Source organism: Leucoraja erinacea, chromosome 38 (genome assembly GCF_028641065.1).
Source record: "Leucoraja erinacea ecotype New England chromosome 38, Leri_hhj_1, whole genome shotgun sequence".
In the NCBI taxonomy this organism is placed as follows: Eukaryota; Metazoa; Chordata; class Chondrichthyes; order Rajiformes; family Rajidae; genus Leucoraja; species Leucoraja erinaceus.
In genome coordinates, this window is record NC_073414.1 from 706,114 (window position 1) to 850,292 (window position 144,179).

Sequence of the window (144,179 nt, forward strand, 5' to 3'; positions counted from 1 at the left end):
ACAATGATCGTTTAAAGCGAGATTAATTTATTAAATAATGACATTTAATACTTTGGAAATCTTTCAACATCTATCATTTAATTTTATCTAACCAGAAGAAACGAGTAGGTAGCATGTTTTCTTCTGCAGCGAGCCATCTTTAGATTAACATAAAATATCTCCAATAATAAAATGTATGAGTAATTTCATAGCAGCATTATATATACATCTGCCTGTTTACCAGCTGACATTAAACATCAATGCACGATGGTCCATTTGAAAATGCAGACTTCCATAAGGGCATTTCTGACATTAACATTAAGATATTTCAGATGAACTAGGGGACGTTTACACTGAAATGAATATACGGTCATTGACAAAGGGATATGAGAGGAATGAGATAAGTTTATATTTGATTTCTTTTATATTTGGTAATTATTCACGTTTAACAGATAAATTTCAACCAAGAATCAGAAGATAAAGCAGCATATTTACCAATCCTGAGCTGCAAGTGTCAGGTCACAGAGCTGTAAATTACAGGAAGGATGTGAAGGCTTGGGAGGGTGCACAAGTAGTTTAACAGAATACTGCCTGGATTAGAGTGGATTAGTTAAAAGGAGAGGATGGAAAATGGAATGCCAGAGGTTGAGAGGAGACCTGACAGAAGTACATAAAATTATAAAGAAGACCTTCCCCCCTCTCCCCCCAGAGTGGAAATGTCCAAGGCTCAAAGGCATAGCTTTATGGAGAGAGTTTCAACGTTTAAAGGAGATGAAGGGGGATAGTGTTTTGCGCAGATTGCTGGGTGTCTGGAACGCACTGTCAGGGGTGTGGTGGAGGCAGATATGATAGCGGCGTTTAGGAGACATTTAAGTAGGCACATGGGTATGCAGGGAATGGAGGGATTTGGATCACATGTCAGCAGATGAGATTAGTTTATCTTGGAATTATGTTATCAATTCATAGTCAGACAGCACAGAAACAGGCCCTTCAGTCCAATTTACCCATGCTCCATCTACATTAATCCCACCTGCCCACATTTGACCCATATCCCTCAAACATTTCCTATCCATGTACCTGTCCAAATGCCTTTTAAATGTTGTTATAGCATTTGCCTCAACTACCAGCTTGTTCCATATTCCCTCCACCCTCTGTGTGAAAATGCCCCTCGGCATCCTATGAAATCTTTCTCTTCTCACTCTACACCTATGTCCCCTGGTTCTTGATTCCTTTATTCGGGGTAAAAGACACCCTATCTGTTTCCTCTCATGATTATACACTTCTATGATAGAGGCTGGTCTGATTGAGTCTATCAGATCAGCCCCTTTCCTCCAAGGAATAAACTCCTAGCCTGCACAACCTCTCCCTGTAGCTCAGACCCTCGAGTCCTGGCAACATCCTCATACATCTTCTCTGTGCCAGCTTAACAACATCCTTCTTATCGCAGGGTGATCATAACTGAAACACTTCAAATGTGGCCTCACCAACGTCTTGTACAAGTGTAACATAACATCTTCAATGCCCTGCCTGGTGTCCAATGTACCCAGAGTCTTCTTGACCACCCCGTCTACCTGCGATGCCACGTTCAATAAACTATGTACCCGCTGTCCTCGGTGGGCCGAAGGGCCGCAGGTCCATGACAGCCCCCACCCGCCCCCCACCCATGGTCGAGGCCCGGAACCTCGACGTTGTTGCGGCCCGGAGACAACACTCGCCCTGGGCCTGCAGCCTCGACGCTGTTGCGGCCCGGAGACAACACTCGCCCTGGCCCTGCAGCCTCGACGCTGCGTCCCTGGATCCTGGCCTAGCCCCACCCCGCCTCGCCTCGCCCCGGGCACCGCCACCCCCACCCAGGGGTCCCGCCACCCCCACCACGGGACCCCGCCGCCCTCGCCCCACCCTGGGGCACCGCAACCGGAACCACGACGTTGTTGCGGCCCGGAGACAACACTCGCCCTGGGCCTGCAGCCTCGACGCTGCGTCCCTGGATCCTGGCCTAGCCCCCCCCCCCCACCCACACCCCGGCCCCCGCCGCCCTCGCCTCGCCCCCCACCCCCGGGCCCCACCGGGCCCTCGCCCCCCCGGGCCCCACCGGCCCCACCTGGGCGGGCCCCACCTTGACCACAGGCCGCGGCGCTGCTGACGGGAGCGCGGTTTCATTCAAACACATCCCTCCGTTGCCGCGTGCCGCCCGGGGGGTGGGGGGGGGAGCGGGAAATTGGGATGGGGAGGAGGGGGGGGGGGGAGGTTCCACTCGGAACCAGCGTCGCACCTAATGCCACAGGAATTCACGCTTTAGTGACGACTTGGGCGTGATCGTGTTAACTCAGGGTCAAGTGTCCAGCCGGACGTTGGCCGGAGTGGCCAGCGACATCGTGAGGCATAAATAAATCCCCACCACCCCCAGGTCCCGAGTGGGCTAATCCAGACCGGGCGAGAACTCGCGCCGGCCGCGCGCACGTGCCGGGGGAGCTTGCGGGCCACGTGGCCAGGGCCATGTGACGGGGGGGGTCACGTGGCCGGAGGTCAAGGCCATGTGACGGGGGGGGGCACGTGGCGGAGGTCAGGGCCATGTGACGGGGGGGGGGGGGCACGTGGCGGGGGTCAAGGCCATGTGACGGGGGAGGTTGGGGCCACGTGGCGGGGGTCAGGGCCATGTGACGGGGGGGGGGTGGTTGGGGCACGTGGCGGGGGTCAGGGCCATGTGACGGGGGGGGGGGGGGGGGGGGGGGTCAGGGCCATGTGACGGGGGAGGGGTGGGGCACGTGGCGGGGGATACCCGACGCCGCGCCTGACTTCGACCACGTGGCGGGGGGGGGGGGCGGTATCCCGCACCCAGAGATCGGAGTGTGGAGCACGTGGTGGCCGAGCCGGCACGTGATGGGGAGCTGATCACTTGACCTTGGTGGGACCACGTGATTCACCTGGTTGCCTGGGGTGACAGGAGTTGGGAGTGAGGGGCCTGGAGTGCGGGTGGGCCCGGGCCTTTTACTGGGCTTGTTATTGGGCCTTATACTGGGCTGGGTGATCCAATGTCATTGTGTCCGCCCTGAGGACCATTCTGAAGGAACTCAGACCGGTTAGGCAACGGACAGACTATATTTTAGGTCAGAGATTGACGGAGAGAGCTGAGGGGAAGGGTGGGGCAAGAGCTGGCAAGTGATAGGTGTAGAGGCAGGGAACTGCAGATGTTGGTTTCCAAAAAAGAAACACAGAGTGCTGGAGTAAATCAGCAAGTCAGGCAGCATCTACGGAGAACATGGATAGGTGACGTTTTGGGTCGGGACCCTTCTTCAGGTGATGAGGGGTTACTTGGCAGACGATGTAGGTGGCGGAGAGAAGGGTTGAGAGTAACCGAGGCGTGAGGGGATCAGTTGAGAGACAAATAGCTAGATTTCTGCTAAGCAAGGAAGATGAGGATTGAAATGTAGAAGCAGAGGGAAGGATGGTGGGAAGAAAGGAAGAGATGGGGTGGGGACATAGGATGGGAGGGGTTCAAGATGAGCAGGTGGCGGAGGGGAAAGGCACTGGGTGATGGTGGCAGGGGAAATGGAAAGAAAGGATTGGATGGGAAAGGAAAGGAAGCTGGGGACATGATAATGAGAGAGGGATGACCTAAAATGGAAGAATTCAATTGGACTCCAGGCTGCCCAAGCGGAATATGAAATGCTCTTCTAGTTGGTGGGCGGCCTCACTCTGGAGTGGAGAAGCACAATGAAGGACAGGTATGTTTGGGAGAGGGAATTTAAATTGTTAGCAGCCGGGAGCTCCAGCTGGCCCTGGCAGAGAATGCCAATGTCAGGCAAAACGATGTTCGGGGCTACCTTGGTCTCGTTGATGCAAAGCAGGCCACATTGAGAACTCCAAATGCAGTACATTGAACCTCTGTCTCACCTGGAAGGACTGTTGGGATCCATGAATGGAGGTGAGGGAGGAAATGTAGGGGAAAGAACCTGGGGAGAGCGATGGTGGAGAGGGTTGAGTGAACAAAAAAGTCAAGGAGAGGTTCTCTACCCAATTACTCATGCGAGAAACAATGATGGAGATGAATTCATGGTTTCAGATTAAAAATAATGTTCCGAATTTAAACATTGGAATGAAAGATGTGAAGCCATAGATTTTTATATCATTAATGATTTAAGGTAATTGTGTCAGGTTTAGGGAAATCTCCTACAACCTTGAAGTATTATCCTGGATCAATAAATCACACCTAATTAAACCGATGCTTTAATGCAATGTCAAGCTTAACAGCAAATACTCCTGTTGACACCAATACATCAGATCGGGTATTGAAGCCACTACCGCTGAAGATGTTTCAGACGTAAACTGCAATTCATCTGAGATCTTAGGAAAATGACAGTAAATGTCAAAAGAGTTCAAAATGACCAAACAAGCTCACTCAGTAAATTTACTGTCTCCCAGGGGAAAAAGAATATTGTGTTATATGCTGTCTGTGGCTGACTCAAAGTGCTTTGTTTGCAAAGTAGTCCTTTTGAAATGTAGCCACAGTTGGAATTGAGACGTGTTTGTACACAGCAAACTCCCACAAACAACATTATGATAGAGACCCTATAATCTGTTTTTATTGTTGACTGTGGACTCTTCTTCAAAATAGTGGCTTTGGGATCCTTTAAGAACATGCACCCTACAGAGGCGTTCGGTAGACAACTTACTGACTGGTTGCATCAGAAGATCAGCAACTCGAAAGCCCAGGAATGACGACGATTACAGACAGTGGTGGACACTGCCCGGTCCATCATGCGCCATCACACTGACCGTTCCACCATTGAAGGGATCTACAGGAGGCACTGTCTCAAAAAGGCAGCCAGCATCATCAAAGACCCACACCACCCTGGCCACGCTCTCATCTCGTTGCTACCATCGGGAAGAAGGTACTGTGAAGGCCTGTGAACTGTGACCTCCAAGTTCAAAAACAGCTTCTTCCCAGTAACCATCAGGCTTTTTCACACTGTATAACATTGATCTCAGCAACTATGATCTTCTATGCTCTGTGTCTTTGGTTGTACTAGGGACTTTGGTTTTTACACTATTATGGTTTACCCAGTACTACAGTTATTCATTTATTGTATATATGATTATATTATCTGTGTGTCATTACATTGACAGGCCAGTTTAGCTGCAGCAGGTAAGAATGTCATTGTTCTGTTATCGCTACAAATGACAATGAAACACTCTTGAGGTTGTTACATTTTTCATTCAGAAGATGGCACATCTGACACTGCAGCACTTCCTCAGCCCTGCAAGAAGTAAATTAACAATTAACAGTGCTGGAAAACAAATCTTGGCATCTATGTATGGGGTGCCTCCTCTCTTTGGACAGCATGCGAAACAAAGCTTTGCACTGTAACCAGGTACATGTGACAATAATAAATCTAAACCTAAATAGAAATCATTGTGTTTTATAGGAAAATTGATCACGTTGTGGTCTTGTTTCTAAAGGCTCCTCAACCACTAGACTATTATTAACCCTTTCTCTACACACCATTCGAACTGAAATAGCCGGTTCTCTCCCTGGTTTATCAGTGCAGTGATTTAAGCACTCCAGAAATGCTTCATCTACACCATAACTATTCACTTGGTTTAGCACGTCCACGGTGAGACTCTGATACTCCCTCACCAGCCACCTCCTGACTTTCTGAGCAGTTCCTTCCTCTGCCTTGCTTTTACCCCAATCGCTATTTGGTCTGCCCCCCACTCCTTTTCAATTGTGTCTATTTCCTCTAAACGCATCCCTGGAAATAATTAATTCTCATTCTTTATCACTTTGACAACACATTTATCTGAAGACTTTTACATGGTAGAGATTTGTGACGTTAATTCACTTGTTATAAATACTGCAGGCACTCGGGTAAAGAGCCTCAATGTCTTTTCAGCATTCCTTCCTGTCCTGACCTGACCCTAACTAGAAGTGCACACGTGTGTTGGTGTGAACTATTCCTGACAGACTGGTCATCATTACCTGAACTACCAGTTTATCCTTTTTCTTTAACTTGAGAAATTTCTCCTCACTGCCCCCTCCCCCATCAGCACGACTTGGTCTAAAGCCGTAAATCCTTGTCCACAGCCCGACCGACAGCACAGGAACGAGCTTTCACACTTGGTCTTTGTTTCCCTGCAGTGCAGGAGACTGCAAGTTGACCTTATGGGGAGATATAAAACCGTGAGGGCAGCAGATAAGATGGTTAGGAGCACGTTTTCAAGCTTCTGTACCTAGTGCCGGACAGGAGCAGTGAGAAGAAAGAATGACTGAGGTGGGACGCATCTTTGATTATTTTAGCTAGTTTTCTGCGACAGCTTTTCATCTCACCCCATCAGTATATCTTTTGACTCTATTCTTTGTGATTGTCATTTTCACTTGTATTCATAAATTATTTTACTTTTCATCACCCTTACACTTGGTGCCCATCACTATTTATCGTAGGAAGGTGGTGTTCTGATTCTTGAACCGCTGCGGATCCCCTGGTGCAGGTGTCTGGTGGTGTTGCTGCAGAGGGAGGATATACATCCAGCAAGGAGGACCAAGCATCAAGAGTGTTTATTGTCAGATGTACCAGCAATGGAACAATTACATTCTTATTTCTTGCAGCTTAACTGGCCTGTATACGCAATAGCACACAGAAAAATATATAATGATTAATAATACATCAATAACTCTAATACTAGGTCATTATAATAGTGCAAAACTAAACTGCGTAGTGCAACCAATGACACAGTCCACAGATCACAGTTACTGAGGTTAGTGTTATGCAGTGTCCAAGAGCCAGATGGTTGCTGGGAAGAAGCTGTTCTTCAACATCGAGGTCTCAGTTTTCAGGCTCCTGTACCTTCCTCCCGAAGGGAGCAGCAAGATGAGAGAGTGGCCAAGATGATATTGGCTGCATTTTTGAGACTGCGCCTCCTATAGATCTCTTCAATGGTGGGAGGTCAGTATCTGTGATGAACCTTCAATGGTGGGAGGTCAGTACCTGTGATGGACTTCCACCTCAACACCGTTTCCTATCCTGATATCACTCGATCCTTGTAACATTCAGAAACCCATTGAAATGTGTTCTGACTGCAGTCAGGGACTGGACATCGGGGGTGTAGATTTCCAATGAAAGTCTCGTGTTTCATTAACTTTGGCTATGCAGCTTCATTGCTGAATTCTCATTTGGGTTTATCAGTGGCAGTCTTTATTAATTTGTAGCTAATTTAATTTTCCAGGTTCTGAAATTCATTGTTAAGTATATTTGGTTATGTTGGCTGTTGCACTAACAATGTCCCAGTGAAGGGATTTGTAAATATGCACAGCCTTCTTGACCACCCTATCTACCTGTGACGCCACTTTCAAGGAACTATGTTCCTGCACTCCCAGATCCCTTTGTTCTACAACACTCCTTAGAGCCCTGCCGTTCATTGTGTAGGTCCTGCCCTGGTTAGACTTCCCAAATGTAACACCTTCTTTATTTTAAACTTTAGAGATACAACGCGGAACTGGGCCTCGTCGGACCACCAAGTCCACGCCAACTAGCGATCACCCCATACACTAACACTATCCTACACACTAGGGACAATTTACAATTTTACCAAAGCCAATTAACCTACAAACCTGTATGTCTTTGGAGTGTGGGAGGAAACTGAAGCACCCAGAGAAAACCCACGCAGGTCACAGGAAGAACGTTAAAACTCCATACATACAGTATCCATAATCAGGATGGAACCTGCTTCTCTGGTGCTGTAAGGCAGCAACTCTACCACTGCGCAACCGTGTCACCCCCTATTAATTGCATTCAACAGTCTCTGTATTGAACTCCATTCAATAGTGTACCTGCGATGGAATCCATATGAAGTGGGATGAGATAACTGCATGAGGGAGAAAAGCAGAAGGGCTGTGTTTATTTTGTGATGCTGCCGTGTACAGGCACCTGTAAATAGTTTAAAACTAAGTTTTGCAATTTTCTGGGGCAGTAATGCGATTTTATACCTTGTAGTTATTAGTGTATTAAATTAGTTAATTTGTCACAAAATCAAAGCAGGGGAGGTATATTGATGAAAAAGATTGTTGATAAATTAAGCTTAATTTTAATTGACACATCGGCACCCATTTGTCAACAATTCTGCATCTCGCTTGACGTATAATTTGTCTTGTGTCAAATAATGTTTGTGAATGCTCCTGTAAACTTCCTTAGAATGAAGACGCAAGGTAATGTAGATACTGGAAAACATTCGTCAAAAACAAAGTGCTGAAGTAATTAAGTGGGTCAGGCAGCTTCTTTGGATGGGTGATGTTTCAAGTCGGGATCTTTCTTCAGACCTTGGGATGTTTTACTGTTGGGGGCAGTGTTCTTATGTTTAGACCCGAGATACAGCACGGAAACAGGCCCTTTGGCCCACCGACCCCACACCGACCATTGATCACCTTTTCACATGTTATCCCATTTTCTCATCCACTCCTTACACACTAGGAACAATTTACAGAGGGCCAATTAACCTCCACACCTGCCATCTTAGGAATGTGGGAGAAAAGCACTGAGGCACACTCTCCCCTCACTGAGTTCCACTCTCCCCCCTCTCCTCACTCTGCAGCCTCTACACTCTCCCCTCGCTCGCCTTGCACCCTCTGCCCTGCACCCTCCTCTCCGCCCGGCATGCCAACCATGAGACACACGCCTTCAAATGCAGCCAGTCAGAGTGGGAGGCAGCTCCTCCCCTGTCGCCCCGCCCACTGATGAATATGCAACAGGCTGGGTGGAGTTCCAGCACCCCCGCCCCAGCTCCACGAACCAAATCACCGGCAAGTATCTGCCACTCGCTCAGCAGCCAATGGGAAGCGTGTGTGGACTTGTCCGCTGTGGGCCAGTGGGGGTAGAGGCCAGTGGCCATTGGGTCATGGTGCTGTACAGTGGACCAGTAGCCAGTGGCCATTGGCGCTGTACAATGGGGCTAGAGGCCTGTGGCCATTGGGTCATGGCGCTGTACAGTGGACCAGTGGGAAGTGGCCATTGGCTGGTGGAGCTGTACAGTGGGCCGGTGGGAGGCTGGCTGCTGTGGGCCAGTGGGACAGTGGGGGTAGAGATCAGTGAGTCATGGCGCTGTACAGTGGGCCACTGGGGGTAGAGACCAGGGAGTCCTGGGGCTGTACAGTGGGCCAGTAGCCAGGGGGGAGTGGCCCTTGGGTCTGGTGGAGCTGTACAGTGGGGCCAGTGGCCCTTGGGTGGAGCTGGTGGAGCTGTACAGTACAGTGGGCCAGTGGCTAGTGGGAGGCTGGCTGGCTGTGGGTCAGTGGGTCCATTGGGTGGCATGGCACTGTACAGTGGGCCAGTAGCCAGTGGGGAGGCTGGCTGCTGTGGGCCAGTGGCCCTTGGCTGGTGGAGCTGTACAGTGGGCCAGTGGGAGGCTGGCTGCTGTGGGTCAGTGGCCATTGGGTCATGGCACTGTACAGTGGGCCAGTGGCTATTGGGTATCATGGCACTGTACAGTGGGCCAGTGGTGGTGCTGTACAGTGGGGCAGCGGGAGGAGGGGCCAGTGAGTCATGGCGCGGTACAGTGGGGTAGTGGCCAGTAGGGAGTGGCCAATGGGTCATGGCGCTGTACAGTGGGCCAGTGGCTATTGGGTCATGGCACTGTACAGTGGGCCAGTAGGTGGGGAGTGGCCCTTGGCTGGTGGAGCTGTACGGTGGGCCAGTGGGAGTAGGGGGCCAGTGAGTCATGGCGCTGTACAGTGGGCTAGTGGGAGTAGGGGCCAGTGAGTCATGGTGCTGTACAGTGGGCCAACGAGTCATGGCGCTGTACAGTGGGCCAGTGGCTATTGGGTCATGGCGCGTACAGTGGGCCAGTGGCCAGTGGGAAGCGGCTATTGGCTGGCGCAGCTGCAGAGTTGGCCAATGGGGAGCGGCTATTGGAAGGGCAGGGCGCTGATTGGCGGGCGCGCTGCGGGTCTCCACCAATGAGCGGCGCGCACCGCCCGCTATTGCTCAGGCAGCCACAAGGACCCCGGGCATGAGGCGGCCGCGCCACCCGCCTGGCCTCTGACTAAATGAGCAACAGTGAAACAACACTCCCCAGTCCGAGATACATTGATGCAGGGAAATCAATGCACGGATAATCACACTCCGATTTTTTTTGGGGGGGAAGAATTTACATGTGGAGTGCAGTGAAAAATGAATCGAAAACATAACTATTTGGAATAAAGAAAAATCACCTAGTGAATAAATATTTGGGAGAATGGGAGTGGGTGATTTTGTTGTGCCCTGTGAGGTGTTTGAGGAGAGGGGTGGTGTTTAGCTGAAGGTTTGAGAATGTGATTCCTGACAGGAGAGTGCGGGAACAGCTGCTGGAGCTGACCTATCTTAGCCCCTGATGTGATGGCGAGGAAACCCCGTTAGGCAGGCGCTCTTCATGACGGTGAGTTCCTTTCGAGTATTACAAATTTCTCTTAAATGTCTTTCCCTTATTTTCTCTCTCTCTCTCTCGCTCTTTACTCCCCCTCCCCACCCCTCCCTTCCAGAGAGAGAGAGAGAGAGAGGTAAAACAACAATCCCTGAAAAAATGTCCATTATCCCTCTTTACAAAAAAAAACACCCCCTCCCTCCGCTCAAAACACCTTAGTCTTTTTTCCCCCTTTTTTAATTAAAAGGAACCCTAGCGCAGGAAGGTAGACAATAAGACGTGACCGCCTCTACTCGCCCATGTGTTCCTGTCGCAGGTCATGTTGCAAGCTGCTACAATGTATCTCTTTTCCCTTTGAAGTGGCTGCGAATGGAACGTTGATACATGCCCCAATGTTGCTAAATCCCAATATTGCACCTTCCCCCTCGCCCCGCTTGCCTCCCCCTTCTTCCCCTCCCCTTTTAATGGGTGAAAGTTTTTCTTACCTTCTCTCCCCTCCTCCCTCCATTTATACATACCTTCCTTTCCCCCATTATATGACCAGGGTTCATTTTTAGGCCCACTTTTTCTGAGGGTATAGCCACATCGTTCCACCCCCCACCCCCACCCCCCCCCCCCCCCCCCCCTCCGCTCTCCTCTCCTCTCCTCCCCATCAGTTGCAAACGTCTCTTACACTTTTTAAAAAGGGAATAAACAACTTACAGTATCCAATGCGTATGCATGTACGAAGTGTGTTGCAATTTGATTTGTTGTTCAGCAGTTATTACTGCTTCGATTTTTGACATATAATTGAATCTGTTTTTCCTCCCTGTCTTCTCTGACGATTGACAATTACTCTGCCGAGCATTGACTTTCTCAAAAGTTATATTTCACTTTTAAACCAGAAGTTATGCTGCTGAAAATTGTGATGTTTCAAATGACTTTATTTTTTATAAACATTGGTGGTGAAAACTCCCTTCTCCATCCTAGAGTGCTGTACATTTTAACTTGCACATTTTAAAGTCTCACCTTACTGTTTTTAGCTTAACTTTTCTGGGGTAGTATGACACAGCAGTATTGATATTCACAATTGCCATTGGTTTGTTGGTAGTTTGTACTGAATTGTGACTGTATGATCCGTGGTTATCTCGGGAGTCTCTAGCTCCTTCCTGGCTTACAACTGCTTCCTCACTGGTTTGTGAGAACAGTGGAAGTAGTGAGAAAGTTCTGCACCTCCGTGCCTGCTGATGGCTGTGCCTGAGATTTGCCCCATTGCCCCCACGATCTGCACCTAGCTCCTCCTTTCCTGGAAAAGTGCTGGGGGTTATGTTTTGTCTCTTGCCACCATTTATTTCAAGCCTTGAATTGTTCCACATTTGATTGTTTCTTATCTTGGGCCGAAGGTTAATATGGAATATGCGCTCTTGTCTCTTCACATGTGTTGTGGGTTTTTTCCCGCAGTTAATTTTGAACAAATTATGTCTCTGAACTGTAAATATTATGTCGGAAACGCAGTTGAAAGAATATGATAAACAATGTGCAGAATGAATAACTGAAAGAGAAAAGGGGTGAACTTTACACCTCATTGAAGTGATCAGAAAGATAAGTAGTTTGTTGCAAATGTACCTGGGTTGAAGGGTTGTTGATTGGAGCCCCTGTCATTGATGCTTGACCTGTTTTTGGGTTCCACTCTGACAAACTTGTTATGTAACCCACCAAATGCTTCCACCATCACCCCCCCCCCCCCTCCAACTCCAACCATGCCTTTCGGGCACAGACCCCTGAGGTTACACATTACCCTTGTAGGAGCTGTCGCTGCTGGTGAATTAGCTTTTGCAGACTCCGTTGACAGTTTTTTGATATTTTGTGATTTTTTTAAATAGTGAAGGAATTTACATTCATCAAATAAACAGATAAAATCTTTGTCAAATCAGTCTTGAGATATCTGTGTGGAATTTGCATACTGCAAATAAAGGGAATTGGCTAGACACCAAATGCTGCACTAACTCAGCGGGACAAGCACCATCTCTGGACAGAAGAAATGGGGGATGATTTGGGTTGAGACCCTTCCTCAGACTAACTGGGTCTTGGAAATCAGTGGAGAAAGCTGGAAAGGTTGGCACGTGGGGGTGAGGAGATGTCCCACGTGGGGGTGAGGAATTGTCCATGTGGGGGTGAGGAATTGTCCACGTGGGGGTGAGGAGATGTCCCATGTGGGGGTGAGGAATTGTCCCACGTGGGGGTGAGGAATTGTCCACGTGGGGGTGAGGAGATGACCACGTGGGGGTGAGGAGATGTCCCACGTGGGGGTGAGGAGATGTCCCACGTGGGGGTGAGGAGATGTCCACGTGGGGTGTGGAATTGTCCATGTGGGGGTGAGGAATTGTCCACGTGGGGGTGAGGAGATGTCCCACGTGGGGGTGAGGAGATGTCCACGTGGGGGTGAGGTCCACGTGGGGGTGAGGAGATGTCCACGTGGGGGTGAGAGATGTCCACGTGGGGGTGAGGAGATGACCACGTGGGGGGGTGAGGAGATGTCCCACGTGGGGGTGAGGAGATGTCCCACGTGGGGGTGAGGAGATGTCCCACGTGGGGGTGAGGAGATGTCCCACGTGGGGGTGAGGAGATGTCCCACGTGGGGGTGAGGAGATGTCCACGTGGGGGTGAGGAGATGTCCACGTGGGGGTGAGGAGATGTCCCACGTGGGTGAGGAGGTCCACGTGGGTGAGGAGGTCCACGTGGGTGAGGAGATGTCCCACGTGGGGGTGAGGAGATGTCCACGTGGGGGTGAGGAATTGTCCACGTGGGGGTGAGGAGATGTCCCACGTGGGGGTGAGGAATTGTCCACGTGGGGGTGAGGAGATGTCCCACGTGGGCGTGAGGAGATGTGAGGAGATGTCCCACGTGGGGGTGAGGAGATGTCCCACGTGGGGGTGAGGAATTGTCCACGTGGGTGAGGAGATGTCCACGTGGGTGAGGAGATGTCCCACGTGGGGGTGAGGAGATGTCCCACGTGGGGGTGAGGAGATGTCCCACGTGGGGGTGAGGAATTGTCCACGTGGGTGAGGGTCAGCTGCACAGAAACTCTGGGAAATCAATCCCGCGACTTCTGCCCATTAAAAATGCCCTCAGAGTTGCCATGTGGGTAAGGTGGGTGTAATAAGTGACCACTTGGGTGCAGTGGGTGTGTAGAGTCAGTGACCACATGGGTAAGGTGGGGTAGAGTCAGTGGGGTAGAGTCACACAGCATGGAAACAGGCCCTTCCACCCCAACTTTTCTATGCCAATCAAGATTCCTCATCTGTACTAGTCCCACCTGCCCACATTTTGCCCATATCTCGCAAAACCTTTCCTATCCATGTGCCTGTCCAAATGTCTTTTAAATGTTGTGACAGTACCTGTCTCAACTACCCCTTCTGGCAGCTCGTTCTATACACCCACCACCTTCTGTGTGAAAATGTTGCCCCTCAGGTTCCTGTTCTTTCCCCTCTCACCTTAAACCTATGTTCTCTGGTTCTTGATTTTCCATATTCTGGGTAAAAGACTGTGCATTGACCCATCTAGTCCTGTCTTATTTTATAAACCTCTATAAGATCACCCCTCAGCCTCCTGTGCTCCAAGAAATAACCTGCCCAACTTCTCCCGGTAGCTCAGGCCCTCAAGTTCTGGCAACATCCTTGTAAATCTTCTCTGCACTCTTTCCAGCTCGATGATATTAAGAGTGTTCCTGGAATGTCCAGCCACAGTGATCAAATGATCCACCATCGGCCACCGAATCCTTGCCCACCAGCGATCACCCGTTCACACCAGTTCTATGTTATCCCACTTTCTCATCCACTAACTACACACTAGATTAGTTTAGTATTGTCACGTGTAACCAAGGTACAGTGAAAAGTTTTTTGTTTGCGTGCTTTCCAGTCAAAGAAAAACTATACATGATTACAATTAAACTGTCCACCGTGTACATATAAACTATACTACGTTTAATGCAAGATAAAGTCAGATTAAAGATAATTCAAAGGTCTTCAATGAGCTAGATGGGTGGTCAGGACCGCACTCCAGCTGGTGAGGGGACTTTTCAGTTGCCTGGGTAACAGCTGGGAAGAAACTGTTCCTGAATCTGAGTTTGTGCGTTTTCACACTTTTTAGTTTAGAGATACAGCATGGAACAGGCCCTTCAGCTCACCGAGTCCGCGCCGACCAGCGATCCCTGCATATTAACACTATCCTCTGCATACTAGGGACAATTTACATTTATACCAAGCCAATTAACCTACAAACCCGTACATCTTTGGAGTGTGGGAGGAAACTGAGTTCCCAGAGAAAACCCATGCGGAGAACGTACAAACTCTGTACAGACAGCACCTGTAGTCAGGATCGAACCGGGGTCTCTGGTGCTGAAAGCGCTGTAAAGCAGCAACTCTGCCACTGTGCCACCGTGCCGCCCCGATCGGTATTTGGTGACTGAGGCAGGATGGGCGGATGTTGTCATGGAGAGGAAGTTGGGGGGCTGCCAGTGAGATGGGAATGAATGGGACCAGCTGTTGTTCACCCCCTTCAGGTATTAGGGGACCTGCTGCCACTTTTGCAGCTAGCATTTATGCTGCCCTTCAGCGGTGGGCTGCATTCACAACCGCTTCGCCGAACACATGCGCTCAATCAATCGATCAAGTCCTGCTGGATCGCCCGGCTGTTAACTTTCTATTCCCATACTGAACATCCTATCCTGGGCCTCCTCCTGATGGGAGAGGGTATAAGAGGGAGTGACCGGGGTGAGACGGTTCCTTGTTTATGCTGGCGGCCTTGCCGAGGCAGCGTGAGGTGTAGATGGAGTCGATGGAAGGGAGGTTGCTTTGTGTGATTGGCTGGGCTGTGTCCACAATTTCAATGCAATTTGTTACAATCGTGGATGGAGCTGTTCCCAAACTGTGCTGTGAAGCATCCTGATAAAATGCTTTCTACGGCACATCTGTAGAAGTTGGTGGGGGTTGTTGGGGACATTGGCCAAAGCTTCAATGTGGCTGGTCCAGGACAAATTACTGGTGATATTTATTCCTAAGAGCTTGAGACTTTCAACCATGTCTGCTTCAATAGGCAATGCTAGTCTGACTTTCACTGAACAACATAGAATGGCTCAGAACAGGCCCTTCGGCCCACAATGTCCGTGCTGAGCATGATGCCTGCACATAACCCATACCCCTCCATTCCCTGTATATCCATGTGGCCGTCCATAATTCTCACAAATGCCACGAGTGGTTGACACTTGAAGCTAGTGAGGGCATCTTTATAGCAAGTGTCCACAACGATGTCAAGTGCCCTCGCTCTGCAGGGTGATTGTCACTTGGTTGCTCTATGTGGTGACCCTAGGTTGTGGAGAATACTTGGTTTGAGGTTGTTTTGTTTATTGTCACGTGTACCGAGGTACAGTGGAAAACTTGGGACGGTGACCTGAGACTCACTGCTTTACCGGGGGTTCCCACGGCAGCCAGCTCGAGCCGTGCCATACTCTGGGAACCGTTATTGTTCCAGTTCTGTGCATTGTTTGGTGGGTCCGGTGTTCATGTTCCTCTGCCCATCCTTTGGTGCCGAGCAAAGACCGCCGGCAGCATCCCAGTGTCGGGGCCCAGGGGGTGCTGCACCCTAGGACGTGCTGAACACTGCATTCTCCAGTTTAGTTTAGAGAGACAGTGTGGAAACAGGCCCTTAGGCCCACAGGGTTCCCACAGACCAGTGATCTCCACACACTATACCACTACCCTACATACACTAGGGACAATGTACAATTGTTAGCAAAGTCAATTAGCCTTCAAACCTGTACGTCTTTGGAATGTGGGAGGAAACCAGATATCCCGGAGAAACCCACGCAGATCACGTGGAGAACGTGCAAACTCCGTACAGACAGCACCCGTAGTCGGGATCGAACCCGGGTCTCTGGCTCTGTAAGGCAACAACTCTACTGCTGCACCACCGTGCCAACCAATGGTAGATAACCCTGAATTGCCCCCTCCCTCATCTCCCCCATTCCCCGTGCCCCACATGGACGCACCTATTTCTCCCCTCCACCTACATTCCTCTGATTCTACAATTTGCAACTCTTTAATCCTTTAAACATTTGTCTTGCACCTTCTGTTTTTTTTATTTCTAGCCTTTGTCCAGCTATCTGCCTATCAAACCTCCCACCCTCACCTGTCTGTGTCCACCTTTTATCCAACCGCACTTTGTTCTGCCCCATCTCTATTGCAGCTTTCTCCCTCCCCCCCCACACAATCAGTCTGAAGAAAGGTCCCGTCTTCGTGTTCTGCAGAGATGTTGCTTGACCCGCTGAGTTACTCCAGCACTTTCTTTTATAAACCAGCATCTGCAGTTCTTGTGTCTGTTGAATTTGGTTTCAAACCGAGACTTTGCTCGGGCGTGATGGATTCCACGGCGTTCCTTCACTGACTTCTCGGCTGTTTGTCCAACGTCGCTCCATCAGATGTTCTGCCGTTGATGTTGGAGAATCTCGGTCTGTGCAGGGTCTGACAGTGTGTTTGATGGTCTGGGTCTGTACGGGTTCCGATGGTGTGTTTGAGTCTCCACCTCTGTGCAGGTTCTCGCATCGTGTTGGATGGTCTCAGACCGTATAGGTTCTGATGCAGTTGGAGAGTCTTGTTCTGTACAAGTTCTGCACCACCTGCATCACAACGCTCACTGCAAGAAGTTGTTCCTTCCGCCACCTTTGTCAACTTTGGGAGGCGACAGGAGGGATGGGGGTCACCCTGGAGGGGGGGGGGGGGGGGGGGGGGGGGGGGCACATAAGTAACACTGCTAATATTTTAATTCAGTTTATTAATGTACAGTGAAACACTTGTTGTTAATTGCTATCCAGTCAGAGGAAAACACTCTGTGGACATAGGTGAAGGATAAAGTGTATAATGTTCAGTGATAGATTAAGTCCGATTAAAAATAGTTCAAACTGCAGATACTAGTTTACAAAAAATCTCAAAACGTCACCTATACATGTTCTCCACAGATGATGCCTGACCCACTGAGTTACTCCAGCACTCTGTGAAACGTCACCTATCCAGGTTCTCCACAGATGCTGCCTGACCCGCTGAGTTACTCCAGCACTCTGTGAAACGTCACCCATCCATGTTCTCACCAGATGCTGCCTGACCCGCTGAGTTCTCCAGCACTCTGTGAAACGTCCTGATGTTCTCCCGCTGAGTTGACCCACTGAGTTACTCCAGCACTGAAACGTCACCTATCCATGTTCTCCACAGATGATGCCTGACCTGCTGAGTTACTCCAGCACTCTGTGAAACGTCACCTATCCATGTTCTCCACAGATGCTGCCTGACCCGCTGAGTTACTCCAGCACTCTGTTCTCTACAAGCTTCCCGTATCTGCAGGTCCTTGTGTCTCATTATGCTAAACCAATTTTCCAATCTGCTCTGCCACTTCTGAAGAGCGATGCACATGAATCCTCAGACCTTCGTATTCGTGAACCTTTCACAATTGTTTCCTTCCTTCTTTTCAGTCTCCTACCAAATGTCATCCAGCTTTCTGCTCCCCATTGCAAGAACGGTCCCAACCCGAAATATCACCTATCCATGTCCGGCAGAGATGCTGCCTGACCCGCTGAGTTACTCCACCACTCTTGTGTTTTATTCAGTTTGGTTTTCCAGTTGGAAGCATGACCACTGGGCTTTCAGCTGTATGGAAGGTTGTGGTCAATGCCTCCTCGGCCATCTCCCTCACTGTTTGTGGAATTGTCAGCCTCGCACCACAATCTCCACAACCCCTCTGTTTGCTGACATCAAGGTGCTGTTGAATCCCATACCTCTCGGGGATAGTTTCTTCCCAGCTGTTATCAGGTAACTGAACCATCCTACCACAACCAGAAAGCAGTGCTGAACAACTATCGGACTATCTTTGATCGGACTTTACTGGCTTTACCTTGTAATAAACATTTACCCTTATCATGTATCTGTACATTGTGGACGGCTCGATTGTAATCATGTACTGTCTTTCCACTGACTGGTTAGCACACAACAAAAGCTTTTCATGGTACCTCAGTACACATGACAATAAACGGAACTGTTGTCCTTGGTGGGGTGTGACCGCTCTGACCTCAGGCTCGGTCCCCGGTGGAGTACACCTCTCCTCTGGTCTTGGATCCACCCCAGTATAGTCCTTTTGCTCGTCACTTATCTACAAGTTGCTTTCAGCTTCCCTTTTCTATTTTCTATTTGTGCCAATCTTTCCTCCGGCTCTCTGCCTCTCGTTTCCTTTTTTGCTCTCCTTCGGAGTTCACCATCATCAGCCTGGCTTCTTTCCGCCGTATCCTTTATTTGTCTATTTTACTCCACCTTGGGTCATCCTTCTGCAGTTGACAATAAGCTTAGAGTGAAGATAGCAGGAGAGTTCAGGAAGATGGAGACAGGGTGGAGGGATGGGCAGATGGGTGGGAGGTGAAGTGCAATGCTGACTGATCCGTTACATTTGGTAGGAAGACCAAAAATAAGGAAGTAAATTATTGTGAAAGGTTCAAGAATATGAAGATCTGGGGGATTCATATGGCAAATGTTACACATTGCTCTGCATTGACCCTCATCTGCCATTTACCTGCCCATCCTGCCACCCTGTTTGTCCCTCTGTCCGTCCCCCTCTGTCCGTCCCCCTCTGTCCGTCCCCCTCTGTCCGTCCCCCTCCCCCCCCCTGTCCGCCCGTCCGGTGGACTGCAGAAATGGAGCTATGAACATTGAATTCTACAATTTCAAGTAATGCCCCATCTCACTGTCTCTCTTTCCTGTGTCCCCCTAACCTGGGGCAACCCCATTTCCCCACCATCTCAGTCCTTTTTCCCCACTCCAGCGATTTGTGTGTTGCTCAAGGTCCCAACATCTGCAGTCTCTTGTCTCCAGCTGCCATGTTGGGCTTCGACCAGTGTGGACATTGGTCAGTGATTACACCACCTCCAATGACGTGGAACTTTCTGCAATGGAGCAAATGCAGAGTCGGGGCAGGTGGGTGGACCTAATCCATTCATGGAAGTGGCTAATGGGGGCCAAGAGAAACTCTCTAATTAGGACTTTATTCCTTGGAGCGCAGGAGGATGAGGGGTGATCTTTGTCATGTGTACCGAGGTACAGTGAAAAGCTTTGTTTTGCATGCTATCCAATCCAGATCAGATATACTGTACATGAATACAATCAAGTCAAACTCAACTACAGCAGATGGGGCAAAGGGGAAGATACAGAGTGCAGGATATAGCTCTCAGCATTGTAGCGCATCAGTTCCAGAAACTAAGTGTAATGCCCGCAATGGGGTAGAGGTGAATCGGACAGTACCCTAGCTTATGGAAGGACTATTCAGAAACCGGATGACAGGGAAGAAGCTGTTCCTGAGTCTGCGTCCATTGTTAAGTTTAGTTCCCACCTGTAGAACTGTGTTAAAAGGGGGATCTGAGAATGTGAGGGTCAGCTTCTGGAATGTTTGTGGACACATTGAACGGAGAGATGAGCTAAATAGTCCACCCAGCTTCCACCCACCCTGCCGCTCCACCCACTAATCCCCCCCACCCCCAGCTCCCAACCCTCTTTGTTCCCCCCCCACCCCCACACCCCCCCCCCCCCCCCCCCACCCATGTGACCCGCGGAGTTTCTCCAACAGTTTGTCTTTGGTTCAAGATCAACTCCCATTTAATCCCTCTGTTGAATCTGCTGCTGTAACCCGTTCCTCATTTCAGCAAACCCATTGGTAGAGAGGCAACTGAACCGTCCTCTCGTGCTGGAGTATGTTCATGAACCCTCCTCTCGTGCTGGAGTACAGTCATGAACCCTCCTCTCGTGCTGGAGTATGTTCATGAACCCTCCTCTCGTGCTGGAGTACAGTCATGAACCCTCCCCTCGTGCTGGAGTACAGTCATGAACCCTCCTCTCGTGCTGGAGTACGTTCATGAATCCTCCTCTCGTGCTGGAGTACGGTCATGAACCATCTGGACTTTTTTTCCAGTCAGCATTTTGATTCAGATTTTCTTTTTTTCTATTCATACAATTTGCTCTGCAGGATATGGTTCAAGACCTAAGGGGCTGTTAGACACAAATGGATATGGATCACAGCTTGGTTTGGGAACAGCTCTGCCCAAGACCACAAGAGATTACAGAGAGTTGTAGATGTAGCCCAGTCCATCACACAGTCCACACTCCCCACCACTGACTCCATCTACATTTCACACTGCCACAAGAAAGCAGCCAACATAATTGAAGACTTATTTTCTCTCCCCCCCCCCCGGTCATTCCTTCTTCTCCCCGCTCCCGTCCGGCAGAAGGTACAGAAGCTTGAAAGCTCGCACCACCAGACTCAGGAACAGCTTCTTCCCCTCTGTTATCAGGCTTCTGAACGGTCCTTCCATAAGCTAGGGTGCTGTCCGATTCACCTCTACCCCATTGCGGACATTGGACTTTGTCTGTGGAACTGATGCGCTACAATGCTGAGAACTAGATTCTGCACTCTGTATCTTCCCATTTGATCTACCTATTGGACTTGGCATTTATGTATCGTAGATCTGATCTGATGGATAACATGCAGAACAAAGCTTTTCACTGTACCTCAGTACACATGACAATAATAAACCCAACAAAAATAAAGCTAAATGTGCATGCAGAGGAGATTAATGGCATCTTGTTTGGCATGGACATTATGAGCAAAGGGCTTGTTCCTGTGCAGTTCTATGTTCCTTTGCAAGTCTCAGCTGGCCATGTTTGTCTCAGTGTGGAAGCAAGGATTACAAACAAAAGACAGAGTGCTGGAGTAACTCAGCAGGTCAGGCAGCATCTGTGGAGAACATGGATTGGTGACGTTTTGGGTCGGGACCCTTCAGTCTGTCAGCCTCCCTCGAATGTGAGCCTGGTCTGTCAGCTACATTCTCCTGTCAGACGCTTCTACTTTGCACGTACCATGTTGTATCTTGCTGCAATCTTTGCACCTTCTGGATTTCCTGGAGAAACAAGGTGAAACGTGACTCACTCACCGTTCACACAGCGTGCCTGCTCCTACGTTGGGGAAACTGCCGACCGAATCACAAACCCTTCCAGCGGCTAACTACTCTCTTGATTGACTCCAGGCCCCCTGTCTCCCTGCAGGAGTCAGCTGCCATTTTAGAACATGCCTTTAGCCGTCTGATTGGCAGCTGAGTTACAAATTTAAAGGGACCCCCAGCATGTGTTGGTCTGCACCACTCCTGTCCGACATTGCAGTTGGAGTTACTGGGAATACATTCAGCAGGGAATGACTATTCCTGCCCCCGCCCCCACCGGCCTCCCCAGAGTGACCAAGCCCTGTAACGCGATCTGCCCTCTGAGGAAACTTCCAAGTCGGAGCCCACAGCACACCCCCTCCCCACAGTAATTAACCACAGAATGTGGAAAATGTGCAGAGTGCTGCAGATGCTGGAATCTTGTGTAGAAACTCAGTGCTGCAGGAACTCAGTGGGTCAGGCAGCATCTGTGCAGGAATTGGACAGACAAAGCTTTGGGTCGGAACACTTCTTCAGATCATTGGCTTAATAGAGGGGGAGGGGGGAGAAAGCTGGAAACTGTGGTGGTAGGACAAGGTCTGGCAAGCAATGGGTGGTAGATGGGGGAGATTGGCAGGTGGGTGGAATGTGACAGGCTGGAGACAAAAGGTGTCAAATAGGAGAGAAGAGGAGTGAACTATAAAGCTGGAGGGAGGGGTATGGGGTGGAATGGACGGACAAGGTGTAGGGTGACAGGTGTGGGAGACTGGGGGAAAGGTGTAGGGGGACTGGGGGGGAAGGTGTGTGCACGCAGTGGGGGGCAGGGTGAAGTGCACAGAAAGCTCCCACTAGATTGAGTTGAGTTTGTCAAATGTACTGAGGTACAGTGATGAGCGTTTGTTGCGTGCTAACCCCCGTGGGACAGTTCCTGTTCTCCACGACCAGCACTGGGAGCGTTGAGATGGGGTTTGAATTGAACGCTTGGTGCTGTGGACAGCATCAGCCTGGGCTGTCCAAAGTGACGGGTCCTTGACTCCGTTTGGCCCTTCTACCAAAGTCCACATGACCACTATGGCATGGACTGGAGGCTGGGTTGGGCTGGTCACTGAGTCTACGTGATGTCCTATCCAGCTCTTGCTCAATCTTCCATCAGTTAGGGTATTTGGAAATAGTTGGGACGTTATGTTACAGTTGTCCCAAGAACTCGATGAGGACACACTGGGTGTATTGTGTTCAGTTTTGGTTCAGGAAAGATTCCATTAAGCTGGATGGAGTGCAGAGAAGATTTACAAGGATGTTGTCAAGACTCGAGGCATTGAGCTACAGGGTGAGGTTGAGCAGGCTGGGAGTTTATTCCTTGGAGTACAGCAGCCCAAGGGATGATCTTGTAGATGTGTTTAAATCAAGAGGGGGACAGATAGAGTGTGGCAGAATTTCCCCTGGGTTGGGGAATCCAGAAGCAGCAGATGTAGGTTTAAGGTGAGAGGGGAATGTGAGGGGCAACCTTCTGACAGTGGGTGGTGGGTGGGTGGGTGTATGCCAGAGGAGGTAGTTGAGGCAGGTACTGTAACAACATATAAAAGACACTTGGACAGGTACATGGATAGGAATATGGGCTAAATATGGGCCAATGGAACTGGCTGAGTTGGGACATTTTGTCGGGCTGAAGGTTCTGTTTCTGTGCTGTATGAATTTGACTGTGAATGGAGCCAATTCTGAAATTCACTCCCTGAACCTGTGACTCTTCAGGGCTCCTGTGAAGCGGACCCACCCGCCTCATTGGCTGCCCATGGTGATCCAGAGTCAACCTTGGTTCCCTGGGGCACTCGCGGCTTATTTCTGTGTAATCAACATGTCTGTGTGTTTTTAATCTGATTTTTGAGGCTGAGTTATCAGTCTATCTCAGTTGATCTCTTGAGTCAGAAGTTTGTTTTTGAAGAGTTTGCATCTTTCTTTAGGATTCATAGAAGCACAGGACCGTGCAGTGCAGAAGCAGGCCCTATGACCCCCTTGTCTATATCAACCGGATGTCAAATTAAACTAACTCTTCTACACATGTAGGAAGGAACTACAGATGCTGGCTTAAACCGAAGATAGACACAAGATGTTGGAGTAACTCAGCGGGACAGGCAGTATCTCTGGAGAGAAGCAATGGGTGGTGTTTCAGGTTGATACCTTTCTTCAGTTCTGAAGAAGGGTCTTGACCCAAAATGTCACCCATTCCTTCTCTCCAGAGATGCTGCCTGTCCCTTCTGCATATGATCTCCATTCCTGCCTCTTCATGTGACTAAATGGCTCCTAAATGTTGCTATTGTCTATATGCTTCTTTCAGGAAGCCCTCTCATCCTCTGCTCCAGTGAAAACAATCTGTTTCTTCCATCTTCCCCTTGTTGCTGACACCCTCTAATCCAGGGTAGCATACGGGTAAACCTCTACAAAGCCTCCACATCCTTCCTGTAATGGGGCGACTAGAACTGCATGTACTGCTCCAAATACAGCCTAACCAAATTCCTATAGAGCTGTATCATGATTTCCTGAGTCTGGAGCAAAACACCAAGTGCTGGAGTAACTCAGTGGGTCAGGCAGCATCTGTGGAGAACATGGATAGCCTCCAGGTCGAGGCCATTCTTCAGATCAGGCAATGTCACCTGTGAGGGTGGTTTGCTACTGAAACATTGGCTGTGGAGTCTTGGTTACAGTGCCCAGGGCAGTGACTGGTGGTTACCGGCTGGTGGTTACTGACTAGTTACCACTGGTGGTTGCTGGCTAGTTACTGATGGGTGGTTATTGACTAGTTACTGCTGGCAGTTATTGACTAGTTACTGCTGCCGGTTACTGACTAGTTACCACTGGCATTGGGTCGTTTTTTAATAAGGCGTTGCCTAGATATCAATCATGAAGACTGATCGAGGATGATGTTTTTTGTTTTGAAGGAACAGAAGTGCGCAGTGTTGCCAGAGCTGTACAGATGTGGTTTGATATGTGGTCAGGTTATGACTTTGAACCCTGGGTTTGGCATGGGAGCACGCACTGTGCCTGAAGCATCTGTTTCTGGGTGGCACAGAGTACAGCTGCTGCCTTCAATCCCACTAACCTGGGTTCAATCCTGACCTCGGCTGCTGTCTGTGTGGAGTTTGCGGGTTCTCCCTGTGACCTCATGGGTTTCCTCCGCTCCTGTTTCCTCCCACATCCCAAAGACGTGCAGGTTTATAGGTTAATTGCTTCTGTAAACTGCCCCAGTGTTCAGGAAGTGAATGAGAAAGTGGGATGACATGGAACTGGTGTGAACGGGTGATCGATGGTCAGCGTGGACTCGATGGGCTGAAGGGCCTGTTTCCATGCTGCATTTGTAAACTAAACTAAATCAATGTTAATGTGCAAGGGTCTGTGGGCAGAGGGTGGGAGATAGCTCGTGGGGAAGGGGCTTCAGCAGTGGTCCTGCAGGATCTTGCCCCGTACGCAGTTTCATCACATTCCCTTTTAATTACTTGCGCAAAGTCTTTCTATTTTCTGCATAACCTCCCCCAACACATCATTTGCTCTCCCGAGCGCTGGCTGCACCTGGATATCGTCTTTCAGTGACTGGCGTGGGGTTGAAGGACCAGGCTCCAAAGCAGCATCTTCTCATCTCATGTAAACGCAGAACAGTACAGCATAGGAACAGGCCCTTTGGCCCAAAATGTCTGTGCCAAACATGATGCCAAGTTCATCTCCCCTGCCTGCACAGGATCCATATCCCTCCATTCCCTGCATATCCATGTGCCTATCTAAATGCCTCTTAAATGCCTTTATACAGTGGCCTCCATAATGTTTGGGACAAAGACCCATCATTTATATATTTGCCTCTGTACTCCACAATTTGAGATTTGTAATAGAAAACAATCACATGTGGTTAAAGTGCACATTGTCAGATTTTATTAAAGGGCCTTTTTATACATTTTGGTTTCACCATGTAGAAATTACAGCAGTGTTTATACATAGTCGCCGTCCCCCATTTCAGGGCACCATAATGTTTGGGACACATGGCTTCACGGGTGTTTGTAATTGCTCAGGTGTGTTTAATTGCCTCCTTAATGCAGGTATAAGAGAGCTCTCAGCACCTAATCTTTCCTCCAGCCTTTCCATCACCTTTAGAAACTTTTATTGCTGTTTATCAACATGAGGACCAAAGTTGTGCCAATGAAAGTCAAAGAAGCCATTATAAGACTGAGATACAAGAATAAAACTGTTAGAGACATCAGCCAAGCATTAGGGTTGCCAAAATCAACTGTTTGGAACATCATTAAGAAGAAAGGGAGCACTGGTGAGCTTACTAATAGTAAAGGGACTGGCAGGCCAAGGAAAAACTCTACAGCTGATGAAAGAAGAATTCTCTCTATAATAAAGAAAAATCCCCAAACACCTGTCTGACAGATCAGAAACACTCTTCAGGAGTCAGGTGTGGATTTGCCAATGACCACTGTCTGCAGAAGACTTCATGAACAGAAATACAGAGGCTACAATGTAAGATGCAAACCACTGGTTAGCCACAAAAATAGGATGGCCCAGTTACAGTTTGCCAAGAAGTGCTTAAAAGAGCAAGGTCTTGTGGACAGATAAGGCGAAGATTAGCTTACATCAGAGTGATGGCAAGAGCAATGGATAGAGGAGAGAATGAACTGCCCAAGATCCAAAGCATACCACTTCATCTGTGAAACAGGGTGGTGGGTGTGTTATGGCCTGGGTATGTATGGCTGCTGAAAGTACTGGTTCACTTATCTTCATTGATGACACAACTGCTGATGGTAGTAGCATAATTAATTCTGAAGTGTGTAGACACATCCTATCTGTCAAGTTCAAACAAATGCCTCAACTCATTGGCCGGCAGTTCATTCTACAGCAAGACAGTGATCCCAAACATACTGCTATAGCAACAAAGGAGTTTTTCTAAGCTAAAACATGGACAATTCTCGAGTGGCCAAGTCAATCACCCAAACTGAACCCAATTGAGCAGGCCTTTTATATGCTGAAGAGAAAACTGAAGGGTACGAGTCCCCAAAACAAGCATAAGCTAAAGATGGCTGCAATACAGGCCTGGCAGAGCATCACCAGAGAAGACACCCAGCAACTGGTGATGTCCATGAATCGCAGACTTCAAGCAGTCATTGCATGCAAAGGTTATGCAACAAAATACTGAACATGACTACTTTCATTTACATGACATTGCTGTCTCCCAAACATTATGGTGCCCTGAAATGGGGGGGACTGTATAAACATTGCTGTAATTTCTACATGGTTAAACCAAAATGCATAAAAATGGCCTTTATTAAAATCTGCAATGTGCACTTTAACCACATGTGATTTTTTTTCTATTACAAATCTCAAATTGTGGAGTTCAGAGGCAAATAAATAAATGATGGGTCTTTATCCCAAACATCATGGAGGCACTGTAGCACTCTACATTTATGTTTAGAGCCATGGAATCATACAGCATCAAAACAGGTTCTGCTTCTCACCCCTGCCGAATCTCCCCCCACTCTCCCCCCCCCCCCCCCCCCCCCCCCCCCCGTTCCCCTCTCTTCCCCTCCGTCTCTTCCCCCCCCCCCCCCCCCCCCGTCTATTGCCCTCCCCCCTCTGTCTATCCCCCCCCCCCCCCCTCGGTCTACCCCCCCCCTCGGTCTACCCCCCCCCCCCCGGGTCTACCCCCCCCTCCCCCCCTCGGTCTACCCCCCCCTCGGTCTCTACCCCCCCCCCCCTCGGTCTACCCCCCCCCTCGGTCTACCCCCCCCCGGTCGGTCTCTCTCCCCCCTCCGTCCTCTCCGTCCCTCCCCCCCCCCCCCCCCCCCCCCCCGTGTCACTGTGACGTTATGTGAGATCCTGCCTGTGAATGTTGGTGTGAAGAGCCGCTCGCATACATCGGCACTGCCCCTGTGTGTGATCAGTTAAACAGGGGTCAGGGACAAAGGGAAGGCGAGTTAGTTCTGTTTGTGTGGGAGCGTCACTTTAATGGGGCTGCTGATGTGCATCACACACCGACTGAGCCAGCGGCTAGTTTATTGTTTGCTTGTTTTCCCACAGATCTGCTCCCCCCCCTCTCTGTTGGCAGTGCCAATGGTTTTGTGTAGCTCGGCCTCCCTGCTCCTTCCCCTGTCTCCATCACAAATACATCTGGGGGAGGTGGGCACGGACAGGGGGCTGCCCCCAGCTTGGGCTGCAGGAAGGCTGGCTCATTTGTTTGTGTCCCCTCACCTGATAGAGAGGGGGGGAGTGAGTCTGGAGTGTGCGTGTATAGAGAGAGGGTGGCTGTCGGGAGCAAGTCTATAGAGAGAGCGTGTCTAGAGAGAGGGGGAGAGTGTGTGCCTGGAGAGGCAGAGAGAGACTGTGTGTGTGTCTGGGGAGGGGGGCAGAGAACGGGAGGGGGAGAGTGTCTGTCTGGAGAGGGGCAGAGTGTGTGTCTGGGGAGGGGGGCAGAGAACGGGAGGGGGAGAGTGGGGTTGTGTAAACTCTGCTGTGTGAGGATGGGATATATGAGCTGCTGAGACCCTGTGTTAGCTCTGTGTTCCTGCTGTGCTTGTGCAGGATGGGGTGGGTTGGCAGAGCTGCGGACTCCGAGCTGGGCTCTGTGAGTCCCTGCCCAGTGTTTGTGTGGGAGCTGGCCTGCCTCCCTGTCTAGACATGGCCTGTGGTCCATTTCTGCAGCAGCATCAGAGAGCCCTTACTGTGCAGCCCCACCTTCCACTCTGGGAGACTCAAACACTGGCAGAGTGTGGGCCAGCAGGCGCAGACGAACGGTGATCCCTCTGTAACCTCATTCCAGGGGATGAGCTCAGGGGTGTTCGCTCTGTGTTCTGTGTGGTCACTCCTCCATCGGGTTCTCTTTCCTGCATCAGGCCTGCACATGCCTCACTGCTGCACAGTTTTTTCCTGCAGACAGCACTGGAACACAAACACAGAATGCACAGTTTCCCCAGTGAGACAGGATGGTCCCTCAATGATTCTCTCCTCATTATTCCATGACGGGAGGTTTGTCTGTCACTGCCTCAGCCGTTACTGAAATCCCCTTCCCATCCTCGCACTCTACTGACGAGCTGACTAACGGAGACCGGCAACACAATATCCCGATCACGATGGTGACCAGTCTGAAGAAAGGTCCTGACCAGAAATGTCACCTATCCATGTTCTCCACAGATGCTGCCTGACCCGCTGAGTTACTCCAGCTCTCTGTGAAACGTCACCTATCCATGTTCTCCACAGATGCTGCCCGACCCGCTGAGTTACTCCAGCACTCTGTGAAACGTCACCTATCCATGTTCTCCACAGATGCTGCCTGACCCGCTGAGTTACTCCAGCACTCTGTGAAACGTCACCTATCCATGTTCTCCACAGATGCTGCGGAGTTACTCCAGCACTTCATTGTTTTATTTCTGTGGACCAACGTCTTGCAACTAATTTTGCCTTTTTGTATCGGTGAGCACTTTGGTTTTGCACTCTGTTGTCTTTTATAATTTAGTGAACTTTTTCTTGTTTATTAAAGTATCTTCTAAGTAGCCTGTTGGGCTGCCCATGGCCTCCTGTACCTGTAGTCCCAGTCACACAGCATGGAAACAGGCCCTTCAGCCCAACCTGCCCATGCTGATCAAGGCCCCCCCCCCCCCCCCCACCCCATGCACCTGTCCAAAAGTCAGGGAGACTCTGATAATGGGAGAGGTCGGGTCCCATATTTCCCTCCCGCCTGTCGACCTTTCCAACTAGCCGGAAGCTTCCTTCACACAAACCTGAGTAGTCACCTTTTCACTCAGGGTGGTGGGTCTATGGAACAAGCTGCCGGAGGAGGTGTTTGAGGCAGATACTGAGTGGAGTAACTCAGCGGGTCAGGAAGCATCTCTGGAGAACATGGACAGGTGACGTTTCAGATCTTCAGACTGATCGTAGTAGTAGGGGGAGAGGGGTGGGCATGAGTAGGCCTGGTGAGTAATGGGTGGATAGAGGTGAAGGAGGGTGATTGGCAGTGACTTGGATTGAGGCCAGAGAAGAAAGGAAGTGAAGAATCTCTTGTTACAGGTACAGGGAAAGTGCAGATTAAACACTAGCAAAGGTAATGGCGAGGTGGATTGATGCAGAGATTGAACGTCTGATAACAGCAGGGAAGATGCTGTTCCTGAATGTGCTTTTGTATCTTCTATCTGATGGGAGAATGACGGTGTATCCTTGATTATGTTGGCTGCTTTCCCGAGGCAGCGTGAAGTGTAGATGGAGTCGATGGTGGGGAGTGTGGTGTGTGTGATGGACTGGGCTACATCTACAATGGTGGGGAGTGTGGTGTGTGTGATGGACTGGGCTACATCTACAATGGTGGGGAGTGTGGTGTGTGTGATGGACTGGGCTACATCTACAATGGTGGGGAGTGTGGTGTGTGTGATGGTCTGGGCTACATCTACAATGGTGGGGAATGTGGTGTGTGTGATGGACTTGGCTACATCTACAATGGTGGGGAGTGTGGTGTGTGTGGGACTGGGCTACTTCTACAATGGTGGGGAGTGTGGTGTGTGTGATGGACTGGACTACATCTACAATGGTGGGGAGTGTGGACTGTGTGATGGTCTGGGCTACATCTACAATGGTGGGGAATGTGGTCTGTGTGATGGACTGGGCTACATCTACAACACTCTGCAATTTCTTGTGTTCTTGGGCAGAGCTGTTGCCAAGCTGTAATGCATCCAGATCGGATGTTTTCTCCAGTATATCTGTACAAATTGGTAAGGGTTATTGGAGATGTGCCACATTTCTTTGGCTTTCTGCAGCAGTAGAGGATTTGTTGTGCTTCCTTGGTCTAGCCAGCATCTTGCAGCTCTCGGCCCATGGTCAAGACCGCTGATGCTCCACCCTGCTCCCCTCCCTGAAGTCCAACAGCAGGCCCTTCATGAGGGAGAGATTATTAACATGACACCATTCTACTCTACTCCCATTCTCCTTCCTCAACTGCTCCTCCACGTTTGAGATGCGGCCCACCACAACAGTGTCATTTGGAGACTTGTAGATGGAGTGTGAACAGGTGTGAGTGTAAGGGAGTTTAGTAAAGGGGCTGAGAACATAACCTTGTGGGGTGCCAGTGTTGACAGTTACCGTGGAGGATGTTTTGTCTTATTGAGGTGCTCAGTTGTGACACTCCATGGGCCACAAACTACTCATTGGGTTGGAGGGAAATAATTACGAAGAAAATGTGCTCCCTGATGTATAAATAATTAAAATCTGAGGAAGGACATTATTGCCATAGAGGGAGTGCAGAGACGGTTCACCAGACTGATTCCTGGGATGTCAGGACTGTCTTATGAAGAAAGACTGGATAGACTTGGTTTATACTCTCTAGAATTTAGAAGATTGAGAGGGGATCTTATAGAAACTTACAAAATTCTTAAGGGGTTGGACAGGCTAGATGCAGGAAGATTGTTCCTGATGTTGGGGAAGTTCAGGACAAGGGGTCACAGCTTAAGGATAAAGGGGAAATCCTTTAAAACCGAGATGAGAAGAACTTTTTTCACGCAGAGAGTGGTGAATCTCTGGAACTCTCTGCCACAGAGGGTAGTTGAGGCCAGTTCATTGGCTATATTTAAGAGGGAGTTAGATGTGGCCCTTATGGCTAAGGGGATCAGGGGGTATGGAGAGAAGGCAGGTACGGGATACTGAGTTGGATGATCAGCCATGATCATATTGAATGGCGGTGCAGGCTCGAAGGGCCGAATGGCCTACTCCTGCACCTAATTTCTATGTTTCTAAAACCTATGGACTAGATTTTGGAGATACGGTGGAGAAACACCAAACCCACCAAGTCTGCACTGACCAGCAATCACCCTGCACACTAGCACTATCCTACACACTAGGGACAGTTTGCAATTTTACCGAAACCGAATTAAACTACATACCTGCATGTCTTTACTGTTGGGAGGAAACCGGAGCACCCGGAGAAAACCCACGTGGTCACGGGGAGAACGTACAAACAGTACTCGTGGTTAGGATGGAATCCGGTCTCTGGCTCCACTGCTGCGCCACCGTGCCGGAGTGCAAATGGCACTTTGACGGGTACATGGCTTGGAAAGGTTTAGAGGGATCTGGGCCACACACGGGTAAATGGGACTGGCTTAGCGGAGTCCGTGGTGACTGAGTTGCCAATGTTGGTTTCTGAAGGGAATAACCATTTTTAATAATCAGAATCACACTTTATTCGCCAAGTATGTTTTGCAACATACGAGGAATTTCATTGGCCAGATCAGTCATACAATTAAAAGTAACAGATCACTCAACACATTTTAACATGACCATCCACCACAGTGGCTTCTACACATTCCTCACTGTGATGGAAGGCGAAATAAAGTTCAAGTCCTTCCCTTAGTTCTTCCTCAGTCGTGGGCCTCAAGCCCCCGTTGACGGGATGATCTTGACTCCCGTAGCCAGCGGCATTCGTGCCCTCCGTGTTGAGGCGATAAAGCTCCCGCATCAGGTGGATGTCAGCTCCCCCACGCCGACCGATCAAACCTCGCGTCGGGGCTGGTCAAACCTTCCGCGACGTTGGAGCTCCTGACTCGGCCTCACCCGAGACTGCGAGCCCTTGGTGTTGGTTCCGCGGTGGGAGTGATCCCAGGCAAGGGATCAGCTCCGATGTTAAGTCCACGCCCCGCGGTGGGGCTCACAACAGTCCGAGGTGGCTTCCAGCTCCATCGATGGTAGGCCGCAGAGCACGGAGAATGTGATCCGAAAATCAATCACATCTCCGGGAATGTAAGAACCCGAAAAAAGGTTTCCCCCGATTTCTCCCCCCCCTTCCTTCCCCTCACGTAAAACAAACCGAAGAACATTAAAACTAAAACTTTTAACAAACTAAAAAATAACAAAAAGAGTGAAAAGACGAACAGACTGCTGGCAGGGCAGCCATTGCCCCGGTGCCCCTGGTGGTCTTGTGAAGAGGATTCATCACAAAACGCTTCCAGGTGCTTCATAGAAACATAGAAAAATAGGTGCAGGAGGAGGCCATTTGGCCATTCAATATATCGTGGCTGATGCATTTCCCCATGTCCTTTGATTCCTTTAGCCCTAAGAGCTAAATCTAAATCTCTCTTGACATCCAGTGAATTGGCCTCCACTGCCTTCTGTGGCAGAGAATTCCACAGATTCACAACTCTCTGGGTGCAGAAGTTTTTCCCCATCTCAGTCCTAAATGGCCAACCCCTTATTCTTAATGTGACCCCTGGTTCTGGACTTCCCCCAATGTCGGGAACATTTTACCTGCATCTAGCCTGTCCAATCCTTTAAGAATTGTATATGTTTCTATAAGATGCCCTCTCATCCTCCTAAATTCCAGTGAATACAAGCCCAGTCGACCCATTCTTCCACCCGGAAATTAACCTGGTGAACCTACGCTGCACTCCCTCCATAGCTATAATGTCTTTCCTCAAATTAGGAGACCCAAATTGCACACAACACTCCAGGTGCCGTCTCATCAGGGCCCTGTAGAACTGCAGTAGGACATCCTTGTTCCTAAACTCAAATCCCCTCGCAATGAAGGCCAACGTGCTTTCTTCATTGCCTGCTGAACCTGCATGCTACTTTCAGTGCCTGATATACAAGCACACCCAGGTCACGTTATACTTCCTCTTCTCCTAATCTGACACCATTCTGATAATAATCTGCCTTCCTGTTCTTGCCACTAGAGTGGATAACCTCGCGTTCATCTACATACTGCATCTGCCATGCATCTGCATACTCACCCAACCTATCCAAGTCACCTTGCAGCCTCATAGAATCCTCATCACAGCTCACACTGCCATCCAGCTTTGTGTCATCCGCAAACTTGGAGATGTCACTTTTAATTCCCTCATCTAAATTGTTAATATATATTGTAAATAACTGGGGTCCCAGCACCGATCCTTGTGGCACCCCACTAGTCACTGCCTACCATTCTGAAAAGGACCAGTTAGTTCCTACTCTTTGCTTCCTGTCTGCCAACCAGTTCTCTATCCATGTAAATACCCTACCCCCAATACACTGTGCTCTAATTTTGCACACAAATCTCTTGTGTAGGACCTTGTCAAAGGCTTTTTGAAAGTTGATACACAACATCCACTGGCTCTCCCTTATCCGTTCTACTTGTTATATCCTCAAAAACTTCCAGAAGATTAGTCAAGCATGATTTCCCCTTCATAAGGAGCTTCATCAAAGAATAATTAGCTTGGAACCAAAAGAGATTGGGGTGGGTGATTAATATCTTGCTCAGCGTTCTTGACCAGAAAGCAAAAACAATGGGTGTGCTGAAAATCTGAAATAAAAACAAAATCCTGGCCCAACATAGAGTCTCCCTAGCTACCTACTGCTTAGTTGCCCACAGCCCACACATCTGCATAAGAATGTGGGGCCTCACAGTGTTGCAGCGGGTAGTGCTGCTGCCTTGCAACAGCAGATACCCGGGTTCGATCCTGACCTCGGGTGCTGTCTGTGTGGAGGTTGCACGTTCTATCTGTAACCACGTGTGTTTCCTCCGGGTGCTCGTTTCCTTTTGTTTTCATTTTCAAGTTTGTAGGTGAAGATTGAAGCTGGTCTCTCGCACTGTGAGGCAACAACTCTACTGCTGCACCACTGTACCACACTCCCATTTATTTATTGTCCCTCCCCTTGCCTTTGACTGCTTTCCAAGGACATCATCTCGTATTTCTCCAGATAAAATCCCAACTGATCAGACGTCCATAAAGAGACAAGTTGGGCTGAAGGGCCTGTTTCCGTGCTGGGCGTCGTAAAGAGTGAAACCGCCCAGCACAGAAACAGGCCCTTCAGCCCAACTAGCCCACGCCGACCAACATGCCCCATCTACGCTCATTCCATACACCCACCTGGCCACCGCCACACTCACCCCTCCCCTGTCACACTCATGTCACACACTCACCCCATCACACTCTGCCACACCTACCCCTTCACATTGCCGCACTTCCCCCGTCTCTCTGCCATTCCCACATCCCCGTCCCTGCGTATCTCTGCCGTTCCCACACCCCCCTCTCTTCCCCCCCTCCTCTCTGCCGTTCCCACACCTCCCTCTCTTCCCCCCCTGTCTCTCCCGATCCCACACCCCCCTCTCCCCCCCCCGTCTCTCCCCGATCCCACACCCCCCCCCCTGTCTCTTCCCCCCCCTCTCCTCTCTGCCGTTCCCACACCCCCCTCTCCCCCCCCCGTCTCTCCCGATCCCACACACCCCCCCCCTGTCTCTCCCGATCCCACACCCCCCTCCCCCCCCCCCCCCCCCCCCGTCTCTCCCCGTTCTCACACCCCCCTCTCCCCCCCTGTCCCGTCTCTCCCTCTCTCACCCCCCCCTCTCCCCCCCCCCCCCCTCCCCCCCCCCCCCCTGCTCCCCCCCTCCCCCCCCCCCCCCCCCCCCCCCCCCCCCCCCCTCCCCCCCCCCCACCCCCCCCCCCCCCCCCCCCCCACACCCCCCTGCCCTGCCTTTCCTGTTCCCACACCTCCCTCACCCATGCTCTCCTTCCTGTTTAGGCCCGGCCCAGTTTCGTTCTGACCCAGTGGTTTAGATGTGTGCGTGTGTGTGTGTGTGCATGCACACTTCCGGCTCTGCTTCCTGTTGTCATTATCTTGCTCTGGATTCCATGAAGATACAACAAGCTTGCGTTTGTGTAGCAATGTGCATGACCTTGGCATGGCTGGGCTTGTTAGTAACAAGCAGCTCACTGCTGTAATCTCTCCATAGATGCTGTCTGACCCACTGAGTTAGTCTAGCATCATGTAGAAGGTAGACACAAAAAGCTGGAGTAACTCAGCGGGACAGGCAGCATCTCTGGAGTGAAGGAATGGGTGATGTTTCGGGTGAGACCCTTCTTCAGATCACATCATGTAGAAAGAGTCGATGGTGGAGAGTGTGGACTGTGTGATGGACTGGGCTACATCTACAATGGTGGGGAATGTGGTCTGTGTGATGGACTGGGCTACATCTACAATGGTGGGGTGTGTGGTGTGTGTGATGGACTGGGCTACATCTACAGCTCTCTACAATTTCTTGTGGTCTTACGCGGAGCTGATCCCAAAGGCTGTGCTGCATCCCAATAGGATGCTTTCTGTGGGGCACGTGTAGAAGTGACGTGTACAGGATGATCGATGGTCGGCATGGACTTGGTGGGCTGAAGGGCCTGTTTCCTTAATGTATATCTAAACTAGAGCGTCTCCAGCATTGTATCTGAGGTGCCTCTTGACCATGTGTTGTGTAAGTTGCTGTTCATTATAATCTTTCAGTTGATGGTTTGACTTCTTGAAACAAGGACAATTTCTCGGGGTTGCTGGATGTGAGGGTGTTACAACACAATACAATACAATACCGTTTATTTGTCATTTGAACCTCACATGAAATTCAAACGAAATTTGGTTTCTGCAGTCATACAACAAGAAATGAACCAAGACACACACCAACACAATTTACACAAACATCCATCACAGTGAATCTCCCCCTCACTGTGATGGAAGGCAAAGTCTTGTCTCTCCCCTGCTCTCCATTCTTCTCCCGATGCCAAAGTCAAAGTCAAAGCCCCCGGCGGGCGCTAGCAAGTCCCGCGGCCATTTAAAGCCGCGCCAGGCGACGTAAGGAACCTGCTCCGAATCTTGATGTTGGAGCCCCTGGCGAACGCTAGGAAGTCCCGCGGCTGTTTAAGCCGCGCCGGGCGATGTAAGGCCCCGCTCCAGGTCACTTTCAACCCCGCAATTCGGGCGGGAGAAGTTGCTGTTGTTGGTGCTCCGCAAAGCGGTGACTGCGGTCTCCCACCAGGGGACCCGTGAGCTCCCGGTGTCACCATCCACTGGAGTCGGGTCGCAGCCGCGCGCCACCACAGCTCTCCACGCTCCGAACCGGCCAGCTCCACAATGGCAGGTCTGCAGCTCCGCCGGCTCCGTGACTTGAGCCCCCAGGTTGTTCCGGTTGGAGGCCGCTCCACGGTGCTAGGCCCCAACGACAACGGAGACCCGACAGGGAAAAGGTCGGGTCCCTGTACAGGGAAGAGATTTAAAAGTTTCCCCCACCCATGCCGTAGCTTTTGACTTTTTAAAAATACTTTCTCCTCTTCTCCCCCCCTTATGGACCGGTACTTTATATCTGGCTTTTACAGGACAGCCTGAGGGGAATCTCCTCGTGAGCTTTCAACTCTGTTGTACGGGAGTAATTTGGGCAGAACTTGTTAAGCTCGTAAACCGGAAAGTGCAGTTTGTGTGGTGTTCACCGCAGTTTCTCGTGATTCCCAGTCACCTGACAGGGGTAATAATGTGGAGAGGGAGCAGGCCAGCATTGCAGGCACAAACCCTCAGCACACCGACACTTGAAGAGTTAAATGGACAGACAATGTTTTGTGTCTGGACCATTCTAATGTCCTCCATGCACTCACTGTTAAACTTCATTATCTCATATAGTGTAGAGATGCCGCGTGGAATCAGGCCCTTCAGCCCACAGAGTCCATGCTGACCATCGATCACCCATCCACACTAGTTCTATCTTCTCCCACTTTCTCATCCACTCCTTACACACTAGGGGCAATTTACAGAGGGCAGATTAACCTACAAACCTGCACGTCTCTGGGATGTAGGAGGAAACCAGAAAATGGGAAAGCATCAATCAAATGTTAATATTAGCTAGACCAGGTGCGGCCCCATTGGGGCAGTCCACCAAGGCAATATTTCACCACTGACCCATAGCCCCCAACTGCGCAGTCGCGGCTGAGGGGTTCCCGTTGCCGAGTTGGTGCCGACCACAATCACCCCGTACACCAGCACTATCCTACACACTCGGGACCATTTACAATTTTATCAAAAGCAGTTAAGCTACAAAGCTGTATGTGTGCTAGCAGCAACTGTACCACTGCGCCACTGTGCCGCTCAAAAGAAAGTACGTTCTGTGTAGGATTTCTCTGGGTATTAGGCACAATGGAGGAAGGGATCTGTACAATTCTCCAGAGAAATAACTCCAAACCAGTTTCATTCCACACTCCTGATGTTTCAGTTTTTATGATGATAAAGATGCAGCGTGAGGGATGAAATGGAAGTTTCCAAGTTTATGGCACAGAACGGACAAATTGATTTGTGTGCGTGGCCAATCCCGTGGGTCCCAGCTGTGGCCAATCCCATGGGTCCCAGCTGTGGCCAATCCCGTGGGTCCCAGCTGTGGCCAATCCCGTGGGTCCCAGCTGTGGCCAATCCCGTGGGTCCCAGCTGTGGCCAATCCCGTGGGTCCCAGCTGTGGCCAATCCCGTGGGTCCCAGCTGTGGCCAATCCCGTGGGTCCCAGCTGTGGCCAATCCCGTGGCTCCCAGCTGTGGCCAATCCCGTTGCTCCCAGCTGTGGCCAATCCCGTGGGTCCCAGCTGTGGCCAATCCCGTGGCTCCCAGCTGTGGCCAATCCCGTGGCTGCCAGCTGTGGCCAATCCCGTGGCTCCCAGCTGTGGCCAATCCCGTGGCTCCCAGCTGTGGCCAATCCCGTGGCTCCCAGCTGTGGCCAATCCCGTGGGTCCCAGCTGTGGCCAATCCCGTTGCTCCCAGCTGTGGCCAATCCCGTGGCTCCCAGCTGTGGCCAATCCCGTTGCTCCCAGCTGTGGCCAATCCCGTGGGTCGGTGTTGTGGCCAATCCCGTGGCTGCCAGCTGTGGCCAATCCCGTGGCTGCCAGCTGTGGCCAATCCCGTGGGTCCCAGCTGTGGCCAATCCCGTGGGTCCCAGCTGTGGCCAATCCCGTGGGTCCCAGCTGTGGCCAATCCCGTGGGTCCCAGCTGTGGCCAATCCCGTGGGTCCCAGCTGTGGCCAATCCCATGGGTCCCAGCTGTGGCCAATCCCGTGGCTGCCAGCTGTGGCCAATCCCGTTGCTCCCAGCTGTGGCCAATCCCGTTGCTCCCAGCTGTGGCCAATCCCGTGGCTCCCAGCTGTGGCCAATCCCGTGGCTCCCAGCTGTGGCCAATCCCGTGGCTGCCAGCTGTGGCCAATCCCGTGGCTCCCAGCTCTGGCCAATCCCGTTGCTCCCAGCTGTGGCCACCCTGAAGGGTGCATGTTTGAAGAGGCAGGAGGTTGGGAGAGAGGCCACAGGATTTTCACACCCTGGAGAGGCTGAGTTACGGAATAAACTCTTGGCTTTGGTTATTAATGCACACCGCATTACATCTGCTTCCCTGTCTGTGTTCTTCCAACGTGCCTGGTTTAAATGGAACCGCTGCCACATGATCCACAGAGCAGGCATCTCCCCATCTCCTGTCCCCACACTTTCCCAGCAGCTCTGCTGGGAATGGAAATGACAACCTGTGAGCCAGGTGGGCTCTGTGAGGTGACTCTGTGTGAGTGGCCCCCAGTTTTCTTTACCGTTCTGTCTACTTGTGTTGCCACTTCCAGGGAACCCAATACATTGATGGTGTTATATTTTCCCCTTTACATTTGACCTCGCAAAGTGCAACACCGGATCCTTGCTTGGATTAAACTCCATGCAAGTGGTGTAGGGGTTACTTGGGGTGGTTGGGGTTTAGGTAAGGCGCTGGGGGTTCAGAGGAAGGGTGAGGGGTCGGGACCTGGCACAGGGCTGCTGTAATACATGCAAGAGTATGTGAGGCTGTAATTGTGTCTTTCTGTGCAGGTAAAGAGTTGTACCCAGCTGAGACGTGACGTGATGTGGGTATGGAGCAGCCTCTGGCAGAATCGACGCTGCAATAGGGGAGTTAGAGACGCTTAAAGCAAGAGGCGCACCCCAGGCGTTCGATGATGTCGGCTCATGCAGGTAACTCCTCCGCCATACGTCGAACTCTGCCCCAGCCACACAGATCCCATTCCCAATGGAAAGTCCCTCCAGCCGCACGGATCCCATTCCCAACGCAAACTCCCTCCAGCCGCACGGGGGCGGGTGGGTGGATTGGCCAGGGGGCCAGGGTGTCTGGAGCTGTGTCCTGTGGGTGAGGGTGGGGTGGGACAAGGTGTATGGCACTCTGCAGGGTGGACTGGGGAGGGGAGTGGATGGATGAGCTAGGTGTCTGTAGCTGTCACCCTTGGGTGAGTGGGTGGGGGGTGTGTGGGTGAGTGGGTTGGTTGGGGGGTGGGTGATTGTGTGGGTGGGTATGTGGGTGAGTGGGGGGTTGCATTTCTGCAGCGGGCATCTCTGGGTGGGCTGGTGCTACCACCCGCTGCCCAGAGGTGATGAATATCCCACGGCTGCAGCTGGAGTTCCCCCAGTTTGCCAGAGTTGCGAGCAGTTCCTGATGAACGCCAGCAGTAGCCAGCACCGTCTGGCAGCTTTGCTGTCCACACCTAGGCTCTGACTCCTGTCACACGGCAGTAACAGCATCAGGTGCCAGAGAAATGCAAGTTCCTTTGATGTTTACTTTGGTTTATTGTCACGTGTACCGAGGTACAGTGAAAAGCTTTTTTGTTGCGTGCTAACCAGTCAGCAGAAAGACTACATGATTACAATCGAGCCGTTCACAGTGAATAGAAACGGGATAAACGGAATAACGTTTAGTGCAAGGTGAAGCCCAGTAAAGTCCGATTACAGGTGGTCTGAAGGTCTCCAATGAGGTAGATGGGAGGTCAGGACCGCTCTCTAGTTGGTGATAGGATAGTTCAGTTGGGAGGAAACTGTCCCAGAAAGTGGCGGTGTGCGTTTACGCACGTATGTCTTCTGCGGTGCCGTGTGTAATGGTTTCTCTCTGTCCCTGCAGTTGACATGGATGATGAAGATGGGCGTTGTCTCCTAGATGTAATCTGGTACGTACCGAGCCTCCCCGTTCTCTGTCATGGTCATTCTGTCTGTGCCACTGGGCTGCCAGTGATGAGTTTGTTCCTCTGGATCCTCCAGCTTCCTGGTTGAAGGTAGACACAAAAAGCTGGAGTAACAGGCAGCATCTCTGGAGTGATGATGTTTCAGGTCGAGACCCTTCTTCAGACTCTCTGAGTCCTTCTGATTCTCCGGCAGTTCTGGGCCATTAAAGCAACATCCTCTCCAAGAGAAATTCCATTGTTCGTCATTGCCCTCCTGTCTCTGCAGCTTAATCTGTGAAACACCTCTTCATCTTACCCTCCTCTGAGGTTGCAGGGGAAAGTACCTGGGGAGGGGGTGGTTTGGGTGGGAAGGGACGAGTTGACCAGGACGTTTCGGAGGGAACGGTCTCTGCGGAAAGTAGAAAGGGGTGGAGATGGGAAGATGTGACCAGTAGTGGGATCCCGTTGGAGGTGGCGAAAATGTTGGAGGATTATATGCTGTATGCTGTATGTCACTACAGCATACAGCATACAATGTGCAAACTCCACAAAGACAGCATCCTAGGTCAGGATTGAAGCCAGGTCTTTGGTGTTGTGAGGCAGCGGCTATACCTGCTGCAATGCTGTGCTGCCATCAAACTGTTCTGTACAGTTCCATCTTTAGGTTTCAGCTTATTTTTTCACGTGTACTGAGTTACAGTGAAAATCTTTGTTTAACCTGCTATTTAAATAGATCAGATATACCATACATAACCACAATTCAGTCAAACTCGTACAACAGGTGGAGCAAAAGGGAAGATACCCAATCTAGTTCTCAGCATTGTAGCGCATCAGTTCCAGAGACAAAGTCAAATGTCCACAATGGGGTAGAGGTGAATCGGACAGTACCTTAGCTTATGGAAGGACCGTTCAGAAGCCTGATAACAGAGGGGAAGATGCTGGGGAAGAAGAACAGAGGGGAAGGGGTGGTCTGAGTGATGGACTGGGCTACACCTTGCGGTCTTGGGCAGAGCTGATCCCACACCAAGCTGTGATGCAACCTGACGGTGTACATCTGAATAAACAGCTGGAGAACTCGTGTTACATGGTGCACAGTGCAGCTACCATTGAAGATGTGATAAACAGCGTTTCCTAATTTAACTTTACTCCTCAAACGTCTGCATTAACACGAGGAGTCTACAGCACCCTGGGCCTTGTTGTTTAGTGGACATCCGAATAAATGAATCTGCAGCCTTTCCTTCCCCATCGAAGGTCCATCACAGTTATGTTATGGGTACATATGACAATAAACACGCTGACTCTCTCTCTTTCTCTCTCCTTGCAGTGACCCTCAGGCCCTCAATGACTTCCTGCACGGTTCAGACCAGGTAAGTCCAGACAGCAGACGTGGATGGGCTCTGTTTCTCCTGTGCCCCAGGGTTGCACATAACTCACTCTCAATGTTTGAGAATAAGCCTGAGCTTGGAGACCATGTACCGTACAGCCTCAGGCATGCTGGTTATGATGGTGAAACAAACCCATCTTACCCCTGCTTCCCAACTTTGTCATGTTGCCATCAACCTCCCCGCAGCTTGTTCCACACCACCAACACATATAGATTTAGTTTAGAGATATGGCGCAGAAACAGGCCCTTCAGCCCACCGGGTCCGCGCTGACCAGCGATCCCCGCACACTAACACTATCCTACACACACTAGGGACAATTTTACATTTCTACCAAGCCACTTAACCTGCAAACCTGTACTTTTTTGGAATATGGGAGGAAACCAAAGATCTCGGAGAAAACCCACGCAGGTCACAGCGAGAACGTGCAAACTCCGCACAGAGAGCACTTGCTCTACCGCTGCGCCACTGTGCCGCCCGTAAATCCTACTTCCTCTGGTCGGCATGAGCTCGGTGGGCCGAAGAGCCTGTTTCCGTGCTGTATCCCTAAACTTAACTTTGATGCTTCAAATCTCCGCAAGCTTCTGCTTCTAAATGTGCTGGTGATTTATTTATTCACCAGCTTGACGGTGAGGATCTCCTGGACACGAACGCTGATCCAGCCAGTGCTTTCTTCACCGATGCCTCGGTAAGTGTTGACGTCCAATCTCAGGAGGGCACTCGGGCAGGCACCCTGTCATTTGCAGCGAAGCAGGCTGAGGGGTGACCTGACTGAGGTGTACGTGATCATGGAGGGCATGAACACAGGCTTTTCCCCAGGGTAGAGGATTCTAAAACTAGAGGCCACAGGCTCTTACTCACTCAGAGGGTGGTCTGTATCTGGAATGAGCTGCCAGAGGAAACTGTGGATACAGTAATGGCTTAAAAAAATGTCCCAGCCAGTGCGCCCTCTCCCTGTAACTCAAGGTGGCGTCTCATTCGTCCTCTCACTATTTGATATTGTCAGTGGAGAGTGCTGACAAAACCCTTCACATTGGGATCAAATCTCCCTTCAATCTCTTCTCCTGAGATTGGTCTCTCCAGTTTGCACTGAACTGCTGCCTCTTTTATTGGGTCCTTCCACTAAAGCCTCACTTCTCCAGACATCAGCAGCTCCACTGCCGAGATACAGTGAACAGCTTTGTCATGTATGCTGTCCAAACAGATCAGATAATGCTGTACATAAATACAATCATCATTGCCAAGTACAACCAGGAGGGAGGTGCTGAGATCATGCCATTTGGCCAATCGAGTCTGCTCCGCCATTCAATTATGGCTGAGCTATTTTTCCCTCTGAACCCCATTCTCCTGCCTTCTCCCTTTAACCTTTGATACTCTTACTAAATTATCTGTCAATCTCCTCTTTAAAAATGACTTTGCCTCCACAGCCGTCTGTGGCGATGAATTCCACAGATTCACCACCCTCTGACTAAAGAAATTCCACCTCATCTCCATTCTAAAGAAACACCCTTTCATTCTGAGGCCATGCCCTCTGACCCTAGACTCTCCCACTAGTGGAAGCCTCCTCTCCACATCCACGCTATCTGAGGATTTATTTCTTGTTCCATTTGGGTTTTAAAATAAGTGTTCCCATCACATGTTGGTAGCCAATTGATAGCTAGATCATTTGACTGTTAATGAAATGGATGTGACGTGTTGGCCTGTTGCTGCGTGACGTGTTGCTGCGTGACGCGTTGTTGCGTGACGTGTTACTGCGTGACGTGTTGCCGTGTTGCCGTGACGTGTGGCCGCGTGACGTGTTGCGTGACGTGTTGCTGCGTGACGTGTTGCTGCGTGACGTGTTGCTGCGTGACGTGTTGTTGCGTGACGTGTTGCCGCGTGATGTGCTGCGTGACCGCATGACGTGTCGCTGCGTGACGTGTTACTGCATGACGTGTTACTGCATGACGTGTTACTGCATGACGTGTTACTGCATGACGTGTTGCTGCGTGACGTGTTGCTGCGTGGCGTGTTGCTGCGTAGCGTGTTGCTGCGTGACGTGTGTTGCTGCGTGACGTGTTGCCGCGTGACGTGTTGCCGCGTGACGTGTTGCCGCGTGACCGCATGACGTTGCTGCGTGACATGTTGCTGCGTGACCGCATGACGTGTTGCCGCGTGACGTGTCGCTGCGTGACTGCGTGACGTGTTGCTGTGTTGCTGACAACCTGCCCCCTTGCAGCTCAATGTACAGGATGCATCGGTGAACCACATGAACAGTGGCCAGCCTCCCAGCTCCAGCAGCGCTGTTGACCTGGACTTCCTGGAGGATGATATCCTGGGTCCGAGCTCGGCCTCGAACCTGCCCGGCTCAGCAGAACCATGTGACATTCTTCAGCAGAGCCTGCAAGAGGCCAACATCACCGAGCAGTCACTGGAGGATGATGCGGGGCTGGACATTGGGTCGCTGCATTTCTCCTCGTTGCAGCCAGTGTCGCAGGGGGCTGAGGCGGCTCATCTGTTTGCTGGCAGCACGGAGCTGATGGGGCTGCAACAACAGCCGTCCGCAGTGCTGGCACAGCAGACCCTGATCCAGCAGCAAACCATCGCTGGCCAGGTGGTGAACAAGGCTATTAACATCCAGCCTTTCCTGCAGCAGGTGGGACTGGGCAACGTCACCCTTCAGCCTGTGTCCAACATCCAGGGTCTGCCCAACGGGAGCCCCTCCGGCACGCTGGGCATCGGCCAGATCCAGGTGGTCGGTCAGTTGTCCAGCCAGCCGGTCATGGCCCAGCAGATCATCGGCAAGGCTGGGCAACCCACGGTGACCACAGTGCCGGGAGTCAGTTACATCTCCTCACCCGCATCTGAGCAGCAAGTGTCCGCGGTGTCACCCACCAACGCCAGCCTGGTGCTGCAGAAGAATGCCGGTCCCAACGCGCTCAACGGCAACTCTCTGTTTGCAGGGCAGGCGGGGGTGCGTCCCGCATCTGGCCCCACACTCATGCAGGCACAGCTGGCTGGCCCCAACGTCATTGTCCAGCGCACCCCAACACCCATTCAGCCCAAGCCCAGTGCCAGCTTAGTGCAGCACAAACTCTTCCAGATCAGCTCCAAGCCCTTCTGCCCGTCCTCCGCAGCCCTGTCCCTGCAGGCCGATGCTCCACTGCAGCAGTCGCAGGCTCCCCAGCAGAAAGCCCAGCCTAACGTCGCATTCATGGCCGGCAAACCGGGCCAGAACGTGGTATTCTCTGCCTCGGGGCCCGGCTTCTCCTCGGGGGTGTTCAAGCCACAGCAAGCCCCCCCGCAAGCCTTCGGCAAGCCGCTGAGCCTGCAGCTGCAAGGGGGCAGCATCGTCATACAACCACAGCACATGCACCAGGCCATGCTGCAAGGCCAGAATCAGTTCCTGTTGCAGGGGCAGCTGACGGGCGGACAACTCTCCCAGCAGCTGTCTGCTCTGGCACCCGGGGTGGGGGGGCAAATCCTCACAGCTCAGCCCACGGGCCCCTCACCCAACACCACTCACATCATCACCAACCAGGGGCTACCTGCACAGATCCTCACCAACCAGGGCCTAGCTGGGCAAATCAACCTGGGCCAAGTGATTGCCCAGAATGCCCACGGGGCCACGCACATTCTATCTGGCCCCATCCAGCTGCAGGCAGGGCCTGTGGGGCCCTCCACCGTCTTCCAGATGCCTGTCTCGCTGGCTGGCGGCCTGGGGCCGCAGGGCACCGGGTCAGGGACCGGGTCTGCTGTCATCCAGGGAGTGGCCATGCCTGGTCAGCCCACCGTGCTGGGGGCCGGAGTAGGCGAGGCCCAGGCTCAGGCTGGGAATTCCGCAACCACCACCAGCCTTGTAGCCCTGGGCAACGGGCAGGGCTCACTGCTGACCGTGCAGAGCTCTGGCCCTCCACTGACCCCGGGGACCCAGGCCGGCAGCACCAGCACTGCACCCACCGGCAAGATCGTGGTGGCCCCGTCGGGGCCAGCAGCCGCTCAGGACACCACACAGGTCTTCTTCCAGCAGGTGAGAGCTCGGGCGGGGGGGGAGCGCGCGCGTAGACCAGACCCCGGCCCCTCCGGCCCCTGCCCACCGTCCCCCCTGCCCCCTCCGGCCCCTGCCCACCGTCCCCCCCCCCCTGCCCACCGTCCCCCCTGCCCACCGGCCCCTGCCCTCCGGCCCCTGCCCACCGGCCCCTGCCCACCGGCCCCTGCCCACCGTCCCCTGCCCACCGTCCCCCCTGCCCACCGTCCCCCCCTGCCCACCGTCCCCCCTGCCCACCGGCCCCTGCCCACCGTCCCCCCTGCCCCGGCCCCCTCCCACCGCCCACCGTCCCCCCTGCCCTCCCCTGCCCCTGCCCCCCCCCACCTGCCCCCCCCCTGCCCACCGGCCCCTGCCCACCGTCCCCCCCCTGCCCACGTCCCCCCTGCCCACCGTCCCCCCTGCCCACCGTCCCCCCTGCCCACCCGTCCCCCCTGCCCACCGTCCCCCCTGCCCACCGTCCCCCTGCCCACCGTCCCCCCTCCCACCGTCCTCCCTGCCCCCACCGTCCCCCTGCCCACCGTCCCCCCTGCCCACCGTGCCCCCTGCCCTCCGGCCCCCCTGCCCACCGTCGCCCCTGCCCCTCCAGCCCCCCTGCCCACCGGCCCCCCTGCCCACCGGCCCCCCTGCCCACCGTCCCCCCTGCCCTCCCACCGGCCCCCCTGCCCACCGGCCCCCCTGCCCCCCTGCCGTCCCCCCTGCCCCACCGTCCCCCTGCCCTCCGGCCCCCCTGCCCACCGTCCCCCCACCCCACCGGCCCCCTGCCCACCGGCCCCTGCCCACCGTCCCCCCCTGCCCTCCGCCCCCCTGCCCACCGGCCCCCCTGCCCACCGGCCCCTGCCCACCGTCCCCCCTGCCCTCCGGCCCCCCTGCCCACCGTCCCCCCCCCCTGCCCTCCAGCCCCCCTGCCCACCGGCCCCTGCCCCACCGTCCCCCCCTGCCCCCGTCCCCCTGCCCACCGTCCCCTGCCCACCGGCCCCCTGCCCACCGTCCCCCTGCCCACCGGCCCACCGTCCCCCCTGCCCTCCCACTGCCCCCCTGCCCACCGGCCCCAGCCCACCGTCCCCCCTGCCCTCCAGCCCCTGCCCACCGGCCCCTGCCCACCGTCCCCCCCCTGCCCACCGGCCCCTGCCCACCGTCCCCCCTGCCCCTCCAGCCCCCCTGCCCCACCGGCCCCCCTGCCCACCGGCCCCTGCCCACCGTCCCCCCTGCCCTCCGGCCCCCCTGCCCACCGTCCCCCCTGCCCCTCCAGCCCCCCTGCCCACCGCCCCCCTGCCCACCGGCCCCTGCCCACCGTCCCCCCTGCCCACCGTCCCCCCTGCCCACCGTCCCCTGCCCACCGGCCCCTGCCCACCGTCCCCCCTGCCCACCGTCCCCCCTGCCCTCCGGCCCCTGCCCACCGGCCCCCAGCCCACCGTCCCCCCCCTGCCCTCCAGCCCCTGCCCACCGGCCCCCTGCCCACCGTCCCCCCTGCCCTCCGGCCCCTGCCCACCGGCCCCAGCCCACCGTCCCCCCCCCCCCCTCCAGCCCCTGCCCACCGGCCCCCACCGTCCCACCCCCCCCCTGCCCTCCACCGGCCCCCCCCCTCCGCCCCCCCCCCCCCCCCCCCCCCCCCCGCCCTCCGGCCCCTGCCCCCTGCCCACCGCCCCCTGCCCACCGTCCCCCCCTGCCCCGTCCGGCCCCTGCCCACCGTCCCCCCCTGCCCACCGTCCCCCCTGCCCACCGTCCCCCCTGCCCACCGTCCTCCCTGCCCACCGTCCCCCCTGCCCTCCGGCCCCTGCCCACCAGCCCCTGCCCACCGGCCCCTGCCCACCGTCCCCCCTGCCCACCGGCCCCTGCCCACCGTCCCCCCTGCCCACCGTCCCCCCTGCCCACCGTCCCCCCTGCCCACCGTCCTCCCTGCCCACCGTCCCCCCTGCCCACCGTCCCCCCCTGCCCACCGTCCCCCCTGCCCACCGTCCTCCCTGCCCACCGTCCCCCTGCCCACCGTCCCCCCCTGCCCACCGTCCCCCCTGCCCTCCGGCCCCCCTGCCCACCGTCGCCCCTGCCCTCCAGCCCCCCTGCCCACCGGCCCCCCCCTCCCACCGGCCCCCCTGCCCACCGTCCCCCCTGCCCTCCGGCCCCCCTGCCCACCGGCCCCCCTGCCCACCGTCCCCCCTGCCCACCGTCCCCTGCCCTCCGGCCCCCCCCCTGCCCACCGTCCCCCCTGCCCACCGGCCCCCCTGCCCACCCCACCGCCCCCCTGCCCACCGTCCCCCTGCCCTCCCCCCCCCTGCCCTCCGGCCCCCCTGCCCACCGGCCCCCCTGCCCACCGGCCCCTGCCCACCGTCCCCCCTGCCCTCCGGCCCCCTGCCCACCGTCCCCCCTGCCCTCCAGCCCCCCTGCCCACCGGCCCCCCTGCCCACCGGCCCCTGCCCACCGTCCCCCCTGCCCACCGTCCCCCCTGCCCACCGTCCCCCCTGCCCACCGTCCCCTGCCCACCGGCCCCTGCCCACCGTCGTCCCCCTGCCCACCGTCCCCCCCTGCCCTCCGGCCCCTGCCCACCGGCCCCAGCCCCACCGTCCCCCCTGCCCTCCAGCCCCTGCCCACCGGCCCCTGCCCACCGTCCCCCCTGCCCACCGGCCCCTGCCCACCGTCCCCCCCCTGCCCTCCAGCCCCCCCCCTGCCCACCGGCCCCCCTGCCCACCGGCCCCTGCCCACCGTCCCCCCTGCCCCCCGCCCCCCCCCTGCCCCCCCCTGCCCACCGTCCCCCCTGCCCTCCAGCCCCCCTGCCCACCGGCCCCCCTGCCCACCGGCCCCTGCCCACCGTCCCCCCTGCCCACCGTCCCCCCTGCCCCTGCCGTCCCCCTGCCCACCGTCCCCTGCCCACCGGCCCCTGCCCACCGTCCCCCTGCCCACCGTCCCCCCTGCCCTCCGGCCCCTGCCCACCGGCCCCAGCCCACCGTCCCCCCCCCTGCCCTCCGGCCCCTGCCCACCGGCCCCTGCCCACCGTCCCCCCTGCCCTCCAGCCCCCCTGCCCACCGGCCCCTGCCCCCCGGCCCCTGCCCACCGTCCCCCCTGCCCTCCGGCCCCTGCCCACCGGCCCTCTGCGTGTTAAGGATGGGTGGGACAGGTCTGCAGATTTTATGGGGGGGGGGGCGACGACTGAGAGCTCGGGGCCAGAGCTTGGGGTAAGCCAGCCCACTCTGGGGATGGTCAGTATATCAGGAGAGTCTGGAGGTGGGGAGGAGGTATGGGGAGTTGCAGAGGCGGGGAGCGGCGCAGGTTAGAGATTGGGAGGGAGTTACAGAGTTGGGGTGTGAGGGGGGTTTACAGCTGCCGTCCACAGTGGGGTTGGGGGTTAGGGACCCTGCGCTGGGCTCAGCCACCCCCATCCCAGGACACCTGCAGCCGGCGCTTCATCCCGTTGCTCTGTGCGTCGCTGGATCCTTGCATTGTTGTTGCCTCCCATGCAGCCACTGCATTGGTGTTGCCTCCCCATGCGGTGGCACTGAACCCCTGCAGCCTCTGCATCAGTGCTGTCAGCTGTGGTGGAGCTCTCTCCCCTGCGGCTGCTGCACCGGCACTCTCCCAGTTGGCGCTGCATCGTTGCTATCTCCGCTGCATTGGTGTCCCCCCCCCCCCCCCCCCCCCTATCGGTGCTGCATCGGTGCTGACCCCTTTGTCTTGCATGTTCCAGCAGGAACAGAGGCAGCAGCAGCTTTACCAGGCAGCTCTGAAACTGCAGCAGGAGCGAGGATTGAACCAGCCGCCCCACAGCCTAGCCCCCACCATCACCACCAGCAGCGTGCCCGCCTCTGTCATCGTCAGCAGCAGCCTGGGCCTGGCATCCGGCCCCATCCCCGATGCCAAGGGACACGCACCACTGCCCACACTGCCCGTCACACATTTCCAGCACACCCTGCCTGGTCAGGTACCCTGCCCCTCTCTTCCCCGTCTCTCACCCTCTCACGCTTCTACTAATAAACCTCCTGCTTTGGGTTTCCGGGGCTGTTGGACCCACTAACTGCACAATATATACTTTACAAATCTTATTACGTGGTTACTTGGGTCACCGCTGGAGGTGTAGTGTCTGGGGTCTAGACAGCGGCTGTGAGTTGGCTCATGGTCTCGGGCTGTGGGGAAGGCACAGGCACTCTCAGTTACACCCAGAGAGTTGGCAGCAGTTTCCACAGTTCAACATCATGAAGGGTTTCTGTTGCACAAATGTCAGGACTCATGGCCTGTGCTCCCGGGAGAGGAGTTTGGGCAGGTTAAGACTTGAAGCGCAGGAGGCTGAGGGCTTTTCTTATAGAGGTGTATAAGATCATGAGGGGGATACGCACAGTGTGTAGGAAAGAACTGCAGATGCTGGTTTAAATCGAAGGTAGACACAACATGCTGGAGTAATCAGTGGGACAGGCGGCATCTCTGGAGAGAAGGAATGGGTGATGTTTTGGGTCAAGACCCTTCTTCAGACTGAGGTAAACGCACAGAATCTTTACCCAGAGTCTGGAGTGAGCTGCCAGAGGAAGCAGATGCACGTACGACCTTCAAAAGACATTTGGACAGATGCAAGGATTGGAAGGGTTTATAGGGCTATGGGACAAATGCAGGCAAGTGGGACTAGCCCAGTGTGAACAAGGTGAGCTGAAGGGCCTGTCTCCATAACTATAGGACCAGGTTTAGTTGGAACTGGCTCTGGAGATGGATGTAGTTCCAACTTTCCAGATATCCAAGAACCGTTCCAGAGACATGGAGGCAATTATTTATGGAGCATGGGAGAGAGAAATGGGGAACCACAGTTGGGCTGACATCAGAGGGAGGCTAAATGCTCAAATCCATTATTAAGGAATATTGGTAACTGAATATTAAAAAATAATTAAAAAAGACACAGTGCTGGAGTAACTCAGCGGGTCAGGCAGCATCTGTGGAGAACATGGATAGGTGACGTTTCACAGAGTGCTGGAGTAACTCAGCGGGTCAGGCAGCATCTCTGGAGAACATGGAGAGGTGATGTTTCGGTTCAACACCAAGTTCTGAAGAAGGGTCCCAAACACAAAACGTCACCTCCCCATGTTCTCCAGAGATGCTGCCTGACCCACTGAGTTACTTCACCACTCTGTGTCTTTATTTTGTAAACCAGCATCTACAATCACTGAATCTACTCAGAAATAATAATAGTCAATATAATAGTTAACATGGATTTGTGAAAAAGAAACCGTCCATGCCATCTCCCATAGATATTTTGGTGTTGTAACAAAAAAACAGATAAAGATGTAGTTGTGTTTTGTGCAGTGTTGGGTAAAGTGCCACAGCCAGTTATTAGATCTTCATAAAGCCTGCACAATTAGAGGTGATGTTCTGACCAGCGAGGGGATACATTAGTGGGAGGTGTAAACGGGGGTGCAGAAACAGCAGTGTTGAGACATCAGATTCAACACCTGCCGACATGTGTGTTGGTGGCGTGTTACAGACATGCATGGTTCCCCACAACACACGACCACAGCAACTCTCTGGTAGCTCCCCTCCCTCAGTGGTCTTTCTCTCTTCACTCTTGCTTCTGCCTTAAAGCTGCTGTTCACCCTCTCTTCCTTCAATCCTGGCTCCTTGCATTATGTAACGTTGCCTTTGTACCTGAGAGATTCTGTGTGTGTGTGTCGGTCTGTGTCTGTCTGTGTATCTGTCTGCATGTGTGTGTGTTTCTGTGTGAGTGTAAATGGGCCAAACATCCACGGAATGTAAGTGGACTGAAGGTCTAGAAAACAAAGAACTGCAGATTTGTGTTAATACGTAAAAAAGGCATAAACATAGAAACATAGTGCTGGAGTAACATAAAGTGCTGGAGTAACTCAGCGGGTCAGGCAGCATCTGTGGAGAACATGGATAGCTGAGGTTTCTGGTCGAGTGAAGAATCAGTCTGAAAACGAATCTTCATCTGAAATGTCACCTATCCATGTTCTCCACAGAGTGCTGCCTGACCCGCTGAGTTACTCCAGCACTCTGTGAAACGTCACCTATCCATGTTCTCCACAGATTTTGCCTTACCCGCTGAGTTACACCAGCACTCTGTGAAACGCAACTATCCATGTTCTTCACACAGATGCTGCTTAACCCGCTGAGTTACTCCAGCACTCTGTGAAACGTCACCTATCCATGTTCTCCACAGATGCTGCCTGACCCGCTGAGTTACTCCAGCACTCTGTGTCCGTTTTGCAGATTATTTCCTGTATTCCCTTCCAGTGCTATGACCAGGGCGGTGATGGACCAGACCAGGGGGGTGTTTGCACTGGGACAGTGTGTGGGTAGAAGCTCAGTCTAATCCATCAGCTGCCGCACTGACCATCGAGCCTGGGTTCCCTGCGACTGTACCCCAAGTGTGATACGTGTGTGTGGTTTACCGAATGTCCGTCCTGTGGTGTGCGGGGTCTGTGTGTGCGGGCTCCGTGTGTGCGGGCTCCGTGTGTGCGGGCTCCGTGTGTGCAGGGTCTGGTCGTGCTCCGTGTGCTGAATCTCCGCCTCTCCTCATTAACAGACTTTTGCTTTCATCAGGACCTCTGGCTTCCTGGCTGCGGTCCCAGGACATTCCCGCAGCACTTCCCCACGCTCTGAGTTTGTTACTCTGAGCAACTCCACGCATGTACACGGCGCCCAGAAAGGCAGGACACCGTAACACCCACACAGTGTCAGGGAGGGGCATGTTAAAGGCAGGGGGTAGGTAGTGGGAAGGGGCAGTTGGTGATGGAACAGTGAGGAGTGGGTGGGCGGGGGGGGGGGGAGATTCTCGGAGGTGAAAGCCAGGAGACCGTTGATACTTATGGGGCTGCGACAAGTTGTGGAGAAGGAGGAATGTCATGGAGGGATTGGGAACAAGATGTGAACATCCTTACGATGATGGGTTAGTGAGCTGGGAGCAGGTATAACTGTCCCGGGAGTGAGCTGGGAGCAGGTATAACTGTCCCGGGAGTGAGCTGGGAGCAGGTATAACTGTCCTGGGAGTCAGTTGGGACAGGATTGTGGGAGCTTCAAAAACGTATCTAGATGGGACCCTTCTTCACCTTCAACCTCTGCCCCACCACATAATGAGAGGCGTGCATAGAGTGGATGTGGAGAGGATGTTTCCACTAGTGCGAGAGTCTAGGACTAGAGGGCACAGCCTCAGAATTAAAGGACGTTCCATTACATCGGAGATGAGGAGAAATTTATTTGGCAAGAAGGTGGAGAATCTGTGGAATTCATTGCCACAGAGGCCGTCAATGGATATTATAAAGGCAGAGATGAATAGATTCTTGATTGGTACGGGTGTCATGGGTTATGAGGAAAAGGGTTGAGAGGGATAGATCAGCCATGATTGAATGGCGGAGCGGACATGATGGGCCGAATGGCCTAATTCTGGTCCTACATGTTATGGTCTACCCTGGGAATGTGTGATGGGACACAGGGATGCAAGTTGTTCCTTGCACAAGTACGCTCGCTTTGATCATCAGAAAGCTGTGGGTTTATTAATAGTTGATAAAGCAGCAATGGGGTCCCGGGGAGGTGCCTTGGGGGTCTGGGTGCCGTGTATGTGCAGGGACCTGCTCTCCATCCCACCACTGTCATCTCTCGTGTCTGTGGGACTGTCAGCTACGTCGTGGCCACTCTCTCTGGGGGTTCTGTGACTTTGGGGGTTCTGTGGCTTTGGGGGCTCCTGTTGACTCTGGGGGTTCCGTGACTTTGGGGGTTCTGTTGACTCTGGGGGTTCTGTGGCCTTTGGGGGTCACCTCAATGCTGCACGGCTCCTACACATGTCTGTTCTTTCTACAGATGGCTGCAGGGCAGCAGAAGACGCCAACATCGCAATCTCCTGCCCCCCAGGCTACAGGGAGCGACGGGCAGCTCCACATCCAGATGTCATCTCCCCATCAGTCGCGCCCCCCTTCCCCAACCCCAGCCCTTGTCCCGCCCCCCCTCCCGGGCCCCAGTCCCGCCCCTCCTCCCAGCCGCAGCCCCTGTCCCGCCCCCCCTCCGAGCCCCTATCCCGCTCCTGCACCCCGTCTCAGCTGCCCCTGCAACCCCTCTACGTCATCCAGACCCAGTTGCAGTCTCCCCCTCAACCCACCCACCCCATGCGCCCCCCCTCGCAGCCACACCTGCAGATGCAGTTCCAGAACGCTGTAGCCCCTCCCCAGGTGACCCCCCCTCCCTCCCACAGCCAAGCCGAGGCCCAGACCCCTCCCCACCTCCAGCCCCCCCCTCGCAGCCCCTCACCGAGGGCCCCCCACCCCAGGCACACGTGCAGCTGCAGCTGCATTGCTCCCCACACCCACAGCCTCCCTTGCAGCCCGTCTATCAGACGGTCACTCTGACCGCCGAGCAGCAGCAGAGGTTCCAGATGGTGACCAGTCAGTTACAGACCATGGCCACACACCCCAACCCCCGTCCCCAGCCCAAGACCATGATGGAGAAGCTGCAACAGGTCAGTGAGTGAGTGAGTGAGTGCCCCCGGGGTCACAGGGTCGTGGGGACCGGGGTCACAGGGGGCTGGGGTCACAGGGGGCTGGGGTCACAGGGTCGTGGGGCACAGGGTCTGGGGACCGGGGTCACAGGGGGCCGGGGTCACAGGGTCGTGGGGACTGGGGTTGCAGGGGGCCTGGGTCACAGGGTCGTGGGGCACAGGGTCGTGGGGACTGGGATCGCAGGGGGCCGGGGTCACAGGGTCGTGGGTCACAGGGTCTGGGGACCGGGGTCACAGGGGGCCAGGGTCGTGGGGACTGGGGTCACAGGGTCATGGGGGACAGTGGGAACCGGGGTCATGGTTGTGGGGGGACCCCGGTGGGGGGGGGGGGGGGTAGGGAACAATTTTGGGGTCGTTACAGGACAGGACTATGTGGGGGGGTAGGGAACAATTTTGGGGTCGTTACAGGGGGGGGTACTATTTGGGGGGGTAGGGAACAATTTTGGGGTCGTTACAGGACTATGTGGGGGGGGTAGGGAACAATTTTGGGGTCGTTACAGGACTATGTGGGGGGGTAGGGAACAATTTTGGGGTCGTTACGGACTATGTGGGGGGGGGGGTAGGGAACAATTTTGGGGTCGTTACAGGACTATGTGGGGGGGGGTAGGGAACAATTTTGGGGTCGTTACAGTACTATGTGGGGGGGGGGTAGGGGACGATTTTGGGGGCGATGGGGACGTACAGACCATGTTGGGGACTGTGCTACAGACACACATGTGACTCACTCTCTCCACACAGATGCAACACAGCATCATCCTACAGGCCAAGCCGGGCAGTGGGCAGACTGGCCCAGGCCCTACGCCACTGACCAGCACTCCGCCCACCATGCTGCTCTCCGGGCAGGGGCAGTCGCCCGGACCCCAGCCCCACCCCATTCCCACCACCTCCACCCCCACCGGCCTGAAGCCCCTGCCCCAGGGAGCGGGTCAGGCTGCTCTTGCCTCCCTCCTGCAGCAAAGCTCCGTCCTCATCAAGACCACGGCAGGTGAGGCCGCATGGGGGTGGGGGTGGGGGGGGCTTTAGTTGGGGACTAGAGGAGGGTGGCTGGTATGGGAGTGGGGACTCTGTTCGCTGGGATAGGTTTGGGTTTATTATTGTCACATGTACTGAGGTAAAGTGAAAAGCTTTTAAGAAGGAACTGCAGATGCTGGAAAATCGAAGGTACACAAAAATACTGGAGAAATTCAGCGGGTGCAGCAGCATCTATGGAGCGAAGGAGATAGGCAACATTTCGGGCCAAAACCCTTCTTCAGACTGATCTCCTTCGCTCCATAGATGTTGCTGCACCCGCTGAGTTTCTCTAGCATTTTGGTATACCAGTGAAAAGCTTTGTTCTGCATGATAACCATCAGATCATACACACGGTACATAATTACAGTAATGTCAAACTCCAGTCCAATAGGTGGAGCAAAGGGGAAGATACAAAGTGCAGGATATAGTTCTCAGCATTGTAGCGCATCAGTTCCAGATACAAAGTCCAATGTCCGCAATGGGGTAGAGGTGACTTGGACATAACCCTAGCTTATGGAAGGACTGTTCAGAAACCTGATAACAGAGGGGAAGAAGCTATTCCTGGTCTGGTGGTGGGCGCTTTCAAGCTTCTGTACCTTCTGCCGGACGGGAGCGGGGGAGAAGAAGGAAGGAATGACCGAGGGGGGGGGGGGGGGGGGGGAGAGAAAACAGGGGGGGTACAGCAGGGGGGGTGTACAGCAGTGTGTGTAGAGAAAACAAGTATTTGCGTGTGTACAGTAGTGTGTGTGCGACAGACCCTGGGCTGCTCATCGTGGTCTTCATTCTCCACCATCTTGTCCCGTCTCCAGGTACCACGGCCACAACCCGCTCTACGGACAGTAAGGTCATCGCGGGGCCAAACTCAGCATCTGCCGGTCACCTGCAGCAAGGAGCAGCTGTGCCGTTGCAGATTAAACCTCTTGTGCAGCACCAGATGCAGCCCTCGCTGCAGGTAGGGGCTCGTGGCAGGGGAGAGGGGCAGGGCAGGGTATGTGGGGAAGTTGATGGGCAGTGTGGGGAGTGTGCTGTAACTAACATGTAGTTTAAGTGGGTGGGGGTTGGTCAATTGTGCTGGACACTGAGGCTGGCTTTAACAATTCCCCATGACACCCTGATCCATAGCACAAGTTAAACTCTGCGAGGTGACGACAGATCCACAGACATTTTACTTTAGGAATACCGCACGTAAACAAGCCCTTCGGTGCCACTAGTCCACAGTGACCAGCGATCATCCCGTACACACTAGTCCTTCTCTCTTCTCCCACTTTCCCATCCACTCCCTGCACACTAGGGCCAATTAACCTACTAACCTTTTGGAGTGTGGGAGGAAACTAGAGAACCCGGAGTAAACCCACACAGTCACACGGAGGACGTTCAAACTTCACACTGACAGCACCTGATGTTAGGATCGAACCAGGGGCTCTGGTGCTGTGAGGCAGCGGTTCTACCCGCTCCGCAACCTTGCTGCACGGACAAGCTGGAACAAACACACGGGGTGGGGAGGAGGCTGTGGACCAGGACACAGCGTAATTATAAACCAGCTGATTTGTATTTAGCTGTTAGTTTGGGTGCGGTAACTGACCTGACACTTTGCTTTATGAAGCAGAGACAAGAGGCTGCAGATGTTGGAATTGATCAAAAGCATGTTACTGGAGGAACTCATTAGGTCAGACAGCATCTGTGGAGGAAATTGGACAGATAATGTTTCAGGTTGCGGCCATTCAGAAGCTAGAGGGTTCGGTCTCAATACTCATAGCCATATAGCATGGAAACAGGCCCTTCAGCCCACTGCCCCTGCTGTCCCACCTACATGTCCCAATTGGCCCATATCCCCCTAACCCGTTGCTATCCATGTACCTGTCCAAATGTCTTTTAAATGTTGTTATAGTACCTGCCTCAATTACCTCCTCCTGAAATGTCATCCATCCCTTCCCTCCTCAGATGCTGCCTGACCCACTGAGTTACTCCAGCACTCTGTGAAACGTCACCTATCCATGTTCTCCACAGATGCTGCCTGACCCGCTGAGTTACTCCAGCACTCTGTGAAACGTCACCTATCCATGTTTCCACAGATGCTGCCTGACCCGCTGAGTTACTCCAGCACTCTTTGCTCAGCTTTCTAACACAGTCTACCTTGTCCTTGCTCCTGCATTGACCGGTCTGTACGCTGATTGTTCCTGGTGTTTTGCAGACCAAGACGGGGGTGATCAGTTCAATCTCAGGTCTGAACATGAGCCTGTCCAAAGGGCCGATCCAGATCCAGCTCCTGGGGAAAGGATTGACGCAGCTGGTGCCCGCAGGAACTGTGAGTGCCCACCAGGTACGTGATAGGCCCCACTGGTGCCCAGCCACTGACCACTGGACTCCTGTGCCCACCCAGATACGAGAAGGGACCCTAGCCCCACTGGGGCCCAGCAGGTAACGAGGGCAGAGCTCTTTCCCCAAAGGACACTAGTGAACAGAACAGATGGGCTCTTGTGAGTTACCAGAATATGCTGTTACCTCATGCTTTTTTAATTCGTAGACAAGGAAGTGTTGGTGCACATACCAGGCACTTCTTCATAGAGTCATAGAGTGATACAGCACAGAAACAGGCCCTTTGGCCCAATTTGCCCACACTGGCCAACATCTCATCTACATTTGTCCCACCTGCCTGCGTTTGGTCCATATCCCCCTACACCCACCCCTACAATCCATGTACCTGTCTAAATGTTTTTTAAACATTTTTGTGATGGTACCTACCTCAACTACCTCTGGCAGCTCGTTCCATACACCCACCGCTCCGGGTAAAACAAAACCGTTGCCCGTCAGGTTCCTATTTAATCTTTCCTCCCTTAAGGGAACTTATGTCCTCTAGTTCTTGATTCCCCTCCTATGGGCAAGAGACTATGTGTGTCTACACGATCTATTCCTCTCATGATCTTCAGACAATCCTGTTTCACATGCCTCACTCTCATCCCATATTCCTGAGAGTTTGGAAAGGATCCCAAAATGTCACCTATCCATGTTCTCCACAGATGCTGCCTGACCCGCTGAGTTACTCCAGCACTCTGTGAAACGTCACCTATCCATGTTCTCCACAGATGCTGCCTGACCCGCTGTGGTTCTTCCCCATATTCCTCAGTTCCCTCTGTGCACAACTGTCCACCAGTTTCACCTTTGGGTTTCATAGTCATAAAGTCTTACATCATGTAAACAGGCCCTTCGGCCCAACTTGCCCACACCGGCCGATCTACCCTATTCCCAACTGCCTGCATTTGACCCATATCTCTCTAAACATTTCCTGAATGCCCATACAGTTTGAACAAGAACACTCCTCACCTCAGTGGCTCTCTCCTGGCACGCTGCTCTCCTGAAGTTCACTAGACTGAGATGGAACTAAACTAACTGCACCCCAGCTCGCCCACATTGATACCAGGAGCTGTTCAGTGGGGGTAATGTTCTAGCACAAGGACCCATCACCCAGAGATGAGACTCGGCCTAGACTGAGTCAAGGCCACCACTGCTTTAGACCAATGTGCGATGTTCTCTCTCTGGGAGCTCTGTCTCCCGAAGGTCATCGGGGATGAGTGAACATTGAACTGTTTGTTTGCTCCACAGATGGAGAGTAAACTGGGAAGTTTGAAGACATCCTTGACGCCTCAGCCCCCGAAGGAGTCCATGTAAGTCGGCCAGTCCTCCAATTGTCCAAGTGGCTCTAGCATCGAGTCCTCTTCATCATTGTACGGTTCCTCATACCCTCTACATCTGTGCAACGTTCAGTCCTGTGTCATCCACCTTGAAGGGTCAGTGACGAGTGAATTTAGTTTTGATCTAGAACTGGCATTCCCACAGAAGACAGAAGGTTGTGGTGGAAGGGTGGTATTGTGGCCAGAGTTCTGTGACCAGTTGTTCCGCAAGGATCTTTGTAGGTTGAGATATATATAAATAACTTGGACATAAATGTAGATGGGCTGGTTAGTAAATTTGCAGATGACACAAAATCTGGAGTTTCAGTTACAGGGAGAGGGTGTAGGGGTTTACCAGTATGCTGCCTGGGTTAGTGGGTATGTTACAAGGCTGCTCTGTGTGTCTGGGACATGTTGCCTTCCTGCCTGTCGGTGTTAGATCATGGTTGCTGTGCTCTTGTTACAGGCTGTTGGAGCGACTACGTGGAGATCAGGATGGCGTGCTACAACCCAACTGCAAGTCTCCATTTCGGACTCACCACGACACGTTGAGCCGGCTGCTGCCCTACCACCTGTACCAGGGAACGCTGCCCTCTGTGGACGAACACAGGAAAGGTAATGGTCACAGTTACGTGGTCCCCAAAGGCCACGTCTTTTCCCTGTTTATGGGGGTACACCTTGGTCCTCCAGTGGAGGTTCTCCCTCTATGTATGGGACCTCCGGTGACTTGGCTACCTCAGGTACAGGTTCACATTGGTGACCCGTGGAGTCTATGTTGAGACCACAACTCTTCACAGAACATGTCGCTGATGTTAACGAGGGGACGGAGGGTAACCACGTGGGTAGCGTAACAGCGATCTAGATCAGAACAAAGTGCTCTCTCTGCCCCTTGCCCCCTTGGGAAGGCCAGCTGTCTCCAGAAACGTCACCTATCCATGTTCTCCACAGATGCTGCCTGACCCGCTGAGTTACTCCAGCACTCTGTGAAATGTCACCTATCCATGTTCTCCACAGATGCTGCCTGACCCGCTGAGTTACTCCAGCACTCTGTGAAACGTCACCTATCCATGTTCTCCACAGATGCTGCCTGACCCACTGAGTTACTCCAGCACTCTGTGTCTGTGTTTTGTAAACCAGCATCCGTAGACCCTTGTGTCCACTGTCTGCAGTCTCTATGTTTGAGTTACTGAGCCACTTATCTAGTGATGTAAGTGTGAATCTTTGTGTTCCAGTGGACGAGGAGTTTGAAGCCGTCTCGACACAGTTACTGAAGCGGACACAGGCCATGCTACACAAGTACCGAATGCTGCTGTTTGAGGAGGCCAGGGTAAAGTTTCCCCAACACCTGCGCGCGGCTCGCTGACGCCTACATGATCTCCCAACCATTCCCACACTGACCACTCTGTCCTGGGCCTCCTCCACTGTCAGAGTGAGGCCACACACAAACTGGACGAACAGCACCTCCTATTCTGCTCGGATAGCTTACACTCAAGCAGCATGAACGTTGAATTCTCTCATTTAAAGTAACTTCTACTAAGTCCTCTCTCCCTCTCCCCTCTCTCTTCCCTGCCCCTCTCCCCTCCCCGTCCTCTCCCCCCCCCTCTCCCCTGCCCCCCTCCCCTCCCCCTCTGCCCCCTGCCCCCTCCCCCTCCCCCTCTCTCTCCTTTCTCCCCTGGCCTCCCCCCTCTCCCCTGCCCCCTCCCCCCTCTGCCCATCCTCCTCTCCCCCCATCTCCCCTCCCCCCTTCTCCCCCCCCTGCCCCTCTCTCCCCTCCCCCCCCTCTCCCCTGCCCCCTCTCCCCCCCTCACCCCTGCCCCCTCTCTCCCCCTCTCCCCTGCCCCTCTCCCCTAGCCCCCTCCCCCTCTCCCCTCTCCCCTCTCCCCTGCCTCTCCCCTCTCCCCCCTCCCCCTCTCCCCTCTCCCCTCTCCCTCTCTCTGAGATCACACACCTACATGGCCAACAACAGACCCACCACCCAGCCCAACGTTATTTTCCTGTGGGGGTTACAGGCTGCAGTGTGGGGGTTACAGGCTGCAGTGTGGGGGTTACAGGCTGCAGTGTGGGGGTTACAGGCTGCAGTGTGGGGGTTACAGGCTGCAGTGTGGGGGTTACAGGCTGCAGTGTGGGGGTTACAAACTAGTTACAGGCTGCAGTGTGGGGGTTACAGGCCAGTTACAGTTTACTGCCTTTTTCTGAATCTCCAGCGGCTGAGTCCCTCGGCAGAGATGGTGATGATTGACAGGATGTTCATCCAGGAAGAGAAAACCTCCCTCTCCACGGACAGACAACTGGCCAAAGACAAACCAGGTAAGGCCCACCGATAGCACCGGTAGTTCCACCTACACACCTGTACTGACCCACACCTGTACTGACCCACACCTGTAGTTCCCTCCCTCCCACCTGTACTGACCCACACCTGTAGTTCCCTCCCGCACACGCCTCGACCATCGCAGGTGTGTACTGAAACGGAACAATAAAATTCTCGGCAGCAAAACCGGTTTAATCACAGTGCTCATAGATAACATCATAAAACACTATCAAAGAAGTTGAATTAAAATAAAAGCCCCAATATTAGTGCAAAACAAACACATTTCCATAGTCCCGAGTGCAACAAGGACAGGTTGTAGTTTAGTTGGCGTTTGCAGTGTTCAAGAGCCTGATGGTTGTTGGGAAGAAGCTGTTCTTGAACCTGGAGGTCATGGTTTTCAGGCACTTGTACCCTCTTCCTGATGGTAGCAGCGAGATGAGAGCGTGGCTTGGGTGTGTCTGTGTGTCTGTGTATCTCCGTGTCTGTGTGTGTGTGTCTGGTCTGTGGGTGTGTGTGTGTGTGTGTATGTATCTCTGTCTGGTCTGTGTGTGTGTGTGTGTGTGTATCTCCGTGTCTGGTGTGTGTCTTGTCTGTGTGTGTGTCTGGTGTGTGGGTGTGTGTGTGTGTGTATGTATCTCTGTCTGGTCTGTGTGTGTGTGTGTATGTATCTCCGTGTCTGGTGTGTGTCTCTGTGTCTGGTCTGTGTGTCTGTATCTCTGTGTCTGGTCTGTGTGTGTGTGTGTGTGTCTATGTATCTCTGTGCCTGCTCTGTGTATCTCTGTGCCTGGTCTGTGTGTCTGTATCTCTGTGTCTGGTCTGTGTCTGTGTGTGTGTGTCTATGTATCTCTGTGGCTGCTCTGTGTATCTCTGTGCCTGGTCTGTGTGTGTGTGTCTATGTATCTCTGTGTCTGGTCTGTGTGTCTCTGTGTCTGGTCTGTGTGTCTGTATCTCTGTGTCTGGTCTGTGTGTCTCTGTGTCTGGTCTGTGTGTCTGTATCTCTGTGTCTGGTCTGTGTGTCTGTATCTCTGTGCCTGCTCTGTGTATCTCTGTGCCTGGTCTACGTGACTAAATGCCTCTGCTTTCTCCCGCCTACAGATGAGTATGTGGCCTCGTCGTCACGGTGCCACAGCCTGCCCACCTCGTCTTCGCCGCCATCCTCCTGCTCGTCGCTGCAGGAGCCGCTGCGGCTGCCGTTGGTAGCGAGCTCGACGCCGGTCCACGGGACCAAGCTGGTGATCAAGCAGTCGGGAGGGTCTCCGTGTGTGTCGTGGGCACGTGTGGGAGGTGGGCCGGAGGGGGGAGAGGACGACACCTTGCACACACGCAGCCGCCCGCCTCCCATGAAGACATACGAGGCTCGCAGTCGTATTGGTCTAAAGCTGAAGATTAAGCAGGAGGCGGGTCTGAGCAAGGTGGTGCACAACACGGCACTCGACCCAGTACACCAACCGGTCAGCTCGGTCATCCGCAGCACCGAGTGTCCGGTGGTCAGTGCCACTGCCCGGCAGCTCAACGGGGGCCTGGACCACCACGCCTCTCCCTCGCCCACCGATCCCCACCCCCACCCCCCCACAGCCCAATGCAAGCTGCCGCCCAGGAAGAGCCTACGCGAGGCACCGCCCAGCGGTCGCAGTGCCGCTGACCCTCCGGCCAGCTCCGGCCAACCGGACGACGGGCGCAAGGACGGACGCAGGGACGTGCCGGCCAAGTGTGAGGCCACTCCCGCCGGCCCCAGGCAGAGGACAGGCAGGGGCAGGGCGGAGGGAGGGGGCAGGAAAACTCGGACACATGCTCACCCCCCACCTACCCGTTGCGAGGAGCCCCCTGGGAGCAAGGAGGGCGAGGGGGGGCTGCGGGCAGCGCCGGAGGAGCTGGTGAGAGGCATCATTAAGGCCGAGCCCACCGACGGCTCTTGGGAACTGGCCCTGCCCCCTCCAAAGAGGACCAAATGCGAGTCGTTCGACATGGACAACGCTAGCTTCTCCAGCGATAGCCCCCAGGACGACACGTTGACAGAACACTTGCAGAGCGCCATCGATAGCATCCTCAATCTCCGGCAACCCCAGTCATCCCTGGCTCCCCCTGTCTCCTCACCCTACCACGCCTCCGACATTAGCTCGCCCTTCTCCCCAACCACACACTCGGACACCTACCTTGCACCCAATCGTAACGGTGGCCTTGGAGCTAGGACTTACACCAGATGACTGGAGTACTGCTACATCCCAACGTGCAGTAGCCAACAGAGGCACGGCGCTAACAAGATGGTATCCCTCTGTGTACCGACCTAAACATTGCATCCCAGAGAACATGTCATGCTTCTAGCAGAAGATGCGGTGACAAGCCCCTGGTGTAGCTCTGATGTGATGGCACCTTGAGGTTAGCACCTATTCCAGGGGTTGGGTGGAGACCATACCTTTGTGTTGAAGACCTAAAGGTGTTGGGAGCTGAAGGGTGATGATTTCAAATAGCTCACTAGATGATTGACCAATGTACCTTAACCAAAAAAGCAAATCCACATCCAAATGTTTTGGTGTCTTCCTCTGGTCTCCTCCAGTCCATTGTCACCATGGCATTGGGTTGGTCGCTGTGACAGACCCCAAAGTGCCTGGTCCACGAGTGAAATGGTATCTCCTTCACTTGCCCCGTGGCTCAGGGGTGCCCCCGCCCCACGCCACCAAAGGACGAGAGATCATCGTGGCACCGTTACTTGGATGAACCCAGTTTGGCACAGGCATTGCCCGGAAATCTATTATTTTTAAGCCTCACCATGTTTTCTTTTGAACCGTTAAGAACATTTCCTGCCAGCCTTGCCCCTGATGTTGACATCACTTCCCCACCCCATTGTGTGCCACAGATTGATCCTCAGTATTGCCATTGAGCCTTTGAACAGTGAGGGACAATGTAAATGTCCCATGTAATGTTCCAACCTCTCAAAGCCTTGTCGTTCAGGGGCGATATCTCGCTGCCATTCCCACCTCCAGTCTTTGCTAAACTTCATCTTCAGTACAATCTCTGTGTCTGCAATTGGTTACCTGATCAATCTCCCTCCTTAGTACTGATCATTACCTAGGTGGTGACCAGATTTCAACCGGTGTGGACACTTGGTCAACGTTTATGTACCCACCATCTCACCTGGAGAGGGAAGATGAACCTTTACCTGATTCCCCAATTGTACATCACTGCCCGATGAGGGTTGACCCAGACGGCTGGCTCGGTCCCCAGACCAGTCCACCCAGCCGGCTGGCTCGGTCCCCAGACCAGTCCACCCAGACGGCTGGCTCAGTCCCCAGACCAGTCCACCCAGACGGCTGGATCAGTCCCCAGACCAGTCCACCCAGACGGCTGGCTCAGTCCCCAGACCAGTCCACCCAGACGGCTGGCTCGGTCCCCAGACCGGTCCACCCAGCTGGCTGGCTCAGTCCCCAGACCAGTCCACCCAGACGGCTGGCTCAGTCCCCAGACCAGTCCACCCAGACGGCTGGATCAGTCCCCAGACCAGTCCACCCAGACGGCTGGCTCGGTCCCCAGACCAGTCCACCCAGACGGCTGGGTCCCCAGACCAGTCCACCCAGCTCAGTCCCCAGACCAGTCCATCCACAGGTATTTTTCAGCAGTGGGTGTAGTGGAGTCTGTGGTGTTCCTTGGTCCTGGATCACAGAGAGAGAGGCCCATTGTGTCGTGCGTAATGATGGTTCCCAGCACAAGCGCCCGTTAGAGACAGGGTCGGAGAGGTAGGGTCAGGGAGGGCAGGGTCGGAGAGGCAGGGTCAGGGTCGAGGAGGCAGGGTCAGGGTCGAGGAGGCAGGGTCAGGGAGGGCAGGGTCGGGGAGGCAGGGTCAGGGTCGAGGAGGCAGGCCTGAGGGTGGAGAACGTGTGCTGTCTGGAGGCCAAATAGAAGGGTGGGGATTCTGGATCTGGGCTGTGATTGGATGTGGTGTAACACGGGTGGGACAGCTGGGGAGTAATGGGCCGAGTGGACTTTGCAAGCCTGTGTTAGCAGCGAGTTACCATGCGGTTGCTATTTGTGTTGGTATCTTTCTGCCTGAGTGATCTATCTGAAGAAATGTTTTGTTTGACTGCATTCCCAAGAACCATGCAGTCAGTAAAATATATTTATGGGAGGGAAGTGGATGCAGGGGGAATATTACTATCTACTTTTTTAATTTAACAATTATGCAGAATTCTGTAGCCCTTTATTTTCACGGAATAACAATGGGTTGTGGACGGGGTTCACCAGGGAGTTGTCTCTGGCCACACACCGCACCACCGGTCAGTGCTAGTGTCCACCCACCACCGGTCAGTGGCAGAGTGCCTCCTGTATCTGTGCCCACACTGTCCCAGTCTCAGCAGTGGTGTGGGGATGGGATGGGTTACAGCTCTGGGGCACGTGGAACGTGTACCCACATCTGATGCAAGGTCATGGAGAACAGACTCATCACAGTGTTGATGCATGCACACAGGGCTGCCCTCCCTCCTGTCAGTGTGTGTGTGTGTGTTTGGGTCGCTGCCTCGCTTGCATGCATCTCTCGAATGTGTGAATGTGTCCATGTGTCCTAGTGCGTTTCTCCCTCCCTCTCCCCCTCCCCCCCCCCCCCCCCCCCCCCCCCCCACCCGTGTGACCCCTTCTCTGTGTGTGTGTGTGTGTGTCTATCTCTCACTGTATGTTCACACACGTCCCTCTGCTGATATTCTGTGGATGTTTCTGAAGCTGCATCTTGGTGACATGGATAAGCCATTAGTGTTCATTAATGCCAAACACCTACACCTCTATACCCCCTCCACCCCTCTCCCCCTCCATACCTCCATCCCCCCTCTATATACCCCTTCCACCCCTCTCCCCCTCCATACCTCCATCCCCCCTCCACCCCTCCCCCCTCCCACCCCTCCCCTCCCCATCCCTCTCCACCCCCACCCTCCCCATCCCTCTCCACCCCCCCCTCCCCCCCCCCCCCCCCCTCCCCCCCCCCCCCCCCACCCCCCTCCCCCCATCCCTCCTCCACCCCCCATCCCCCTCCATCCTCCACCCCCTCAGATCCACGGTGATTTGTATTCTGTACTTACAAAGGAAAATGGGGAGAATGTTGTTAATGATGTCGGATAAAAGGATTGGATTTGGAATGAAGATTTGTCCAGAGGACTTGCTTGGGAAGGGGCAGTTATGGTTTTTGCAAATGTCTTTTTTAAACGTTAGGAACTTCAAAGTAATGTTTAAATGCGGGGAAGGGGAGAGTTTAGATGCGGGGGAGAGAGAGAGAGAGATGCTTCACATTTGGTTTGGTGAGTATCCCGCCGTGCAATGTCTAGAAAGCACCATTGTGAATGTTGGTCATGTTTTGTTTTGCACTTGTGGGTGGAATCATGTCGTACAGTGCCAACATACAGAAGCAAAAAAAACTCCAAATTCTGTTACATTTTCTACTTGAATGAGATATAAAAATATTTTTCCTGTTGCAGTTTTTTAAAATGTCAGCATTATCGCCTGGAGTTTGAAAGTACGTTTGCATCTTTGCAGAATGGCAGTATTTTGAAGCAGTGTTTCTTTGATGTGCCAGTCCCCTTGTTGAGCAGTAAGTGGGTTCTTCAACCTCAGTGTGGTTTTGTATCTGTTTCCCAATGAGGGAGTGGGGTAATGGGCTGAAGTCTGGTTCCCTGCAAGATGAGGTGTTGGTGCCCAGCTAACATGGAGCATAGAGCCAAGCCAAGGAGTAAACCCCGATGGTGAAGGGAGAGTCTCTGACCATCGCTGTGCTGGCACCCAGACAAGGCCATTCAGCCCCTTGACCCAGTGTATCCCAATCCCATCGTCCGCTCCCTCTGGCACAACGAGGCCGACATTCAGAGGCTCAAACCTCCTGAGCAACCGGAAATCTCTCATCCTGGCTCAACACGGTGGTGCAGCAGGTAGAGCCACTGCCTCGGCACCAGAGACCCGGTTCAACCCTGTCCTCAGGTGCTGAGTGTGTGGAGTTTGCACGTTCTCCCTGTGACCGCGCCGGTTTCCTCCGGGTGCTCCGGTTTCCTCCCACATCCCAAAGATGTGTGTGTTCGTAGATTCCCCTCCGCCCAGACCTGCTGGGGACTAGCACCAACACCATACCTGGAGGGTCATTAAGATGACCACTGGACATGCCCTTCCTCACCCGACCCCACATTCCTCTCCCTCTCCACTCCGCTTGTTACTGCCGCAGTCCCTGCATCCCCCCCTCCATCCACCCCCTCCCCCCCTGCAGTCGCATTTTAGCCCACACCCATACACCCAGCCAGCACCTTGGGGAGCAGACAAACCCGGGAGGGTGGGGACAACTTCCACCCCATGGAGCTGGGGGCGAGGGAGGGGGCTGCCATTGTGACTGTTTCAGGTGAAATCTGGTGCCTAGAACTTGTGGAGAAACAACTTGTCTTTTGGGGCAGTGAGTGTCAATGCAGATCAATTCTGTGTGTAGGTGTGTGTGTGAGCACGAGTGTGTGTGAGTGAGTGAGTGAGTGAGTGAGTGAGCAGGTGGTGAGTGTGAGAGTGCGGCTGAGATTTCCTGAGGACTGACTGTCCTGGGACTGAGCTGCAGGTTTGCGAGTCTCTTGTCCAGGAGCCGCGAATGATTTTAGTTTCAGTTTGAGACGTTGAGGAACAAAAGCAAGGCGGGCCAGCGCGCTCTGCACAAGCTGGCGTCCTGAACAAAGACCTTTCCCGTTGTCCCACTGAGGCGTCTCCAAGTATTCCCCTGGGTGGGTGGGGGAAGGGGATGGATCTGTGCCCACGACCTGCCCATACATCCATCAGCCGCGGACCAAGATGATTGTGTATATATAATCCTGAAGATGGAGCTCAACTTGGTAAACTGTTTAAAAACATTTTTTTTTAAAGAGGTTATTTTCAGCAGAATGTTCCGGACCTTTAACCCTTGAGCAACAGAGACAATGGTCACATTGTGTCAATGATTCAACGTGTCCAACTCCACTGGATAGGCTGCGATCTCCTCTGACCAGTGAACATTTTTGTATACATTTATATTAAGCTATTTATTAAACAAAATGTTTTGTAATAAACGGTGAAATCTTAAAAGAAGCATAAACTGGCTCCGTTCTTGTGCATTTGGTTATTTGTTCTTGTGATGAGGTGGGAGAGTATCTTAGTCCGGACCAAGTCTACACAGTGAACGGAGAACCTAACATCCTATGCCAGGACCCCACGCCCCAGAGTGCTGGCGTTCCTGCCACCCTCCCTTCCCTCCCTCAGCCACACCCGCACCCCCTGTAAACTAATCTGCCACTCCCCAATTCCCCGTTATCCCTTCGTTCCCCTCACCCCATCCCTCCCTCCCTCCAGCTTTACATTCCTCTTGGATACACAAAACGGCTGGAGAAACTCAGCGGGTGCAGCAGCATCTATGGAGCCCCATTTCTCGTTTGAGCTTCTCCCCTCCCCCCACATCCGTCTGAAGAAGAGAAGGGTCCAGACTCGAGCTAATTAAGAGGCTGCCTGACCTGCTGAGATTTTCCAGCACTTTGTGTTGCTCAAGATTCCAGTATCTTGTGTTCCTAGAATCTACAGAAAAGTCTCATTGTCACTATTCCAGTCCCACCCATCCACCCAAATCTGTCCTCCAATACATGGCCCATTTGTCAAATTCCATTGTTCCTCGTCGCCCTCTTGTGCCTGCAACTTAAATCTGTCTCACACCCTCCTCTGCTCCCCATCTAGACCAAGGGGCATTTTACAGCAGCACTCGCCTCGCCTGGGTCTCTGCAGAACTCACTTTCATGTTAAATCCATTCACACAAAGCATCTCGCCAAGGTCCCAGCACATAACAGCTGGAGCCTCACTGACCTCTGCTGGTGTACATGGAACTGCAACACAGGACCAGAGATGCTGCCTGTCCCGCTGAGTTAGTTACTCCAGCTTTTTGTGCCTTATCTTCGGGCCGCTGCCTCACAGCGCCAGAGGGGTTTCATCCTGACTACGGGTGCTGTCTGTGGAGTTCTCCCTGTGACCGCGTGGGGTTTCTCCGGGTGCTCCAGTTTCCTCCCACATCCCAAAGACGTGCAGGTTTGTAGGTTAATTGGTTTCTGTAAATTGCCCCTCGTGTGCAGGTGAGGGGTCGCTGAGGGCGGGAGTTGATGGGAATGTGGAGAGAATGCACGGATATTTTACCCAGGGTGGGACAAGTTTGTCAGTCAGTCGGTGGCGGGTTTTAGAACATTTAATGTATAACATATAGAACATCCTAGAGACAGAAGCAAACAGCATTTAAATCCCCCAGCGCGGCGCTCCCTCACCGCCCCTCCCACATCGCGGCGCTCCCTCAGTATCGCGGCGCTCCCTCACCGCCCCTCCCCTAGCGCGGCGCTCCCTCACCGCGGCGCTCCCTCCCCCAGCGCGGCGCTCCCTCCCCGCCCCTCCCACATCGCGGCGCTCCCTCAGGCTCGCCCCTCCCCCAGCGCGGCGCTCCCTCACCGCCCCTCCCACATCGCGGCGCTCCCTCACCGCGGCGCTCCCTCCCCCAGCGCGGCGCTCCCTCACCGCCCCTCCCCCAGCGCGGCGCTCCCTCACCGCCCCTCCCCCGGCGCGGCGCTCCCTCACCGCCCCTCGCCCCTCGGCGCCCCTCCCCCAGCGCGGCGCTCCCTCACTCCCCCAGCGCGGCGCTCCCTCACCGCCCCTCCCCGGGCGCGGCGCTCCCTCACCGCCCCTCCATGGACTGGGCGCTCCCTCCCCCAGGGTGCGGCGCCCTGACTTGAGCCCCGGGGGAGGGCGGGATGGCGCGCGAGAGAATTTCATGGACTGGGGATTGGGGATGGGGGGGGGGATGAGATGAGAGGGAGGGGGGTGGGGTGGAGGGGGGAGGACGGGGGAGGGGGGAGGGGAGGGGAGGGGGTGGGAGGGGCGGAGGGAGGGGGGACGGGGAGGGGAGGGGGGGAGGGGGTGGGGGGGGTGGGAGGGCGGGGAGGGGCGGGGGGGGGGGGGAGGAGGGGACGGGGAGGAGGAGGTTGTTGAGGATTTCTCTCTGTCAGTCAGTCTACGGCTCCGCTCATCAACCCAACAACATTCTCCACAATCCAACTCCCTGCGTTTGTCCATCAACTTGTGGCCGGCGGGAGACGGGGTTGGAACGAGCGAGCGAGCGCCGAAGGTGCGGATTAGTTCCCGGGGTCGGGTTTGGAGGCATCACGAAAACACAATGTTCAGCTGGATGAAGAAACAGGAGAAGAAGAGCCCGGAGGAGATCCACACGGTGACGGAGGGGCTGCGGCTCCTCTACCGATCCAAGTTGTTGCCACTCGAGGAGTTTTATCGCTTCCACGACTTCCACTCGCCCGCCATGGAAGACGCCGACTTCGACAACAAGCCCATGATCCTGGTGGTGGGTCAATACTCCACCGGGAAGACCACATTCATCCAGTACCTGCTGGAGGAGGATTTCCCCGGCAGCAGAGTGGGGCCCGAACCTACCACCGACTCCTTCATCGCCGTGATGCACGGAGAGGTGGAAGGCGTCATCCCGGGAAACGCGCTGATTGTTGACCCCAACAAACCCTTCCGGAAGCTCAACCCCTTCGGAAATTCCTTCCTCAATAGGTGAGTCGGGGTCGACACCGCGGGAAGCGGCCCTTCAGCCCATCTGGTCTATGCCGGCAGTCTGGGCTAATCCCGCGATGCCAACTCGGCCCCTTGTACATTGGTGAACGAAACCTTCTTCACTCTGGCGTCATTAAACCCGTTCCTGCCAACAAGATGCCCCTCTCACCCAGAGAGCTGTGAATTTGTGGCAGTGGAAGCCAATTCTCTGGATGCTTTCAAGAGAGAGTTAGATTGGGCTCTTAAAGATGGCGGAGTCAAGGGATGTGGGGAGAAGGCAGGATCGGGCACTGATTGTGGATGATCAGCCATGATCACGTTGAATGGCGGTGCTGGCTCGAAGGGCCGAATGGCCTACTCCTGCACCTATTGTCTATTATCTAATCAACTCCCAATTGCCCCACATCCTCTAAACCAATAATAGAAACATAGACATAGAAAATGGGTGCAGGAGGAGGGCATTCGGCCCTTCGAGCCAGTTCTATTCATTGTGATCATGGCTGATCGTCCCCAATCAATAACCCGTGCCTGCCTTCTCCCCATATCCCTTGACTCCACTAGCCACTAGAGCTCTATCTAACTCTCTCTTAAATCCATCCAATGATTTGGCCTCCACTGACCTCTGTGGCAGGGAATTCCACAAATTCACAACTCACTGGGTGAAAAAGTTTTTTCTCACCTCAGTCTTAAATGGCCTCCCTTTATTCTAAGACTGTGGCCCCTGGTTCTGGACTTGCCCAACATTAGGAACATATTTCCTAATGTTCCTATCCATGTACCTGTCTAAAGGTAGTCCCTTGCCTCAACTACCTCCTCTGGCAGCTCATTCCATACACCCACCACCTCTGTGTGAAAATGTTACCCCTCAGATTCCTGTTAAAATCTTTCCCCCCTCACCTTAAAGCCACGCCCTCTGATTCTTGATTCCCCTTCCCCAAGAAAAAGACTATGCATTGACCCGAACCATTCCCCTCACAATCTTGTACATCTCTATAAGATCACCCCTCATCCTCTGCGTTTCAAGGAACAAAGACCTAGCCTGCCCAACCTCTCCTTACAGAACTCCTCGAGTCCTGCCAACATCCACCCATGTCCCTCCCTCCAGCTTTACATTTCACTCCTCTTCTTTCTGTATCTGACGCCCATTTGTCTTATTTTCACCTCCAGCCTTAGACACTTACTCCACCCATCTGCCAATCACTCCTCATCTGTATCCACCTATCATTTCCCAGGCATTATCCCGCCCCCACCTCTCTTTTCAAGCATGAAGGGTCGAATGGCCTCCTGTGCACTGAAATGGTGCACTGACTGGTTAGAAACAAGGAACAGCAAGTGCTGGTTTACAAAAGAAGACACAGAGTGCTGGAGTAACTCAGCGGGTCAGGCAGCATCTGTGGAGAACATGGATAGGTGATGTTTTGGGTTGGGACTTTTCTTCAGACTGATTGTAGTTGGTGGGAGTTGTGGTTCTTGGTTGCATGTCGACCTCAGATGGTGGGTCAGCATCAGATGGTGTTGGCATTAAATCTGCTGACCCTGCTCTGATCGGGTACACTCCTGCACATGGAATACAGAAGGATGATGGAGGGATGAATGAAAGGCCTGCGGGAGAGTCAAGAATAAAAGGAAGCCTCATACCTTTAAAATGGCGACGAGGAGGAGTTTCTTTAGCCAGTGGGTGATGAATCTATGGAATTCATTGCCAGATTAATTTTTAAACAGGTTCTTGATTAGTAAGGACGTCAAAGATAATGGGGAGAAGGCAGGAGAATGGGATTGTTCGGGGAAAATAGATCAGGCATGATTGAATGGTGGAGTAGACTCAATGGGCTGAATGGCCTCATCCTGCCCCGATGTCCTGTGGTCATCTGGAGGGTTGGTTTCTCACTTGGTGATTCAGCTGCCCACACAATGTCCAGACCCACTGTGTGAAGATCAATGCATTACTGGCCCTGTGTTCCTCAGCCAGTTTCTGTCTATGCCCCACCCTTTTACAAGACTGATTAAAGACAACTATCGTTGCCAGAGTTTAAAACTCAGTTTAGTCAACCATTTATAGAAGAGAATGATTGAATTCCACAGCACAAGAGGGGCCAATCATCTCTCTGAAGCAGCCAATAATTTAGCCCTTCCCATTTCTTTCCTTGCTGCATTTTTTTCCATTTCAAATATTTATTCAATTACCAGTCAGAAGACAGAGGATTGTGTTATTCAGACTGGAGGTCTATGACCAGTGGTGTTCCGCATGAACCAGTGCTGGCACCTCTCTACATATTATAAATTACTTCGATGAAAATGTAGATAGGTTCGTTAGTGAGTTTGCAGACAACATAAAGATTGTTGGATTTCAAGACAGTGAGGAAGGCTGTCAAAGTATACAGCAGGATGTATATTCATTGCACATGTGGGAGAGAAATAGTAGATGGGGTTTAATCAGAGCAAGTACCAGGTGTTCCACAGTTAATGAGTCTGAAGAAGGGTCTCGACCCGAAACGTCACCTATCCATGTTCTCCACAGATGCTGCCTGACCCGCTGAGTTACTCCAGCACTCTGTGAAACGTCACCTATCCATGTTCTCCACAGATGATGCTGCCTGACCCGCTGAGTTACTCCAGCACTCTGTGAAACGTCACCTATCCATGTTCTCCACAGATGCTGCCTGACCCACTGAGTTACTCCAGCACTCTGTGAAACGTCACCTATCCATGTTCTCCACAGATGCTGCCTGACCCGCTGAGTTACTCCTGCACTCTGTGAAACGTCACCTATCCATGTTCTCCACAGATGCTGCCTGACCTGTTGAGTTACTCCAGCATTTTGTGTCTGTTGTTTTTGAATACCAGCTTCAGCAGTTACTTGCTTCTACAATTTATTGCAAGACCCTTTAGAGTGTTGAAGTCGAGAAGGATTTTAAGGTCCATGACCAAGTGCCAACAGAAGGAGGTAGAGTAACGCAGGCGAGCGGCACACTTGCCTTCATTTGTTGCAACATTGAACGTAAAAGTCAAGAGGTCGGCTTGCAGCTTTGCAAATCTTGGTTTGTATTATGTGCCGTTGTGGTTGCCTCATGACAGTGTGGGAGTAGAGGGTTTACCTGGATGGTGCCTGGATTAGAAGGTATTAACTGCAAGAGCTTGGACAGACTTGGCTTGTTTCTCTGTAGTGTCACACATTGAGGGGCCAATTAGATACAATTGTGAGAGGTGTAGATAGGGTAGACAGTTTCTCCAGGGTGAAAATGTCAAAGACTAGAAGGCACAGGTTTAAAATGAGAAGGGAAAAGTTTAAAGGAGATGTGCGGGGGCAAGATTTTACACAGAGGGCGGTGGGTGCCTGGAACGTGCTGCAGGGGGTAGTGGTGGTGGAGGCAGATTCGATAGTGGCGTTTAAGAGGCATTTAGTTAGGCACATGGATATGCAGGGATGTGGTAATTTGCATATCACTGGTAAATGCTACATGTGACAATAAAAGATCTTTGAAACCTTTGATATGGATCATGCGCAGGCAGATTTGGCATTGTGTACAGCTCGGATATTGTGGGCCGAAGGGCCTGTTCCTGTGCTATACTGTCTACACTCTCTGTGATAGTTCCTGTTGAAACCTCCAACAGTGACCCAGTGTACCCCAGATGCTTCAGATAAACTCCACACGGCTCATGTTCCATTCACCTCACTACATACCTCTGTCCACTGGTGATACACATGTTGCTCCTAAAACCACCTCACATTCTAAACACATGTGCTGAATCTCACACCCCTCTGCTCTGTGGAACGAACATTCTCAACAAGTAATTAAATAATTTGAGGGAATAAAGACAATGATGTCACGTGGAGAGGGAATGATAGATTCCAATTCCAGCCTGTTGCAGCCAATGAGTGAAGGGGGGGGGGGGGGGATGGGACTACTCTGCTAGGAGACTGCGTTCAGCCCCCACCACCCCTGCTGGTGCGTTCCAGCCCCCACAACCCACTATGACACACATTGGCCTCATTGGACACCCCAGAACCTTCTGAACGGGAGTCACCCTTGACCCTGAGGGATGGTCCGTGAAGTGACTGCAATTCTAAACGTCCTTTGTAGAAGCAAGGAACTGTAGATGCTGGTTTTACAAAAAAAAGACACAATGTGCTGGAGTAACTCGGTGGGTCAGGCAGCATCTCTGGAGAACGGATAGGTGACATTTTGGGACTCTTCTTCAGAACCCAAACGTCACCTATCCACGTTCTCCACAGATGCTGCCTGACCCCGCTGAGTTACTCCAGCACTCTGTGAAACGTCACCTATCCATGTTCTCCACAGATGCTGCCTGACCCGCTGAGTTACTCCAGCACTCTGTGAAACGTCACCTATCCATGTTCTCCACAGATGCTGCCTGACCCGCTGAGTTACTCCAGCACTCTGTGAAACGTCACCTATCCATGTTCTCCACAGATGCTGCCTGACCCGCTGAGTTACTCCAGCACTCTGTGTCTTATTTCCTTGGAGATGACCACTGTGGGTGCGGTGGGAGACGGTCACACCTCAGTAACGGACATCTGTGGAACGATCCGCTCTGACCAACACGTGACTCCATGCCCCATATCCCATCGGTGACTGAAGCTGAAAGGCTCCAGGCCCCACACACATGGCGCCAATGTACAAGGAACAATCCCACCCACGTCCCAGAAGATACATTTTAAACAAAATGAGCTGTCGGCATTTAGTGAGAAGGCTTTGTGGACCCGCTGTTGTGAGGAAAATCAGGAATGTTGAAAGAGATGGGATCCAGGAAAGTTACCGGGGCCTCACTGGGGAAGGAGATTGCCTTATTAGTCCAGAATGTAGAATGAGTTTGATATCATAACATTTACAGCCTCTGCTATGCCAAGAATGTTCTGGCAAACGTTGCGGTGGGAGTTTGCTGAGGCTCAGAGTTGGTGGCTGTGGGAACGAGCTGAGGAAAGTTCTAGCATTGCCAGGTTTCACAGAGACAAGTTGGGGGTCAGAACCAGCCAGGACGGGGGGGGGGGGGGGGGGGGGGGGGGGGGGGGGTTGGACCCTCGCCATGGGTTACTCACATCAGACACACGCTGCTGTGAAACTGGTCAGTGGCGGTGGAGCTGACCATTCTACAGAAGCTAAACATTGCTGTAGTACCTTTCCCCTTCTCAGCAAATGACTGACCAGCCCCTGTCACACGGCCCCCGGTATCTGTCGCGAGAGACCTCCACACACAGATGGGTCAGAGGGCAGGTAGTCTGAAGAAGGGTCTCCACACAAAACGTCACCTATCCATGTTCTCCACAGATGCTGCCTGACCCGCTGAGTTACTCCAGCACTCTGTGAAACGTCACCTATCCATGGTCTCCACAGATGCTGCCTGACCCGCTGAGTTACTCAAGCACTCTGTGAAACGTCACCTATCCATGTTCTGCACAGATGCTGCCTGACCCGCTGAGTTACTCCAGCACTCTGTGAAACGTCACCTATCCATGTTCTCCACAGATGCTGCCTGACCCACTGAGTTACTCCAGCACTCTGTGAAACGTCACCTATCCATGTTCTCCACAGATGCTGCCTGACCCGCTGAGTTACTCAGCACTCTGTGAAACGTCACCTATCCATGTGCTCCACAGATGCTGCCTGACCCGCTGAGTTACTCCAGCACTCTGTGAAACGTCACCTATCCATGTTCTCCACAGATGCTGCCTGACCCGCTGAGTTACTCCAGCACTCTGTGAAACGTCACCTATCCATGTTCTCCACAGATGCTGCCTGACCCAGCTTGGTTACTCCAGCACTCTGTGAAACGTCACCTATCCATGTTCTCCACAGATGCTGCCTGACCCGCTGAGTTACTCCAGCACTCTGTGAAACGTCACCTATCCAAGTTCTCCACAGATGCTGCCTGACCCGCTCAGTTACTCCAGCACTCTGTGAAACGTCACCTATCCATGTTCTCCACAGATGCTGCCTGACCCACTGAGTTACTCCAGCACATTGTGTCATTTTTTTGTAAACCCACATCTGCAGTTCCCTGTGTTGCCTCCTCAAACTCTCCACCCCTCACCCCATTAACCCTGGACCCCACGAGCAGCTCCCAGATCCATAAAGCTGATCTCTCAACCACCCCCAGCCTGTCTGTAACCCCACACTGACCCCTGCGTGTCCTCCAATCCTGACCTCTGTGCCGGAGATCCTGTATCCCGAGTCGGGAATTCCCTTCCCAGAACTCCCTCTGTGGGTCACCCGTCCTAACACCTCCAGCCCCAGGACCACATGGATCACGAGCTCCCCTGGGGAGCAGCTTGTGTGGGAGAGGTTAGGACCCTGAGTAATACTGGGATGGTGCAGTTCTTATTTGTTTAAGATACAGATATCTATCATTGCTGCATTTGTCAGTCTGACCTCCGCTCATCCCCACTGGGATGTCAGATTACCCAGTCTCCACGTTTAGTTTAGAAATCAGGCCCTTTGGCCCATCGAGTCCATGCCGACCATCGATCACCCGTTCACTGTTAGTAGTATTAGGCCCCCCCTCAGTCATGACTGACCATGGGTGATGCATCCTGGTCAGATGCAAGCCTGGGCGATCGATGTCATATGGAGGACAGGCTGTTGCCCATGCAGCACGTCCCCCCTCTCCACGTCACTGATCGATCCAAAGGAACAGCAAGGCCATTACAGTTTGTCACCAGGGCCATCGCAGGAGCTGCCAGAGCGAGGTTGTACACAACGACAAACTGCCTTAGGGGATCCGACTCCGGGTTTTCTTGAGGTTTATTCCTGGAGCCTTTTCCATGATTGGATATGGCCACAAGGCAGTGGAGGTTTTAAATCAGAGTTTTCCCTCTCCTAGATGGACTGCCTTCCCAGGCTGACGATCCCCATCTGCCCGAGACTGATGGGGGTGGGAGCGTCTACCTTCCCGTGCAGGTCTATAGCACCTGCCCACTGCACCTGCCCATTCACACTAGTTCTATGTTATCCTGCTTTCTCATCCACTCCCTACACAATAGGCACAATTTACAGAGGGCCGGTTCACCTATAAACCTGCACGCCTTTGGGATGTTGGGAGGAAACCCACCGTCACAGGGAGAACATGCAAACTCCACACAGACAGCAGCAGAGATCAGGATTGAACCTGGGTCTCTGGTGCTGTGAGGTAGCGGCACTACCCGCTTGTTGATCTGTAACCGTGTCACACAGGTTGACGTGTGCCCAGCTGCCCAACCAGGTGCTGCAGAGTATCAGCATCATCGACACACCTGGGATTCTGTCCGGAGCCAAACAGCGTGTGAGCAGAGGTAAGAACGAGCCGGGATCTCACGCCCACCCCCCCCCCCCCAGCCAGCCCCACCCCCCCAGCTCCACCCCCCCCCCCCATCTCCACAATGTCCCCCCCGCCCCACTCCACTCCACTCCCCCCCCCCCCCCCCCCCCCCACTACACCCCCCCCCCATCTCCACAATGTCCCCCCCGCTCCACTATGTCCCCCCACTCCACTCCATCCCACTCTACTCCCCCCCACTCCACAATGTCCCCCCCCTCCACTATGTCCCACTCCACTCCGCTCCATCTCCACAATGTCCCCCCCGCCCCACTCCACTCCATCCCACTCCACCCCCCCCCCGCTCCACAATGGAGCATTATGCAGAGATGTTGTCTTGCAGTCAGCTGATCTTGTGATCCATATTCTGGCTCAAGAAAGGAGTTAATTTCATAAACAGAATCACAAGCTCATTGAAAATAAAAACATTCCTGCAAGTAGTGGAACAGATCCACTATTAATCAATAAGGAACTCTTCACAAGAACATAGAAGTTCTTGCAGGAAGCAGGAAGAGGCCAATCGGCCCTTTGATCATAAGACATAGGAGACGCCTGCTCCATTTTTCTCTCTCTACCTCATCTTTCCACCTTCTCCCCATAATCTGCTCGGTTTCAACAGGTTTACTTGTAATCACTTTCCCTGCATCCCTCAATTATCTTAAAACTGTTAGAGCATCAAACAGTGAGGCAATTAGCCTGGGCTTGTCACAATGTGAGTAATCTCTTACTGTCAGGGTGACATCGCACTGTACAGCACACGGCCCCACTGTATACACAGCCCCACTGTACAGTACACGGCCCCACTGTATACACAGCCCCACTGTACAGTACACAGCAGTATACACAGCCCCACTGTACAGTCCACAGCCCCACTGTACAGCACACGGCCCCACTGTACAGCACACGGCCCCACTGTACAGTACACAGCCCCACTGTACAGTACACAGCCCCACTGTACAGTACACAGCCCCACTGTACAGTACACAGCCCCACTACAGTACACAGCCCCACTGTAGTACACAGCCCCACTGTATACACAGCCCCACTACAGTCCACAGTACCACTACAGTACCCAGCCCCCACAGTACACAGCCCCACTGTAGTACACAGCCCCACTGTATACACAGCCCCACTGTACAGTACACAGCCCCACTGTACAGTACACAGCCCCACTGTACAGTACAGCCCCACTGTATACACAGCCCCACTGTACAGTACACAGCCCACTACAGTACACAGCCCCACTGTACAGTACACAGCCCCACTGTACAGTACACAGCCCCACTGTACAGTACACAGCCCCACTGTACAGTACACAGCCCACTACAGTACACCCCACTACAGTACACAGCCCCACTGTACAGTACACAGCCCCACTGTACAGTACACAGCCCCACTGTACAGTACACAGCCCCCACTGTACAGTACACAGCCCCCTACAGTACACAGCCCACAGCCCACTACTGTATACACAGCCCCACTGTACAGTACACAGCCCCACTACAGTACACAGCCCCACTACAGTACACAGCCCCACTGTACAGTACACAGCCCCACTACAGTACACAGCCCACTACAGTACACAGCCCCACTGTACAGTACACACACCCCATACAGTACACAGCCCACTACAGTACACAGCCCCAATGTACACAGTACAGTACACAGCCCCACTACAGTACACAGCCCCACTGTACAGTACACAGCCCCACTGTACAGTACACAGCCCCACTGTACAGTACAGCCCCACTGTATACACCGCCCCATTGTATACACAGCCCCAATGTACAGTACACAGCCCCACTGTACAGCACACAGCCCCACTGTACAGTACACGGCCCCACTGTACAGTACACAGCCCCACTACAGTACACAGCCCCACTACAGTACACGGCCCCACTACAGTACACAGCCCCTATGTACAGTACACAGCCCCACTACAGTACACAGCCCCACTGTATACACGGCCCCACTGGAATATTTTACTGTGGGCCACATGTGCTGGGTTAGGGTTAAGGGTTAGAGGACAGTGGATGCCCTCCTCTCGCCTGCCAGATGCACAGTAATCTGCTTTCACAGTGCAGGTCTTTGTAGAGTAGGGCAGGACCCTGGGTCTGTGTTGAGTTTGGAGTTAAATCGACAGCTTGCTCTTTGTTCAGGGCATCCTGTGCGTAAGATAAACAACGGAAAAGCCTTTGTTGGATCTGCAGCGCAGATCTAGGCTGGTGTTTGTGTTGTTGCCGCTTCGCTTGGCTGCCTTTAGCCTCATCTGTCACTCAGTGTTCAGGAGCCATTAATGCTGCTCGTGCCACGTCCCGTCTACAGTCGGCAGCCCTGTCTGTCCCGTTACTGGCCGAGACTTGTAGCAGGAATTCAAGGCATGAGGTTGTGTGTCTTGTGCAGGCGAAGGCCGACACGTCTGAGCAAAGACAGGAAAAGCATCTCGCTCGGGTGGTGTAGAGGGCCACTGAGTGAGGGTCTGCCTTAATGACCCCTGGAGTTTATCAGTCTCTGATCCAGACCCCTCCTGACCAGGGGGCCACCCTCCCTCTAATGCCGCAGTTAGAACGAGGCAGCGGGGCGAGTGTTTACACAACTTGGACAGACAGACAGAATAGAGGATACGGAGCATGTTCAGCCAGACTAGAGGTTTTAGCTGTGGAGGTGGCAGCTGTTTCATTGTAGAGCACGTTAGACTGGTGTCCCAGCACATGAATGGTGTCTTGGAGAGGGTGTGTGTAGGATAGGAGGCTGGTGAGGGTGAGGAGCAGAGATGGGGACCTCGGTTAAACACACAGGGACAGATACATCTCCACCTGATTTGTGATGCCTCTGGCCAACCTGGATGAAACACTTCTGGCTCCTGTTGCTTCCAACACGGACTTTACGAGGCATAGATTTACTCCTTCCTCCACCTCTTGCCAATGGTCTCTCTGCATCTCCTACAACATAGAACAGGCAGGATAGGAACAGGCCCTTCGGCCCACCGTGGCTGTGCTGTCCACATTCCCATCTGTCTGTGGGTCTAAAGGTCATGAAGATTCATGAAAGGTTCAATATATAATTTGGGAAATTGGGGTGAGAATAGAAGCTGTTCTGCAGTCATCTATGTATGGGTCTGTGGGAGATGGACAAGGGTTCACCTTTGTTATGTTATTTAAGTGTGGAGATACAGCCGTGAAACCCTCCACGTTGACCATCGATCTCCCGTTCACATTAGTTCTATGTTATCCCACTTGCTCATCCACTCCCTACACACTAGGGGCAATTTACAGAGGGACAGTTAACCTACAAACTTGCACGTCTTTGGGATGTGGGAGGAAACCCGGAGAAAACCAACAGTGTCACATGGAGAACGTGCAAACTCCATACAGACAGCAGCCGAGGTCAGGATCGATCCCGGGCCTCTGGCGCTGTGAATACTTCTTGGGTGTGTTTACTCTGGAGAAGGTGGTGGAAGCTGGAGACCAGCGAACAGACGGAGCAGTGATAGATATCCTGAAGCTGATCCTTGTAACAATAAAGGAAGCGCTGGCTATCTTCAGACTAGTCATTACAGGAAATGACCAGCGAATATTGGAGCATCGCCACAAGAAGAATGCTACGGTCGAGGTGGATAAACTTTCAGTCGCTGGTCAAGTGTGTTCTGGGAACCTATCCATGTTCTCCACAGATGCTGCCTGACCCACTGAGTTACTCCAGCACTCTGTGAAACGTCACCTATCCATGTTCTCCACAGATGCTGCCTGACCCACTGAGTTACTCCAGCACTCTGTGAAACGTGTTCTGGGACCCTATCCATGTTCTCCACAGATGCTGCCTGACCCGCTGAGTTACTCCAGCACTCTGTGAAACGTCACCTATCCATGTTCTCCACAGATGCTGCCTGACCCGCTGAGTTACTCCAGCACTCTGTGAAACGTCACCTATCCATGTTCTCCACAGATGCTGCCTGACCCACTGAGTTACTCCAGCACTCTGTGAAACGTCACCTATCCATGTTCTCCACAGATGCTGCCTGACCCACTGAGTTACTCCAGCACTCTGTGAAACGTCACCTATCCATGTTCTCCACAGATGCTGCCTGACCCGCTGAGTTACTCCAGCACACTGAGTCTTCCTTTAGAGATAACTGCATCATTTTTATTCATGGGAGAGGTGCCAGAGACCAGAGTGTGGCTAATATTGTGTTATGTAAGGAGGCTGCAAGCACAAACCTATGTTCCCGACATTGGTGGTGCCAGAGTTGCTGAGGGGAGACTGTTTAGTTTAGTGATACAGCAAGGAAACAGGCACTTTGTTCCACTGAGTCCACACCGACCATCGATCACCCGTTCTATGTTATCCCACTTTCTCATCCACTTCCTGCACACTAGGGACAATTTACAAAAGCCAATTAGCCTATAAACCTGCACGTCATTGGGATGTGGGAGTTAACCGGAGCACCCGGGTGAAACCCACGCGGTCACAGGGAGAACGTGCAAACTCCACACAGACAGCAGCCAGGTTCAGGATCTAATCCGGGGTGAATAGCATTGTGAGACAACAGCTCTAACCACTGCACCAGGGTGCCGCCCGCCCTTATGCAGATGTTCTGCTCCCAGACAGATGTGTTGCACTTCATCTTTGAGTCATGAACAAAAGAACATAGTAGCGCCTATTACATGCCCTACGATGCAGTCCGGCTTCACTGACTGGGATCTGATTACAGAACATAGAACAGTACAGTACAGAAACAGGCCCTTCAGCCCACAATGTCCACCCCTGCCCATATTCCATATCCATCTCTTCCCTGCATATCTAAAAATCTCTTAAACACCACTATCATATTTGCCTCCACCACCACCCCTGGCAGCATGTTCCAGGCACCCACCACCCTCTGTGTAAAACAACCTGCCCCACACATCTCCTTTACACTTTGCCCTCTCACCTTAAGCTATGACCTCGAGTCTTTGAAATGTCCACCCTGGGTAAAAAGGTTGTGACTGTCTACCCTGTTGTTGCCTCCCATGGGTCAGTGTGGTGGGGTCGGGTCGGTCCCATGGGTCAGTGTGGTGGGGTCGGGTCCATGGGTCAGTGTGGTGGGGCCAGGCCCATGGGTCAGTGTGGTGGGGTCAGTCCCATGGGTCAGTGTGGTGGGGTCGGGTCCATGGGTCAGTGTGGTGGGGCCAGACCCATGGGTCAGTGTGGTGGGGTCGGGTCCATGGGTCAGTGTGGTGGGGTCGGGTCAGTCCCATGGGTCAGTGTGGTGGGGTCGGGTCCATGGGTCAGTGTGGTGGGTCGGGTCAGTCCCATGGGTCAGTGTGGTGGGGGTCAGTCCCCATGGGTCAGTGTGGTGGGGTCGGGTCGGTCCCATGGGTCAGTGTGGTGGGGTCGGGTCCATGGGTCAGTGTGGTGGGGTCGGGTCAGTCCCATGGGTCAGTGTGGGGGTGGGGTCAGGTCCCATGGGTCAGTGTGGTGGGGTCGGGTTGGTCCCATGGGTCAGTGTGGTGGGGTTGGGTCAGTCCCATGGGTCAGTGTGGTGGGGTCAGTCCCATGGGTCAGTGTGGTGGGGTCGGGTCCGTCCCATCCGTTAGTGTCGGTGTGGTCGGGTCCGACGCATGGAGCAGTGTGGTGGGGTCGGGTCGGTCCCATGGGTCAGTGTGGTGGGGTCAGTCCCATGGGTCAGTGTCCCATGGGTCAGTGTGGTGGGGTCAGACCCATGGATCAGTGTGGTGGGGTCGGGTCCATGGGTCAGTGTGGTGGGGTCAGTCCCATGGGTCAGTGTGGTGGGGTCGGGTCCATGGGTCAGTGTGGTGGGGTCGGTCCCATGGGTCAGTGTGCTGGGTCAGTGTGCTGGGGTCGGTAGCAATGGGTACAAGTGTCTGAACCTCTCCTACATTGCAGGCTACGACTTCCCTGCCGTTCTGCAGTGGTTTGCTGAGCGTGTAGACCGCATCATCCTCCTGTTCGACGCCCACAAACTGGAGATCTCCGATGAGTTTTCAGAGGCCATCCGAGCTCTGAAAGGCAACGAGGACAAGATCAGGGTGGTGCTGAACAAGGCTGACCAGGTGGATACACAACAACTGATGCGGGTGTACGGGGCACTCATGTGGTCCCTGGGAAAGGTGGTCAACACTCCCGAGGTTCTCCGCGTCTACATCGGCTCCTTCTGGTCTGAGCCGCTGCTCATCTCCAGCAACAGGAAGCTGTTTGAGCTGGAGGAACAAGACCTCTTCCAGGATCTACAGAACCTGCCCAGGAATGCTGCCCTGCGCAAACTCAACGATCTGGTGAAGAGAGCACGGCTCGTGAGGGTGAGTGGGGGGGGGGTGGTGGGGGTGAGATGGTGGGGGGGGGGTGAGAGGGTGGGGGGGTGGGCACACACTGGGGGGGGGGGGGGGCCATACTCAGGAGGCAGGGTGGACACATCCTCAGGGGGTGACACACATGCGGTGGGCACACACACACATCCTGACACACACCCTGGCACAGACAGGCCCAGACACACAGGCCCTGACACACACCCCTGACACACACACCCTGACACACACACCCTGACACACACACCCTGACACACACACGCTGACACACACACACTGACACACACACACCCACACACACACACACACACGCACACACACAGGCCCTGACACACACACACTGACACACACACACACACACACACACACCCTGACACACACACACACACCCTGACACACACACACATGACACACACACCCTGACACACACCCTGACACACACACACCCTGACACACACCCTGGCACAGACACCCAGACACACACACCCTGACACACACATCCTGACACACACCCTGACACACACACACCACCACACCCTGACACACACACACCCTGACACACACACCTGAGATACTCCAGCATTTTGTGTCTTTCTTTGGTACAAGCCACATCTGCAGTTCCTTGTTGTTACAGAGACCATATTGTCCTGTTCATACAATGAGTTGATCTTCACATTGCTGACCCTTTCATGGCCTTTTTGTTTATCTTTACCCATCGACTGTGATCACATTGAACTGTATCCAGGATTTTACAGGAGCCAACACTAACATATCTCGGTCCTGATAAGGTAGTGTTTATTTGTGTTGATACTAGGATCTGTCTCTGTATCTGTCACCGTGCCATTCCAATCTTCTGGGATGGTCTCAGCAGAGATATGGGAAGTGTAACTCTCCTGTTTATTTCACTTGACTTTGCTGTCAATGATGTCAGGGAATCAAGGTTGAAATTCGCCACTTCCTTGTGTTTTCCATGTTTGAAACACCTCATTGCATTGGTGTAGATGTTGGATCAGATGCTACCTCCCTTTGTCCCCTCTCACACGAGGGATGTTCCAGACGGAACCACCATGGCTGTCCCACCAATGGTGGGCTTCACAGCCTGATGTTGACACAGGAACTGCAGATGGTTTACTAAAAAATGATGCAGAGTGCTGGAGTAACTCAGCAGGGTAGGCAGCTTCTCTGGAGAACATGGATAGGTGACGTTTGTGTCAGCACCCTTCTTCAGACTGAGAGTTATGGGGTAAGACTGAAGAAGGGTCCCTACCCGAAATATCACCTATCCATGTTCTCCACAGATGCTGCCTGACCCGCTGAGTTACTCCAGCACTTTGTGAAACGTCACCTATCCATGTTCTCCACAGATGCTGCCTCATGTTCTCCACAGATGCTGCCTGACCTGCTGAGTTACTCCAGCACTCTGTGAAACGTCACCTATCCATGTTCTCCACAGATGCTGCCTGACCCGCTGAGTTACTCCAGCACTCTGTGCACAGCCTAGTTTCCAATGTGGCACGGACATTGTGGGCCGAAGGGACTGTTTCTGTGCTTGGGTGTGTAGTTCGCACACCCTCAGACACACGCACTCGCACGCTCGCCCTCACTCTGCACCCCTCTCTCACGCTCACGTCTCCGTTCATCTATCTGTATGTATGTGCAGGTGTATGTACATGCACATACCTACACATCTACATATATGCGCACACACACACACACGCACACACACACACACACACCCACACACACACACACACACACACACACACACACACACACACACACACACACACACACACACACACACACACACACGTCTATACACATCTCCCCAGCTGGGAGTGTGGGAGGTCGATGGGGGCCCTGATAGGCATGATAAGAGGCAGAGACAGAAATGCCAAAATGTTTGAAGGAGATGTGTGGGGCAGGTTGTTTTACACAGAGGGTGGTGGGTGCCTGGAACGCGCTGCCAGGGGTGGTGGTGGAGGAGGCAGATATGACAGTGGTGTATAAGAGGCTCTTTAGACAGGCACATGGATTTGCAGGGAATGGAGGGATATGAATCACGTGCAAGCAGAGGAGATGAGTTGGGCTCATGTACAGCATGGACATTGTGGGCTGAAGGGCCTGTTACTGCGCTGCACTGTTTTGTGTTAACTGTCGTCAGTACACAACATCTGGGAGAATAATTTCCAGGAGTGTTTATCCCACTAGGATGGTCCACACCCTCTGTTCTATTCCTAGACCACAGTCCCAGAGCGGGTGGGGGGGGAATGCTCTGTGCTGCCGACCACACACACTCATCAGTGAATATTTGTGCCGACATTCCCCTTTCTTCCTCCCCGCTTGCATCCTGTGTGAAGCGGGGGCTGGGTGTGACTGGTTAAAGCATTAACTGGTTCAGGAATCCTCAGTCACTGCCGAGTGGCAGGCGCTAAGAAATACCAGACAAGTTTAGCGTTACTGTGGGCCCTTAGCTTTCCTAGGCTCTAGTTCAACAATAATACAGCCACAATACCAGGGTAAACTACTCCTCCTCTGCCAGCATGTGTCCCAGTTTATAGAACATCACTGTGTGGTCACGGGGGGAACATGCAAACTCCTCACAGACAGCACCCATAGTCAGGATCGAACCCGGGCCTCTGGCACTGTGAAGCAGCAACACTACCCGCTGCGCCACTGTGCCAACTTCATGCCTCAGACCTAACATGAAATGAAACAGGAAAAGTTTATCTGTGAAAACATTCCTCGTGCTCTTCAACCTTTATTCTTTAAAGATTGAAAATTTATCATAAATTATTTGGCAGGTTAGGTATTGAAGATGTTCCTCGCCAGCAGTTTGATGGATGAAGCTGTGATGGACAGCGGGGAGCCTTGTCCAGTTTCCGTTTAGAATCAAAACTCTGACTGTGCCGACACACTGCCCCGTCTCCCCCCTCTCCCCCGTCTGCTTTTATCTCTGCCCTTTACTCCAACCTTCTGCCATTCGGCCCATCAAGCCTATTCATGCATCATACATGATATCCCTAATCCTTTTGCATTCATGCACTAATTAGCAATTGACGTAATTCCCTCACAAGGAGTTTGCTGATACTATCACTCATGGTCACTGCTTCTTCTAACTGTCTAATCAGAGGTTGACGGTCGGGAGAGCTGAGAGAATGATGAGAGGTGTAGACAGGGTAGACACAGAACCTTCTCCCAGAGTGGAAACGTCACAGACTAGAGGGCACAGCTATAATGTGAGAGATGCCAGGTTTAAGGGAGATGAGCGAGGCAGAGGGTGGTGGGTGCCTGGAAGGTGCTGTTGGGGGAGGGGGTGGGGGCAGAGACCAGAGTGGTGTTTAAGAGGCTTTTGGAAGTGCAGGGATATGGATCATGTGCAGGCAATAGTTGAGTACAGACATTGTGGGCCGAAGGGCCTTTTCCTGCACTACATTGTTCTATGTGTAGGAAATGTTGGTTTAGAATATACAAAGAAGATACAAAATGGTGGAGTAACTCAGCGGGTCAGGCAGCATCTGTGGAGAAAAGGAATAGGTGATGTTTCTCTCGACCAGAAACGTCACCTATCCATGTTCTCCACAGATGCTGCCTGACCCGCTGAGTTACTCCAGCACTCTGTGAAATGTCACCTATCCATGTTCTCCACAGATGCTGCCTGACCCGCTGGGTTACTCCAGCACTCTGTGAAACGTCACCTATCCATGTTCTCCACAGATGCTGCCTGACCCGCTGAGTTACTCCAGCACTCTGTGAAACGTCACCTATCCATGTTCTCCACAGATGCTGCCTGACCCGCTGAGTTACCCAGCACTCTGTGAAACGTCACCTATCCATGTTCTCCACTGCTGTGACCCGCTGAGTTACTCCAGCACTCTGTGCGTATCTTCACAGTTCTATGTTCGATCACATTGTCCCATTATGTTTCCAACCGTGCTTGTTTATGGAATCTCCTGGTGAGCGTTGCATTCACTCCGGCGACTGTCTCCCCTCCAACGGGTGAGCTGTGTGGCCCACTCCCCGTCTGGCTCAACACCGACTCTATACAACTCAAACCTTTCCAAATGCTTCAGTCTCCATGGCAACGTAAAACAGCCCGCAAACACTAGCTACTTGCGGTTTATTGTCGATGCTCGGTTCCAGCTGCAGCGACTACAGACCCTGCGATCTCTCACATTGCTGTCACAGTGCCAGCAATGTAATCCAGGGCAAGTTCAGACTTCCCTTCGAGAGAGACTGCGTTAACCCATAGCCTCTCACACGTCTCCTCTCGTTAGTGCTTTACTGCAGAGTGCTGGAGTAACTCAGTGGGTCAGGCAGCATCTGTGGACAACATGGATGGGTAACATGGCAACCATGAGCTTACATCTCCCCACTACACTGGAGGCCATTCAGCCCACCAAATCCCTGCCAGCCCTTGGACCAACTCCATCAGTCCCATTCCCAAACTAATTCCCCAGTGACCCATTCTCTCTCCCAGCACCCCTCCCTACAGGCAAGTTAGTTATTTGTAAATGTATAGTATTACAAGTAGATTGGATAGCGTGCAATACAAACGTTTTCATTGTACACGTGACAATAATAAACCTAAAGTTAAACGTAACACTTCCCCCGAATGTGTGGATAAGGGTTAGAATGGGGGGAGTGGGGCTGATAATGCTGGCAGCGCCTCCTGTAGATGGTGGGGAGGTCAGTACCTGTGATGGACTGGGCAGTACCAACACTCTGTCATTTCCTTTGTTGCTGAACCAGGCAGTGATGCAAGTAGTCAGTGTGATCTTCACCGTAGACCTGTAGATCGTGTAGAGGGTATTTGTCGACACACCAAACCTCAAGGATCTACGAAAGTAGAGGCGTTGATGGGCTTTTTTATGATTGCATCATAATGTTCAGAGAGATGTCTGCCCACGAAGCTATAATTGCTGACTCTCAGGTTTGTGGAGCCACAGCTTCTAAAGTCAACAATCGGTTCCTTGGGTTTTACTGCTGTGGGGAACTGGGTTGTTGATTCAGACGATTGGTCTCCATCCTCTGCTCAGACCCATTGTCTACCAATGAATCTGTGACTCTCCTCAGGTCCACGCCTACATCATGAGCTACCTCAAGAAGGAAATGCCCTCGGTGTTTGGCAAGGAGAACAAGAAGAAGCAGCTGATCTTAAAACTGGGACAGATCTTTGCCAAGATCCAGTTGGAGCATCATATCTCTCCCGGAGACTTTCCAGACTTAAACAAAATGCAGGTGAGTGCGGAGCGGCTAATGGCAGTGCAGCGGGTAGTGCCGCTGCCTCACAACGCCAGTGACCCAATTTCAATCCTGACCTCGGGTGCTGTCCGTGTGGAGTTTGCACTTTCTCCCTGTGACTGCATGGGTTTTCTCCGGGTGCTCCGGTTTCTCAAAGGCATGCAGGTTTGTATGTTAATTGGCCCTCTGTAAACTGCCCCAAGTGTGGATGGGGAAGTGGAATAATGTAGAACTAGTGAGAACGGGTGATTGATTGATACCCGCTGCACTACTGATGTGTTGCACACAAACCAGGGTAGGTGTGAGGTGGGGAGGAGTTAGTATTGGGACAGCGTGGTGCTGTGGTGAGGAGTTGGGGCAAGACTGACAACCTGTGTCCTTCCAGGAGCAGCTGATGGTCCACGATTTCACCAAGTTCCCAGCGCTGAAGCCCAAGATGCTGGAGGCACTGGATGACATGATGACATATGAGATCGCCAAGCTGATGCCCCTTGTACGGCAGGAAGAGCTGGAGATGCCAGAGCAGATGGTGCACGGTGGAGCCTTTGATGGGACGTCCAACGGGCCGTTCATCGAGGGCATGTGTGACGGGGCGTACGAGGTGGGCGAGGATGATGAGTGGGTTGTCACCAAAGACAAGCCCAAGTACGATGAGATCTTCTACAACCTGTCTCCCACTGATGGCAAGATCAACGGTGTGAAGGCCAAGAATTGGATGATCACCACCAAGTTGCCCAACTCTGTCCTGGGGAAGATCTGGAAGCTCTCAGACGTGGACAAGGATGGCATGCTGGACGATGAGGAGTTTGCTCTGGCCAGCCACCTCATCGAGGTCAAGCTGGATGGCCATGGGCTGCCCAGCCAGTTGCCGGGTTACCTGGTGCCCCCATCCAAGAGGAGGCAGGTGGGATCGGTAGAGTAACGCCACGAGCTGTGCCACAGAGGCCGCGGACTCTTGCCCAGGAGTCGGGGGAAGGGGGAGGGGGGGAAGGGGCTGGGCCTTGGTCGTTGGCAAATGACTCCCCTGGTTTATGTTGATTGGCGCTGACCCCAAACTGTCCCATGACCATGACGTCCACCCGTCCACGGGAGACTTTGGTGCAGAGGATAAGGCTGCCTTTCACCCCCCTCCACCCTCCCGAGACCACCTCAGCTTCTCAACAAAGGTTCCCCTGCATTCCCTGGCAACAATAGTCTTCCACGAATTTCCAATTGATTCCAATCTCCCAGGAGCCGATCTAAAGGCCTGATCTACTTGAGCAGATCAGGCCGCAGCTCCCAAACCAAGATATCCCCCAGTGTAGCCTTCAGCCGGCCAGTAACTGGACAGTTCATCACCAGGCCAGGATGATGAACCATGATCCTCACTCAGAGGGAGGTGACCTCATCTCCCCTCGCCTCATCTCCCCTCGCCTCATCTCCGCACCCCTCATCTCCCCTCGCCTCATCTCCCCTCGCCTCATCTCCCCTCGCCCCTCCCCTCGTCTCGTCCATTGCCTCATCTGTGTTTGGACCAGACCAAGATTACGTGTTGACACAAGACCAGAATATCGCTGGAAATGGAAAAGACACAGAGTGCTGGAGTAACTCAGCGGGTCAGGCAGCATCTCTGAAGGACATGGATGGGTGATATGTTAGGTCATGCTCCTTCTTTGGTGAAAGGTCACCTATCCATGTTCTCCACAGATGCTGCCTGACCCGCTGAGTTACTCCAGCACTCTGTGTCCCTTTGTGTATAATCAGCATCTGTAGTTCCTGGTTTCTCCATAGATATGGAAAATGTTGGGAATAATGCCAGCACCCGGCTCCAGCAGGTGATGTTTCAGACCAGTCACCTTCTGCACAACTCTCTGTTGCAAAACCATCAGCCTGAGATGTTGCTCCTGCTTCTCTCTCCACAAATGCTGCCTGATCTGCTGAGTATCACCAACATGGTCTGTTTTTATTAACTGTTTAATAATTAAGTTCACTGCCAATGCTTGAATTGTCTCCTGTCTCCTTTGCTCAAGACTCAGTAGCTCGGCCCTTGCTTGTAATTCCACCCTGAAGCCAAGGGTCAGTATCTTTACGCACCTTAGCTCCACCCGCTTTGATAAGAATATATTCTGACCAAGTATCCAGCCTTAAAGTGCCAGAATCTGTTGCTGTGTAGAAACACATTATGGAATTTCATGCAGTTAAACTTCTTTTCAGGTCTGTCTGTCTGTCTGTCTGTCTGTCTGTCTGTCTGTCTGTCTGTCTGTCTGTCTGCTATATGGTCATAGTCCCTCCCCTCACTCCCCCTCTCCCCCTCTCCTCACTCCCCTCCCCTCACACCCCCTCCCCTCACTCCCCCTCTGCCCTCTTGCTCCCTCCCCTCTTGTTCTCTCTGCCTTCCTGTATTTGAGTCACTAATTCCTAGAGGGTTAGCCATGGTGAAAAGGAGAATGGCAATGCTGGGAACTATATTTTGCACTCTGAATCTTCCCCCTTTGCCCTACCGATTGTACTGGAGTTTGACCTGATTGTATTTATGTGCAGTGTATATGACCTGATTGGATAGCATGCAACACCAAGCTTTTCGCTGTACCTCGGTAAACGTGACAATAATAATCTAAACCAGCAAGATGCTGGACTGCCAACAGTCAGGTTAAACATGTTACCAAGCAACAGATTATATTTCCCTCACTGCTCACGGGCTGATGGATATTGTGGCTCTGTCCTGACTTTATAAAGTTTATTATTTGTTCTGCTATTGTGATGTACGACCTGTCTTTCCTCATTCAGATTCTGAAATAAAGCAAGCCGTGCCCAGCAGCTTTGTGTCGCCTTTGTTTGTCCCTCTCCTGACCACTGATCACTGACCGCACATCCCTCAAATGCCTGAGGTTTCTCTGTCCCAGCCTCAGAACGATGGGTGTAAGTCACAGGGTCGTACAGCACGGAGACAGGCCCTTCGGCCCAACATGCCCATGCCAACCAAGGTCCCCCATCTAAGCTAGTCCCATTTGCCTGCATTTGGCCCATATCCCTCTCAACCTTTCCTAAGAACAGTTTCTTCCCAGCTGTTCTCAAGCAACTGAACGCATCTCTCATCAGTTAGAGTGCAGTCCTGACCAATTGGACTTTATCAGATGTTCTACCCTTTATCTGTATGCTGTGGTGGCTTCAAAGTAATCATAGCACGACATGAAAGCTTTTCACTACCTCAGTACACCTGACAATAATAAGCTAAACTCAACCTTTCTTATCCATGTACCTGTCAAAATGTCTTTTAAATGTTTTAATAGTCCCTGCCTCAAAACTACCTCCTCTGGCAGCTTGTTCCATTCCCCCACCACCCTCTGTCACAGTCGATCACGAACAAGGCTTCTCTCCACGGTACTGGGTCCAATATTAAACCTTCCACCAGCAGCACAGAAACAAATCAGCTGCCCATCCATCTCTGATGTTTGAGTAAGCCATGTCTGGAAATTCCCCTTTCCTCCTCCCCTGTTCCCTAATTCCCATAGAATCCAGCCCCACCAACAACTAGGGCCAATATTCAGAGCCCACCCAACCAACCAAAGCAACACCTTTGGGATGTGGGAGGAAATGGGAGCATCTGCAGGAAACTTACGCAGTCACAGGGAGAACGTGCAAACTTCACAGAGACAGCACCCAAAGTTAGGATTGAACCTGGATCTCTGTGGCTGTGAAGTTGTAACTTCAATGCTGTAAGGAGCTTTGGGACATCCGGAGGAGGGGAAAGGCGCCAGCTAAAGGCAAGGCTGTTGGTGTTGGCCTTGCCCTGCTGCGTGAAGATCGTATCACCATGGCCACACCGTCAGGCCCACTTCCTGCCATTGTGTCGCACATTCCTTTCCAATTAAACCATTCCTGCGATAAAGGTTCCAGATTTAAAGCAGCATTGCCACAAGATGCTGGAGTAACTCAGCAGCTCAGGGGAACATGGATAGATAATGTGTCAGGCTCGGGCTGTTTTGATAATGTGACTCCAATACTGAGTGTTAATCAAGGATCGTGTTAAATAGAACGAGGCCTTGCATCTTCTCTCAGGCAAGACCAAAGTTGGACCCTTGAAGACTGAAAAGGGTGAATTATTATGGGGAACAAGGAAATGGCAGATGAGTTGAACAGGATCCGTCTTCACTAAGGAAGACACAAACAATCTTCCTGATGAACCAGTGGCCAGAGGATCTGTGGTGACTGAGGAACTGAAGGAAATCCACATTAGGCAGGTAATGGTATTGGAGATGGGACTGAAGGTGGATAAATCCCCATGGCCTGATGTTCTGCATCCAAGGGAACTTAAGGGAGTGGCTCTAGAAATCTTGATGCATTGGTGATAATTTTCCAATGTTCTATAAATTCAGGATCAGTTCCTGTGGATTGGAGGGTAGCTAATGTTATCCCACTTTTTAAGAAAGACGGGAGAGAGAAAACAGGGAATTATGGACCAGTTAGCCTGACATCGGTGGTGGGGAAGATGCTGGAGTCAATTATAAACGATGAAATAGCGACACGTTTGGATGGCAGTACAGGGCCTGTCACACTTTGCGATTTTTGTCGGCGAGATGCGAGCGTCAGTGACTGGCGCCAGTAAAACCATCAAGTTGTACAACATACACGCTGACGTAAGCTGTCCTGCGTGTGTGGCCCGGTTAGGGTTAGGGTTAGGGACCACAGATGGGCTGTAAAATATTCTTCCTTTAATGCATGGATTTTAAACATTAATATACTAAAATTAATACAATAAAATCAATTGTGCAAATGAAAAGATGTCTGAGTCGTTCAGTTTTATTTTCAGATGTATTGGTCTATGCTACGAGGATGCAGGGTGACTTGGACAGGTTGGGTGGGCATGTCCATCCACCCGTCCATCATCCCCCTCCCTTTGTCCTCTTCCATTCATTTAACTCCTCCTCTTCTCTCCTTATGGACAATTGACAATAGGTGCAGGAGGAGGCAATTCGAGCCAGCACCGCCATTCAATGTGATCATGGCTGATCATCCACAATCAGTGCCCCGTTCCTGCCTTCTCCCCATATCCACTATCTTTTAGCCCTATCAAGCTCTTGAAAGTATCCAGATATATAGAGCAACGTTCTGCACTCATGACCATTGCACAGATTTTCCTAATAAAATTCCTGATGTTGCAGTGACGGGAGTTTGGAAAGTTCTGCTGGGTGAACTGACTCACACACTGAGTCAGAGAGCCAGCAGCTCCAACTAATCCTTGCCAAAATCTCTCAGCCTTCAGCTGTGACATTACAGAGCAGCCTGAGTGAATGCCTCCAAATTCTGTGGTCTCAGGGCGGGAGGAAGTAGCAGGCAGTTACTGTACGTACACCAAATATACTAGAGGATCGTTGCTGTACGCATTGAAAGCACAAGTCGATCCCTGGCAATAAAACTCAGGCTGCTCTCCACTGGACAGGATTCAATATCACAGCCAGGCAAGAGATACTCTTGACTAAACTCCAGGGACCCATGAGCCAGAGTCCCAGGCAGAATGCACTGCACTAGAAGACAAACATTCACATTTATTGTCACATACACCAGTTAAGATGCAGTGATATTTGAGTTGCCATGCAGTCATACAATTAAACAAACTTAACATAAACATCCACCAGTGATGGAAGGCAATAAAGATCAGTAGTCTTCCTCCCTTTGTTCACCCATGATTGGGGCCTTAACCCTAAGGACTCAAAGTGGTGGAGTGTTTTAAAGTGTGTTTTTCAAGTCTCTCTGTGTGTCTTGTGTGGGGTGTTTGGGGGGTGGGGGGGGGGGGTGAGAGGGGGTGTGTGGGGGGTGAGGGGTAAGGGGGTGGTGTGTGGGGGTGAGGGGTGAGGGGGGGGTGTGAGGGGGGGGGGGGGGTGTGTGAGGGGGGTTAAGGGGGGTGTGGGTGAGAGGGTGTGTGGGGGGTGGGGGGGGAAACCGCTTTGGTCGCCTCCCCCGTGGCCTAACAGCGAGGATCGGCGTGGCCTTTCCCGGAGACGCGCCCGGGGCTTCAGCGGCGGGCGCAGCGTGGACTCTCGGCGTGGAGCGGGCGAGGGTTGAGGTCCCGACTACGGGGGAAAATGGAGGAGGACTGGCCAATTTTTGTGCCTTCCACCATAGTGATGAATGCTGTGGTGGATGTTTGTGTTAAATTTTTATTGTGTTTGTGTGTTCTTTATCATTGTACCGCTGCTGGCAAATTTATTTCACTTGCACTTTATGTGCAATGTGACGAATAAAACCGTATTGTATTGTAACTCAGCGGGTCAGGCAGCATCTGTGGAGAACATGGAGAGGTGACTTGATACCAAGACTATGTCTTACCTACCTGTGTGTAATCCATATTCCTCCATTTCCTGCATATCTATATCCTTGATGGAAAAACTCTTAGATGCCACTATTTTATATCTGCCTTCACCACCACCCCTGGCAGCAAGTCTCAGACACCCACCACCCTTTGTGTAAAAATACTTGCCCCGAACATCACCTTTAAACTTTACCTCTTTCACCTAAAGCTATGACCTCGCGTCTTTGATTTTTCCATCTTGGGAATAAGGTTATGACTGTTTACCCTATCCGTATCTCATAATTTTATATGCTTCTATCAGGAGTATAGAGTATGGGGATTTACCTAATTCTACCTGCAATATCCCTTTAAATCTTTCCTACCTCGTACATAGGTAATGCAACACCTAGTCTTCAAAAATATATCACATAGCATCCAAAGGGTCCGGACCTTGAACCATTTCCCTCCATAGATGCTGCCTGACCCGCTGAGTTCCTTCAGCATAGAAACAAGGCACTGCAGATGCTGGTTAATACACAAAAGGGCACAATGGGCTGCAATAAAAGTGGGCCAGGCAGCATCTCTGGAGCATTGATGGGTGACGTTTCGAGTTGATTTTCTCGTTCCTTCAGTGGCCTGTTTTTAGCTCAGCATTTCAGCATCTGCGGCCTCTTGTGTCTCCATTTGGTAAATACTTCTCTCTGTCTAAAAGGTAAAGCAATCAATTGCAATGTTATTACAACATTTAGCAATCACCTAAGGACATTTAAAGATGTGATTCTGTGCTTGGTGAAAGGGGAAGATGCAAGGACCAGCTCAGCGGGACGGGCATCATCTCTGGAGAGAAGGAATGGGTGACGTTTCGGGCCGAGACCCTTCTTCAGACCAGTGAAGAAGGTCTGAAGGGGCCTCGACCCAAAATGTCACCCATTCCTTCTCTCCAGAGATGCTGCCCGTCCCGCTGAGTTACTCGGTTTAAACCAGCATCTGCAGTTCCTTCCTACTACACATGGTGTAAGCACAATCTGACGGAGGCAAAGAGGTTAGACAGATAGAGATAGAAGTAAAGAGGTTTTGGGGAGTTTCCTGTGCACAAACTCACTGCCCTGCAGTGCAGTACAACTGTGGCTTTGCATCAGAAGTACATTATTGTACAACTGTGGCTTTGCATCAGAAGTACATTATTGTACAACTGTGGCTTCGCATCAGAAGTACATTATTGTACAACTGTGGCTGCATCAGAAGTACATTGTTGTACAACTGTGGCTTTGCATCAGAAGTACATTATTGTACAACTGTGGCTTCGCATCAGAAGTACATTATTGTAAGGCGCATTGGGACCAAAGATTATAGAGCAGAGCAAGATGCGCCACTCTGCGAAAAAAGTGTAGTTCCGTGCAACCCCCCGATAACTGTGGAGTCTGTCCCCGCTACTATACCCGAAGAAGGGTTTCGGCCCGAAATGTTGTCTATTTCCTTCGCTCCATAGATGTTGCTGCACCCGGCATAAACAAATGGCGGCCGTGACGTTCCGTTCCGTACTACACGTCAGTCCATTGGATTTGGGAGGAGTGGTCTATCTTGCTCTGCTCTATAATCTGTGATTGGGACCAAAGATCCTATAGCGGAGCTATAACCCTAACCAAAGATCCTATAGCTATAGGATCTTTGACCCTAATCCTATAGCTCCTCTATAATCTTTGATTGTGACTTTGTGGTCTCGTTGGTACCAAGCTGCGTCGGGCCGTGGCCGGCAGGGGGCGGGTGGGAGGGAGGTTGAGGGCGGCGCCCGCACTACAGGGCAAGATGGCCGACTCTCACGCAAACGCGTAGTTACGGTCATGCGCAGATTCACGGGTGATTATAGGCGCCATTTTAGCAACCAGCCTCCGCCATCTTGCTTCCGGCCAAGGATCCGAGCTTTCCTTCCGCCTCCGCTCCCATATCTTCGCTTTGATATTTAACTGGGGCGGGGAGAAGGAGGTGTACGGCCCGGGGTGAGGGGGAGGGTGGGGGGGGTTGCGGCCCGGGGCAGCGGGGGAGGGGCATAGAGGGGCAGAGGGGCATAGGAGGGGGGGGGGGGGGGTAGTGTGGGGGGGGGCGTGGGGGGGTGGGGGGAGGGGGGGGGGGGGGGGGGGGGGGGGGGGGAAGAGTTGAGGGGTGGGATAGGGCCTAGTGTGTGTGAAGTTGCGGAGAGGTTTACAATGTTTCTTATTTAATGTCCCTTGTCTAGTCTGAAATAAAGTTCATCATTGGATGTAAAAATCAGAATAAATATAATTGTGTGTGTTATATGATTATATGCATTTATATCACATTCATGTATGTGTGTTTATCAACATTTTATTCTTTAACAAGAATTAACTGAAGTATGAACTAACAGAATTATAAATCTAACCCTATATCACGGACAAAAACTATTCCCTCGCAATGTCAATTACCCTTCGAGTCGGGTCGGTTCCGGTTACTAAAATGGGCGGAGAAATTGCCCAGTATCCCCTCCGTAGCTACTACACGTCAGCCCATTGCATTTCGCAGGAGTGGCCTATCTTGCTGCGCTATAGGATCTTTGCTGCAGGGGGCGCTGCCCTGGGAGGTTCCGCCGCCGGAAGAAGCGAATGTGCGGCCCGCCCTCGCCCTCGCCCTCTGTGTAATGGCGGCGGCCGCAGCATCACCGGGCCCCAGCGCCTCCACACCGGGCCCCAGCGCCTCCACACCGGGCCCCAGCGCCCCTCCACACCGCGCCCCTACACCGGGCCCCAGCGCCCCTACACCGGGCCCCAGCGCCCCTACACCGGGCCCCAGCGCCCCTACACCGGGCCCCAGCGCCCCTACCCCGGGCCCCAGCGCCCCTACACCGGGCCCCAGCGCCCCTACACCGGGCCCCAGCGCCCCTCCAGCGCCTCCACACCGGGCCCGGGCCCCAGCGCCCCTACACCGGGCCCGGGCCCCAGCGCCCCTACACCGGGCCCCAGCGCCCCTACACCGGGCCCCAGCGCCTCCACACCGGGCCCCAGCGCCTCCACACCGGGCCCGGGCCCCAGCGCCCCTACACCGGGCCCCAGCGCCCCTACACCGGGCTCTGCCGCCCCGGGCCGCCGCAAACGGCTCAACAAGAACAAGAAGAAGAGTTGGAACAAGCACAGCGACGTGCGGGAGGTGGAGGAGTTCCTGGAGGACGTGCGGCTGCAGGAGCGCATCGTGGGGTGAGTGGAGCGGGGGATGTGGGGGGTTAGGAGGTCACCCGTACAGACACCCACAAACAACTCCCCCCCTCCTCCTCATGACAGATACCCAGAGACATCACCCCCCTCCCCGAGACTTCACTCCCCTCCTAAATCACCCCCTACCCACAGAGACCAAGATAGCTCCTCCCACAATCAGGCCAGGGAGGTTTGTCTACCTTCGCACGTGTCAGGACCTTCTGCACATTTTTGACTGTAACACTGACTGCTCTGAAGTGTTTACCCCGTCCCTCCATCCTCTTTTCTTCTCCACTGTAAAAAGGAGAAATACTCGTTGAGGACCATGCCCATCTCCTGTGGCTCCACACAGAGTTTACCTCTTTGATTCCTGAGGGGTCCCACTCTCACTGGTCACCCTTTATGAAATCTCTTGGGATTATCCTTAATGCTCTCTGCCAGAAATGTCGCCTGTCCCCCTATTTGCCCTCCTGATTTCCTTTTTTCGTTCCTGAAACTCCTCCTGGGGTACACTTGATCCCAGCGGCCTATACCTGCCCCATGCCTCCTCCTTGCTATTGATCAAAGCTTCATTTTCCCTCGTCATCCAGGCTTCCTTATGTTTACCTGTGCTGTCCTGAACACTTGTTGTGATTGCAGCACCTGATAAAGTGTTAGTATTTGTGTTGATGTGCAACTTCATGTCGAATAGTTTCACTGCAGGATGTAAACTGGTTCTAACTGCACTTACTCGGTTTCATAATGTCTGATGGAACTTTGTTTATTTTTAGGGGTCTCGTGTCTGAAAAGACAGATGACAGCCTGTACTTTGTTGACACAGGAGATGACAAGAAAGGTGAGAAACCTCTTTCTTCTGGGAGAAATGCACCAGAGTTTGTTCAAAGTCAAACATCTCCGTTCGCGAATCGGCCGCTTATTAATTGAGACCGCGGCTTCACTTTACCGCGAGTACCTATGTCCCGCGGTCGGAGCACTTTTTCCCGGTAAGTTTTCGCAGGCAGCTCCGAGATTAGCTGTTAAAGACTTATTACTCTACAACAAGCTGGCATTAGTGACAATGTTTAATTTACTGTGTTTTGGATACATATAGTTTAGGCCCTCAACTTCATGAATGAATGAAGTGAATGAATGAATGAAAGTGAATTAATGAATTAATTTAAAAGGGTGCAATTAAATTAATTAAACTCCATACAGATAGATTTTCATAAATTCAGACTTTAGATCTTACCTTTTAGTTAGAGTTGGTCCCTGGCTGTCTAAATCTTTGTGTTCCAGGACCTCAGCAGGGACTTTGCTTTCAAGGCTTTCTTGCACTTTAATCCACTTCACAGCACTTTCTTCAGCCTTTTTAATGCTTTTCCCACTAAATACAATTAACCTGCTGCAAGTTTCCACAACATTTATTCCACAGAACAACACATCGGAATCGCCAGTAAAACAGGCATCTGTGAAGCCCCCTCAGCCATGTTGTGTGCTAGCCTGAAACAGATTGGCCAACTGGCAGACAACTCAATGTCAAACGTGCTTTGATTGGACTAAAACATTCCCGAGATTTTTCCGGTTTTTCTCTAATTTAATAACAATGTGCAAGTCTTCTTCACATCGAGTTTCAGGGGTGATTTATATAATTTGTTTTACACAATATGTGAAAATTTCATGTAGTTTGGTAACTTGGGTCACGAAACTGCAGAATAAAGCTCCTCGGCCCACAGCCTAAAACTTTCCTTTTTCTCTGGGGGCTTCTTATTTTAAAAAAGTGCAAGGTGACTTCCCAACTTGTTTACTCAGTGGCCTGACTGATAAAATCAAGTGTGCTTTTTGCTGCCTTTGCAACTCTTTCACTTGTGTGCCTCTGTCAGGGAGCTGGATGCAGAGAAAGTGGATCCCAAAGCAGCTGCACGTCTTGCCCACCCCCTCTTAGACCTTTGACCTTTCCTACCCACTCCTGACCTAGAGCTCTCTGAAATGGCTCCATGAAGCTCCAAGTTGTCTAAGACCATGGAGTGGTTGAGGAAGGTTCACACTCCACAACCATAACAACGAGGGAAGGCATTAAATCCTGGCTTTCCCCTCAAAATGGGAATAAATGAATGGGAAAGAAAACTCGTAAATGTAGTGAGTAGATTTCAGCGAGTTAATGGGGTTATAACCTTGGGTAGCTGCTCTTGACAGAAGTTTTAAAGTTCTCTGTGTGCATGAACATTAACGCATTGTTTGTGTTTGATAGACCTGATCCACAATAAGGGAAAGTTGAAGCCTCTGTGGGTTGATCTCGTTCTACAATCAGATTCCAAAGTCGCAGTTCCCAAAGAGTGAGTATATTCCTCCAGTACTCAAGCAAACGTTCCCCTCTAATAAACCTAAACCGTTGCAAATGAAGTGACATAAAATGACTGTTGCTGTATGATTCTGGTATATGGTACTGATGGGGACAGGTCTGTTACTGTATACGTGTGTTATGCTACTGTGAAGTGCAGATATAAGGAGCAGGAGAAGAACATAGTGTTCCTTGCACCTGTTCCACCATTCAATAATGCAATGATATTGACCATCTTGTATGTTCCCATGTAGTCAAATACAGTAATCCCTCGTTACTACAGAACTCTTTAAAACTGTTTGGTTTATAGTCTTTTTAAGAACACAGGCTGTTAGTTGCACTGCGGAGGCCATTGAAATTGACATGGTGTTGGAATTTATGCTGTTAAAAAGAACTTTGTTCACTCAGCAGCTTAGTGTCTTTGGATGGAGAAATGGAGTTAACATTTTTGATCAATGTCCTTTCACCCTGAACTCTGGGCAAACAGTTGGTCCTGGGAATCTTACTTAGAACGGGAGAGGGTTTCCTGGCCCCAACGCCTCCTGTTTTATTCCCACTCTGGCCGTGGGAATCAGGAACAGGGTAGCAGTTATTGGTGTTCCCTGCGCTGGAGAAGGTGGTGCGGGCGTCCTTTGTGGGCGAACTCTGTGTGGTGAGGGAGGTCCCCACTGAGCTCTCAATGACGGGGCTCCGAGACTCTGTCAATGGGAGACTAACCCATACTCCGTTATAGCGGGCAATCGGCAATGACATCACTATCCCCACCCCTCCTCCCGGTCTGTTATATGAGGGTTTACTGTAATATGCAGTCCAAATATCAGTCTCTTGAATATATCCTGCAGGCTTTCAGTACCTAGCCACGTATAAATATAATAAACAGCTTGTCGGATATGGAGATATCTGGATTGTAGTTATATAAGAATAGTCATACAGCGCTGAAACAGGCCCTTCGGCCCATCTCATCCATGCCCCATCTAAGCTGGTCCAATTTGACTGGCTTTTGACCTGTCTCCCTTTAGACTGTCCTTCTCCATGTCCGTGTCCAAATGCTGTGGCTGAAGAATGGAGAAGGTCTGTCAGTGATTTGGAAATGTTGAGCATTGGGCTGGTTGTTCACGGGTTTTATTTCCAGCTCTGGACCTGCTCTAATCTTCACTTACACTTAATTATTATTAAACCCATCACAGTTTTTGTTTGGTGAACTGCTCTTTTTTTTCGTAATCGTCTGCTTTACATTTTTTTTTAATTAAGAGGTATTTTTTTTGTATATCCCATTTCTGTTAGTATTTTAGCACATCAGATACCCAACAGTCGGAAGCTAAGAAAGAAAGCGGATCAGGAGAAGCGTTTTGGGATTGTCCGTCGTAAAGAGAGGCTGCTTTATGCCAGACTGAAGAAACCTGCAGTGAAAACCAAGCCTGGAGCCAACAACAACCCCAGCCGAGGCTTCTACGACCTTTGGTCAAACACAAGTAAGCGACAGGTGTTGTACCTCACCTGTGAAGCTCCACCATCCTCTATCGCCAGGACAATGATTCTGATGCTGAGTTGGGTGGCATAAGGTCCAATGGTATGGCCATTACATTCTCCAATTCCCCTCTCCCCTCTGCCCCACCTGAACTTGCACCTTTTTTCTCCCCTTCCACCTACATTCCTTCCTCTAGCTTCACAATTTGCATCTCTTTCATTGTTATGTCTCACACCTGCTGTGTTTCCATCTTGGGCCTTTGTCCACCATCTGCCTATCAAACCCCCCCTCACCTGTATCAACCTATTATATGCCAACTTATCCCACCTCTCCTCTCTTTCACCTCCCAATCTGTCTGAAGAAAGGTCTTGACCTGAAACATCTCCCATCCATGTCCACCAGAAATGCTTCTTGACCAGTAGATCTTTTTTGGGGCCTCTTTTCCAAATCAATACTCTTCATGTTCAAACATTGTCCAGTTGTTCCTAGGGGGACCTGTACCGTTCGACTGTTTCTCTCCTCATCTTCTCTGGCATCGCCACCCAGCCATTCCTCCACCACCAAGACCTGCTGCCTCCATAAATCTGTCCTAGTGTTTAACACCACTGGGCCACAGAGGTTGGTGCTGGGTTGGAGAAAGGAATAAGGCTCGCAGTACAGGTCTTTTTACTTAGAATCATATAACCAACATGAAATACCAAAAAACTGTAAGCACTGGAAATCTAATTAAAGACAGAAACATTTATCAGGTGTGGCTGCATCTGTGCGAAGATAAATATAATCATTAATGTCAGTTGAAGATGACGTTTTTAATGTTTTTATTTTATAACTATCTTGACCTTTTCTCCAGCTATAGATGTTATCCTACCTGTTATTTACAGTATTCTGTTTTTTATCAGATCTGTAGGGTTTATTTTTGCTTTTTATAATCTTGGTTTGTGAATATATGTCCAGCCTTTGCCACCACTCTTGGTGTCAATCCACTGTTTTGCTTGTTTCTCTTAAGATCCCCTTGACCAAGAGCTTGAAGGCAAAGAGGAGTGGTTCCTGGAACAGACCAAGAGAAAAAGGCCAAAGGTAGGTGTGTGAGGATCGCAAAAGCAGTTTTAATTGAACACACATGGCAGTAGTGTCATAGAGTCATGGTCATAGAGTTATACAGCATGGACTCGGGCACATCTGAACACCTTGTCCATGCATATAGGCATTTTTATTCTGGGGTAGTGACTTGGTGCCTCTCAGTACGGCAAGATGTAAGGAGCAGATCATCTTCAATCAATGCAACGCAGCGGGTAGAGCCATTGCCTCAGCTCTAGAGGTGGAGGCCCTATTCTTCTGCTCCGTTTTCTGTCCCTGGTTTGCTGGCAGGCGATTGCATGGGGAAAGCAGAAGAATGCTGGAAGTATGGCTTTGCTGTGCATGCCTGTATGCAGAGCTACAGTTATCTTCAACCTGTTCTTTTTTTTTTTAGATTCCTTTATTGTCATTCAGACCTTTCGGTCTGAACGAAATTATGTTGCCTGCAGTCATACACAGAACCAATAAAAACAAAACATACAATAAACACAAATTAAACATCCACCACAGGGTGTTCCTGCAGGGTTGTGACAGGGGAGATACTCGAGGTGTTGTTTTCTCCAGATGTCTGTTACCATGACAGCCTCTGCTTGATGAGAGAAGAGGGACAGCAATGTTGTGACCATTTTTGTTTCTGGCACATTATCCTGGGAGTTTCAGCATTGAGATGAGACAAAAAAATAATTTAAAAACTCATTTCTCTCTGAACCTCCTAGATTTTCCATGCTTTCAGCTGCTAAGTCTTGTATTATTTCCCAACACTGTCTCTTGATCAACAGTAAAACACAGTGCTGGCGGAGCTCAGTGGGTTGGGCAGCATCTGTGGAGTGAATGGAGTGACTCTTTGGGTCAGGACCCTTCATTTGTTGATCTTTTCCCTCTAATGTAAGACCCATAAGGCAACCGTTTTTTACTGAGTTGTAGACTGTCATTTAAGCTGCATTTCTGTCTGTAGATCAATGTCCATGTATCTGATAATGCTTCTGTGAAGCATGGCAGCACATTTTGCAACGTTAAGTAAATGTATATTGTTTGTAAGTAGATAAATTAAATGGAGAATATTACACACTGAGGCAGGACAATATTCTAGCCTTGGTGTGAGTATTAAATCATCTATTATAAAGCCACAAGGCACGAAACAGGCCCTTCAGTCAGGCTTGCCCATGTTGACAAAGATGCTCCATCTGTGTTATTCTGTTAATCCCATAATCTAAACCTTTCCTATCCAGCTGTTGTGCAGTTTTCCAGATTTTCTGAAATGTGAAACCTGTTTTCACTTTGGGCATGAATAACTTTCAGAGGAAACAGATTTTAGTTTAGTTGCAATGAAGGATGCTTACGCCTTTACATTTCTTCTTTATGGTAAACAGCGCCCAATCAAACAGCAGCAGCAACCCTCACAAGTGTCAGCGATAGAAGTGATTGCCCCGGGCGGATCGTACAACCCCACATTTGAATCTCATCAGGTAAGGTGATGAAAGGTAGTGACCTCTCCTGGAAAAGCACTTTGCAGCTGCACAGACATCAGTGATATTTGCTGCCTGCCACCAATCCTCAAATGCAGAAGGCCTTTTGACCAATCATGCCTGATGGTCATTCAGTGAGTGTCAGTCGGTGATGGTCGGTCAGAGAGAGTCGGTCGGTCAGTGATGGTCAGTGATGCTTGCTGCCTGGCATCAATCCTCCAGATGGCCTTTTGACCAATCACACCTGATAGCTTTTTAACACCTTCCTGCCCTGTGAGCTTGTAATGAATCAGCTGAAGAGTCAACGTATTTTATCAAAGAACAGAAAACAACAATTATCCTGATAAATGCTTGTTGCTTTGCTTCATGTAAATAACCATATATCAGAATTAAATGCACTTGCATAGAGTTTAATGTTGGTAGTATTTTAATTGTAGTTTAGTTTAAAGATACAGCACGTAAACAGGCCCTTCAGCTCAGCTTCTATGTCGAACATCGATCTCCCATTCACACCAGATCTACGTTACCCCACTTTCTCAGCCACTCCCTACACACATGGGGCAATCTTACAGAGGGACAATTAACCTACAAACCTTTTGGATGTGGGAGGAAACCGGAGCTCCCTGAGAAAACTCACGTCACAGGGAGAGTGTACAAACTCCACACAGACAGCACCCGAGGTCAGGATCGAACCCGGGTCGCTGGTGCTGTGAGGCAGCCGCTCTATCAACTGCGCCACTGTGCCACCTTAATTATATTTGAAAGGATGTCTTGTTCACATAGGCTCTGCTCCTTGCTGCTCATGAAGTGGAAGTTAAGAAGCGGAGAATTGAGGAGAAAATTAATCGGCAGATATGCTTGCCGCCTGCAGCTGAACTTCCAACAAAGGTAAGCGTGGATGTTATGTTTCCTTTGCCCTTTTCTGACCATAGTTCCCTCTGGTCTCTGTGAGGTTATATCTCACATGGATGGATGGAATCAGCTCAGCCAGATGCCGATGTGTGTCTTCTCCTCTTTGATCTTCCGTGGCTGCTGCTGCTGCTGCTGCCTCCCACTGCTTGGACCTGATGTATGATCTGATCTAACGGGTTATGTCTGATGCACTTGCAGGAAACAGTCCTCCAGGAGTTGTGTCAGGGATTGCTGGAGGAGTCAGAAGGTGAGGAACAGGAGCCAGACACTCATCCCAGTGGCAACACAGAGGCAGCAGAAGGACCCGTGTGGAATGTTTTCTCTTGTGAGAAGAAAACTGAAAAGGATCGGAAAAGGGAAAAGATATTCAAAAGACAGGTGGGTGTTGTTATATTCCGGACGTGAGAATGAAGAACTAGGCTTACACACTGCTTGCCTGGATCATGAGAGAGAGATTTAGTACCCAGCATTCCCTGAACACCAACTCATTAACAGACACATGAATATGTATGAATATATTACAGGTGTGATGTAGACAGCAAGATAGAACACTCGACGAAAAAGATGTAGTACGGTCATGGGCAGATTCATGGGTAATTTTCGGCCCCATTTCCGTAACCAGCTTCCGTCTCCACAACAAAGATCCCGTAGCGGAGCAAAGATACTAGTGCGGAGACGGAAGCCGGTTACGGAAACATCCTTGGTAAAAATCTTCTCATTTTCAGTTTTATCATTTATTAACACAAACTGTTCCCCCGCAACGTTGATTACACTGCGGTTCGGGTCGGGTTGAGTTACTGAAATGGATGAAAAAAAGGCCCACGTTCCGCTCCGTTGCGTACTACACGTCAGCCCATTGCATTTAGAAGGAGTGGTCTATCTTGCTTTGCTACAGGATCTTTGGCAGACAGGAGCAAAGCCTCCAGTGACAAGGCTGCACTGTTGAGGTGTTGAAACTCGGGCCCATCTGCTGATCAGTAGGTGTTAAACTAAGCTAAACTAAATTTACCAACACTATTGTGAAGAGAAGTCAACTAAAATAAACATTTAATTGGTTGGATCAATAAATGGTGCGTTATTGGAGAAGTGACATGGGTAAGAAAGCATTTGGTGTGCGTGCTTTCATTGGTCAGGGCATTGAGTACAAGAGTCGGGATACCATGATGTAGCTTTATAGACTTTGGTCGGATTGCATTTGGAATATGAGTACCTGGAGCGCTGGGCTGGGGTTGGTGGTGGGGGGGGGGGGGGGGGGGTGTGTACCTGGAGCACTGGAGGGGGGGGGGGGGGGGGGGGGGGGTGGTGACCTGGGCGCTGGCTGTGCTGGGGTTGGGGGTGGAGCCAGATATGATAGTGGTCTTTACGAGACTTACACAGGTAGATGGATATGCAGGGAATGGAGGCATATAGATTATGTGCTGGCAGATGAGATTTGGTCTTTACATCATGTTCAGCATGGATATTGTGGGCTGAATGGCCTGTTCCTGTGCTGTGCTGTTCTATGTTAAATGAAGAACATAATGAAGGTCTAACAGGATTTGTCATTCATATGGGGCGCAGAATGTAAACAGGTCACATTGGATGCACCCAGAAAACCAGAATAATTTCCCTGCCTGATGATGAGAGACATCCTTGCGCACAAAGAATTCCCACGACTCCAGTCTGGGAATGTGAGGACAGCTCAGGGATTCCCAAGCTCTGCCGAGTGGGCAGCTGGGAACTGAGGGCAATGGGAGTAGCGGTGTCAGTACAGAGTCGTGCATCACACAATCAGGCCCACCATCCTACAACTGTTCTCGTTCCTCGTGCAGCAAACAGGAAAGGAGCAATTGTCCATCTCTTTTGTGTTTGGTCGCACTATAAACCACATATGATGGTCACTTGGTAATAAGATTACTAACATTATCTAACTGTATTATCGATTCTATATTTATGTGTGTGTGTGTTGTTTTCACGGGCCTGGTCAGTTGAAGCAACTAAGAACTTAATTGTTCTGTTGGTGGTACATAGGACAATTAAACACTCTCGACTCGCCCACACCAGCTGTCTGGAGGCTGTAACCCAGACATTCATCAATGGGATTTACAGAGGGTTGACACAGTTCATGAATATAGACTGGTCCTCATTTATTGGCCTTAATGCTGGCAGTTTGGATAAGATTAGTCTGATCTTTGACCGTGAATGCTAGTGGACTCTGATGGTTTACACCTACTGTTTCCTCTCCCTCGCCACCTTTCTCCAACTTTTACTGGTATGACAATTCATCAACTACTGCCTGTGTTAAGTTTCATTTGTCTGCAGAGAATCTCTTGCCCTGTAAGGGGACATGTAAGAGAAGGACAGAGAGCAGACAGCTTATTGTACTGCCATTGAAAGCCCATAGAGCTGTACTGCACAGACACAGGCCCTTCTGCCCATTTAGTCCATGCTGACCAAGTTGGCATAGTGGGCTAGTCCATAGTGGCCAAGTATTTGTCCCAGAACCCTATAATTCCTTCCTATTTGTATATCTGTCCAAATTGCTAATAAAAGTAATATTTACAGCTCGTACCAGATACAGATTACCCTCTGAGTGAAAAAGTTACACAGATTACCCTCTTAAATCTCTGCTCTCACCTTAAGCCTGTGTCGTGTGGTTTTAGTTTCTTCTACTCTGGGGAACAGATCTATTGGAAGCTGCCGTTGGTTCTGCCTCACTGCCCCTTCAGGCAGTGTGTCCCAGACCTCTGTTGCATGATGACTCCACCAGTCATTGTTCACAACTCTCATCAGTCCTTCTGTCAGTCACCATTCCGGACAACGTAGATCTTCCCAGATTTAGAATCCATTACCCTGAGAGGAAAAAGACCATCAATGTTAAGCAGCCTTTCAAATTTGCCTTGGGATTGTCCTGCCCGTGTTCACCATGTCTGTCTCCAACTGTGTGTCTTTTGTCATCTCATCTCAGGTTCTGAGGATAAGGGAGCAGAAGCAGGCACGGGAGAGGCAGCAGCAGCTGTTCCGCCTGCGATCCATCAAGGGGGAAGTGAGGCAACTGGAGCTGAGACGGGCAGAGAAGAAAGCCGAGCGCACAGAGAAACGGAAAGTAGAAGCCAGCAAGCCTCGCCGTCTGGGCCGCTTGAAGTGAGTGTTCCCGCATTGCCTCTGGGAGTGTCTGTGCCTACAGTGGAGTCTGATACAGCAAGGGATATCCACTGTTCTTTGCCTTAAATACACTTGGTGATGGAGCTTCCACTGTGATTTTACTAATTACACAGAACATTGAAAAGTACAGCACAGGAATAGGTCCGAATATGTGTCAAGACCAATTCTTATTTGCCTGCAAATAATCCCGGTCCATCCATTCCCTGCATTCCGTGTACCTATCCACGAGTCTTTTAAACACCACTATCATTTCTGCTTCCACCACCTCCGCCGGCACCTATTCCTGGCATTCACCATCCTCTGTGTAAAAAAAAACCACACGCACATCTTTGGCCTCCTTAAAACTATTGGTGAGTCACTTGAAACGGAGATGTATCGCGGTCATTGTAGACAAGCTGGACTATAAAAGTTGACTTTGTTTCTGGAAGCAGCTGAGGATAACGCAGCAAGCGTTGGGTTAGTCAGTATCACCTGTGCAGACGGGTCCTCGAGTCTTGGCTTCTGTGTTGCTGCAAATGCTGGAGACTCTGCAACTAACAGTAAAGTTTTCTGCATTATGCAGGGAAAGAACAGACAAAGTTCCCAGAACCTAACGTGGAACAATAACTGGAATTGTTCCTGTTTAATGAAGCATGTAGCACATGTTGAGAGGAAGTGAGGGATATCTGAGTCTCTGGTCACTCATCTGTTTCGATATAGCAGCTCTGCTACTTTGTCGAGTGCATCATCACTGTTGTTGATGGTGACGAGGCAACTGGGTGTAGGGATTGGTCCTACAGCATTTTAACAGTGTGTAAGGGCATCATGTTTGGAACAAACATAGTGGGCTGAAGGTCCCGTTCCTGTGCTGTACTGTTTAATGTTCTATGTTCTCATTCAGGCTGGAGTGTTACACCTGCACCTGTTCACACTGAATGTTGCCCATTCTGTTTGTGCTCTCAGTGTCGCCTTGTTTTTATTCGGGTTTGCAGTAGATGTAGTTAGTGTGTTTGCATTAGGGTTAGGGTTAAGGCTTGTGGGTCTGCTGACTGGGAGTGCTTACTGTCCTGTCTAGGTACCAGGACCCTGACCTTGATGTCAAGCTCAGCGACGAGCTCGCTGGATCACTGCGGGCATTGAAGGTTGGTATTGCTGCATCTTCTCCACAGTTTGCTGCACTGTCCCTTTTTATTCTACTCCCCTGTTTTATATTCTTCCCTCCTCCACCCCCCCCACCATGACATCTCCTTCCATCCCATCTCTCCCTCCTCCTACATACATCCAGCCTCTTTACCCCCTCCATTTCCCACTCCCTGCATGGGGCAATAGTGGCTTCTGTCCCGAGGACAGTGTTGGAACAACGTCAGCTGTTGTGTCACTCTCGTACCTCTGACTATTCCTCCCATCCATACTTTCCCACCCCACTGAGTGTTCCCAGGGACGGGATTGTCCACGCCTGCCCCATGATGAGAGCCATCCTTGCGCACAAAGTATTCCCGGCTGTTGCTGGGAATGTGAAGAAAGCTCAGGGTTTCCCAGGCACTGCCCAGTGGGCTAAGCTCTGGGAACTGAGGACAGGCGTGACATCCCGAGCTTCCCTTTCCATTCCTAACTCAAGGGCAATGCCCTGGCTTTTCAGTTTCTGTTTGTTATTGTCACGTGTACTGGGTACGGTGAAAAGCTTTGTTTTGCTGCTATTCAAATATACCATGGACTCGAGGAACTGCAGATGCTGGTTTAAAACAAAACACGCAAAGGGGTGGAGTAACTCAGCAGGCCAGGCAGCATCTTTAGGGAACGTGGCTAGAAACAGGGTCCCGACTCGAAACGGCATCTATCCATGTTCCCCAGAGATGCTGACTGACTCGCTAAGTTACTCTAGCATTTCATCTTTTTTAGATATGCCATGCCATAGCACAATATACCATACTATCGTTTATATTTAACAATTTTTATCAGGATGTACCACATCCAGAACCTTGCTTTTGTTATTGAAGTAACTGAATGTAAATGTCTGCAGTTCCCAGAGAGACAGACGTAGGTTGGATTGCAGCGCTGCTAATGTTCACCTCGAATGCTTCTGATCTGTTGTGTGACTCTTGCTTTGACAGCCAGAGGGCAGCATTCTTGCTGATCGCTTTAAGAGCTTACAGAAGAGGAATCTGATCGAACCTCGTCAAAGAGCAAAGTAAGTGGGTGTGTGGAACAAACTGCTGGAGGAGGTAGTTGAGGCAGGTACTATTGTAACGTTTAAGAAACATTTAGACAGGTACATGGATAGGATATGTTTGGAGGGATCTGGGCCAAATGCAGGCAGGTGGGACTAGTGTAGGTGGGACTTGTTGGTGGGTGTGAACAAGTTGGGCCAAATGACCTGTTTTCACGCTGTATGTCGTTTGTGTGGCCGTTTTAATGTGACACTCCCAGCCCAGCTCCCCTTTGACTAACAGGCCTTTTATATTTGTAATCAGTAACAGAGTAATAATGGATCCTCTGCCCACATTGTTATGCACCATTTGAAGTTCTGGAACAAAATAGGCAATGATATTCTCCATCTTTACTACACATGGCTTGGACTCTTACAAAGAGCTGAGTTCAACAATGCCCTTTGCAATCTTGGGGAGTCCCAAACTGCGATATAAACAAAGAAACAGGTTTGATATGTGATCAGCGTTATAATGGAAACGACATAACAAGATTGCATTAACTACAACGAGACAGAATAAATATTGTAGTGACGTTAATTAATCGACAGGTGTTGACCCACGGGGGAAAAAATAATGAATGGTTACCTTTGAATTATGTAATTGGTCTTTCTGTAGACGATAGGATTGGAGGGATATGGACCAAATTGGATTAGTAGGTGTGGACAAGTTAGGCCAAAGGGCCTGTTTCCATGCTGTATGAGTCTTATGGCAGATGCGGCCTGGTTTTGCTGCTTGATTAGTAAATAGCTTTGCCTGCTTTGATGAGCTCTTGGCAACACCCATTCCTGACTTTTCTTTCCTAGATTCAAGAGGAAGCACAAGCTAAAATACGTTGAGAAAAGGGCGTTCCGAGAAGTCACGTAAGTCTACCATCGTCTGTCCCACAGCAGAGGCCAGTATTAATGTGAGCTCAGTAGCCCAGCGTAACTTAACTCGGCACTTCCTCATTCAAGTGTGAAGCTTGTGATTATTTTGTCCGGTATTTGTGGGGAATTGCGAGCTGTGGGTGAAGTGTTTGTGAGACAGACACGGCTTGAAATTATTTAAGATTCAGCATTGATCACAGTTTAGTAATGGGCCTGTGTACTAATCCTCTGCCTCATGTACACATTGCAGTTGCTGCCTCCAGCCTTACACCATCACCCCAACCCAACTCTACTGGTCTATCTTAACAAACACGTCACACACCGTTCATTCTGAAGAAGAGTCCAGACCGAAACGTCACCTATCCATGTTCTCCACAGATGCTGCCTGACCTGTTGAGTTACTCCAGCACTCTGTGAAACGTCACCTATCCATGTTCTCCACAGATGCTGCCTGACCCGCTGAGTTACTCCAGAGCTTTGTGTTTACCCACCATTTCACATCCTGATTCCGCTTTCAAAGAACAAACTACAATGTGCCAGAGTAATTTGGCAGGTCAGTCAGCATCGTAGTGAATGGATGGGCGATGTTTTGGGTTGGGACCCTTCTTCAGACAAGTACCACGGTAACAACTGCTGCTTTGTACTGTGTGTTGGAATAAGCCCCTCGAGTTTGCTCCACATTTAGTAAGATCATTCCTGATTGACTTGTAACCTGAATACCACATCCCTGCCTGCTGTCTGTAACTGCCTGTGAAGAAGTGTTGCAGTATGTGTGTGTGTGTGTCTGTGTGTCTGTGTGTCTCTCTCTCTCTCACTCTCTCTCTGCCCAGCTCTCTGGTTTTCCCCCCTCCCCTCCAGTTTAATTTATCTGGAACTATGTGGCGCTCCGGACATCTGGAACAACTTACAATCATTTTCCATTTAATCTGGAAATTTCTGGCAAGGGCCCTCTGGCAGCAAATCCCAGTGCCTCCTGCATTCACAACTGTGTCCTTGCTCCTACCTCCAATCTCCTTACCTTGCTTTAACCTTTCCCACTGCATTATCTCCTTCTCCCTCTCTCCCTCCTAAGTGAAATATTACTCATCCACTTTGCCCCATCCCCACTCAGCCTGTCCTTGCGATGGGACAAGGGGATGTAACTGCTGCCCCATTCAGTTTTAATTATAGTCACTACCCTGACTGATGAATGGATAGGAATGCAGCAGAAAGCTTCTTGGCCACTCTGTCTACATGTGACATCACTTTCAGGGAACTATGTACAACCTCTTCCCCTCCAACCTTACCCCTTCCCTCTGTTTTGAGATTTTTATTTCCTGCCATTTTAATGAATTTCCATACTTTTCCCCAGGAAAAATCCCTCGCTCAATTTTGTCTTTGCACAATCTATGTTTCTCAGCTCTCTCTTCCTCTTCAAACCAAGCTGCCCCGATCATCCCCACTTGATTAGATATCACCATTTGTCATCAATCCTGCTGAGCTGGTGATGAGTGAAGGGGAACTTGATGCGTTATGTGTATGAATGTGATTCTTGTACAAGCCTCAACTCCACTCTGTATTACTTTACTCTTCCAGCAGAATCAAATTCATTTCAAAATGGAAGAAAACCAGATTGATATTATCTGTATTTAAATACATTTGGTGCTGGTCAAAATAGAAAACCTTTACGTCTAAGCTCCCAGCTCGGAAGATTCCACTTATTTATCTGACATAAGAGGACAGCTCAATTGCCTGAGCATTAGTTATCCCCGCAAATTGCTGTTGCACCTCACAGCTGTCTGTAGCTAATGATCTGTCTGAGGAGTGAAAGCCCTTGTCTCTGTCACAAAGACTTTGAATGCTTTGATTCTAATGGTTTAACAATGCACGTGATGCTCTTGCTTCAGCCCTGGTTAATCCCATCGCTGCTGTCAGGACAGTGGGAAGAGGGTGATATTTGTCACTGCTACTGTCTACATGTAAAACACTTACACCAAAGATCCTATAGAAAGCAAGATAGACCACTCCTTCTAAATGCAATGGGCTGACGTGTAGTACGGAGCGGAACGTGGGCCTTTTTTTCATCCATTTCAGTAACCCGACCCGACTCGCAGTGTAATCAACGTTGTGGGGGAACAGTTTGTGTTAATAAATTATAATTCTGAAAATGAGGAGAATATTTTCCCCAAATAACTAATTTTTACGAGGATGTTTCCGTAACCGGCTTCCGTCTCCGCACTAGTATCCTACGGGACCTTTGGTGCGGAGACGGAAGCCGCTTTCGTAAATGGGGCCGAAAATTACCCACGAATCTGCCCATGACCGTACTACGTCTTTTTCGTCGAGTGGACTATCTGGCCCGCTATAGGATCTTTGCTTACACTGCGGTTGCCATTGAGCACTAAAGTCTCTTGCAGCCCTTGTTATTACACTCCTGCTGTTTCTCAGTGACTTCCATCCCTTACCATTACCATTTTTATTTTTCAGATTGTAGCCTCTGGAAACAGAAGTGAGAATCCTGTGTCTGGAGTTGCTAGTAGCTATATTGTTGTTTGCCAATAAACGTTAGCGACATTTTGCTGTGCACCGACTTGCCGGCTGGCTGTTACTTTGTTCAGTGTGGAGGCCGCAGAAACTCTGGTGTGAGTGGTTGGAAGTCTAGCAGCGTTTTTGGGCCCTATCTATGCCCCTCATAATTATATATGCTTCTAAAAGCCTCCCCCCAACCTCTGATGTTCTAGAGTAAACTGGTGGCACAATTGGTACAGCTGTCTCCTCTGACATCCCACAAACATGTAGGTTTATAGGTTAATTGGTCCCAGTGTGCATGGAGAAGCAAGTGGGATAACATAGAACTCGTGAATGGGTGATCGATGGTCAGCATCTTCCCATCTCTCCCCATGTCTGCCTTCCGCAAAGACCGCTCCCTCCGCAACTCCATTGTCAATTCTTCCCTTCCCTCCTGTACTACCCCCTCCCCAGGCACTTTCCGTTGCAACCGTAAGAAATGCAACACCTGTCCCTTCACCTCCCCCCTCGACTCCATTCAAGGTCCCAAGCAGTCGTTCCAGGTGCAACAAAGGTTCACCTGTATCTCCTCCAACCTCATCTACCGCATCCGCTGCTCTAGATGTCAGCTGATCTACATCGGGGAGACTAAGCGGAGGTTGGGCGATCGTTTCGCCGAACACCTCCGCTCAGTCCGCAATAACCTACCTGAACTCCCGGTGGCTCAGCACATCAACTCCCCCTCCCATTCCCAATCCGACCTCTCTGTCCTGGGTCTCCTCCATTGCCAGAGTGAGCAACACCGGAAATTGGAGGAACAGCACCTCATATTCCGCCTGGGCAGCTTGCATCCTGATGGCATGAATGTTGAATTCTCCCAATTTTGCTAGCCCTTGCTGTCTCCTCCCCTTCCTTAACCCTCGAGCTGTCTCCTCCCATCCCCCCCCCCCCCTCGGACGCCTCCTCCTCCCTTTTTACTTCCTTCTCCCCTCCCAACCCCCATCAGTCTGAAGAAGGGTTTCGGCCCGAAACGTCGCCTATTTTCTTCGCTCCATAGATGCTGCTGCACCCGCTGAGTTTCTCCAGCAATTTTGTGTACCGTCAGCATAGACTTGATGGGCCAAAGGGCCTGTTTCCGTGCTGTATCTATAAACTAAACTAACAAAACAATCCAAATTTGCCCAACATCCCCTTACTGCTAATAATAATCAAACTTTAACGCCTCATGTCGTTCAAAATCATGTTTGGTGAACATTGTTGCGTTGCAGACAATGTCAGCACCAGTTGCTCGGGCACCTGTGCTTGTTGTCTTTGCCAGCAGGTGGTGCCATTACACTGTTAGCAACAGTGGGACCCGCTCCATTTTCAGCAGTTGGGGCTAACAAAGGCCAGAGATGAGAACACAGACGGCATGGGACAAAAAGGATTTATATTCCAGACACACGGCATCACTTCGATCACTTGCTTCTTGCAAAAGTGCCTTTGGGCTCGCTCAATGTGTAATACACTGGGTGAGAAACATCTTGATCATTCTCTCCACAGATGCTGCCTGAACCACTGAGTTCCTCTAGAAGGGGGAACTTTTCAGATTCCAGCAGTGGCCAGATTTGGATTGTGCGATCCTGCATGTTGCCGTATTCAATAGACAATAGGTGCAGGAGGAGGCCATTCGGCCCTGCGAGCCAGCACTGCCATTCAATGTGATCATGGCTGATCATCCACAATCAGTACCCCGTTCGTGCCTTCTCTCCATATTCCTTAACTCCGCTATCTTTAAGAGCTCGATCTAACTTTGTTCCAGTTGCCATTGTGTTGTGCAATCCAAGTGGTGAAATGTGTTTGAAAGCAAATTTCATGCCAACATGTGAGGTAGGGAGGACGAAAGATCATAGAGCGAAATCTACTCGGCGAAAAGGCCGTAGTGTGTCATGGATTAATGTGTGAATTGACAGATGAGCTACATCACACACATACTGTTCCTCTACAACACTGATTACACTGCAAGATGCATAACGGAAGTGACGTTTTGCATTCTAAGATGGCGGCCGTTACACTCCCTTACTTACTTCACCTCAGTGCATTGGATTTTGCAGGAGTGAAGTATCTTGCTCCGCTCTGATCTTTAGGTAGGACCTCCAGAAGGTAACCGAACTACAAACCTTGTTATTCATCAGCCGCGAATGTCAGTCAGGAAACAAACTAGACATATAGTGACATTTGTTTTATTTGCCAGAATATTGAGATTCTTGGATTACATATTTTAGGTGAACATTAAATGATGACAACATCACATGCTACTATTGTGAACATTCATACCTACACTATTTGTATAATTATTAATCACGCCGGTTTGTTCTTGTCTGATGTAGAATCAGCGAGGGTGGGGTGACGGGAGGTGCTGTGTTCAGAGGGTGGGAGAGGGGACGAGGCAGTTCCTGGTTGCACTCAGCGAGAGGACAGTACAGTTTGTGAGCGACTGTGACAGGGATATCACTGCGTGTTGAGGTGTGATCTTTAATCTGGTGGGTGGTTACGCATTTGACCTTTTAATCTCAGGCCTGGTGCCTCTGATCACTGGTCATTGGAGGGGCTGCTCTTCCTATCAATGCAATCCCATCCCATCTTACCACCAATCCGATAGTGAAAACTCTTCTACACCAACTAGATAATTCCTGACTACTTAACTAATTTATACGTAAATGTATTAAACAATAACCTTGTTCATTTAATGCCCTTGTGATTTATCTCCGTGGTTTTGATCTAGAGATCATTGTTCAATGTTTGGAGATTCCAGCACAGCACTAGTTATGTCGCCCCATGGTGGGAGAGGCTGCAAGTTGCATAGCAAAGGAACACGTGTGTTTAACGGTCAGCCCTTCTACAGGAAAGGGGATGTTTCTGCTTTCTGTGTAATGGGAGGCACAATGCAACGTCCTGGCAAACTTGGGGTTAGGGTTGAAATAGATTGAGGATCAAGGAAAGAGGATCACAGGGCAAGATTAGAGCGGTTGAACTGAAAGTTAACAAGCTTTTGATTCATCTATTTCCTCCCACCCCAGGCCGTCTACGGTAGTCTACATCGCTTTCACTGAGTGACTGATACCTCCTGTCTACAAGGATATGCTTTCCTGCTGCTCACTTTCCATCTGCCCTTGAATAACTTGGAGACACCAGCCATGTGCCTTTCACAGTTCAGCTTTGAGTACTTGTTCGTGAATTTCCGTCCTAAAACTCACTGGCTCGAAGATTTTCCTTAAAGCACCAACTTTTTGCTCGTTCAAGATATTTTTGTTCTCTCGCAACCCCTTCCCATCCTGAAATGTAAAATACACTTGTTTTTTCACGTGTCAATGGCCCAAAACAGTGATGTTGTTTCTCTCCCCCTAGATGCTGTTTGACCGGCTGCAACAATTGTTTTTTTATAACAAACTTACAGAAGTTTTTTTGCTTTGCAATTTCTTTTACTCCCCAGTCCTACAAATCTCACGTAAACCTTGATTGATAATAGCACCATTAATGCAGTAAATATTTCCCGGTGACAATACATGAATACAAGTTGTTGCTGTTATCTAGAGAGATCTGCAATGTCTTCTGTATTTGACATTACAGCAGAAGTTGTCAAGTGTAAGTTTTCTCCACAAATGCTGCCTGCCCTGGGTATTGCCAGTATGCTGTTATTTCACATTGCCATAGCTGCAGTATTTCTGTCTGAGGTAGTTGCTTAGTAAATGCTGGGTAAGGTAGGATGGACAGGAACAGATCTGTGGAGAAATGTGAGTTTTACTTCATGCAAGTGGTGAGCTTCTGTGGGTTGTGGTCACATTGTTTCCTGTTACATCCAGTAACTGAGTCTGGGTGAAACGTCAGCTGCAGTGGGCTCTGTGATGAACCAAGGCCTCGCTGTGGGTCGAGGCAGAGCAATGTGTCTGTGACGATATCTGCTGGAGATGAGTTCTTGTCTGGAGAGAGAGGTCACTCAGAAGACCTGGTCCAGGGTGGTGAGCAACTCTGCTGCCTGCAGGGGACGGCTATCCACCAGCAGGGCATCAATGCCACAGTCAGCAAGGGCCAGGGGTGGTGGCATAGAGCTCTCAGTCCCCAGCAGGTGCAGAGTGAGTGCTAGAGAGAGAGAGAGAGAGAGAGAGAGAGAACAGTCAGGCAGAGCCCAGCCCTTCCATACCATCCACCCGAGGCTAATCTTGCCTTTGTATCTGGGACCTCGCCAACAGTTGGTAAAGATTTACATCAAGGCTCCAGGAATCTCCTCTCATGCCAATAACCTGGGATAGATCCCATCTGATCCCGGGGATTTATCTACCTTAATGCTTCTTAAGAGCCCCAACACCACCTCCTCGTCCTCAAGCTCAAACTGCCCTTGAATCTCCTTTCAAGACTTGTATATGCTTCAATCAGATCTCCACTCAACCTCTGACATTCTGGAGAAAACAATGTGGATGAAGTAAACCATAAGCCATGGAATATCAAGTTAAATTGTGATCTTACTCAAAGGAACTGGAATCAACGGATCAGCGGATGCAACATTCCTCACTCGCTTTCCTGTGACATCAAGAATTTCTGCAACTCCCGAAATATCCAACTCCTGTGGATCAAAAACAAACTATTCTAAATAAATGCCATCAAGCCAGCGTATCCACATATGAAACCAGTCCCAATCATTACTAATTAAACCCAAATAGTCGCAGTGTGGAAACAGGCCCTTCGGCCCAACTTGCCCACAAAGGGTACAGAGAAGATTTACGAGGATGTTGCCAGGACTAGAGGGTTTGAGCTGCAGAGAGAGGTTGAGCAGTCTGGGACTCTATTCCTTGGAACGCAGGAGGAGGAGGGGTGATCTCTGAAGTGTATAAAATCTGGTAGATGCACAGAGTCTCTTGCCCAGAGTGGGTGAATCGAGGACCAGAGGACATAGGTTTGAGGTGAAGGGGAAAAGATTTAATAGGAATCTGAGGGGCAACTTTTTAACACAAAAGATGGTATGTGTATGGAACAAGCTGCCAGAGGAGGTAGTTGAGGCAGGGACTATCCCAACGTTGAAGAAATTGTAAGACAGGTACATGGATAGGACTGGTTTGGAGGGATAAGGGACATGTTGGCCGGTGTGGGCAAGTTTGGCCGAAGGATCTGTTTTTACGCTGTATGACTGATCAACCAACATGTCCCATCTACACCAGTCAATCCCACCTGCCTGCATTTGACCCATGTCCCTCCAACTATAACCTTCTAAACCTATCCTATCCACGCACCTGTCTAAATGTTTCCTAAACGTTGTGCTAGTATAAGCCTCAACTACCTCCTCCAGCAGCTCATTCTTTACACCCTTAGGTTCCTATTAAATCTTCCCCCTCTCACCTTAGACGTCTTTTGGTTCTCGATTCCCCTATTCTGGGCAAGAGAATCTATGTGTTTAAGAAGGAACTGCAGATGCTGGAAAATCGGTAGACAAAAGTGCTGGAGAAACTCAGCGGGTGCAGCAGCATCTATGGAGTGAAGGACCTTCTGCACCTGCTGAGTTTCTCCAAGAGAATCTATGAGTTTACCCAATCTATTCTCATGATTTTGTACACCTCTATCATGATTTTGATCACCTTTCATTACCCTGCACTTCAAGGAAGAGTCCTAGCCTGCTCAGGCCCTATACCTCAGTCCTGGCAACATCCTCGTAAATCTTCTCTGCACCCGTCCCAGCTTGACAACATGGTGCCCAAATACTGTCTTCACCTTGAACTAAACGTTATTCACATTATTCCCATTATCACAAAGTGTGGGATACACTCAGGATAAGGCAGCATGTGGACTACATGGAGAGGAAATGTTGCCTCTCTGTCCACCACAGAAGCTGCCTGACCCACTGAGCAGTGTTCTATGCAAGATTCCAGCATCTGCAGTTCCTTGTGTCGACAGTCTAGCCAGCCAACTAATACCCAGGCTGCTGCACAGATACACTAGGGTAAATTCACTAGGCTAGTGGCTACGGATCAATGGCTACTCTGGGTGTGAGAGGAGTCTGCCCATACCTTCATGTTCCCGTGCTCCTGGCTGTGTTTGCGCTTCAGGCTGCGAAGAGCCTGAGGCTGCTGGTCTCCCTGGAAACCCATCTTGTCAAGTGACCTGTAGAATGCAAAGACACATTTACAATGCAAAGAACTATATCCTACAGTCTATCTTCCCCTTTGCTCTATCTATTGTATTTTATGGTATATCTAATCTGGATAAATTGGGACACAAACTGTACCCCGAGAACACATGGCAATAATAAACCTAAACTTAAACACGTACTGAGGTACAGTGAATGCTTTGTTTTACATGCTATCCAAACAATTAGATAATACTTCACATAAATACAAACTCAAGTAAAGGGAAATACAGAGTGAACTCTCAATTCTGGACCCTGCACTCATGGTTTAGCTCAGTATGAGCTGGAGAAGCGAGTCCAGTACCTGTCATTGGGCAGTGTGCACTGGCTGCTCTCACTCTCTGTGGCTCCGGCATCCATTCGGTCAGTGGGCCCAAGCCGTGCTCCGGCCTCTGGACACTGCCCAGTGCCGACTCCATTCCCCAACAGGTCCAGAGGCTGGAATATCTCGCGGAGAACCTTCTCCACTGTAGCTGTGAACGCTGGCCCTCTGAACACCAGAGGCTGGCTGCCGGGGCTAAAGGCCTGTTCGGCTACACTGCTGGAGGCGGCTGGGTTTGCTGCTGCACCGAGGCTCTCGCTGGGCTGGGTTGTGGCAGGTTGCTCGCTCTCAGAGTCTGTCAGCATCTTGGCCAGAACTGGAGCATCACCCCTTGTGTTGAAGCCCTCGCTGGGCTCCATTTCATCAGGACAGATCAGGCTCTCCACTCCCTCGAGTGGCGGCTCAAAGCTGCTCAGCTGGAAGTCATCCTCCATGGAGATGTATGGAGCCAACAACTCCAGGTCCTGGTCCTGGGATTCCTGCAAACACCAGAGCAGCCGCATTAGCACCAGTCACACAAACTGAGAATTCCCCAAACTCAGATGCTGATCCCGTCTCAACTTCCACAGCCACCACCAACATTTCCTGAACACTGTCCTTCACCCACTACTGAAACACACAACCTTTCTTATCCAGGCTCAACTACTCCAGAACAGAGGAAAGGAATCAATCAGAAACTGCATAATATAGAACATAGAATAGTACAAAGTGAGTCTGAAGAAGGGTCTCGGCCAGTAACGTCACCCATTCCTTCTCTCCAGAGATGCTGCCTGTCCCACTGAGTTACTCCAGCATTTTGTGTCGACCATGCAACAGTACAGCACAGGAGCAGGCCTTTTGGCCCACAATGTTTGTGCCAAACATGATCTCATCTGCCTGTACATGATCCATATTCCTCCATCTCCATGTGTCTATCCTAAAGCCTCTGACACATCACTATCGTATCTGTATCCACCGCCACTCCTGGTGGTATGTCCCTGGGCTCACGATTCTGTGTAAAGTCAACCCGCCCCCCACACCTCCGTTAAACTTTTCCCCTCTCACTTTATAGTTGTGCCCTCGAGTGGACATTTCCCCTCTAACATTATAGCTACGCCCTCTAAGTAAGTAAGTAAGTAAGTTTATTGGCCAAGTATTTACATACAAGGATTTTGCCTTGGTGCTCCACCCACAAGTAACAACATGACAAACTGTGACAGTTACAAATGACTCAGAAAACACTAAACATTAATAATAATAAAACATTAATGATAAAACACCATTGATCAAGCATGTGAACCAACAAAATACCAGATCAAAGGGAGGCTACAGATTTTTGGCTGTTGAGTAGAGCAACTACTCGTGGATAAAAACTGTTTTTATGTCTGGTTGTGGCAGCTTTGACAGTCCGGAGTCGCCTTCCAGAGGGAAGTGATTCAAAGAGTTTGTGGCCAGGGTGAGAGGGGTCAGAGATGATCTTGTCCACTCGCTTCCTGGCCTTGCAGTGTAAGGCCCTTGCCCTCTAGTGGACATTTACACCCTGGGAGAAAGGTTCTGACTGTCTACCCCATCACTGCCCGTTCCTTCAGCACTTTGTTTTTTGCTCAAGATTCCCGCATCTGTGGTCTCTTTGTCTCTGTTCCAATGGATCCCTGGCCCCTTGATTGCAAACACCACCCTCCCCATCTCTCACCCTCCCTCCCACCAAAACCTTGCTGCCCTGCAACAGTCTGGTCTCCAATCTACAACGGATTCTGAGGTGGCAATACCTTGAGAGGTGTGGTCCATGTGGTGACCACAGCGTTAGCTCGAGTGACTAACAGTGTCATTGTCTGATCCCCGACCATGGTCAACGTGATCCCGACTGAGTTCTGGGAACTTTCCTCCTGTCCTGCCCATCCCTGCCCTCACCACCACACCACCTCATACTCACTGCCTCAGAGCTGCTGCTGCTGCTGCCTGGGGTTGCAGCGGCAGATGGCACTGGTTTGGCCACAGCCTCAATCTGTGGTTGGACGTCCACCTCCAGGCCGCTGCTGGGTGCCTGTTCCTCGTTATGGTCAAAGATGGGCGCGAGCAGATTGCAGAGAGCGGGGCTGCAGAATTCCTCAGGAGCCAGAGACTCCTCGCCGCTCTCTGACAGTTTCTTGGTGAAGTGGAACGCACTTGAATCCAGTCGTTCTAGACACACACAAACACGGAGCAGATTAGTCTCAGTTTAAATTAGTTTATTATCACGTGTACCGACGTACAGTGAAAAGCATTGGTTGTGTGCTAACCAGGCAGCGGAAAGACTATACACCATTACATTCCAGCCATCCACTGTGTACAGATACATGATAAGGGAATTTAGTGCAAGCTAAAGTCCAGTAAATTGATTAAAGATAGTCTGAGGGTCTCCAATGAGGTAGATGGAAGGTCAAAACCGCTCTCTAGCTGGTGAGAGGACGGTTCAGTTGCCTGATAACGGCTGGGGAAAAAAATCATCCCTGAATCTCATGGTAGGCATTTTCATACTTCTGGACCTCTTGCCTGATGGGAGAAGAATGAGTGACCAGGTGAGACTGCTCCTTGATTAGTGAGAGAGCATTGCCTTCAGTCCAGGCACTGGGCTCTCAATACACATGTTGCAGAGAAGCAGCCCCTTCAGCCCATCACACCATGTCCCCATCTAAACTGATTCTCTTTACCAGCACCTAGTTGCCAGCTGAGCAAGCCCTGGCAATTCAAATACTCATGCTTGAATTTGGGAGTGTGTGCCTCCACCTCTCTCCCATTCACAGTTCCAGATTCCACCCACCCTCTGGTTCTGGGGAGAAGGTTCTCACATCCACCTTGGCCAATGCTGTGCAGTCCTACCAGAGTGCTGCTTCATGTTGAACCAAGACTCACCTGTGTGGGCGGGGGGAAACCAAGACTCACCTGTGTGGGAGGGGGCCAGCAGTAAGATCGGGAATAAACAATCTCCAAAAATACCTAATGAGCAGCTATTGGCTTTGTGTGTAATGGGTCAATGTCTATCCATTAACCAACATCAGACTATCTGGCCTTCCCGCCATCTTTGGAGACTTGCTCTGCACATTCTACAACATCCTGTAGTTAGGAGGCACAACTTGAAGACCATGAAATTAACCCTGTCCTTCCCAGAGTCACAGGTCCTTTGGTCCAACTTGTCCACACTGATCCCTGTAAGCTCTTACATATATCTATCACAAATAAGAAAGTTGTAAATGCTTAATAATAACATTTCATAACCACTTATTCTTTGTGGCTCAGCCTGCAAGTGTGTTCACGTGTGTATGATCTTCTGTATTAGGGCCTGTGAGAGTATTGGAGCACCCTTTAGTGCTTCAAATAGGGTCTGGGATGTTCCCAGGTGTTTGAGGATCTCTGTCCCTCTTCCTGAGGGTCCCCACAGCCCCAGCTTACCTTTGAAATCCACGGAGATAATGATATTGACGCATGCATGTGTGGATTCATCCACGCCGGTGGGATTCTCCTGCTGGGGGGAGAGGTCTGGGGTTTCCTCCGAATCCTCGGCTGGCTCCTGGAGATTCCGGCACTGGTCCAGGGAGAAGACGAGCTCCTCGTCCTCCACCGCACTGCAGAAGGAGAGCAAAGGGCAGCGTTGTTAGTAGGTGAGGGTCAGAGTTTAGAGATACAGCATGGAAACAGGCCCTTCAGCCCACTCGTTTCCTGCTGGCTATAAACCACCCATTCACACCAGTCCTACGTTGTCCCACTTTCTCATCCACTCTTGACAATTAACCTAGTATCCAGCCCAGTTCTATCCATTGCAGCACTGCGACTTCAAACACAACTGGTTGTTGCAATCCTGACTGGAGCAAACTTTACATTGCCATCTACCTTTGTCCTGGAGCTGCCACGTCTCCCTACAAACCTCCCCCTCCCCCTTCACCCTCACCCTCACCTTCCCCCTCACACTTCACCTTCCCCTTCACACTTCACCCCTCCCCCTTCCTCCTGAGGTTGAACTGCACAATGATCAAATAGTAATTTACAACCACAAACTACTTAGGACACAGTAACTCGATTGTAAGATTTCATTGAACATAGAACTGTACAGCACAGGAACAGCTTCTCCCTGCTGCATGTCCCTCCATTCCCTGCCCATCCATGTGCCTGTCTAAAATCTTCTTAAATGTCACTATCATATCTGCCTCCACCACTCTCCCCCCAGCAATACATCCCAGCACCCAACACTCTAAGGCCCCGCACATCTCCTTTCAACTTTGTCCCTCTCACCTTACAGCTATGTCCTCTAGTCCTTGACATTTCTACCCTGGGGAATAAAGATTCTAACTGTCTACTCTATCCATCTACGCCTCCCATAATTTTACAAACTTCTAACCCTAAAATTAAATTAAGTATCGGGATACATGACAATAAAACACTCTTGACTCTTGAAAGCAGCAACTATCGTATTGCCTTCAAAGTAATAAAATGTTCCATGATGCTCCTCAGTAGGGTGACTGGGACACGATGAATACCAAGGACAGGTGAACAAGCGAGGAGTTGGGAATGAACTTAAAGGAAGGGAGAGATTGGGGACTTGGCTGCCAATGGTATGGCCAGCAATGGCAGATCGAGATTCAGGTTGAACAAAGGCCCGTGTTGGAGAACGAGGACGACATGGACACGAAAGTTGTGCCTCCGAACTACAGAGGTTCAGAGATAAGGAAGTGAGATAATGGAGAGAACCAAACCTAGGGTTGCGAGGTTAAGTTTGAGATGTCCGTCTCGATCTCCTCCCGGTACAAAACACCATCATTCCCCCAGGGCCAACACACTGTCACTCATGCTCCAGAACTCACCTGAGTACAAAGTTAATGCAGACAATGCTTTCCGGCTTCTGGAGGTCCCCACTGTAGATTGTGGTGGCTTGTGTCTCCAACCAAATATACCCTCCGCTCTTGGCCAAGAAACGGTACTGACTAGAGGTGACTTGTCCCTTACTGAGCACTGTGGGACGAAGGAGAGAGGAGTGTTACACCTTGCTGATGCCCATGAGTTGTCTGTATTTGGTTTGGACCACAAATGACGCAGATGGTAAAAGGTTCTGCCAGCCCTAGAATTGCCTTGAGGTTATGGGAACTCCAAGGCCAGGTGCTGCCTGAAGGAGAAGTAATCCACAAATCCTACCAGGGATGGCTTGCCTTAACCCTACAACCTCAACTCCAACACCAGCGACAGTGGTCTGTGCAGATCGCCAAGAGCACAATGGTTTGACTAGAGACATGGCGACAATACCAACTACTCCATGGTAGTGTCACGCTGAGCAAGATTCCCTCCATCAAATGTCCCTCAAAGCCTAGAGCCAGCAACATCCATCTTTGTCATCACCCCATCTCCTTTATCGATCATCATTATCCCAATTCACACACGCCACAGTCACGGTATCTCACACATGCCACACACCAGGGACATGGGATTAGCGTGACAGCTGCAAGGACTCACGTGTCTGGTGGGCCTTGGTCATGTGGTCAGAGTCCAACGAATGGTAAAACTCGTAGGTAGAGTGTCCCAGTAGTGCACGCAGCCGGTAACCAATCAGTTTGCTCGCCCTGTGGGAGAGGAGAGGTGAGTGGCAAATGTGTCCCCGCCCCCTGACCCCCAATCTCCGAACCCTCACCCCCAACCTCCGACCCCTCACCCCCAACCTGACCCCTCACCCCCAACCTGACCCCTCCCCCCCCACCCGACCCCTCGACCCTTTCAAACCAATCAACCCCAAATTTAAATTGCTGTGCTTCAGGTAGACACGGCTTCAGATGCACAGACCCTGAGCTCTGAATATCCCCCCCCACCTCCCATTTCTACACCAGGCCTTACATACATCAGCACCAAACATCAGAAATAACCTCAGGATGTTTTACCCAAACCGTTTTGTTGTGGTGGTGCAGCAGTAGAGCCAGAGCCTAAGCTTTAATTGTCACAGGTGATGTCATATTCTGTCTTACTGTCCAGTGCAGTATTACCATTCCAAGCACATCCTCGATTAGCAAGTGCACAAAATAATCTACCAAGCCCACATGCAAGAAGCGACTGGACAGTGGACAACACCGAGCGATACAGCGTGGAAACAGGCCCGTTGGCCCAACTTGCTCATTCCGACCAACAGGTCCCATCTACACTAGTCCCACCTGCCTCAAATATCTCCTCTGGCAGCTCGTTCCATATACCCACCACCCTTTGTGTGGTATGGACATGTTGGGCCGAAGGGCCTGTTTCTGTGCGGTGTGATTTCATGACCATGTCTAAGACGACCACGGCAGGAACATACAAGGATAATCCTAACGCATTCAAGCATGTGCTCAAACGTCCTTAAATCAGTGCACCAATCCCAGCGATTCCCAGCCCTATAGCGCAAGGTGAAGGAACGAAAGACATCACAAAGCATTCGTGGGCAGCGGTAAGAGGGCACTGCCACACAAATTATTCCCCACTCAAATAACGCTATCTGACATGGGTGTATGAACAGGTATGCGGATAGGACAGGTGCGTGGATAGGACAGGTGCGTGGATAGGACAGATTTAGAGGGATATGGACCAAATGTAGGCAGGTGGGACTAGTGTAGATGGGGCATGTTGGTCAGCCAGGGCAAGTTGGACCTAAGGGCCAGTTTCCACGCTGAATGACCGTGTCTCTGTCACAGTACTAAGTGCTTGAGACCAGTTCTGAAAGGGCAAAGCTGCTGCCAACTCAAGGAGTTTGCTGAAAGAAAATGTTCTATTTTCAGCCGTAGGCTTGGCTTGTTGCCAATGTACAGAGTGTTCCAATGTACAGAGCGAGCAACAGATTTAACCCCTCGCAACCAGCTGCCTGTTTCACGTAACAGACAGGACAAGCCAAGAAAAACAGGACTGTTACTGGAGTACTTGTATCACTCTTCCCCAGACTGATAACCCCCCCCACTGGGCAATTAAACAGCTGACCCCCACCCCAGGAAAACAGGAGAGGGAATATTGCAAATATCTTTTTCCTCATCTAGCTTTATGGTTATTAATTGATTGAGTTACTGCTTATAATATTCGCTGCATGTCACGTTTATGTGCCTGTCATGCTGCCACAAGTAAGAATTTTATTGTTCCGTTTTCGGTACACGTGACAATTAAACGCAGATTTGAAAACTGGAGGAACAGCACCTCGTATTCTGCTTGCGTAACTAGATGGTGTGAACAATGAATGATCCAGTTGTAAGTAACTACATAATCCTCCCTCTCTGCTTCCCCTCATCCACCCTCCCCCCCACCTGCATCTCACACATCCCTCCCTTTCCTTTTACATTCCTTCTTCCAGCTTTAGAATCACAATTCAATCCTTTTGTCCTTTCATCTCTGCCCTTTGTACAACTATCTTTAGTTTAGTTTCGAGATACAGCGCGGAAACAGGCCCTTTGGCCCACCAGGTCTGCGTCGATTAATGATTCCCACATATTAACACTATCTTATACACACTATGGACAATTCTTTACATTTACCAAGCCAATTTACCTACAAACCTGTACATCTTTGGAGTGTGGGAGAAAACCGAAGATCTCAGCGGTCACGGGTAGAACGTACAAACTCCGTATAGACAGCACTCATAGTCAGGATCGAACCTAGATCTCTGGCGCTGTAAGCGTTGTAAGGCAGCAACTCTACCTCCGAGCCACTGTGCCACCCATATCGGCCTATCAATAAACCTCTCCTTCACCTGTATCAATCTCTTACCTGCCAGACTTTGTCCTGCCCTATCCTGCCCCTTCTCTCTTCCAGCTTTCTGTCCCCTCCTCCATCAGTTTAAAGAATGGAACCAGGGTGGCGCAGCCTTAGAGTTGCTGCCTTACAGCACCAGAGACCTGGGTTCCAGCAATTCCATGAGCCAGTCTCTGGCGCTGTGAGGCAGTGGCTCTACCCGCTGCACCACCATGCTGACCCCGAGTCTCTCGTCACTTACCGTGGGTCACAGTAGGTGAACTTCATGTCCAGGCTGTGTCGACTCAGGAAAGATTTGCTGTCCAACAGAAGCTGGACGTTGGACGGGTCAGGGATGGGCTCACAGATCAGCAGCAAGAAGGACATTGGAGGCTCCGGGAAGGCACCGCTCTGATCCTTGGTGTTCACTGTGCATCTCCTCATGTGTCCTGTGCAGTGCAGCACCTGGAAACAGGCAACAGATTAGAAACACGGGGGTGGTGCATCTGTTCACGGGATCCTCTGCTCCCTGACATTCACACCCCAGAGCCAGCACTGAGAGCTCGAGCATTCATGATAATTACATACACCAACATCGGTCAACGCTTCACCAACCGTATCCAGGGGGGCACTACTATCTACAAACTGCATGCAGTTAATCGCCAAGCCTTCAACTACACCGCTACCTTACCAGAAACAAAGGGCAACAGAGGCCGAGGAGCACCGCCACCCACACGTTCCACCCCTTAGGGAGCTCGGCAGTGACCTTATTGCGGTGTACAATATGGCTAAAGTGTTCTAAAGGGCCTTGACATGGAACATCTCCTATCCATGTTCTCTGGAGATGCTGCCTGACCCGCTGAGTTACTCCAGCACTTTGTGTCCATCTAAAGTGAACTCTCATAGTCACTTCCCCAGGGTAGAGATTTCCAAAATTAGAGGACACAGGCTCCAGATGAGAGGGGAGGGTGGTCCGCTTAGGTCGAGGCACTGGAACCAGGTTGGGGCAAGCATGCAACACCCTCCATTACTCACTCTCCAGGATGCTGATTTGATGGCAACAGTCCGTTTCCCATTGACCAATGTCGATTTCATCCTCATGAAGAACTCTCTCTGAGCAAAACCTTCCTGTTTCACATTGAAACCTTGAAAGATGAATTAAACCATCATTAGCTTGCACGCAACAAAAGCTTTTAATTGTACCTCGTTGCACGCAATAAACTAAACTGAAATTGGGTTGGTAGTCACTCACCGAATATCACAGTCTTGATATCCTCAATATTAGTTCAGTGAACTCATATACCCACTACTAAATCGTTACACGGTGGCGCAGTGTGTAGAGCTGCTGCACAGCGCCACAGGCACAGGTTCGATCCCGACCTTGCGTGCTGTTTGTGTGGAGTTTTCATGTTCTCCATGACCACGTGTTCCTCTGGGTGCTCCAATTTCCTCCCACATTGCAAAGACGTGCAGGTTTGTAGGTTAATTGGCCCCCTGTAAATTGCCCCGTGTGTGTAGGGAGTGGATATGTGTGGGATAACATAGCATTAAATGTGAACAGGTCGATCGATGATCGGTGTAGACTCAGTGGACCGAAGGGACTGTTTCCAAGTTGTATCTTATCAATCAATCAATATTACAAAGTATTTACAATATTAGTGCTTGCGGCCTGCAATATTAGTGCTTGAGCCCCTAATATTACAATCCCAAGTCCCTCAACATTAATGTTGAGTCTCCCAATATTGATCCCAAGATACCCAGTGTCACAGCATCGAGTGGTCATTATCACAGCCCTCACTCACATCACCAATATTACAGTAGCCAGCACCACAATGCTAGCCAGGATGTCGGACACAGGACCCGCTCACTCCCACCAGCCAGCCTACACACACTTAACCAAGGATTCAGAACCCAGCACTGGCTCCACACTGACACCTCCAGCCTCCCGCCCAACCATTGGACAACAGACCAACATAGCCCATCTCATGTCCCTCACCCCCCCTTTCCTTGTCCTGCTCCTCTCTACGCATCTACATCACCCCCCTACCTCTACACACCTCCTGGTCTCCATAGCGCAAGGTTGGGAAGATTTGGGGGGGGGGGGGGGTCTCACCATGCCTTGCTGTCAGCAGGTCCTGCACCTCCTCCTCATCGCACGGGTGGATGAACTCAAAGACGCTGTGTCCAATCAGAGCGAGCTGCGGGAGAGGATGAAAAACTATTGGCTTGGAGTCAAAGTCGAGAAGGTCCAGAGACCGCGGTTCCTGTACTGTGATCTCCAGGCACGAGACCACTCCTCCAATGGCCTAAAACCAAGGCGACAGCCCCAGCTCCCCATTCTCACATAGTTATGCTTGAACCCCAGTCCCCAATACTGAACAACAAGCCATGGTACAGCTTTAGGACCTCCCTTATTACATCCCAAGACCATCAACAATGCAGCCCGAGGCAGCATGGTGGCACGGCATGTAGAGCCACTGCCGCACAGCACCAGAGACCCAGGTTCGATCCAGACCTCAGGCGCTGTCTGTGTGGAGTTTGAACGTTCTCCAAGTGACCCCGTGAATTTCCTCCGGGTGCTCAAGTTTCCTCCCAAACTCTAAAGATGTGCGGGTTTGCAGGTTAAATGTCCCTCTGTAAATTGCCCCAAGTGTGTAGGGAGTGGCTAAAAAAGTGGGATAACATAGAACTAGTGAGAATGAGTGATTGATGGTCGGAATGGACAATCAGCGGAAGGGCCTATTTCCGTGCTGTATGTCTAAGCTACACTAAACTAAAATCAATTTCTCAAATCTTAAAATCCGGTGATGCTTGATAATGAATACATGAAATGTTAGACACAAAATGCTGGTGTAACTCAGTGTGACTGGCAGCATTGTGGTTCTCCAGAAATACTGCCTGTCCCGCTGAGTTACTCCAACATTTTGTGTCTGTCTTCGGTTTAAAACGATGCAGTTCCTTCCTACACCTAAATTGTTAGAATCCCCAAACCCTTGGGCAATACACGGAGTGCTGGAGGAACTCAGTGGGTCAGGCAGCTTCTGTGGAGGGAATGGACAGATCCAGCGGGTCAGGCAGCATCTGTGGAGGGAATGGACAGGTGACATTTCACATAGGAACCCTTCTTCAGACCCAGAATGTCATCTGTCCATTCCCTCCACAGATGCTGCCTGACCCGCCGTGTTACTCCAGCACATTGTGTTTCCCTCAAGAATGTGCCTCTGTCCGCAAAATATGCAAAAGGTGATGGTCACAAATCACTGCATCAATAATTTGTGTCAATTCCTTCCATCAATATAACCCAATGTGACCAAACCAATATCTAATTTAATAACTTAATAAAATCAAGTATACAATCATGCGTTAAAAATGTGAAAATCTAGTTTTTAAACACTTTAATGGGGCCGTGGTCACAGGGAACCAGTGGCCAGCACTGTAGCCACCAACATCAGTGCCCACCCTCACTCACTCACTCTGCCACCTGTAACCCCACATCTGCTGCTCTCTCTCTACCTGGGTCAGCCCGAGGAACCTGTTGACGTTCTCCGACAGGTAAACTATGTCTCCTTCCTCTGTCAGCACCATGAAGAAGCCGTGGAGAGCTCGCAGGTAGAAGGCGTTGAGGTGCATGTCCAGTTCACCGGCGGCTGTGTCTGTGACATGAAGCAACATGTCAGGTGTGTGTCGAGGCTGCGGGCATCACCTGTAGGTCCCGGCCCGGCCCGGCCCGAGTGACACCTGCTCGTTATTACAGTTCAGGGGCACAAAGCCGGAGCGAGGGGCTCCTCAACATCAGACCATTCAGCCCGTCCCTGTACTATCCCAACCTCCCCCAACCCCCACAAGGGGCAGCAGGAGCCGCGGGGCCGAGTGGCCGCCTACCTGGCCGCAGCAGCGAGCGGAGCCGCAGGAAACTGAGCGCTACCCTGATGACCGAGGCCTTGTCGAGATGCGAGGCGGCGCCGTGGGGTAGCGGCAGTTGCCGGGCCAGTTCGTACATCAGCTCCGTCTCCCGGCCTCGGCGGCTGCGGGCCGCGTCCCGGGAACGCTGACGTCTGTGCTGGGCCGGAGCCGGGCTGAGGCCGAGGCCGAGGCCTGCACCTCCCGCATCTCCGCTCCCCGCCAACTCGGACCCGGGCGCTGGAGCCGCGGCCTGAGGGAGAGTCACGGCCGAGATCCGATGGGATTCACTGGTCCGCGGCCTGGTCGCTGAAGCCGCGGCCTGGGGTAGAGTGTGGGCCGGGATGGGATGAGGGTTCACTGGGCCGGACCGGGCGCTGCCGCTCACAGCCACCGCTCAATGCTTTGTGATCGCGGGGCAGTGGGTGGACATGGACATGGAACCGCCCCCGTCCCGCCCCCTCGCCTACCCGAGGTAAACAAGCGGCTTAACCCGCCGCGGCCCAGGATGGCCCCCCCCCCCCCACACACACACACACACACACACACACACACACACACACACACACACACACACACACACACACACACACACACACACACACACACACACACACACACACACACACACACACACACACCACACACCGTCACACACACACACACACACACACATATACACACACCCACACACCCTCACACACACACACACTCACACACACACACACACACACACACACACACACACACACACACTCACACACACACACACACACACACACACACACACACACACACACACACACCTCACACACACTCACACACACACACCCTCACACACACACACACACACACACACACACACACACACACACACACACTCCCACACACACACACACACACACACACACACACACACACACACACACACACACACACACACACACACACACACACACACACACACACCCACACCCCCACACACACACACACCCTCACACACACTCACCCACACTCTCACACACACACACACTCCCTCACACACACACCACACATGAACACCCTCCCCACACACTCACCCTCACCCCTCCCTCTCCTCCCCACACACTCACCCTCACCCCCTCCCCCTCCCCCCCCCCCCCCACACATTACTCACTGTACACATGACAATAATAAACTATAGCCTTGCATCTTGCAAGATCCATGAATTCTCCAAATGATGGAGCCTTAATAGAGCATAGATGTACAGCACAGGAACAAGCCCTTTGGCCCGCTAAGCCTGTGCCGATCATAATGCCAGGTTAAACTAATCCCTTCTGTGTCTAACTATAACCATCAATCTCCTCCCCATTCATGTGCATGTTTAAATGTCTCTCAAATATTACTGCTAGATCTGCTTCCACTATTTACCTTGGCAGCATGATCCAGGCACATACCGCTCTCTGTGTGAAAAACAAGCCAGCACATAAATTTATTTTAAACTTTCCCCATCTGACCTTAAAGTTATGAACTGAAAAAACCTGCCTGTCAACCCTCTCGTGGCTTTATACATTTCCATCAGGTCACCCTTCAGTCTCTTGATGCAACCGAGACAATTCGTGGACCATATGTCACTTAGTGCTTTGTACTTTTAAGACCCTCGTGGTTATTATGAAAATAATAACTTTGGCTCAATGTCTCCAGTCCGAAATTTGCACTTTTCTATATTGCACCTTTCATTGTTGCACCCTTTTTAAAATACCTCAAAGTTTTTGCTACATTTTGGCACACTGTGAATATTTTAATATTTTACATAATGTAATGTCTATTGTCTATTTTTATTGGTATGTTGTCTGTCTGTGTTTTTAATATTACTTGCACATTTGGAGTATGGGGAAAAGTAATTTCAATCCTCTGTGTAACTACTGTTGCATAATTGAATTGACAATAAAGTTTACTTTGAACTTTGAACTTTGAACTTGAACCTGGTGTAAGATCTTTGGTGTTTACAGTTGTTTAGACTCCTGAAACTTCTTCCCAATGGCAGAAGGGAAATGAGAGCATGGTGGTGTGTATGATATTGGCTGCCTCCTGTTAACCCCTTTGATGGTGGGGAGGTCAGTACCTGTGATGGATTGTGCAGTGTCGGGCAATGTATACCTCTCTCTGTAGTCTCCTTTGTTCCTGGGCATTTGAACTGGACCAGGCTAATCCTTTCATTTTCTTCAATAACATACAAATTTTTCTGTTGACCCACGCCATTTGCTCTCTTGCCTCTCTCAATAACTGGGATAGGTCCTGTCAGGACCTGTGGATTTATCCAGCTTAATGCTCTTCAAAAACACCACCTTGTCCTCGATGTCAACCTGCCCTAGAATATCAGCCCACCCCACAGAGCCCTTAATATCCTCCATGTACTTTTCCTTGGTGAATACTGATGTAAATATCTCAGTTAGTACCTTGCCCTCTGCCTCTGGTTCCATTATCTGGTAGGATAATTAGTTTTAATAGTTTCCCTCTTTGACCTTGAGCGATCCCTCTATCTCCCCAGTCTAATCTGTCTGAAGAAGAGTCTCGACCCAAAACATCACCCATTCCTTCTCTCGAGGGATGCTGCCTGTCCCGCTGAGTTACTCCAGCATTTTGTGTCTATCCTCTCTCTCCTCAGTTGCATTTTAGTTTTCAATGTATGCATAAAATGCTTTAGGGGAACAAAGAACTACAGATGCTGAAATTGTACGCAAAAATACAAAGTGCTGGAGTTACTCAGTGGATCAGGCAACATCTCTGAAGAAAATGAATGGGCAACATTTTGTGTTGAGTCCTTTCTTCAGATAGATGACGTTTCAGGTCGGGACCCTTCTGCAGAGACTGAAGAAGTCTGAAGAGTCCCGACCCAAAACGTCACCTATCCATGTTTTCCAGAGATGCTGTCTGCCCGCTTTGTTACTTCAGCATTCTTTAAAAAAAAATGCCTTTGGACTATTCTTAATGTTTCATTTTGTATGACTAGATTTACAACAGGTTGTTATCCAATTTTCCTGAATCTTGCCATGTTGGGCCTGAATTCTGGCCAGCTGGCCTTTAAATGACTCAGACATGCCAGATCTTGTCCATATCCATAACTACCTTAAAATCTAAATCAATCCTACAATCACTGTTAGGGTGGCACAGTGGTACAGCAGTGGAGTTACTGCTTTCCACCATCAGAGACCCGGGTTTGATCTTGATTACGGGTGCTATCTGTGTGTAGTTTGTACTTTCTACCTGTCACCACGAGGGTTTTCTCCAAAACGTACAGGTTTGTAGGATAATTAGTTTTAGTAAAATTGTAAATTGTCCCTAGTGTGTAGGATAGTACCAGTGTTCAGGTGTGATCACTGGTTGGCATGAACTCGGTGGGCCGAAGAGCCTGTTTCCATGCTGTATCTCTAAAGTGAAGTCTGAACTGTGTTTAAAACAATCTCGCACTGAAACACAGATTACATGGCAAGGCTCTAGTAAGGACCGTACCCGGGTTGAGCTATCCGCATACTGTCTCAGGAAATCCTCCGGGATGCAACTAACAAATTCTGCTCCTTCTCCGCCTCTGCAACAAACGGAGTCCCAGTCAATATTGAGGAAATTAAAGTCACCCATTACAACAACCCTATTGAGTTTACACCTTTCCATCATCTGCCTACATATCTACTGCTCTTTCTCTCCTCAGTAATTGGGAGCCTATATTGTGCATCTTGCAATTTCCACCTTTCATAGAGATTGCATCATAATGAATGTTGGAAAAAAGAGGTGTGTAGAAACATGGAACAGCGAATGGTGGCTTACACTAAAGGACACAAAGAGCTGGAATAACTCAACGGGTCAGCAGCATCTCTGGAGAACATGGATAGGTGACATTCCGGGTTGGGACCCTTCATCAAGAGAGCAGCAGGAATCACAGTGAGAGAGGGACTCATAAGATCATGAGTGATATGAGCAGAATTGGGCTACTCCGCCATTCAATCATGGCTGACGCTGATTCAATCTTTTTCCCTCTCAATCCTATTCTGCTTTCGCCCTATAACCTGACACCTTTACTACTCAGGAATCTGTCAATCTCCGCTTTAAAAATATCCGTTGATTTGGCCCCCCATCGCCATCTGTGGCAATGAATTCCACATATTCACCACCCTCTGAATAAAGAATTTCCTCCTCATCTCCATTCTCATGGTATGTTCTTTTATTCTGAGGCTATGGCCTCTGGTCCTAAACTCTCCAACTAGTCGAAACATCCGCTCGAAATGAGTTTATTGTCATGTGTCCCTGCATAGGACAATAAAATGATTGCTTTGCTTCAGCACACAGAGCATAGTAGGCATTTACTACAAAACAGATAAGTGTGTCCATATACCATGATATAAATATATACACACATGAATAAATAAACTGATAATTTATTTATCCACATTTACTCTATCCAGGCTTTTCATTATTCGATAACTTTCAATGAGGTCCCCCCTCAAACTTCTAAACTCCAGTGAGTACAGGCCCAGTACAGGCTGACAAACGTCTCATAAAACTCCTGTCAGAGAGAGGAGGGGAACTACTTCACAGTGGCATACCGTGAGGAGATTTTGCATGGAGCACTAAAGATGCAAACACAAAGAACTGCAGATGCTGGTTTACACAGAAGAACACAAAGTGTTGGATTAATTCAGCAGGTCAGGCAGGATCTCTGAAGAAGGGTCCTGATCCGAAACATCACCCGTCCAATTACTACGGCAACACTGTGTCCAAAAGAGAAGCATGCTTGTGACAAAGCCTGGCAAAGCCTCCCTTTTCCAGCTTTCTCTCCCCTGTTCCATCAGTTTGATGAAGGGTCCTGATCCAAAACATCATCTGCCCATTCCCTCCCCAGCTGCTGCCTGACCCACTCAGTGTTCCTCCGGGACTGTCCTTTGCTCCAGATTCCAGTATCAACAGTTCCTTGTGCCCAGAGTTTGCACCCTTTAGTTTGGAGATACGGCGTGGAAATAGGCCCTTCAGCCCACTGAGTTTGCACCAACAATCACCCTGTATTCAATACTGGACTGATTCCTGGGATGTCAGGACTGTCTTATGAAGAAAGACTGGATAGACTTGGTCTCTAGAATTTAGGAGATTGAGAGGGGATCTTATAGAAACTTATAAAATTCTTAAAATTCTTAAGGGGTTGGACAGGCTAGATGCAGGAAGATTTCTCCCGATGTTAGGGAAGTCCAGGACAAGGGGTCACAGCTTAAGGATAAGGGGGAAATCCTTTAAAACCAAGATGAGAAGAACTTTTTTCACACAGAGAGTAGTGAATCTCTGGAACTCTCTGCCACAGAGGGTAGTTGAGGCCAGTTCATTGGCTATATTTAAAAGGGAGTTAGATGTGGCCCTTGTGGCTAAGGGGATCAGAGGGTATGGAGAGAAGGCAGGTACGGGATACTGTTGGATGATCAGCCATGATCATATTGAATGGCGGTGCAGGCTCGAAGGGCCGAATGGCCTACTCATGCACCTAATTTCTATGTTTCTATGTACACTAGTTTTATCCTATTCTCCAATTTACAGAGGGCAATTAACCCACAAACCTGCATGTCTTTAGAATGAGGGAGGAAACCAGAGCACCCGAAGAAAACCTACGCAGTCACTGGTAGAATCTGCCAATTCTGTACAGACAGCACTCGTAGTCAGGATCTCAGGATCAAACCCGGGTCTCTGGAGCTGTAAGGCAGCAACTCTACCGCTGCGCCACCATGCCACCCCTTTGTTTCTGCCTGAGTACATTAAACAAATTAATTCAGATGGGAAAGGGTTAAAAACGTCCCCAATTGCCTTAAGTTACCTACCCTTCCCCCACAAAACAACAGTTCAAAACGTTGTGTGCGTCATGGAACCAGCTGGGACTAGTTCTGTGTACAGTCAAAGGCAGGAATGTTCCCTGAATGGATTAGAATAATTATCTCAGCAAGGCAGCACATTCTGTACTGACACCCCAATTTGCACAAACAAACCTTACCTCATTTCCTCATTCTGTCGGCAGAAAGAGCACATAATCTCATTGCCTTTTGGGGGGTTGTTTTCTTTCTGTTTGTAAACTAGACCTCATCAACTGTTCTCCAATCCACTCCATGTTAATAACCAAAACATCACACAAGCCAAGCAAAACAAAACAGAAGTCAAGAAACATATCATGCAGCCAGGAATGAAGGAGGCCATTGCTTGTTCCACCCCAGGTACTGATCGCACCCCAGGTACTGACATATCAATATCTCTGATGATATTGGCTCCCTATTTGAGGTGTGGCCTTAATAAGGCAACCTATAACATGTAAGACCCACACCATCTTGGCCATGCTCTCATTTAGGAGTAAAATGAGAGCATGGCCAAGATGGTGAAGGTCTTACATTATGAAGAAAGTAAAGGAGCCTGAAAACCTAGACCTCCTCCAGGGTAATCCATAGGGCCCCCCAGTTTGCTGGCTGACTGGACATCCAGGGAGCGGTCCCTTCACACACTCCCATGAAGGGGCAGCATGGGTCAGATCGGTCTGGGAGACAACAGTTACATGGGGAGGGGGAGGTGAGGATTGATGTGGGTGAAGAAAAGGGCAGCTAGCCAAAAACCTCTGTCATTCCCATCATTGGAAGCCAAGGAGATTCCCAGGCAAGTTTAGCTCCTGTCCGACCAGAATTTTACCCAGGGCAGGAGAATCAAAAACCAGAGGACAAAGGTTTAAGGTGAGATGTGCAAGATTTAATAGGGGGGTGGTGTATATATGCAACGAGTTGCCAGAGGAGGTAGTTCAGGCAGGTAACTACCTAACTTGCCCATGCAGACTAACATGCCCCATCCGCACTAGTCCCACCTGCCTGCATTTCTTTCATGTATCTCTAAGCCTATCCTATCCATGTACCTGTCCAAATGTTTTTTAAACATTGTGATAGTACCTGGCTCAATGATCCCCTCCGGGAGCTTGATCCATATAGTGACCACCCTTTGTGCAAAAAAATACATGGATAGGTGACTTGGTAGGTTGGAATCCTCCTTTAGAACAAAGAAGAAGGGTTCAATCCTGAAACATCGCCTATCTACGTTCTCCAGAACAGCTGCCTGACTCCAGCACTTTGTGTCCTTTTTAGCCTTGTGATAAACCTCTTCTGCATCGTGTCCTGTTGTAATGGGGCAAGAACTGCACACAAACTACGTGAGAATGGAATTGTTCCATTGCTGGTGTATATGAAAATTATACATTCTTGACTTGATGTGAAACAGAGTGGGTCCCTGCATTCTTCTCACTATCCCTCTGAACTCTGTCTCTCTCTCTCCCTCTCTCTCCCTGTCTCACTGTCTCTTTCTATGTTTCTCTCTCTGTCTCTGTCTGTCTCTCTGTCTCTCTCTGACTCTCTCTGCCTCTGACTCTCTCTGTCTCTCTCAATCTGCAGACGGGGAACTCCTGCCCCCTGCTGGTGCTTCAGAAGCCGACATCAGCCGATACTACAGGGAGCCAACCCCGTTCGGTGTGCTCTCTGCCTCTGCCAGTTCTCTGTCACCACATCATGGGGTTGCTTCAGGTGATTAAATCGGAGATACGCTCTCATCTCGCTGCTACCGTCGGAAATAAGGTGCAGGCGACTTAAAACTGACCTCCAGGTTGATAAACAACTTTTGACAAATACAGCATGGAGACAAGCCCATTGAGTTCATCGATAACCTGTTCTCATTAGTTCTATGTTGTCGTACTTTCTAATCCACCTCCTACACACTTAAACTATAAACTCGCACGCCTTTGATATGTGCAAGGAAACCAGAGCACCTGGAGGAAACCCACATGGTCACAGGCAAACAGACAAACTCCACTCACAGGCAGCGCCCTAGCTCAGGATCGAACCTGCGGCTTTACCCACTGCGCCAGTATGCAGTAATTTAGCAGTGTAATATTGCTCTGATGTCATGACTGTAATATTGGAGGAGTGCACAACTCGAACCTCAATTACAAACTTCTTTGGTTGGTACTAAGGACTTTGTGTTTTTTTACACAAGTATTGTGTTTTTAATTTATTGAAGTTTTGTCGATTCTATATTTATCTGGGTGTGTAACGATTACAGGTCTGTTATGCTGCTGCAAGTAAGAGTTTCATTGTACCTTTACGGAACATATGGCAGTTAAACACTCGACACTAGGCTGAGTTTGAGATGTCTGGGGTTGAATCAAAATCTTGTTTTGGAGAAAGTTTCTCCAGCTGCAGTTTGCTGCCGTCGCCACCAGGAGGAGCAGCAGCCGCAGTTTAGTTTAATTTAATTTATAATTGTCAAATGTACAGTGAAAATGCTTTTTGTTGTGTGTTATCCAGTCAGCGAAAAATCTATACATGATACACGCACGCCGTCCACAGTGCACAGATACAGGATAAAGGGGATAACGTTTAGTGCAAGACAAAGTCCAATGATGTAGATGGGAGGTCAGGACCGCTGTCCAGTTGGTTAGAGGACGGTTCAGTTGGGAAGAAACTGTCCCTGAATCTGGAGGTCTGGGTTTTCATATTTCTTTACCTCTTGCCCGATGGGAGAGGGGAGAGGGGAGAAGAGGGAGTGACCGGGATGAGACTGGTCCTTGATGATGCTGCTGGCCTTGGCCAGTCGATGAAGGGAGGTTGGTTTTTGTGATGCTCTGGGCTACATCGGAGGCTGAGGGAAGACTTGATAGAAGTGTATACTATTATGAGAAACTTAGATAGTGTAGTCAGAACCTTTTTCCCGGTATTGAAATGAAAGACTAGCTTTAAAGTCAGTGGGGAAAGTTTGAAGATGAAGTGCAGAGCACGTTTTGTTTTCACAGGGTGTTGTGGGTGACTGGAACATGCTGCCACGGGTGGGGATGGAGGCAGATATGATCATGGCTTTTAGATTCGCCCATGGAATGGAGGAATATGGATGACATGCAGGACGACGAGATTTGTCAGCACAGACATTGTGGGCCGAAGGGCCTGTTCCTGTGTTGTACTGTTCTACTTTCTACGTTCGTCTGTGAGGCCGATATGCATCTGTTTCACAGTCTGCTGAGTATCATTCTAAAGTGAATTAGAAGTGTGATTGTGTGTTAATAAAAGGAATATCCAATTTATGGTTATTAATTTCAGGTATGTTGATTATTATATTATATCTTTATATGTGTGTTATTGGCTTTATGGGCCCCTTTAATCTGCAGTTAGTAAGATTTTAACTGTTCTGTTGCTGCTACATATGCCAATTAAATACTCTTCACTGTCGGAGACACAAGGAACTGCAGGTGCTGGCTTACAAAAAATAATGCTGGAGAAACTCAATGGGTCAGGCAGCATCTCTGAAAAACTTGGCTGGGAAACATTTAGAGGGATATGGACCAGATGCGGACAAATGGGACTAGCTTAGATGAGGAGTTATATTCAGCATGGATTCGTTGGGCTGAAGGGCCTGTTTCCGTGCTGTATGAATCTATGATTAGACTGGAAAAGTTGGAGTGGTATCCACTTTAGCTTCCTCTGGCACCTCGTTCCAGATACAAACTACCCTCTGAGTGAAAAAATTACCCTTGAGGTCCCTTTTAAAATTCTGGGGAACAGATCTTTTGGAGGCTGCCGTTGGTTCTGCCTCACTGCCCCTTCAGGCAGTGTGTCCCAGACCTCTGTTGCATGATGACTCCACCAGTCATTGTTCACAACTCTCATCAGTCCTTCTGTCAGTCATATCTTCCCAGATTTAGAATCCATTACCCTGAGAGGAAAAAGACCATCAATGTTAAGCAGCCTTTCCTTGGGATTGTCCTGCCCGTGTTCACCATGTCTGTCTCCAACTGTGTGTCTCGTGTCATCTCATCTCAGGAGCTGAGGATAAAGGAGCAGAAGCAGACACGGGAGAGGCAGCAGCAGCTGTTCCGCCTGTGATCCATCAAGGGGGAAGTGAGGCAACTGGAGCTGAGACGGGCAGAGAAGAAAGCCGAGCGCACAGAGAAACGGAAAGTAGAAGCCAGCAAGCCTCGCCGTCTGGGCCGCTTGAAGTGAGTGTTCCCGCATTGCCTCTGGGAGTGTCTGCCTACAGTGGAGTCTGATACAGCAAGTTGCCCCTGAAATCCCTCCATCTACATCTCTCTCCACTACTCTTGACACTCTAGTTTTAAGAATACTTAACCCTAGGAAAAAGACTGTTAGTGTTCACTTTATCCATGCCCCTTATGATATTACACACCTCAATAAGGTCATCCCTCAGCCTCCTATGCATTGAAAAAAGCCCCAGCCTGTCCATCCTCTCCCTACAACTCAAGCCCGCAAGCCCAGGTAACATCCTTCCTGTAGGTGGGTGAACACACAGTGCTTTAAGTGTGGTCCACCAACACCCTGTACAGCTGCATCATGATGACCTAAACAGTACTCACTAAGTACTTACTTATTATTCAATACCCTTCCCAATGAAGGCAAGTGTCAGAGTGGGCCTTAGGGCTGTGTTTCTGGGATTTGGTCCTGGTACTGAGGTGTCACCGTGAATCTGGGTTGTGTGGCTCTCGGGGGTGAAAAGGTTACATGTAATGATGATAAATGTCCCCGTGAACTTGATGAAGTTTGGTTTTATATTCACATCTATCGAGGTACGGTGTAAAGCTTTGTTTTGCATTCTGTCCAATCAGATTAAATAATACCAAAGATCACTTCAATTAAGCCAAATTCAAGTTTACTAGGTGAGAGAAATGGGGCAAGTTCAGAGTGTGGGATGTAATTCTCAGCATTGTAGCGCACCAGTTCCACAGGCAAAATCCAATGTCCGCAATGGGGGAGAAGGCAGCACAATGACACAGCATAGAGTTGCTGCCTTACAGCTCTAGAGACCCAGGTTTGATCCTGACTACAAGTGCTGTGTGTATGGAGTTTGCATGTTCTCTCTGTGACCATGTGGGTATTCACAGGGTGCTCATTCACATTGTCTAAAATGTGAATCAGACATTAGCCCAGCTTATGGAAGGACTGATAACAGAGGTAGTTTCAGAGACCGGTGATGCATCTTTTCAAGCTTCTGTACCTTCTGCCCGATGGGAGCAGGGGGGAGGAATGACCGGGATGGGACAAGTCTTTGATCATAAAACCCCTCCCACCTGTATCCACCTATCACTGAAGAAAGGTCTCGATCTGAAATGTGACCCATTCCTTCTCTCCAGAGCTGCTGACTGTCCTGCTGAGTTACACCAGCACTTTGTGTCATTTTTTGATTATGTTGGCTACTTTCCTGAGGCAGCGTAAAGCGTAGATGGAGTCAGTAGTGGGGAGTGTGGACTGTGTGATGGACTGGGCTACATCTACAATGGTGGGGAGTGTGGTCTGTGTGATGGACTGGGCTACATCTACAATG

At 51.2% G+C, this 144,179-nt stretch overlaps 4 protein-coding genes across 4 annotated transcripts; 3 read left to right on the forward strand and 1 right to left on the reverse strand.

Annotated features, from left to right (window-relative positions):
* The first annotated feature begins 9,680 nt into the window (after positions 1–9,680).
* On the forward strand, positions 9,681–63,146 carry LOC129714077 (BRD4-interacting chromatin-remodeling complex-associated protein-like). The gene is given in 19 exon segments (XM_055663542.1): positions 9,681–10,383; positions 38,957–39,097; positions 40,032–40,077; positions 41,396–41,438; positions 42,076–42,141; positions 43,672–45,462; positions 49,157–49,390; positions 53,263–53,379; positions 53,381–53,413; positions 53,415–53,684; positions 53,687–53,914; positions 54,692–54,938; positions 55,774–55,916; positions 57,156–57,284; positions 58,565–58,626; positions 59,099–59,247; positions 59,865–59,959; positions 60,837–60,939; positions 62,036–63,146. Coding segments are annotated over 18 exon segments (4,884 nt in total). The 5' UTR covers positions 9,681–10,383; positions 38,957–39,078; the 3' UTR covers positions 63,145–63,146.
* A 6,759-nt stretch (positions 63,147–69,905) lies between these two features.
* On the forward strand, positions 69,906–92,167 carry LOC129714078 (EH domain-containing protein 2-like). The gene is made up of 5 exons (XM_055663543.1): positions 69,906–70,511; positions 77,702–77,799; positions 83,709–84,121; positions 89,204–89,368; positions 89,757–92,167. The coding sequence occupies exons 1-5, from the start codon at positions 70,114–70,116 to the stop codon at positions 90,291–90,293; spliced, it is 1,611 nt and encodes a 536-aa protein (XP_055519518.1). The 5' UTR covers positions 69,906–70,113; the 3' UTR covers positions 90,294–92,167.
* Positions 92,168–98,264: 6,097 nt separating this feature from the next.
* Positions 98,265–112,276, forward strand: nop53 (NOP53 ribosome biogenesis factor). The gene is made up of 13 exons (XM_055663545.1): positions 98,265–98,374; positions 98,581–98,845; positions 99,613–99,677; positions 101,070–101,154; positions 102,444–102,631; positions 103,634–103,704; positions 105,075–105,170; positions 105,954–106,058; positions 106,281–106,460; positions 109,030–109,205; positions 110,281–110,347; positions 111,317–111,393; positions 112,216–112,276. The coding sequence occupies exons 1-13, from the start codon at positions 98,293–98,295 to the stop codon at positions 112,274–112,276; spliced, it is 1,518 nt and encodes a 505-aa protein (XP_055519520.1). The 5' UTR covers positions 98,265–98,292.
* Positions 112,277–116,973: 4,697 nt separating this feature from the next.
* On the reverse strand, positions 116,974–133,048 carry LOC129714079 (hypoxia-inducible factor 1-alpha-like). The gene is given in 14 exon segments (XM_055663544.1): positions 116,974–118,884; positions 119,269–119,365; positions 120,801–120,894; positions 121,224–121,720; positions 123,154–123,401; positions 124,650–124,822; positions 126,056–126,203; positions 126,699–126,805; positions 129,181–129,383; positions 129,954–130,063; positions 131,032–131,116; positions 132,432–132,571; positions 132,801–132,995; positions 132,998–133,048. Coding segments are annotated over 14 exon segments (2,271 nt in total). The 5' UTR covers positions 133,029–133,048; the 3' UTR covers positions 116,974–118,741.
* Between the last annotated feature and the right edge of the window lie 11,131 nt (positions 133,049–144,179).

Bases quoted from the DNA above. Each gene is read 5' to 3' on its own strand.
- LOC129714078 (XM_055663543.1), top strand. From the start codon at position 70,114: ATGTTCAGCTGGATGAAGAAACAGGAGAAGAAGAGCCCGGAGGAGATC. The intron at 70,512-77,701 runs GTGAGTCGGGGT...CGTGTCACACAG, and splicing joins GGAAATTCCTTCCTCAATAG to GTTGACGTGTGCCCAGCTGC. The intron at 84,122-89,203 runs GTGAGTGGGGGG...GACTCTCCTCAG, and splicing joins AGAGAGCACGGCTCGTGAGG to GTCCACGCCTACATCATGAG.
- nop53 (XM_055663545.1), top strand. From the start codon at position 98,293: ATGGCGGCGGCCGCAGCATCACCGGGCCCCAGCGCCTCCACACCGGGC. The intron at 103,705-105,074 runs GTAGGTGTGTGA...TATGGTAAACAG, and splicing joins CCAAGAGAAAAAGGCCAAAG to CGCCCAATCAAACAGCAGCA. The intron at 110,348-111,316 runs GTTGGTATTGCT...TTGCTTTGACAG, and splicing joins GATCACTGCGGGCATTGAAG to CCAGAGGGCAGCATTCTTGC.